At 38.0% G+C, this 144,179-nt stretch overlaps 1 protein-coding gene and 1 pseudogene across 2 annotated transcripts; one reads left to right on the top strand and one right to left on the bottom strand.

The window, feature by feature from the left end:
- Positions 1-52,654: 52,654 nt before the first annotated feature.
- On the bottom strand, positions 52,655-58,128 carry LOC100356122 (adenylate kinase isoenzyme 6-like; annotated as a pseudogene).
- Positions 58,129-58,454: 326 nt separating this feature from the next.
- On the top strand, positions 58,455-111,261 carry PLPPR4 (phospholipid phosphatase related 4). 2 transcript variants are annotated; one of them, XM_002715841.5, is made up of 7 exons: positions 58,456-58,819; positions 83,599-83,784; positions 91,676-91,805; positions 94,439-94,634; positions 103,922-103,979; positions 104,691-104,864; positions 107,425-111,261. In XM_002715841.5, exons 1-7 carry the CDS (start codon positions 58,598-58,600, stop codon positions 108,745-108,747), a joined length of 2,289 nt encoding a protein of 762 aa, XP_002715887.1. In that variant the 5' UTR covers positions 58,456-58,597; the 3' UTR covers positions 108,748-111,261. The 2 variants fall into 2 exon arrangements, with proteins under 2 accessions (XP_017201546.1, XP_002715887.1); XM_017346057.3 differs by lacking the exon at positions 104,691-104,864 and having other exon boundaries at positions 58,455-58,819.
- The last annotated feature ends 32,918 nt before the right edge of the window (positions 111,262-144,179 follow it).

Raw genomic sequence — 144,179 nt, 5'->3', positions numbered from 1 at the left:
GCAAAAAAGTGAAAAAACAGCAAAGACTCTGTGGGACAAGAAGGGGGAAGATAGAGACACTGCTGCAGCAAGCCGCATGGCCCAGCCAGCTGCCTGCTGTGAGACACCATCTTACTATGTCAAGATAGGAAGGAATTGCTGCATGCCCTGCCACTCACAATTCTAGCTGAGAGGGAAGTCCATGCTCACCCACTGACTTTTACTTTAGCCTGATTTAGGTCTGAGAAACTGCTGAGCTTGGTGCGGGGAAGTTGCATTGCTTTCCTTGCATCCCTTACTCCCACAGCTTGCCATTCTAGGCAGCTAAAAGTAGTGCAACAAGCCTCTAGTCATCTCCTACCAGCATCAGAGTCAGAGTCAAGACAAAGTGTGGGGAAAAGACAGACACCCTGCATCCTGCAACTGTGGGAGTTTTGGAGCATTAGCCCCAGAGCTATGTTCACACACTCAATGTGAGCCAGAGTGTGCTTCTGGGGGCTAACACCAGAAACAGCTCATGAAGATATTTGCTACAACTCAGGGAGATTTGGATAAGGACCTCACCATACCCTGCCACACCAGGAGAGTAACAGTTAGTTCTAAATTTTTCAATGCCACTGGAATCTACCCAGTGGGCTTAGGGAAGAACCTACCTGCATTCCACTTCTTTGGACTCTCACCCTCCAGAGCAAAATCCCCTGTACCTTGTAGTCAACCTGTAGGATTGCAGCAGGGTTCCATTAACATCTCCTAGTCCTAGGACTAGGACTGTTGGTATTATAATCCACAGCACCAATTAGACTCTCCTGGTAGGATCTGAGTAAAGGTCCATCCACATCACATAGCCCTGGAGCCACAGAAATCAGTTCCACAAGTCCCAGCATCACTCAGGCTTGCCTGTAGGACAAGGGGACAGCCATGCTTGTCTCCCATAACACCAAAAACAAGGTCCTGGCTACCACAATCACCAGGGAGACCAACACTGAACTAACTCCATGTGGACCAAAAATACACGCTCTAGAAAAATCCATATTCATCTTAAAGCTACACTAACTCCCTTTGAATTGTAACAGACTAGACCACTGTGTCACTTATAGACACAATTGATACTGATTAAAACAAAAGAAATCACTTAGAGACTACACTCCTGGGTTCACCTACAACTGAAACCAAAGTAACAATCCAAGCGATATCCTTCATTCTAGCTAAACCAAAAACTCTTTTCTAATAAAACCCATTCGATAAATAAGAAGCGACAATTACACCTTATGTGAAGACATCAATATAGGGATACAGGAGACATAAAGAAGCAAGGTAGCATGAGGTTTCCAAAAGAACCTGATAATGCTCCAGAATTAGATCCTGAACTGAAGGAAATCTATGAAATGACAGAGTTGAAACATGCTATCAAGTAAATGGACCTAACAGACATTTACAGGACATTTCATCAAACAGCTACAAAATACAGAGTCTTATCATCAGCACATGGAACATTTTCTAGAACAGATTATATATTGGGCCACATATCAAGTCTAACAAATCTAAAAAGACTGAAATCATACCATGTACTTTCACAGACCATAAAGGAATAAAACCTGGAATTAACAGCAAGAGGAACAATAAAACATTCCTAAATATTTAAAAATGAAAAAATATGCACTGAGTGATTAATTTGTAATTGAAGAAATGAAAAAAAGAAATAAAACTTTCTTGAAATAAGTGAAAATGAAAACACAACATATCATGACCTGTGGGATAGCAAGAGCAGTATTAAGAGGTAAGTTCATAGCATTAAGTGCTTACATTAAAAAGAGAGATTGTCTCAAAGATTTAATGGGACCAGCACTGTGACATAGAGGGCAAAGCCTCTGCCTGCCATGCTGGCATCCCATATGGGTGCTAATTTGAGACCTGGATGCTCCACTTCCTATCCAGCTCTCTGCTATGGCCTGGGAAAGCAGTAGAAGATGGCCCAAGTCCTTGGGTCCCTGCACCCGCGTGGGAGACCCGTAAGAAGCTCCTGGCTCCTGGCTTCGGATCAGTGCAGCTCTGGCCATTGCAACCAATTGGGGAGTGAACCAGCGGATGGAAGACCTCACTCTCTCTCTGCCTCTCCTCTCTCTGTGTAATTTTGACCTTCAAATAAATAAATCTTTTAAAAACGATCTAATGGTGCATGTCAAAGAAAAAAAGACAAAGCAACAGTCAGTATCATATTGAATGGGGAAAAGCTGAAAGCATTTCTCTTCAGATCTGAAACAAGACAAGGGTGTCAACTTTTGCCACTCTTATTCAATGTAGCACTGGAAGTTTTAGTAAGGGCAATTAGGGAAGAGAAAATAATAAAAGGCATCAAAATTGGAAGAGGTAGTCAAATTATCCATGTTTGCAGATGACGTAATGTTGTGCATGGAAAAATATAAACACTACCAAAAAGCAATTAAAATTGGTAAATCAATTCAATAAAGTTACAGTATACAAAATAGACATACAAAGCCAGTAGCTTTTTTATATGTTAATGATGAACTCACCGAAATTGAGAAAAAAATCCCATTCACAATTGCCACAAAAAATTAAATATTTAGGAATAAATTTAACCAAAAAAATGAAATATCTCTACAATGAAAATTATCAAATATTGTTGAAATAAATCATCAAGGACACAAAAATATGCAAAGATATTCCTTGCTCATGAATTAGAAGAATCAGTATCATTAAAATGTCTACACTACCTACAGCAATCTATAGATTCAATGCAATCTCCAATAAATAAATATAAAGGACATTCTTTACAGAATTAGAAAAAAATAATCCTAGAATTCACCTGAAATCACAGAAAACCCCAAATAGCCAAAGTGATCCTGAGCAAGAGAAATCAAACTGAAGGCATCACAATGCCACATGTCAAAGCATACTACATAGCTATAGTAATTAAGACAGCATAATACTGTCAGAAAAACTATATATCAATCAATGGAACAGAATAGAATGCCCAGGCGTTAATCAACATCTATCCAGGAAACTGATTCTTAACAAAACTGCTCATACCATACAGTGGAGTAAAGATAATCTCTTCAACAAGTGGTGCTAACAAAACTGTGTTTGAGTGTGTGTGTGTGTGTGTGTGTAGAAAGAGAGAGAGAGAAATTTGATCCATACTTCTCACCATATACAAAAATCAGCTCAAGATGATCAGAGACATAAATTTAAGATCTGAGATTTTGAGGTTGCTGGAAGAAAAAAATGTAGGGGAAACACCACAAGACATTGGAATAGGCAACAAAAGCAAAACTAAGCAAAGGAGATTATATTATATTATATTATATTACATTATATTATATTATATTATAACAAACTCAGATGCACAGCAAAGGCAACAATCAAGATAGTGAAGAGACATACAACAGGATGGGAAAAATATTTGCAAATTACCTGTCTGGTAGAGAAGCAATATCAAGATTATATAAATAACTTAAAAACAAAAGAAATCAACAACAAAAAAAATCAAGCAATCCAGGTAAGAAATGGGTAAAGGACCTCAATAGACAGCTCTCAAAAGAAGAAATACAAGTGGCAAACAAATATATGAAAAAAAAGCTCAACATCATTAACAATCATGGAAATGTCAGAATGGCTAAAATCCAAAAGACAGAGAGTAACAAATACTGGCTAGGATGTGGAGAAAGGGGAACACTTACACAACATTGATGGAAATGTAAGTTAGTACAGTCACTGAAAACAATATAGAAATTTCTTAAAACACTAAAAATAGACTTGCAATATGGTCTCACAATCCCACTATTGGGTATGTACCCCGAAGACTTGAAAACAATTATAAAAGAGATACTGTACCACCATATTTATAGAAGCACTGTTCATAATACTCAAAATTTGGAATCAACCAAGTGTCTATCATCAGATGAGAAAATGTAATATATACATATATATATATATATATATATAGTCACACAAAGGAATATTATTCAGCTGTAAAAATAATGAAATTCTACCATTTTCAGCAAAATGGAAGCAACTAGAGGACATCATGTTGAGTGAAACAAGCCAGTACAAACACTACATGTTCTCCATTATATGTGGTAGCTAAGAATTAAAAAAAAAATTAAAAACAAAAAATGCTATGTGCATCAGTATTGCTGCAAATACAGATTTGTGAAATTAGCTTTATGCCTTTGTCAATCTAGTGGTTAAAATGTTATATTACTATAGTTTTAATGATCTGGGATTACTTTAAAATTTATTTGATATTGGTGAGATGGTCATTTTTCCATTCAATTACTGTTTATAACCATTCTCTATATTCCCACTAAACTAGGGCCTTTGGCTTTTTGCATGTTAAATTTCTTATTAGATGAAGTATTAAACCTTTTTCCTATAATGTAAATTTAAAATATGTTATCTCAAAAACTAAAAAAAAAAGGGAGGAAGGAGGATGGAAGGGGGACAGGGGAGGGAGGGAGGGAGGGAATATCAGTATGTTCTTAGAATTGTATCTACAAACGCCATTGAGTCTGTCAAAAACTAATTAAAAGTTAAAATAAAAAGTAATTTTAAAAGAAGCAGAACTGGGCACAAGGATTTATTGGAGAAGGCAAGATGTATCACTGTAATCTCCAGCATTCCCTCATATTTCTTTTTGTAGATTGACAATTCAGAGCTACTTCTCTGTCCCCTAGCAATGAGAGGACCTGCCTGGTGGACTCAACAGCTTTCAGTTTCACCTCACCAAAATAGAAATGGCACAGACAATGAAAAAAATGCTCTTGAGATTTATTTAGTGGTTATATTTAAAATATGTCAACAGGAAGTTGTTTTATTAAGCTTCCAGCATTAATTGAGGTCTTTTGCCAATGGGGTGACATTGCCAAGCCTATAGCAGTCATACAGGTATGACCTTACACAAAACGCCTCATATGATTTGAGAGAGTTCAGAATAATGCTTGAAACAAAAAGCTTGCCATTGCAAAACTAGATGTTTATATGTTTTGTATTAATGTCATTTTTTTCATTCATTCAGTCATTCATTTCACAAATAATTCAAGACGCTCTACTGTGAGCCAGGCCCTGTACTTGAAACTAAGAATTAAAAAAGAAAAAAATCTCTGGAGCTGAAGAGTGAAGTGTAAAATTGGCACGATTTGGTAGAGGGAGATTCAAGATGGCTAAATACAGGGTCGACACACTGATTTTAACTATGGGAAGATACCAGAGAAACAAAAGAAGGTCCACATTCCCAGGGGACAGGTGGGGAGAAATTTGCAGTGGAAAACCTACAGAAGAGAACAGAGTCTCTGTAGAACAAGGAGCAGCTAGCAGTGTGCTCCCAGGACTACTGCAGCTGGCTGGGGAGACACCATCTTCCCAGGTGGTTGCAGTGGACTGCATGCAGTGACTGATTTGGTCAGTGGAAGAACTCTGTGGTCCCTGCTGACATTGAGTCAGGCCTAAAAGATTGGGGGACCACAGTCCACTTAGCTCCATGAAGGGAAGCCACACTCCTTCATTCCCTTCCCCCTGCCAAAGCGCCCAGCTGCTGGTGGACTGCCATTTCTCAAAGCAAGGTGGGAAAAGACTGCAATGGCCTGTGCACCACTGGGGATTTTGTCTCAGAGAGAACTCAAGAGTCCCAGCTGACTCTGAGTCTGACCCGGAAAGCGGGCAGTATGCAGGGGGTCCACTTAGTTCCCAGAAGGGAGATCACACTTCTTCCCTCCCATTCTCCAACCAAAGTGCCAGAGTGAGCATACTGGGTGGAGCTCCCTGACCTCAGTCTGGTGACTGGCTTCAGGGGAGAAGGCAGCTTGAAGGGCAGAAAACTGATCCCTGGCACCCAGTGACAGGGAGAATCCTGTGCCTGTGTGAGTTCTGCAACGGCCATAAACTGCTGTGGCTGGGTTTCAGGGCACTTGCCCATTCTGATTATGGAAATCTCAAACTCCCTGAGTGCTGGCAGGGATCTTGTGGAGGGCTCAATGCTCACACTAAAGAGTGCTTAGGGACTATGTGTAGTCCCTACATCTGAGTGGGTCTAGTATGAAGGCATTTTGTCTTACTGTGGGCAAAGCTGTTAAAAGAGACAATGAAGTGGGGGTACATAATGATTAAAGGGATCAACTCAATAGGAAGCTATGACTAGAGTAAATGTATTTGCATCTAGTGCTAGGGCACCCAGCTATTTAAAGCAAATGCTAATGACTCTAAAGGGAGACATATGCTTCAAATACAATAACAATGGGCGACTTCAAAACCTGATTTTCATCTTTGGATAGAACAACTAGACAAAAATATCAACAAAACAATAATATAGTGAATCTACACTGTTGACCAAATGGATCTAATCGATATCTACAGAATATGTCATCCCATAGCTGCAGAATACACATTGTTTTTTATCAGTGCATGGAACACTCTTCAGCATAGACCATACACTAGTCTATGTGTATGTGTAAAGCTAGTCTCAAAAAATTAAAAATTAATTGAACTCATACCATGTATCTCTTCTAACTACAATGGAATGAAGTTGGAAAATAATAATATAAGAAACTCTAGAATATATACAAACACATGGAGACTAACAGCATGCTCCTGAGTGAAAAATGGGTTTTAGAAGAAATCAAAAGGGCAATCAAAAAATTCCTTGAAACAAATGAAAATGACAACACATCAAAACTTATGAGACACAGCCAAAGGAGTGTAAAAAGGCAAGTTTATAGCAATCAATGCCTACATCAAGAAATTGGAAAAGTATCAAACAAGAACAAAGTAAGCCCAAAATTAGTAGGGGGAAAGATATAATAAAAATCAGAGAAGAAATAAACAAACTTAAAATAATAAAAAGCATGCAAAAGATCAGTGAAATGAAGGATTATCCACCCAGACAAAGCTGGATTTATCCCAGGGATGCAGGGATGGTTAACATATGCAATACAATAAATGTGATACATCATATAAACAAATTGAAGATTAAAAGCCATATGATTACCTCAATAGATGTAGATAAAGCATTTCATAAAATACAGCATTCATTCATGATAAAAAATAACCTTTAAAATTGGGTATAGAAGGAACAAAGCGGCTCATTTGTTGGGTTGCTGCCACCCATGAGAGAGATGTGGATTGATTTCCAACTCTTGGCTTGAGCCTGGCTGAGCTCTAGCTATTGTATGCATTTTGCAATTTGTATCTGGAATACATAGGGAATAGATACTAAAATTGAAGCAACAGCTCTAAAACAGAAAATGCAATTCTGCCACCCTGCTCAGCCATATTGCATGGCTTGAAAACTGTAGAAACTTATTTGTCACAGTTCTGGAAACTGGAAGACCCAATTAGATGCTGAGAGAGCCACTCCTGCAGTGGCTACTGGGGATCCATTTCCTGGTCACTTGGTGGGAGAGGTAAAGGTTCTCTGAGGCTCCTTTGCTATTGATTTAATTCATGAGGGGCCTGTCTTCAGAAACTGCTTACCTATTAAAGGCCTCATCTCCTAAAGCCATAGTTTGGGGGTTAGAATTCCGACATACTAATTTTGGGGGAGGGGTACACCAACATTCAGATCATAGCAGAGGTGCTTAGGACATTGAACTTAATGCTTTTCCAATCAAGTCCTGCTCTCAGATGGAAACGTCTCTGAATATGCACTCTTGGCTTTTGTTGTCTCATCTCCATTAACCCTGATCTGAGCAAAGCTCCGAGTCAATAATCATTTGAAATCTGTAAAGTCTTTCTCTGATTCTGGGTACATCCTAGCCATTGCGGGTCTTGTCCCAGGAAATAGCACCTGATCAGAATTTAGCCCACAAGTAGTTCATCAGTTATCCAGTGGGTACACAGGTGGAAGGACCTTTGGGTACATCAAGATATCCCTGAAGGAAATATTGTGAAGTTATATCTCTTTATTCCAGTCGGAGATGTGGGATGCATCCAAGAAAGAAAAAGATTATTTTCAAAAGCAACTAGAAAAATTCTGAACTCTTTATCTTCTGCGTGGCTCAGCCCTGGCTAATCTGTGCACTTGAGGAATGAACCCACAGATGGAAGACTTTCCTCCCTCCATCCTCTACATCTCTCTGCTTTTCAAACAAATAAAAAATTTTAAAAATTTGTGCATGTGGTATTAATTTTTGCTTTCATCAAGAGGGAAGCAAAACGTTTCTAAAATTTTTTAAGCAAAATTAAGTCATAACCTTTCCTGTCCAGTGTCTTTTACTAATAAATATTGTAATAAATCAAGAAATATGAGTAAGCATTATAATCCGAATTTCTCTTTCCCAAATTTGCCATCGAACACATTTTGCAGACTTCCCTGACTTTTCTTATTTCAGGACACCAGATGGATATGGAAGCACACAGTGTGCTAAGAAACATTTACTCCTCCTACTCAAGATTTGTGCTGACAGATTCTACTCTGTAATTTCCCTTTAACTGTATCATAGCCAACACCATTATGGAATTAACTCATTGCCAGCAAGTATATGGTTGGTAAGTTTTATTACAAAGGTAATAAACTACAGTAAACTATGGGCACTGAATCTGGATTCTCAGGATACTAGTTTGGGGCAATTTAGACCTTTATTGTATTTTCTACCACTAAGAACCCAATGGTATTGTCATTACTTTGCAAAAATTCAGTTTAACATGAAAATAGGGGCAGGCTAGTAGAATTTTTGCTGCAAATACACCTGTTGAGTCTTCTCAATGTATGCTATTGAAACAAATGCTCATACTGCACCAAAAATTTCATCTCAAACTGTATTTTTCCCAAAACATTCTTGTTAAAATTTTATTCTGCTTATATGGTAACTTTTCTTACAGTTAAATACAAAATCATAAATGAGGAAGTTAAAAAATGGTTTTTATTTATCTGTTTGCAAAGACTTCATTTATCGCTCTTTGAAATCAAGTTTCTTTTTAAAAAATTAAATATTTATATATTTTTTAACTTTTATTTAATGAATATAAATTTCCAAAGTACAGCTTATGGATTACAATGGCTTCCCCCCCATAAAGTCCCTCCCACCCGCAACCCTCCCCTTTCCCACTCCCTCTCCCTTTCCATTCACATCAAGATTCATTTTCAATTCTCTTTATATACAGAAGATCAGCTTAGCATACATTAAGTAAAGATTTCAACAGTTTGCTCCCACACAGAAACATAAAGTGAAAAATACTGTTTGAGTACTAGTTATAGCATTAAATCACAATGTACAGCACACTAAGGACAAAGATCCTACATGAGGAGTAAGTGCACAGTGACTCCTGTTGTTGACTTAACAAATTGACACTCTTGTTTATGTCCTCAGTAATCACCCTAGGCTCTTGTCATGAGCTGCCAAGGCTATGGAAGCCCCCTGAGTTCACTGACTCTGATCATATTTAGACAAGGCCATGGTCAAAGTGGAAGTTCTCTCCTCCCTTCAGAGAAAAGTACCTCCTTGTTTGATGACCCGTTCTTTCCACTGGTATCTCACTCGCGGAGATCTTTCATTTAGGTTTTTTTTTTTCCCAGAGTGTCTTGGGTTCCATGCCTGAAATACTCTCATGGGCTTTTCAGACGGATCCGCATACCTTAAGGGCTGATTCTGAGGCCAGAGTGCTGTTTAGGACATCTGCCATTCTATGGGTCTGCTGTGTATCTCACTTCCCATGTTGGATCATTCTCTCCCTTTTTGATTCTATCAGCTAGTATTTGCAGACACTAGTCTTGTTTGTGTGCTCCCTTTGGCTCTTAGTCCTATCATTATGATCAATTGTGAACAGAAATTGATCACTGGGACTAGTGAGATGGCATTGGTACATGCCACCTTGATAGGATTGAATTGGAATCCCCTGGTATGTTTCTAACTCTACTGTTTGAGGTAAGTCAGCTTGAGCATGTCCCGAATTGCACATCTCTTCCCTCTCTTATTCCCACTCTTATATTTAACAGTGATCATTTTTCAGTTAAGTTTCAGCACTTAAGAAGAATTATATATTGATTACTGTATTCAACCAAAAGTATTAAGTAGAACAAACAAAAAAAAATACTAAGAGGGATAACATATCAAGTTGCTTATCAACAGTCAGGGTGAGGGCTGATCAAGTCACCGTTTCTCCTACTATTCATTTCACTTTAACAGGTTTCCTGTTTGGTGCTCAGTTAGTTGTCACCTATCAAGGAGAACAAGTGGTATTTGTCCCTTTGGGATTGGCTTATTTCACTCAGCATAATGTTTTCCAAATTCCTAGCAGGGATAACTTTTCAGTTAAAATTTAAACACCTAAGAATAATTGTGTGTTAATTACAGAGTTCAACCAATGGTACTAGAACAAAAAAATACTAAAATGGATAAAGAATTACATTGTACATCAACCGTCAGGACAAGAGCTAATCAAGTCACTGTTTCTCATAATGTCCATTTCATTTCAACAAGTTTCCCCTTTGGTGCTCAGTTAGTTGTCGCCGATCAGGGAGAACATATGATATTTGTCTCTTTGGCACTGGCTTAATTCACTCAGCATGATGTTTTATTTATTTGAAAGTCAGAGTTAGAGAGAGAGGGAGACAGAGACAAATCTTCCATCTGCTGGTTTACTCCCCAGATGACTGCAATGGTTAAGGTTGTGCCAAGCCAGAGCAAGAGGCCAGGAATTTATTCCAAGTATCCTACATTGGTGGCAGGGGCACAAATACTTGGGCATCTTCCACTGATTTTCCTAGGACATTAGTAGGGAACTGGATTGAAAGTGGAGCAGCTGGAACTCAAACCAGTGCCCACAGGGATGCTAGTGTTCTAGGTAGATGCTTAACCCACTATGCCACAATACAAGCCCCAGACACAGGCTCCTAAAAATTCTATCATTTATCCCTGGGAAATTATAACTCTTACCCCAGAATTAACTTATCCATTATGGCTGATGCAAAATACTTTTAAAATCTTCCCTTCAATATTTAAAACTACAACAGCAGTCATACACAAATTCAGGTAACAATTTATGAAGCAGAATTTTTTTTTATTTGACTGATAGAGTTAGACAGTGAGAGAGAGACAGAGAGAAAGGTCTTCCTTCTTTCCATTGATTCACTCCCCAAATGGCAGCTATGGACAGCACAGCACCTATCCAAAGCCAGGAGCCAGGTGTTTCCTCCTGGTCTCCCATGCGGGTGCAGGGCCCAAGCACTTGGGCCATCCTCCACTGCCTTCCTGGGCCACAGCAGAGAGCTGGACTGGAAGAGGAGCAACTGGGACTAGAACCCGGTGCCCATATGGGATGCCAGTGCCACAGGTAAAGGATTAACCAAGTGCACCTATTGTAAACACTGCCTGAATGACTGCAGATTTTTTATAAAATCTACTGTAGATGCTTTTGCACACTTGAAATTATCATCTTCATGTTTTTCACACATTTTGCAAACCATGAAGACTTTATATGTAGTATCAGCTTATCTATGAGACAACAGGAGAGTAGCTTTCTGATAAGCCAATCTCTGCAAATCCCTAATTTTTTAGAAAAGATTTATTTATTTTATTTGAAAGTCAGAGTTAAAGAGAGAGAGAGAGAGAGAGAGAGAGATCATTCATCTGCTGATCACTCCCCAGATGGCCACAACTAGCGGGGCTGAGCTAATTCAGAGCCAGGAACCAGTAGCTTCATCTGTGTCTCCCACATGGGTGTAGGGGCCCAAGTAGTTGAGTCATCTTTCACTGCTTTCCCAAGTGCATTAGTAGGGAGCTGGATCAGAAGTGACAGTCTGGTCTAGAATCAGTGCCCATATGTAACTCTGGCATTGCAGGAAGAAGCTTTACCTGCCATGCCACAATACCAGCCCTACAAAGCAAACCCTAGGGTTTCTCTTTAGCAAACAGAAGTTTTGTAGCTTTATTTGGTTGTGTGCATTTTCAGTTTCTCTAGCCCAGGGATGGAGATGAAACAAAAATAATCTAGTTTTTGTGCAACATACATCTGGCAGCATGTAGAGCATACAATAATATCATTATTGTTTCTAAATATTTGCAAATAGAGATGGTGTTGCAGAACAACCATTGGAGAAGGAAAATTGTCTTTCAGTAGCTGCACAAAACTCTGCATTTCACATACTGGCATTAACAACTCATTTAGAAATAAATAGAATCAATTAATTCTATGGCAAGCAGCTTCCTGGATAGAGTCTTGAGAAATTTGTGAAATCTGTGGTGGACAATCTTTCCACAACTTCAACCTGAGGTCTTCAGAAACTAGTAAGCTCAAGTTAGAATTTAACTATTGTTTATTAACTATGTAAAACTTTTTTTTAGCATACAGAATACCTACCTTATTAGTCGCAAATCTCTTCCATCCTTGCCACTCTCAAACTTTTCATCAGTGATAAGTAATATTATAAACTGATCTGTGATGAAAATTTTCCTTTGTTCCTTTTGATATTCTATGAAGTGTTTTTGTGGTTAGCTGTTTTATCATTGCAGTCAAAAGGTACAATATTAATAAAAAGAATGTTAGATAAGCAAGTAGTAGGGAAGCAATCCAGTGGAGGACATTGGGAAAGACATTTTGAAAGAGGAGCATAATTCAGAAGATCTGTCTAAAATTACATTTAAAACTTTACTGTGCCACAATATATAGACATGTACACTCATAGCATTGCTATGTAATCCTTTGATTTTGCTATATATCAAGGTTGTGTATGTCTTTGTCTTTGAATTATGACTTTTGGAGCAAGAATGGACTCTTGGAGATAAGGTGATCCAACCCTTCTACTCTGCATATGCAAAAACAGACAGCTATAAAGGGTGATATTTGGCCTACTGTCCCATAACCAGTGAACAACAAAGGCTGGTCTAGACATAATGGAGCTTGACGCCTAGCCAGTGAGCTATCAGGTAAATTCTGCCCTGTCTGCAACATAAATATTCCTGGATCACCAAGGTACCATTTTGTAAACTATTACTTCAAGCCATTAAGGCTTTTTATTCCTAAGCATCTTGAGGCAATTTCAGGAGTGGTGTCCTAACAGGCTTTGTGAGTAAGTGGAGCTTCCCAAAATGCCCCTTTTGGTCCTTAAGGGAAGTTCTCTGGCAAAAATAATCTGGTTCATTATGTTTAAAGTAACACAGAATGTCATACATTTTGAAAACAAGAGTAGTATCCTACAATTGAATGCTTCTGGAAGAAATCCAAAAATACAAACAGATGGAGTGTATATCTGAGATGCAGAAAGAGTGATATTCTGTTTTCTTTGAGGAGTTATTAAAAAGCCATACAGCACAATTTTCTTTTCTTTTCTTTTCTTCACCAAGGCCATATCTGAGTTTCCGATGATAGGAATACTGCAGAAATTGTTTCTAGAATTGAAAAGTCATTGAATGGTATTTTGTGATATAATTATGGAGAAAAATAAGAACAAATAACAATAGGTTTATGTAGATAACACTTCATTGGCTCCCAAGGAAATGGACTTTTGTCAACTTAGGAGATCACCTATGTCCCCTAAGACTGTCCTCTTGGCTTCGTCTCAAAAGTAAAGAGATGATTGCTACCAGATGTCATGATTATTTATTTTTAGCATTGTTTTGAGACAGGATAGAAACAGCACTTAACTCATATAATGAAGCCGCTGCTAACAATTTGCTCAACTGTAACCACAGTCTAGCCCACCCAACATCTAGCCAATCAGGAGGAAGAAGCTTCTACACCAAAACTACAAAATACTCCTACAGGGAACAGTTTGGCACAGCTGTGACTGACCCTTAAGATACTTGCATCCCATGTCTGAATGCCTGGTGTGACTCTTGGCTACTTATCTACCTTTCCACTAATGTGCATCTTGAGAGATAGCAGATAATGGCTCAAATCATTGGTTCCCTGTCACCTGCATGGGAGATCTGGACCTAGCTCCAGCTTTTGAGAACATATTGCAGTGACCTAGTGTTTAAAAGATTCTCTTTCCCTTTCTCTCTCTCTCTCTCTCTCTCTCTCTCTTTCCCCTTCCCTCCCCATTGCCTGTGAAATATAATTATAATACATACAAATTCTTTCAAAAATTACATTATATTTAATTAAAGGACCACATTCAGTGCCCTTTTGGACTTTCCCAGCCCAAACTTTCCTGGAATAGCCCAGTGCAATGGGTACAAGACGTTCCTGGGGGCTGTGATAAAGAGCAACATTGCCGTTTCAAGCTCCTCATGTGGCAATACCTGTCTGGACACCAAGACAAATGCAAATCAGAGTGCCATGTGCCAGGGGGGTAGAAGGGAGGAGCTAGAGACAGAGATGGCATGGCCATGCCTTCTTAATTTGGTAAAATTGTTTATTCAGTTACAATTAATGAACCAGAATGTGGAACCTTTTTCTACCTTGCTTTCTCCCTTGTGCTAATGCATACACTGCCAATAAACCTTGTCTTGGTTAAAGTTTAACCATTTGCCAGTTTCTGTTATGAGTGTGTCAAGATGTTGAGTCAATAGCAATTCTAAGGGCCAGCATTTTGGCATAGAGGGTAAAGCCACTCCCTGTGATGCTGGCATACCATTTAGTTGCCAGTTCAAGTCCTGGCTGCTCCAGTCCTGATTCAACTTCCTACTAATGTTCTTGGGAATGTACTGTAAATGGCCCAAATGCTTGGGCCCCTGCATCCACTTTGGAAACCCAAAAGTTGTGACTGGTTCCTAGTTTTGGCCTGGTGCAGTCCCAACTGTTGGTGCCATTTGCTGAGTGAACCAGCAGATGGAAGATCAATCTCTCTCTCTCACTCTCTCTCTGTAATACTGTCTTTCAAATAAATAAAATAAATCTAAAAAGATTCCATTAATAAATTTAACATATCTTATGGTGATATATTTACTAAAATATTATTTAGAACAAGAAAACAGAATCCATACATAGTGAGAAATGTTTTGGCAAAGAATGAGGTTAGTACTCCAAACAATGTTACAAATGCCTTTCTTCTTCTGTAGAACAGTAGAAATTTAACCTTTTCTCTCACATGTTTTTTATTTGAGGGAAAGTTCCAAAGACAGGTATATAGGCTTTTTTTTTTCAATAAGTGGAGAATAATAATAGCACCTAATTTATTGTATGGGGAAAAGAGTGAAGGAGATGATGCTTTCAGGATACCTAATAGAGCTGTGGATGCCAAATAAGGAGCTCAATTAATATCTTTGAATTAACAGCTCATTTATGGCATTAATCAATTAATAATTATTTTAAAGTGACTCTTCCAGATTGTGAGTCTCTCCTGCTAATTTCACTATTTGACACTAGTCAACTATTCTATATACATAGGAAGAAAGAAATCTGAATCAGTAATAAAGGTACTCCCAACAAAAAAGGCCTAGGACTGATGGCTTCACTACTGAATTCTACCAACTCTTAAAGAGGAATTAATTCCAATTCTGCTCAAGCCATTCAAAACAATTGAAATGGAGGTAATCCTCCCAAACTCCTTCTATAAAACCAGCATCACTTTTTTCCAAAAACAGAAAAAGATACAACAAAGAAACAGAATTATAGAACAATATTCCTGATGAACATAGATGCAAAAATCCTCAACAAAATAGTAGCTAATCAAATCCAATAGTGCATCAGCAATATCTCTCATCCAGATCAAGTGAGAATTATCGTTGTTTTGCAGGTATGGTTCAGCATATACAAATCAACAAAGGTGATACATCATATTAGCAAATTGAAGAATAAAAACTAAATGATTATCACAATAAATGCAAAGGAAATATTTGAGAAAACACAACATCCTTTTATAATAACCTTTAGAATACTGGTATAGAAGGACTGTTCCTCAAGACAACCAGTGTAATTTATGACAAACCCGGCCTCAGAATCAGCCCTTAAGGCATGTGGATCTGGCTGAAAAGCCCATCAGACTATTTCAGGCATGGAAAGCCAAACACTCTGGGGGGAAAAAAAACTAAATGAAAGATCTCCGCGAGTGAGTTCCCAGTGGAAAGAATGGGTCATCAAAGAAGGAGGTACCTTTCTCTGAAGGGAGGAGAGAACTTCCACTTTGACTATGACCTTGTCTAAATATGATCTGAGTCGGTGAACTCAGGGGGCTTCCATAGCCTTGGCAGCTCATGACAAGAGCCTAGGGTGATTACTGAGGCCATAAACAAGAGTGTCAATTTGTTAAGTCAACAACAGGAGTCACTGTGCACTTACTCCTCATGTAGGATCTCTGTCCTTAGTGTGCTGTACTTTGAGATTTAATGCTATAACTAGTACTCAAACAGAATTTTTCACTTTATGTTTCTGTGTGGGAGCAAACTGTTGAAATCTTTACTTAATGTATGCTAAACTGATCTTCTGCATATAAAGAGAATTGAAAATGAAAAAAAAAATTACGACAAACCCTCAGCTAGTATCACATTGAAAGGGGATAAGTTGGAAGGATTTCCACTAAGATCTGGAAACAGACAAGGAATGTCCAGGTTCACCATTGCTATTCAATAGATGTCCAGAGGTTTTAGATGGAGATGTTAGGCAAGAGAAAGAAATCAAGAGGATACAAATGGGAAGGATGAAGTCAAATTATCCGTTATCTAGGGGGAATGATCCCATATATATGGAAATCAAAGACTCCACTAAGATACTAGAAGAACTCAGAGTTTGATAGAGTTACAGGACTTAAAATCAACACACAAAAATCAGTAGCCTGTGTATATATAGACAATGCCATGGCTAAGAACTTGTACAATCAGTACCATTTAAAATAGCTACAAAACATTTAAATACCCTGGATTAAACTTAATCAATAATGTGAAAGAGTGCAATACTGCAAATTAAAAAAGATTAAAGAAAGAAACAGAAGAAGACACAAATATGGAAAAATCTTCCATGTTAATATATTAGAAGAATTAATATCATCAAAACATCCATACTACCCAAATCAATTTACAGATTCAATGTGATTCCAATAAAAATACCAATGATATTATTCTCATAGAAAAAAACAATGCTAAACTTCATATAGAAACAGGGGACACCCTAAATAGCTAAAGCAATCTTAAACTAAAAAAACGAATCCAGAGACATCAGAATAGCAGATTTCAAGACATACTACAGGGGAGTTATAATCAAAAAAGTCTGGTACAGGCACTAAGATAGACATATAGACCAATGGAACACAATAGAAAGGTCAGAAATTAATCCACACAGTTACAACCAACTAATCTTTGACAAATAAACTAAAATTAATCCCTGGAGCAAGGACACTATCTTCAGCAAATGGTGCTTGGAAAATTGGTTCTATGCATGCCGAAGTATAAAGCAAGCCCCCTACCTTAAAAATTTTACAAAAATCAACTCAAAATGGGTCAGTAATCTAAATTAATACCCGGATTCCATCAAATCACTAGTGGAAAATATCGGAGAAACTCTGCAGGACTTTAGCATAGGCAAAGACTTCTCAGATAAGACCTTCTTGGATAAAACACTGTCCATAAAAGCAAAAGAAAATGTGAATACATCAAGTTAAGAAGGTTCTGCACAGATAAGGAGACATTCAACAAAGTTAAAGCAATCAATAGAATGAGGAAAATATTTGTAAAATATGCACTGGTCACTGATTAATATCCAGTATATAGATATTCAAAATATTGTCTATATAGAGAGAGCTCAAGAAACTCAAGAACAACAAAACCAGTTAAGAAATGGGCAAAGGACTTGAATAGGCACTTGTCAATGGATAAAATTCAAATGGCCAACATACACAGAAAAATGCTCAGGATGAATAGCCATGAGGAAAATGTGAATAAAAACCACAATGAGGTTTTACCTCACACAAGCTAGAGTGGCTATCATCCAAAAATTAAGAAAAAAAATAAATGCTGGTAAGGATTTGGTAAAAAAGGTGCCCTAATACACTATTAGTTGGAATGTAAACTAGTATAATCATTATAAAAGACAATGTGGAGATTCCTCAGAAATCTAAGAATACATCACCACATGACACAGCCATACCACTCCTTGGATTTCACCCAAATGAAATGAAATCAGCATATGGAAGAGTTATCTCTACTCCCATGTTTACCACAACTCAATTCACAATAGCTAAGGAGGTTAGATAAAGAAAACATGGTATATGTACACTTTGCAATATTATTGAGCCAAAAAACAGAATGAAATTTTGTCTTTTGCAGCAAAATGAATGCATCTGGAAACCATCATGTTTAGTGAAATAACCCAATCCTCAAAAGACAAGTATCATATTTTCTCTGATATATGGAAGTTAACATAGAACACACAAAAAAAGTATAGGAATGAAATGGATGTCTTGTGGTATGATTGTTGTTTTTAGCCCTTGTTTATTCTCTTGTGGACCTGTGGTCCTCCTACTTTTAATCATTGAATATTATGGTTACTGGCGAATTAAGCTTATGCTTATAGTATGGATTGATAGTATGTCTTAGCAAAAATTAAAGAAAAGAAAAGGAATTTAGGAGGGGGTTGCTGGAGGGAAAGAAGGTGGGAAAGAAATATCATTATCTTCTTAGAACTGTACCTATGAGATACATGAAATCTGTTCTCTATATTATAGAAATTACAAAGGAGAAAAAACAGGACTAAGGTAGCAAGTAAGATAACTAACTGTGTTATACCTAAATACCCTTTGGTGTTTAAAGGTCATGCTCTTATATCTGTTTTTTGACTAAATATGTTGGATTTCCATAGGACAATCTTATTACCTCTTCTCCTTCAGAGGGATAAATGGTTTATAGTAAATACTTACCCTATAAATCACCAGAAATATATTCCAATAAAATAATAAAATATAAGCACTTAAACATCAGTCACAACTAATGTAGTTTTGCAGTGTCTGTTTTCCATCATATTTTCCTGCACCTACACCACTGGTCCTTATCTCCTGCTCACTTTTATATGAAGTTCACATTTGTTATGCAAGGAATAAGTCTTGTATTGATGAGCAAATGGAATATATTCTGCTATTCTCTGAGTACTGATTCAGAAACTGATATATCTAGAAACATCCAATATAACTTAATATTAATTCTAACCATAACATCCCACTATCTTCCATAAACAAATTGTTCTGTCCCCGTGTGTACTATTAATGTGTTCCTATTCCAGAATAAATGTCTTTGAAAGTCTTTTCTGATTAATATTGATTCAAATCCAACTCCTAATCAATTCATTAATATTTTGTAAGATTTTAGCTTCAAATAGACTTTTCTTTATTTAAATTCTTGTGAAACCTATATTTATATTGTAGACTTGTGTATAATTCATTTTCATATTGACTTCTGTTTGTTGATTGATCACTACTAACCTGTCAGAAAATCATTGACTCTAATCAGCTAAACATTGAAGCTCAGCTATAACTTCAACTTGACATGGAGAACAAACAAACTTTCCAACTTCTGAGTTTCATTTTCTTTATATTTAAATTGAAAATATTATCATATTCTTAGAATTCCATCATTCAATATTTCATAAACATCTTTTGAATCATAAATCAAGCTGTTAAATGTGTACATAAATAAGGAGTTTTCTATTTTTATTATATATATTCTCTCTGTGTTGAGTACTGATTTAGGGCATCATAGATCTAGTTAGTGAAATAAATGGTTATAGTAGCAATTATCATGATAATAATCAGTGTCTCAGATACCCTCTGCTTGATAAGAACTGTGCCAAACTTAGAGATTTAAAAAAAAAAAAAATGATTACAATGATTAGAAGCTCCTTTCAAAATGGCAGTGTAAGACAATCAGCAGATCTTCTCAATGAAACAAAAATAACTAGGGGAAAATTCTATTTTAAAAGGCATTTAGGGGTTGGCACCGTGGCTCACTTGATTAATCCTCCACCTGTGGCACTGGCATCCCATATGAGCATCGGGTTCTTGTCCTGGTTGCTCCTCTTGCAGTCCAGCTCTCTGCTGTGGCCCGGGAAGGCAGTGGAGGATGGCCCAAGTGCTTGGGCCCCTGCACCCGCAAGGGAGACCAGGAAGAAGCACCTGGTTCCTGGCTTCGAACTGGCGCAGTTCTGGCCGTGGCAGCCATTTGGGGAGTGAACCAATGGAAGGAAGACCTTTCTCTCCGTCTCTCTTTCACTGTCTACAACTACCAGTCAAATTTTTTAAAAAATTAGTGGAGAAGCTGGGATTTGAACAGGCGCCAATGTGGGATGCTGGTGGTGAGGTGGCAGCTTTATACAAAAAAAGTCCTTAAAATATCTACAAACTGTCTTTACACATCCACTATATGGAAAAATAGCCAAAAATGTCCTGAACTTCTGTAAAACAGCTTGTTTCTGTTGCATCTGTGCCTCAGCAGGTACCCTCCCTCTCTTCTCAGCAAGCTGGAGGCTCCAGTTCAGGTGGGGAAGCAGAGAATGAAGGCTCTTTTCACACAGTCCGTCTAAGGAATACTGATTTTCCTCAGAAGGAACGGGTCATCAGCATTTCTCATCCACCATCCCAGCTCTATGTTGCAGAATAAAGATGGTAGGATGAGGGCATGCATTTGTTTACTCTCGTTGGCAAGATTTCTTTCTTTTCTTTTCTTTTTTTTTTTTTTTTTTGACAGGCAGAGTGGACAGTGAGAGAGAGAGACAGAGAGAAAGGTCTTCCTTTTTTCAGTTGGTTCACCCATCAATGGCCGCCGCTGCTGGCGCACTGCATCCAGCGCACCGCGCTGATCCGAAGCCAAGAGCCAGGTGCTTCTCCTGGTCTCCCATGTGGGTACAGGGCCCAAGGACCTGGGCCATCCTCCACTACGCTCCCGGGCCACAGCAGAGAGCTGGACTGGAAGAGGAGCAACTGGGACAGAATCTGGTGCCCCAACCGGAACTAGAACCTGGGGTGCCGGCACCGCAGGCAGAGGATTAGTCTATTGAGCCGTGGCACCGGCCTCGTTGACAAGATTTCATTGAGACTGAATAACACAGATTTTTTAAAAAGTCTACATCACTACTAAAGATAAGTGTTCAGAAACAATAATACTATTTCTGGAACATTTGGGAATATTTCCTTTAAATATAATTTATTTATATACTTTTTGAAAGGCAAAGGGATACAAAGAGAGTTGGCCAGGGGGAGAGACAGAGAGAGAGATAGAGAAAGAGAAACAGACAGAGAGAGAATCTTCCATCTACTGGTTACACCCTAAATGGTTGTCACAGCCGTGGCTGTGCCTAGCCAAATCCACTAGCCAGAAACTCCATCCAGTTCTCCCACATAGGTGATAGGGGCACAGGTATTTGAGCCATCTTATTCTGCCTTCGCATGTGCATTAGCAGGGAGCTGGATTGGAAATGGAGTAGCCAGGTCTCAAACTGTTGCTTTGATATGTGATACAGGCACAGCAAGAGGTAGCTTAAGCTGCTGTGCACCAATGCCAGTCCCTGGAAATCTTAAATTGTGTGTAATAATATTCAGAGATAATACAGAAGGGAGGAACTTCAACCTGTACTGTGCCCAGAAAAGAGATGATACACCAGTAAGAGTCGCTCTTTTCTACTAGAACCCCAGTTGTAGAGACACTAGCCCAGGGGAATGGGATGTGGAAAGGCACACAGCTATGCAGGCAGTCATGGAAGACTTGACACAAATTGGCTAGGACAGTCAAATTTCCCAAGCATCATGAACTAGGTTTGCAAAGTACTAATTAATCAAACTCATGCTCTCTTAGAAATTCATCCTAAAGAAATAATCATAGTTGTGGATTTTTTAAGAGAAAAACTAAAATGTCCAACAAAATGTAGAATATGCGCATTGTGTATTAAGATGTCAATAATTATCACCATATGGTGGATTATTTCATATTTGCCAAATTTTAGCATTGAACATTTATGAAACTAACATGTATTTATGAATAAAGAATATAAGATTCCTAAAGTTGTAATTGTTAAATATTTTTTGCATTTTCTTTGTCATATAACTGTTGCCAAAGCTAAGTTCAAAGACTGCCTTCAATGGTTCTGACAAACAGCTTGAAAAGCTCTTGACTTAGCTTTAGGAAAACAATGGGCTGTCTGTGTCTGGCCAGAGATATGGTTATGGTTTCAATTGCATCCTCTTTTAAAGAATGACTATTTAAATCAGATGAAAGGACATTCACAAGCATGCCCTACTTAAGTGGACAAAACTGTTTTGAAGCTGTTTTGGCAATGGAAGATAAATTATATTCTACCAAGTGTTTTAGACAGACTCAGAATATGTGAGAAAAGAGGCACACAGAAAAGGATATGGAAGTTTAACAAAATTTCTAACTTTCTAATTTATTGCCTTACTTGTCTAACAATAATTATGTAAGACTGAGAAACCGAAGATGAGTTATATTCTGTGTGTGTCCTTATGTAACCTACAATCAAATGAGAGGTACCAATATGCACACAATTGTACAACCATGAAATAAGTGCTATGGAAAAAGATGTGAGAAAATGATAAAGTGCAAATGTACAATGGAGTGTGTATTGCTTTTTCTTTTTTAATTGGAGTCTTTAGGTAATAATGCAATGGCTAGAAAGCAGAATCACTGCACAATCTGGTCAGGACATAGAAAACACTGTGAACACTCTCCCTTCCAGTTACACAGCAGGACATCTCTGCAAAAGGGAATTACCATGTCTTTCAGAACATTACAAGACCTACAACCTGTGGTTTTGAATGCATCACTTCTAGACCTACCAGTTATTAATGCTCTTGAGTGCAAAGTCTTAAGTGTGTGATTTATGAAATGAAGACATCATTATCCTAAATTATAAATAAACTGAAGGTTAGTGTTTTAGTGCATTGGAGCTACTATGAAAATGCCAGTGCCATAAACTAGGTGACTTATTAATAACAGAAATTTATTTCTCACACTTTTGGAGACCGAGGAGTCCAGGACCAGGACACCAGTAGCTTTGATGTCTGGAGGGAGCCCATTTCCTGTACACAGATGCTACCTTTCTTACAGGGGCTTCTATGATGGGAGGAGCAAACAGACACCCTGTCTGCTTTATAGGGGCACCAGTTCTACTCATTGGGGCTCTGGCCTCATGACCTAAAGCCCCACTTATTAATATGATGATTTAAGGAATAACATTTCAAAAAATGAATTTGTGCTTGCGTGTGTATTGTGGGGGTAGGGAAGAACACTCAGACCCTGGTACTAAGTTAATCAATTTTCTCCTGAACAGTCTGTATGCAATGCTCTAATTCAGTGTATGTGTGTATGTGTGTGTGTGTGTGTGTGTGTACAGTTTGCTTTCTCTTCCTGAAAACCTAAGAATGTGAGAAAGACACCAAGCAAGTACTTCAGGGACACTCATGCCAGGCAGGAAATCAGCAGACACAAAGCACTCAGGCTTCCTCTTAAGAGAAAAACTAACATAGTTTTCTGGATTCCTGGATTTCTGACAAAGATTGCTGGATTTCTTCCCATAGATGTCTTCTCAAATATAATTTATCAAGTAACCCATAGATAAAATAATGACCTTTTCTTATCCTGTTGTACATAACACCCTTGCTCATTCTTTGTTTATTTTTTGAATGTCAAAGTTACACACAGAGAGAGGAAGAGAGAAACACCTTCCATCCCCTGATTCATTCCCCAGATAACCACAAGGGCCAGGGCCGGGCCAGGCTGAAGCCAGGAGGGAGGAATTTCATCTGAATCTCTTATATGGGGACATGTTCCCAAACACTTGGACAATCTTCTGCCGCTTTCCCAAGTGCATTACCAGGGAGCTGGATTTGAAGTGGAGCAGCCAGGATTCCAATCGGTGCACATCTGGGATGCTGGCACTGCAGGCAGAAGTTTTACCCTTTATGCCACAGCAGCAGCTCTATCCTTTAGTTTTTAACCCATCACCTATCTAGGCTTATCTTTATTTTTATATTTGTCTGTTTCCCTCCATAGAATGTTAACTTCTTGAATGATAGAGACTGAGTCTTTGTTTATGCTGTATGCCCCATACCCAAGCTATTTTCACATACATTAGATATTCAATTAATATTTGCTAAATAGATGAATTAGTGGAGAAATGGTGTAATTATACCACATTAACCATTTTCATTGTATACAAAACTTCCCTTCTATGCAGGTCTGTTACCCTGAGGTAAGTCTTCTCAATTGCTGCTATCTAATTTTCCCCCACAGTATTTAACAGAATCTAGGAAAAGCTTCAGTCCTCAATATGTACTCTTACCTAGCTTTCCACACTTCTTTTACTTCTGCTCACAGTGCTGGCCTACCTCAGAGACACTGTGAGTTCAGTTCCAGGGCACTGCAATAAAGTAAACATTGCAATAAAGTGTACCACATGAACTTGTTGATTTCTGATGCATATAAAAGTTATATGCACACTATAATGTAGTCTAGTAAGCGTGGAATAACATTATATCTAAAAAACCAATGTTTGTATATTAATTTAAAACTACATTGTTGGGACCAGCACTATGGCATAGCGAGTTAAGCCTCTGTCTGTGAAGCCAGCAACACCTGTGGGTGAGGTTTGTATCTTGGCTGCTCCTCTTCTGATCCAGCTCCCTGCTAATGGCCTGGGGAAAGCAGTGGAAGATGACTCAAATGCTTGGGCCCTCGTCACCCAAGTGGGAGATCTAGATGAATGGCTTAGTCCTGCCTGAGCTCTGGCAGTTTTCAACCACTTGGGAAGTAAACCAGTGGATGAAAGATTTCTTTCCGTCTCTCTCCCTCTCACTGTAACTCTGACTTCAAATAAATAAATCTTTAAAAAACATATGTCATGGAAAACATTGCTGACAATCATTTGAACCTTCAAAGAGTTGTAATCTTTTTTTGCTGATGGAGGATCTTGCCTTGATGTTGATGTCTGCTGACTGATCAGAGTGGTGATTACTGAAGCCTGGGTTGGCTCTACTAATTTCTCCAAATATGTCAACAATAGATTTATGGCATCAATTGACTCTTTCACAAAAGATTTCTCTGTAGCATACAATGTCACTCTACCCACAGAGGAATTTCTTTCAGAATTGAAGCTGCTTCTCTGAAACCCTGCCACTGCTTTATCTAATCTGTTTAGGTAATATTCTATGTCTTTTATTGTCATTTCAACAATGTTTATATCATTTTCATCAGGAGTAAATTTCTTCTCTAGAAACCACTTATTTAGCTCATTCATAAGAAGCAACTTCTATTCTGTTAAAGGTTTATCACGTGGTTGCAGCATTTCAATCATATCTTTAGGTTCCACGTCTAATTGTAGTTCTTTTGATATTTCCAGCATATATACAGTTACTTTCCCCCACGGAGGTCTTGAATTACTTAAAGTCATCCATCGAGGTTATAATGAACTTCCTCCAAACAAGTTTGATATTCTTATTTCAAACTCCTAGCAAAAATCATGAGTATTCTTAATGAGATGTATAATGATGAAGCCTCTGAGGAGATTGGCAATCATATCCCCCAGATTCATCAGAAGAATCATTGTCTATAACAACTAAATCCTCATGAAATATGTTTCTTAGAAGACTTGAATGTTGAAAGTCTTTCTCTATCCATGAGCTACAGAATATATGTCATGTTAGCAGAAATGACAACATTAGTCTTTGTACATTTCCATCAGAACTCTTGCATGAGCTGTGGCATTGTTAGTTGCATTAATATTTTGAAAGGAATCTTTTCCTCTGAGTAGTAGGTCTCAGCAGAGGGTTTAAGCATTTTAAAATACTTTACATTAACATGCCTTACTTTTCTATTTATAAAACACATGCAGAGTATATTTGGTATAGTTCTTAAGAATCTTAGGTTCTTTGAATGATAAATGAGCATTGGCATCAGTTCAAAATTGCAAATGACACTAGCAGCTAACAAAAGGGTCAGACTGTCTTTTGAAGCTTTGAAGCCAGGCATTGATTTCTCCTCTCGTCGTGAAAGTCCTAGACAGAATCTTCTTCCAATAGAAGGTTCTTTTAGTATGCATTGGAAACCTGTTGTTTAGTGCAGTCACTTTCATCCATTATCTTAGTTCAACCTGTGGATAACGTTGCTGCATCTTCTACATCAGCACCTTGCTTTGAATTTTTGTGTTATGGAGACGGCTTCTTCCCCTAAACCTCATGGACCAACATCTGCTACCTTTTCTTCTGCAGCTTCCTTCCTTGTTCTACGCCTCCTGACATTGAAGTGAGTGGGAGTCTTGCTCTGCTTTAGGTTTTAGGATAAGGGAATGTTGTGGTTGCTTTACTCTTCGATGTGGACTATTAAAACTCTCTACATATCAGCAATAAATCTGTTCTGTTTTCTTATCATTCATGTTGTCACAGAAGTAGCAGGATTGTTTAGACAGAGACAGAAAGAGCAAGTGAGCCCGCTCTCATCCTCTGGTTTACTACCCAAATACCTGAAACAGCGTGGACAGGGCCAGGTCTAATTGGGCAGTTGGAGACTGAATCTAGGTGTCTCTCATGGGTGGTAGGAATTCATTTATTTGAGCCACTGCTCCTGCCTTTCAGAATCCAAGTTGATCAAAAGCTAGAGACAAGAGCTAGTACTGGAAATTGAAGCAGACATTCTGATATGTGATGCAGGTATCCCAAACACTAAGCTAAATACCAGGGAAACAGTTCCCAGGGAACTGTTTTAATTTCCTCCAAGAATTTTTCTTCTTCATTCACAATTTGACTATTTAGTGCAAGATGCTTAGCTTTTGGCTGATCACAGTTTTGTTTGACATATCTTCTTTAATCATTCCCTTATCACTTCTAGCATTTGATTTTAAGTGAGACACATGTGACCCTTTACTTAAACACTTAGAGGCTATTGTTGGGTTATTATTTCACCTAACGTTGATGCCATTTTTTCTAAGGAGAGAAAGGATAATGAGGGATTAGCCAATCAATAAAGGAGGCAGAGAACACCATCTTTATAATTGCAATTTGTGTAATTCCTTAATTACAAAAGTCACATCAAATTTCACTGTTCTCAGCCCACTGTGACATAAAACAATGGAAAAATTTGGAATATTGAGGATTACCAAAATGTGGCACACAGACATTAAGTGAGCACGTGCTGTTGGCAAACCAACACCAGTAGACTTGCTCAATATAGGGTTGCCACAAACCTATAATTTGTGAAAAAGCAACAGTAACCTTGAAATCCGGTCATTTGCAACAAAGTGGAGGAATCTGGAAAACATCATGCTGAGTGAAATAAGCCAGTCCCAAAGGGACAAATATCATATGTTCTGTCTGATATGTGACAACTAACCAACCACAAAAAAGGAAACCTGTTGAAGTGAAAGGGACGCTATGAGAAACAGTGACTTGATCAGCCCTTGTCCTGACTGTTGATGAACAACTTAATACTTTATCCCTTTTAGTATTTTTTTTGTTCTACTTAATACTATTGGTTGAACTCTGTAATTAACACACAATTATTCTTGGGTGTTTAAATTTAACTGAAAAGTGATCTCTGTTAAATATAGAGTGGGAATAAGAGAGGGAGGAGATGTACAATTTGGGACATGCTTAATCAGACTTACCCCAAATGGTAGAGTTAGAAATGTGCCAGGGGATTCCAATTCAATCTCATCAAGGTGGCATGTACCAATGTCATCTCACTAGTTCAAGTGATCAATTTCAGTTCACAGTTGATCATAAGATAGGATTAAGAGTCAAAGGGATCACATAAACAAGACTAGTGTCTGCAAATACTGATAGAATTTAAAAGGGAGAGAAGGATCCAACATGGGAAGTGGGATACACAGCAGACCCATAGAATGGCAGTTGTCCTAATACTTACCTGGCAGGGGAGACACCAGGATAAGAATGGCAGATGTCCTAAACAGCATTCTGGCCTCAGAATCAGCACTTAAGGCATTCTGATCTGGCTAAAGAGCCCATGAGAGTATTTTAGGCATGGAAAGCCAAGACACTCTGGGGAAAAAAAAAAAAAAAAAAAAACCTAAATGAAAGATCTCTGAGAGTGAGATCCCAGTGGAAAGAATGGGTCATCAAAGAAGGAGGTACCTTTCTCTGAAGGGAGGAGAGAACTTCCACTTTGACCATGGCCTTGTCTAAATATGATCAGAGTCAGTGAACTCAGGGGGCTTCCATAGCCTTGGCAGCTCATGACAAGAGCCTAGGGTGATTACTGATGCCATAAACAAGAGTGTCAATTGGTTAAGTTAACAACAGAAGTCACTGTGCACTTACTCCTCATGTAGGATCTTTGTCCTTAGTGTGCTGTACATTTGAGATTTAATGCTATAACTAGTACTCAAACAGTATTTTTTACTTTATGTTTCTGTGTGGGAGCAAACTGTTAAAATCTTTACTTAATGTATGCTAAACTGATCTTCTGTATATAAAGAGAATAGAAAATGAATCTTGATGTGAATGGAAAGGGAGAGGGAGTGGGAAATGGGAAGGTTGCGGGTGGGAGGGACATTATGGGGGGGAAGCCATTGTAATCCATAAGCTGTACTTTGGAAATTTATATTCATTAAGTAAAAGTTAAAAAAAAAAAACATAAAAAGCAACAGTCGAAAAGCTAAGTATAGCAAGGAGTGACTTATTTTGATTTAGGAGGTCAATTTTCCAGAATTTGGTATAACATTATAAAGTCTGCCCTGCTTGCTTTCTGAGAGTCATAGTCTCTGAATGAACAGAAGAACCTTGGGATAGTCCCACAAGTATTTCAAAGAGAAAGAATAATTCATCGGTTTCCTGGTTTATGCAAAACTATCACTTGAGTCAGGAGCTATTTATTTGCAAAGGAATGTAGAATGTTTCTACCATCTTTGAGATGGAAAGTAATCTATTACATGGCTCAGTTAAATGGAAATACCACCCTCATCTTAGCACAAGATTGACAGATACGATTTTGTGTTGGTATTTTCATTATTTCATCATAAAGATTTTGTTCTCACAGGTATGTTTCTTGGAAAACATACTTAGCTGTTTTGTAATTCATTAACCAGGTGATTTTTAAACTCTGACATCAGAAATTGTGTTGGAAAAGCTATAAACATCCATTAATGAAGTCAAAGGGGAAAAAATACCACACCCAGGATTTAGTTTGAATGAGGGAAAACATATAATTTCTTCCAGCTTTCATATGCTGCTTACAGTAAATATATCTAAAATCGATTCAATGAACCTTATTTAAGAAATAGAAAAAGTTGATTTACATTTATTTCTTATTTAGCATTCAGAAATTATCTTCATTAATGTTTACCTGAAACTACACATTGTTTACTCAAATATCAGAATTGTGATTCCTCTGGGTAAAGCAATGTGCCCAGCTAAAGACTACATTATCCTGTCTGCAGTGCAATTAGGACTTTTCATCTGCTTCTAGATGGCAAAATCATGTTGCAACTACACAACATCAAGGTAAAGAATGCAAGATTTAGGGAATAAATGAAACCTCGGTTTCTGATAGGCTCTGGGAAAAATAGCAAACTCTTCATTTGCTTAATGACCTTTCGTATATGTATATTCTATTACTCACAGCCAAAAACACTCTTAGCTTATTCACCTATCCATCCATAAAAAGACCAAAGAGCTAATAGTGAGTAAGGGATTTTTTACTAGGCTAAAAAGGAAAAGGAATCAAGAACCCAGAACATAGAAACTACCTTTGGTTGTAGGGCAGTTTTTGGTACTGGAAAGCCAGAACCCAAATGTTGATAGCTAATGGAGACAGAGACAGACTCTCACAAGTAAAACAAGCAAAACTTGTTCCCCAGTAAGCTGGGGCCACAGTAGGCTACATCCTTAGAATATAGACAAACCAAACATAGAACAACCTTTGCAGGGAATTTCAGACCTATTTTAAATTGTCTAGTCAGAAAAATCTCAACTTTCATTTAGTTCAAGGTGATTTTAGACTGATAATGCTACAAAGTAGAAGCAATTGTAAATTCATTATATCATAATTTACCCTTAAATATACACCTCTAAGCATATTGAAAAACAACTTTAATTATAAAGACTAGTATACATATAAACAATCAGACCTACAAAAATTGATGATGAGAACAAAGAGAAGGAAAAACAACAAATAGAGATACGTGGGATTTCAAATAATGGAATACCAGAGGCACATTATAAAACATCAGGATTTTCAATATTTAAAGAAATTAAAAGTCCCTAAAAAGTTTAGGATGAAGACGAAAACTGTTATTATTTTCAGAGAGTATGAAAAAAACTACAGATAAATCATGAGAATAATAATAGAGTCTACAAAGTTTCTGAACACAAAATTAATAAAAATGCATGGCTTATAATTATAGATAACAGTCTCAAACCAATAAAAATACCAATGCAGCAATATGAATATTGTCAAAAGCCTCATATGAATTTTAAAATAAATATTTTATTAAAAGATTTATTTATTATTTATTTGAAAGGCAGAGTTACAGAGAGAGAGGAGAGGCAGAAAATGAGAGATAGAGAGATCTTCCATCCGCTGGTTCACTCTCCAAATGACCTCACAGCCTGGACTGGGCCAGTCTGAAGCCAGGGGCCAGGAGCTTCATTCCAGGTAGTTGGGCCATCCTCTGCTTCTTTGTCAGACATTAGCAGGGAGCTGGATTGGAAGTAGAGCAGATAGGACTTGAATTGCTGCCCATATGGGATGCCAGCATTGCAGGCTGTGGCTTAACCTGATATGTCACAACACTCTCCCCGAAAGAAATATTTTTTTTAAACTTTGTCAAAAATTTTACTATAAACTCATTGCTGAACACTATTCAAGACATACTGAATATATCGAAAGCCATTCGATACCCATGGGTTGGAAAACTCAGTATTGTAATTAGCTCAGTTCTCTCCAACTCTATCTATAGATTCAATGCTTTTTCTAATTAATTATTCCCTATGCTTGATTGTATTTTTGATGAAACTGACAAGTTCCTTCTAAAAATTAGAAGAAAAAGTAAAGCAGCAGAAAAAGAACAATGAGTAAGGCGATTGCTCTACCTTATATCAAGATTTATTATAATATGGTAGCAATAAAAATAGCATGACAATGGTGATTGGATAGACAGATAGACTGGAGTTTTCTGAAAGAGATAGGTGTACATATAGAAATATGATTTATATAAAAGACATTACTGACAAGAAAGGGAAAACTACTTCGCAGTACATAATGCTACAGTAACAGTGTTGGAAGAATAAATATTGTACTTCATTGCACACACAAATAATTTCAGGAATATTATATGGACCTACATATTGGAGATTTTAGTACATCATTAACAAGTATTTTCTTGGAAATGCTTTCTTGGAAATCTTTGTTGAACAGGATACAAAAAGCCATTACTGTAAGTCAAAGAGTTAACCAATTGGTCTTCATTAAGATTTACAAACTTAAGGGGCCGGCGCCATGGCGCAGCTGGTTAATCCTCTGCCTGCAGCACCAACATCCCATATGGGCACCGGTTTTAGTCCTGGCTGCTCCTCTTCCAATTCAGCTCTCCGCTGTGGCCTGAGAAAGCAGAAGATGGTACAAATCCTTGGGCCCCTGCACCCACCTGGGAGACCAGGAAGATGCACTTGTCTCCTGGCTTCAGATCAGTGCAGCTCCAGCCATTGCAGTCACCTGGGGAGTGAACCAGCAAATGGAAGACCTTTCTCTCTGTCACTCCCTCTCACTGTCTGTAACTCTATCTCTCAAATGAATAAATAAATAAATAATCTTGAAAAAAAAAGATTTACAAACTTATGATATCACTTAGAGAAAATAAAAAAAAAAATGGGAGAGTGCAAGACAAAATGGGCACCCCCCAATCAGAATATTTTAAAAATTCTGCAAATAAAAAAATGATGGGAGCTGGCACTGTGGCATAATAAGTTAAGCCTCTGCCTGTGGTGCCAGCATCCCGTATTGCACAAGTTTGAGACCCAGCTGCTCTATTTCAGATCCAGCTAAAGGCCTGGGAAAGCAGTAGAAGATGGTCCAAGTGCTTGGGCCCCTGTACCCATGTAGGAGACCTGAAAGAAGCCCCTAATCCTGACTTGGAAGTTCACCTCCACCAATTGCAGCCATTTGGGGAGTGAACTAGCAGATGGAAGACCTCTCTCTCTGTCTCTCCCTCTCTCTGTCTATTATTCTGATTCTCAAATAAATAATAATAAATCTTGTAAAAAATGATGAAAACTTCCATAAATAAAAAGAAAAAGATTTGAGCAGATACAACACAAAACTGTCTATCCCAGTGGCCAAAAAACATATGAAAAAGTGATTGCTTTCATGAAAATTTTAGGAAATGCTAAGATAAACTGAAAAGAAAAAAAAAAAACAAAATTCTGATTATATTTGTTAAAAGTAGATAGTCTTAGACTAGAGAGCATGAGGACCAAAGGAATTTTCACACACTGCTGGTACTGCCACTTTAGAAAACACTGTCAACACACAGTAAAAATCAAAATGCTGATTGTCCAAGACTAGCACCTCTAGCCCTAGGTGTATACCCAAGAGAATGTAGTGTACATGTGCACTGGGGGACATGTTGAGAATATTCTTGGAAACACTAATAATAATCATTTGAAATACAAACTAGCCTCAATATCTCTAACCTTTGTAATTTTTAAATCATTGTGAAATTTTCACATAATAAAATGTTGTAGGACAACAGAATAAGGAACTATATTTAGATATCATACTGGATGAATCTTAAAATCATCATATTGAGTAAAATAAAGACTCAAGAGAAGGCATATATGGAAAATTTTGGTACATTGGCAAACTGCTATTTCTAGACCTGATGGCTACTCAGGAGTTCCTTAATATTATTATAATTCACTAAGTGATATATATGTCTTCTATATTTTTCCATATAGAAACCTAATATTTCATGAATTTAAAATGGAACAAAAATATAAGTAAAATCTTGAATTTATTTTTGTAGACTCTTTGTTCTTAAACATTTGAGAGGTGGGCTTTTGATAGAACACAGTCACCGCTTGGCACACCTGCCTCACGTATCAGTGTCTGATCCAATTCCTGGCTACTCCTCTTGCAAGCTTCCTGCTAATGCACATCCTGGGAGGCAGCAGATGATGGCTTAAATGTTTGAATCCCTGTACCCACATGGGAGTCCCAAAAAATAAGTTCTGGGATCCTGCTTCAGTTTGACCCAACTCTTGGTATTTTGAGAATTTAGCGAGTGAACTGGTAGGTAGAAGGTCTCTGTCTCTGTCTCTCTCTCTTTCCCTCTCTCTCTGTAGGTGTGCACCTTTCCTGAAGATAAAAATAAATAAGGGTTTGAAGGTGACATGAAAGTTTCTTATGAGTCATGAGATGACTCAGTTTGGGACAATGTCCTATGTTTCAATATATTCCAGTGGGGAGGCGAAGAGATCAATGAAAGCATGGAGGGCTATGGAGGGGCTGAAAAGATTTAAGTGACAATAATTAAAAGTGATAATAATTAATGTGCACATCACACATCATTGTATCATAGAGGAACATCTTAATTGACATGAATTAGAAAAATAAAATACAATGGGAGTCTTCAAATGTATTTATCCTTTAGTATATAGAAATTCATTGTCCTATGGAAAAAGAGAAAAGTTTGACAACTACTGCTTTATGTAATGGAGCAGCATTAAAATGTAATCATCAAGTTTTTCAAGTTTTTTCAAGAACAGACAAGTTTTTTGTTTTAGGTGAGCACTCTGACAATAGAGTAAGATGATTATACAGAGGCAAAACTTGAGGCAAGGTTGAAAGCAGGAAGGATTTGTCAGTACTCTCAGGGAGATATGATTAGGACATTTAATTGTGACATAAAGAGGAAGATGCCTCAAGAAATGCACAGGATTCAGGGATAGATAAGACAGGTAAATGAAGAAAATGTCTTCAATAGTGGAGTGAAATTAACAATGAAATACAGAAAGAAGAATCAAATATATCAGTATAGGGGAGGGAGGGAGCATTCAAATGGTATTTCAATTAGCAGCTAAAAATAAAAGATTAAATGTCATTGCATAAAATTTAAAGTCTTTTTATAGATTTGTAGTGAATGGACTTTATCATACAAATATTCCTATAGGATGTGAAGATCAAGTCAGCTTTTTAAGAAGTGTATTGAAAGCAGTAACTTGCATGTTTAACCATCTCCCATTTTGTTGGTACTGCAACTTGAGAACATGGTACTTATCAGAAATGACAATGGAACATATTTTAATAAAACAATTTATTTCATAAAGAAATGCAATGAGCTGGAAAGAACAATACCATTAAAAAAAGTTTCCTTTCTTCAGAAATTTCACTCCCTGAGACCATGTTGTAAAAGGCATGCATTATTAAAAAGCTGTTACCTCACTGAGGTAACATGCCAAGGTCATGTGTAGAGATTGAGTCTTGATTTATACACAAAGGCATACATTTTTGAGAATAAACTATGGCACATACTACTCACACAAAAATGCATTTATAAGTTAGAAATTACTTTCTCTTGAGTGTATTCCCCAAAAGTTACTTTAAAGAAGTGTTATTAAACTCTTTTAGGGCAGCAAAAATCGCCCTTAGGGTCAACAACTAAGAAGTAACTCAGAAATTATTCTTTTGGAAAAGATGTTTTGAAAAAGGAACATCAGGTAATTGGACTTCCATTGCTTCTGATTAAAAGCTTCACCAAACAAGAACCACAATTACTCCCTGAATTGTATGAAAGAGAATTCACATGTGTAAGGCACATCTGGAGCTTATTTTTATGTCTGTGTCATCTGATAGTTATGAAGATTCATTTGAAAGTGTTATTCCTGGCATGAAGGCTATTAGCAGCTACGTGTCACTATGTAAGTCATGCTTATTACAGAAACTACTGTAATTTAAAGTTGAGGTTATTCTTTCTCTAAAAATTGACTTCATGTTGCAGATACTAACAATGAATTTTATACATCAAAAAGTGCCACATCTGACTTAAGGCAAATACTTCTGGCTACTGTGTGGGAATTTTAAAATGTTTTAGGTTTAAAACATAGTGGACATACCATGATAGTTTTCAACAGAAAATATTGCCAACTGACCTACTAAACTGGGGGCCATGGTTTTAAAATTTCTAATATAAATTTGTAGGGAAAAAATGGTGTTGTCAGCTTTTACTGTGAGCTACCAACTTTACCCAGCCAGAAACCTTCGTATTTAAGTTGGTGGGAAAGACATTGCTCACTGAGGCAAGAGGGTTCTTATTCAACCTCCACCAACTCCACAGTTTCCTCCACAGCTCATACATTGCCAGATCTTCTTCCCTCGCCTCTTGGCGGCCAACAGCAGCCTGCATCTCCCGTTTAGAAAGGGCCCTTTTCACTTCACAGCTATGCCCATTGATAGGTGGCATTTCTGAACAACAATTTTATCAACTCTATCATGATCATCAAAAGTCACAAAAGCCAATCCTCTTTCTTTTATCCACTCTGCCTGTCTTCCATAACTTCCACGGTTTCAGTCTTGTCACTTCTCAAAGTAGTCTCTCAAATAATGCTCCTCTTAATCTTCTTTAATAATACCAATAAAAGTTTTCTCCACCAGATGGGCACTAGGCTTTACTGGATGCTCTCTAGAAACTGCTCTCTTCGGTTGCACAACACGCCCAGCAGCCTTGTGTGGTCGAGCACACACTGCTGCATCTACCTCTTCAACACGAGTAAGTCACCAAACCGAAGCCCCCGAAACGTTTTCTTTGAGGGTCTTTTATTACCGCACAATCTGTGTGCCCCATTTCTCAAAACGTCCCCTCAAACTATCATCTGTGTTTTCAAAGCTCATACCGCCAATAAACAGCTTCCTCACTTGCTCTGGCTCCTTTGGATCATGGCTCTCGTTCCCCTGCCTACAGCAGTCACGGCCCTAATTGGTCTGGGGACGACCCTCCATGATTTACCTCCATTTTGAGGCCAGACCAAATTTAAAGTCTTGATAACAGTGAGAGCAGTTAGAGTGAGGCCAAGGATCTTGGAAGTGCATTTGTTTTGTTTTGTTGGTGGTAAATCATACCATATACTTCCTTTCTTCATACTACTTATATGTGACATCTTCAAATTGAAGAATGGGTATCCTGCTGGATATACGAAGACTTCTTTTTACAAAGTAATTTTAAAAAACATCCTTTCCAAGTCTCTAATTGTCATATAAACTCTTTCCTAAAGTTGGGTTGCGTGAGAAAATGCTGTTCTCTTTTCTCTCTGCTCATTGCAAACAATTTTCTCTTATGTTATACCAACTTTTACAGCCACTTTGAATTGTTGTGGTGTCAGGTCTCAAAATTCAATCTAGCATTTAGTATGTTGAAATTTGAACAACTGGCTTTAATGATTGATTTATCTTCCTCAAGTGGAAGTATACTGATCAAATTCATAATTGTAACTAATAATTTTTAACCATGAAAAGTTACCAATTTTTGTGTATAATTCTCAATTTTCTATTTATTTGTTCATTTGTCACATATTTTAAAGTATGTGGAAAAGCACTTAAAGCAGATTTTACATGAATGTATAAATTTTTATTTACTTAATGGGCAACTCCAAATATAATTAATATCTCATTTTTTAGTTAATTTTACTCCAGTATCACATAAATTGTACTTGATAAAAAAAGTGATATTTTTAAAAAAAAAATGACTTATATACTTATTTGAAACTCAGGGTTTCAGAAAGAGGAGGAGAGACACAGAGACATCTTCTCTCTGCTGTTTTACTCTTCAAATGGCTGCAACTACCAGGGCTGGACCAGACCAAAAGGTAGGAGCCAGGAGCTTCTTCCAGGTCTCCCATGTGCATTGCAGGTACCCAAGCACTTGAGCAATCTTCCACTAGTTGCCCAAGCCATTGGCAGGGAGTTGGCTTGGAAGTAGAGCAGCTAGGACACAAACTGGTGCCCATATGGGATGCTGGCATTTCAGGCAGCAACTAAACTAATTATGCCACAATTCTAGCCCAACAAAGTGATTCTAACTAAGTAAGATAAGTTAGTCTCCTTTGATATGTTTTGGTAATGTCTTTTTGGTATACTTCTAAAAATATGGGGAAGCAAATGACCCACAATACATAATTAACAGATTCATTTTCAATACAGACAGAATACTTGCCATTTCTATTTCTGCAGTTTTTTAGATTTTTACTTATTTATTTGAAAGGTAGAGTTACTGACAGAGAGAGGTAGTGACAGAGAGAAAGGTCTTCCATCTACTGGGTCACGCCAAATGACTGCAATGGCTGAGCCAATCTGAAGCTAGGACCCAGGAGCTTCCCCTGGGTCTCCCACATGCATGCAGGGGCCCAAGCAATTAGGCCATTTTCTACTGCTTTCTCAGGCCATAAACAAAGAGCTGGACAGGAAGAGGAGTGGCTGGGACACAACCAGTGCCCATTTGGGATGCTAGTGCAGCAGGCAGCGCCACAGGCAGAGGTTTAGCCTACTATGCCACAGCACTGGTCCCTTCTACATAAATTTTAAAAGCAGATTACCAAATTGTTCAAAGAAATGCTTTGGGGTTTTTATTGGGCCTTCCTTGATTATAGGTGAGCTCAAGGGAATTAACAATTTTGTATTATTGAGTGTTCTGCTTTGTAAACATGGTTATGTTCTCCTATTATTAAGGCTTTTATTACTGTAGAGGTCTTGCAAAATTTCAGGTTAATTCCTAGGAACTGTTTAATGCTTTTTTATCATTGTAAATTAATATAGCAGTATCAGTTTCTTTTGGCTGTTTTTGGATTGTTCACAAGGAGACCTCAAATGTTTGTTAAAAAATGAAACTAAAACACCATGAGAATTTTCTGTGAATTTTTTGAAGCTCACTTGTACTATTTTCCTCCATATATTTTCAAATTTTAATAATCTTCTGTAAATAGGATACAATTAATTTTTAAATCCTGTGTATTAATTCTTGCATTGTAACTAAACAGCCAATTTAAAGTCATGAAATTATAAATATAATTACGCATTATACACATTATGCATATTACCTATTTTTTAACATAACTTTTTATGCGGAACTATACAGCTTTACTGTTATAACCTTCATAGACTTCATAATTACCACTTTAGGAACATGGTGATTCTTTCCACTGTGCCTGCCCTCCCACCCATATTCCCACCCCTCTTCCTCCTCCCTCTTATATATTTTCTTCCATTTTATGTACTTTTTATTTTTCTACTTGTTGTATTCTAACTTCTCTTTTTTCCTCCTACCACACAATGCAAAGGCCTTAGAGTATTCTAGAACTATTTGACTTTCTCTTGACTTTCCTGTTATCTTTAACATGTTTCTTATTTTACTTTTTATTTTTACTTCACTTGAAAGTTAGAAAGACAGAGAAAGAGCGAGATAATCCATCTGCTCATTAATTCTCCAAGTTGTTGTCTACAACTGGAGCTGGGCTGGGCCAATGGCTTGTGCTCAGAACCTAATCTGGGTATCCCACAAGGGTGGCAGGGACCCAAACGCTACAGCCATTATCTGCTGCCTCCCAGGGTGTTCATTAGCAGGAAGCTGGAATCAGAAGCAGAGCCAGCACTCAGACCAGGCACTCTGCTGGTACCTCATGCACTCATGCAGCATCTTACTGTGGAGCCACTCACTCCTGCTATCTTTTCTTTCCCATCTTTACACTTTTCTCAGGATCTAATCTCCTACTAAATTTATCTTTTAAATTCTTTTTTATATAAAGATTTATTTATCTATTTGAAAGACAGAGTTGTTTCAGAGAGGCAGAGGCAGAGAGAGAGAAAGAGAAAGAGGTCTTCCACCCGCTGCTTCACTCCCCAGAAGGCCGCAATTGTTGGAGCAGCACCGATCTGAAGCCAGGAACCAGGAGCTTCTTTGGGGTCTCCCATGTGGGTGCAGGGGCCCAAGGACCTGGCCATCTTCTACTGCTTTCCCAAGCCATAGCAGAGAGCTGGATGGGAAGTGGAGCAGCCAGGACTCGAACAAGCGCCCATGTGGGATACTGGCCCTGCAGGCACCAACATTATACACTGCACCACAGCTCTGGCTGCTTTTCAAATTTCCAAACCTGGTTTCCTTTGGGAAAAAAAGTTAAGTTTGGCTTTTATCTCTATGAATATAAATGTTTGTTTTATCCCAATATCTATCTGATAAATCTAGTATCTGGAATTCCTTTGAATATGTTCCTGTCTCTTGCTTCAGCTAATTTTGGCAGAATCATAATCATCTCATTATGTGTCTTATAATTTTGAATTATTTGCTGGCCAAACTTATCTGAAAAATTATCTTTAGATAAAGTTTGTGACTTAGTGCTTTTATTTTCTTCAGGGAGGAGTTTGGTTGTTTGCTTCCAGTTGCCTGTGGGCACCCATAGGAAAGGGTCCAGAAACTAGGGTTCTTTGAGCTTCTTAGATGATCGATCCCCAGAGTAATATTTACAAACTGATCCAGAATTCAACCTGTGAGATATTTGCTCCAAATAAGAGTATGTTAAGCTTGGTTTCTTCCTTGTCAGTTATAGAACTCAGACTGAGCTGCCCATCTCCAAAAGTCAGCCTCAGAGCACACTACCTCTTGTCCGTTTGCTGCAGCAATCCCACTAGCAAGCCTAGTGATCCTAATAAGTCACCTCCTCTCTGTAGGCAAGTCCCCTGGTGTTAAGCCACAGTTCACCTCTTTGTGATGCTACACTCTCCCTAGTCTAAAATCGGTTATTCCTTATTAACTTGTCAGGTGCTCTCATGCTATTAAGATGATTATCACCATGTTCCTACAGTTGTAATTATGAAACATATGAGGTTTCTGGGGAAAATAAAAGAAATAAAATAAAATTCCAAAAGAGATGATTATCTTTTAAAATAAATAGTTTTGAATACGTATTATATTTATTGAAAGATAAGAAGAGAGAGTGACAGACAGAGAGAGGAACTCTCATTGCTAGTTCAATCTCCAAATGCCCACATTGTCTGCTAGGCTGGGTGGGCCAGGTTGAAGTTGGTAATTGGAAAGGAAATGCAGTCCAGGTATGACTTGTGGGAGACCAGGCCCAGTCTCTTGAGCAAGTGCCTACTGCCTCCTACAAGGCATATTAGCAGTAAGATGGAATAGGAAGTACAGTGAGATGCAAGCCCAGACACTCGACATGAGGTGTGGGCATTCCAAGCTGCATTTTAACCATTATCTCAAACATCCACCCAGAGGGGAGATTTTCTATGTTGTGTGTAGGTTTTTTTTTTTTTCCTTCTGCTCAAAACTGTTGATCTGAATCACTTAAATTGCCATGTAAAACACATATCTTTTTTATTTATATTATTAATGGATACAGGTAGGCATTAAATAACAATGGTATTTTAATGCTGCTAGACCTATTTTTAAAAGTAATTTAAAGAGATTTATGTAATATCAGTATTTACAATATATCAAATATTTATAATCATTTAAATGTGTCTTAAAATCCACGATACTAATATAAAATGTTCAATGAAAAGTATTTTTAAGTATTTTTAAAAGGGGCATATGAGAAAAAGCTTTGAAGACTACCCATCTGTTTTCTAAGTATTTGATTTCACGTGAATTCTATTGATGTAGTAGTGTGATCTTGCTGAGAATAGGAGCTGTGCTCCTTTCCCTCTGCAACTCTCAGTGCCCATGCAGTACCTTATATAGAGCAGTCTCTCAATAGATATATAAACATTATAAATAAATAATTTTTGTCTTATCCCAAATTTAATTACATACACATAGATATACACCAGCATCTAGCTACCTCTTTCTTATATGTGCATGTAAATTTACATATGCATATGTACATATGCAAGCATATATAAATATTCATGGTATATACTTTTTGAAATCATGTTATGTGATTACGGTAATGAGTAATGGATCAACAATGGAAAAATTTTTTCCATTAAAATTTTTCCATTAAATTAAATTAAATTTCTTTTTAATCCATATGAAAGTTGGTTTCAATGTTCAAATGACATGAATATCATGGTTCCATCTGTTTTTCCTGAAATGCTAGCTAATGTACTCTGATTTGCATTCTGTTTTAAATATCTTTCAAAGAACTTAGCACAGATTGAACAAATGAAAGATACTTGTGTCATGTGAATTTTGTTATTTTATGACATTTTAAGGTTTAAATTTTCTATGAATAATAGTTGCAAAGACAAATGGATGTCAGAACTGTAAATTAAACATATTGCAAAGTTAAATATTGAAAAGATATTGTGATGTATCTTATGCGTATTAGACTGTTTCTAATTTTTGTCCACTATATTTTAGAAGTACACTTTAAATTCTTATTGTGCTTTGCTCATTTTTCTCTGTAGGATAGGAATTGTCTTAGAAATCCTCTGTGCTCAATGAGTGCACGCCGATAGAGTGGGGCAATACAGAGACAAGAATTAGATACTGTGGTCGGGTAGATTGTTGGTCAAGAACTCAGCCACGAGAGAGATTAGAGACCCACTGCATATGAGGAAAATATTGGGATATACTCTGGGGACAGTAAGATTGGTCATGTGAGTTCAGAATAAGCTCAGAATCAGGACAGAAGGAGTAAGGGAAATTGAACAAGCTGAGTTTGACCAGAAGGTTAACATTCACTAACCCAGGCTCTAAAGGGGTTAAAATCTCTAAGGGCTGATTCGTTTCTCAAAAAGTTCAGTCCATGTCCAATGCCAGAGGAGAAAAAATTGGAAAACCTCATTTTTCCTGTGGCACTTTGGCTCCATTAGCTGCCACAACCTGGTCCTCCATGGTCCAATGTAAGTTAGCCCAAGGCTGCTGGGAATTTCTGATTGACTTGGAATGCTGCACAGGCTCTTTCAACACCTGCTATGAATTACCAGGTCAAAGACCTCTCATTTCATTATCTTACGCTCATTCACTGTTGCTCAAAGCACAAAACTATGTCAGTCTAGCCAGATATAGAGGTCCTTCCAAGATTACTTCTCTCATTGCCTGGAATGAGCTTGCAATTTATCTTCATAAAATTAAAATTTACCTTGTCTAACAGAAGCTTCTCCCCAGGGTGAGGTTATTTGTGTGTGTGTGTATGTGTGATGCAAGAATCCCTTTCTAAATTGAAGAAAAGCTCAATTTTTCAAAATGTGAATTAAGCCAACACTTGTTTCTTGATTTTTTACATTTTGGGTGTTCTACTTGTCTTTATTCGGGCAGCACTTCACAGGTGCTAGCCCATCACATAACTAACATAATTCACTAATCAAAATCTGCCAGCTTCAGCTGATGCCAATGAGCTGGGCACACAGCAAGTTGTATTTGCCTGCAAGTCACAAGAAAGCTCCAGAATCACAGTCGAAGAGGAGTTGATGGACAGCCTTGTCATTACCACTGCCTTCAAGGTGTGGGTGGCACCAAAGTATGCAGTGGTGAGTAACTTGTGTGAATGCTTAATTTGTAATCTATCGCAATACAGCTCAGAATGATCATGTGTTAGAACTGTAGCTTGAAATCAGTTAGATACTGATTGTTAACACCTCTTACTTTACTCCCACATAAAAGTTCTCCCAACATAAACACTCTAATTCTAACTTCTGTACTTTATTCCTCAACGTATTTACTTATTTTTCAATTTTAGAAGCAGGAAGACAGAGAGGGAGACGCAGAGGGAGAGGGAGAAGCAATTGAGATTTATTGTATCCATGGTGCACTCCTCAAATGCCCACAGTGGCCTAGTGATTAAACTTCTGAGTCAGGAACTCAATCCAGGTTTCCCATGTGGGTGGCAGGAGCCCAGTCATTTCATCCATTACATTGCCTCCCAGGAGCTGCATTAGCAGGAAATTACAGTCAAGAGTGGAGCCAGGAATTGAACTCAGGCACTCCAGTGTGGACACAGGCATCTTAACCAGCATATTAACCACTAAACATTCTTTCTTTGCACTTTACAATGTATATATTATGTAGAGATTTTTGGTTGTAAGTGCCAAGAGCTCAAATCAAAGGGACTTAGGCAAAAATGGCTGGAGGAGGAGGTGACACCCAACTCATGCAGCTGAACCTCAGAGAAGGTCATGATGCAGCTCTCCTTGTGGATAACTGAATTCAAGGACTAAAGCCTCTCAGGAATCCCATGTTTCTCATCACTCCTTCCCTATGTTTACTCTCTTCTGCTATCGTATAAGACTTTCTTAGGTGACTGAGGAAATATGAACCACATGTACTTTAGAACTTAGACATGTTTAGTCCTGCCAACAAAATAGGAAGGATGCTCTTCACTCTTGAGTTAGCGAGAAACTCCAGGAATGCTCTGACAGGTTCCTGTTGATTTTATGGACATCTATTGACAAATCTCCATGGCTAGAGAATATAAGGTGTCATACAGGACAGGCCTCACTTCAGTTGCGTGCTCACTCTATAACTAGGAAGGTGAAATCAACAGAAAACGCCAATGGAGACTTATTACCTAGTTTTTGGAGAGGTCCATGCAGACCAGAGCAGCAGAAGTTTCTGATACCTGGAATCCATCAAAAATTAAAAATCTTATAAAAGAATACTTCATTGAATTATAAATTAATAATAATTCAAGGTAAAGGGTGAATCAATCAATCAGGATTTTAGAATTTAAGTAACATCTCCATATTTACAGAGACAGAATGGCGGAAACTCTTGTCAATTATTTTTTTTCTTTTTTTTAACTTTTATTTAATGAATATAAATTTACAAAGTACAGAGTATGGATTACAATGGCTTCCCCCCCCCCATAACGTCCCTCCCACCCGCAACCCTCTCCTTTCCCACTCCCTCTCCCCTTCCATTCACATCAAGATTCATTTTCGATTCTCTTTATATACAGAAGATCACCTGTGTGAAATCTATTTGTACTACTTCTGTACATCAAACTCCAATACAAAAGTAGCCATTTTGCAAATACAGTGAACAAATCTATACCAATGCAGAAACCAAAAGGATACAGCTGTTTTAAATGTATACGTTTCAAGGATATTGTATATTATTGTGAAACAGAAATAAACTATCATTCTACGTGTTTTATTTTAACTTTTGAAGTGCTTACTTTTAGGAACGACCTTAAATAATTTTAGGAATGACCTCACCTTAGCCTTTTGTAAGGGCTTCTGTCGCTCCCCCTCTTCGTGGAGGAGCGACACAGGACCCTGCGCTGTTCTTTTGTCTGCTCGGCCCTTCCCGGGTTTGCTGCTGGTTCTTCCCGGGTTGGCTACCGTCCCTTCCACCTCCGTGGAGGGGCGGTTCCCCCTGCCACTTTCCCCACTTCCGCGGGGGAGTGGCACACCGCCGGCCGGCTCTCTCGGGGGCTGCTCAGATGTTCCTCAGGTGTTCCCCTTAGATGTTCCTGGTGCATGTTGTCTCTCTCCTCCTTTATAGTCCTCTTCCACCAATCCCAACTCTGCTACCCACACGCCGAGTACGCTGCTCTCCTCCAATCAGGAGCAGGATCAGCTCCTGCAGGTCATCACTCAAGTTGGTGAGAGGCAGCTGCGTAGAAGTTGTTACTCCCTTCTCAGCGCCATATTGTGGGAGAGCAGATGCATAGAATAAGTCTTAATTCCAGTAACAGTCTAGTCCGAGTTGCTCCCCACAGGCTTCTGAAATATATCACCTGACCAAAGGTCAAGAACTACTGTTTTGTGTCATGTTATGCTGTTTTTCATATCCAGGAAGTTGTTTCCTTTTATTAATTCATTCTAAAATCATTTGGACTCCCCTGATTTTTCTTGTTTTTGGTAATGAAACATAATGATTATCATCATGAGACTCAAATTAGGAAAATATATGAGAACTTGTGCTTCAGGGGCACAACAAATAAAACACACTATTGGGGCCAGCACTGTGGTGTAGCAGGTAAAGCTGCCTCCTGCAGCTTCAGCATCCCATATGGACACCAGCTCAAGTCCCAGCTGTTCCACTTCTGATCCAGCTCTCTGCTGTGGCCTGGGAAAGCAGTATCCTTGGGCCCCTGAACCCATGTGGGAGACCTGGAAGAAGCTCCTGGATCCTGGCTTCAGATCAGTCCAGCTCCAGTCATTGTAGCCATTTGGGGAGTGAACCAGCAGATGGAAGCTATCTCTCTCTCTCTCTGCTTCTGACTCTGTGTAATTCTACTTTTCAAATAAATAAATAAATAAATATTAAAAAAAGAAATTGTGCTTCAGTTTCTCTTTATTTATTTATATCAAAAGGCAAAGAGATAGCAATAAACAGAGAAACAAAGATTCCCCATCTGCTGGTTCTCTCCCCCAAATGCTCACGATGGCTAGGACTGGCCCTGGGGGGAAGCCAAAAGCTCAGAACTCAATCCTGGTTGGCAGGGACCCCACCACATCAACTGTATTGCCAACTCCCAAGGTGCACATTCTAACTATTCTGAAACACATAACAAATCATTATTAACTATAGCCATCTTCCTGTGCTAAAGAACACTAGAAATTATTCTTCTTGTCTAACTACATTTGTGCCTGAAAACCAACCTCTTTCTACCCCTCTCACCCTTACCCTTTCTAGCTGCTATCAACTTCTAATCTCTCTGTTTCTATAAAATAATATTTTTAGCTTTCACAGATGAGTGAGAACAGGCAGCTCTGTTCTTTCTGTATCTGATTTATTTCACTTAACATAATGTCCTTTAGTTCCAACTTTGTCATTACAAATGACAGAATTTCATCTTTTCTGTGCCTGAATAGTATTCCATTGTGTATATATGTTCTATTTCCTTTATCCAATTATCCATCAATGAACACTTTGTTTGATTCCCTATCTGGACTAATATGAGTAGTACTTTAGTGAACACTAATTATAGACATCTTCATGTGCTGGCTTCATTTCCCTCAAAAATATAAGCAGGCATAGGATAGCTGGGTCATATAATAGATCTGCTTTTAGGGTTTTTTTTTTTTTTAAGATTCATTTATTTATTTCAAAGTCAGAGTTACACACAGAGAGAAGGAGAGGCAGAGAGAGAGAGAGAGAGAGGTCTTCCATCCACTGGTTCACTCCCCAAATGGCCGCCATGGCTGCAGCTGGGCCCATCCGAAACCAGGAGCCAGGAGCTTCTAGGTCTCCCATGCGGGTGCAAGGGCCCAAGGACTTAGGCCATCTTCCACTGCTTTCCCTGGCCACAGCAGAGAGCTGGACCAGAAGTGGATTAGCCGGGACTCAAAGCAGATCTCAAATGGGATGCTGGTCTGAAAGCAGCAGCTTTACCCACTACGCCATAGCACCAGTCCCTGCTTTTCATTGGTGAGGAAATTCCATGCTGTTCTCAAATGGTTGTCCTAATTTAAATTCACACTAACAGAGTATGAGACAGAGTTCTCCTTTCTTTGCACTTTTGCTTCCATTTGATATTGCTTGTCTTTTTTATAGTATCAATTCTAATTGCTGTGCAATAACATTTCATTATGATTTTAACTTAAATTTTCCAATTAATGATGTTCAGCATTTTTCACATACTTGTTGGCTATTTGCATCTTATTGTTTACAAAATGTCTATTCAGATCATTCCCCTAGTTTTCAATCACATATTTTTTATGTTGAATGTTTTAGTTTTTTTATATATTCTGGATATGAATCCCTTATCAGATGAACCATTTGCAATTGTTTTCTTTCTTTCATCAGGTTGTATCTTCATTCAGAATTTCCTTGCTTTAAAATAATCCAACTTGTCTATATTTGCTTTTGCTGCCTTGTTTTTGGAGTTTTATCCAAAAAAGTATTACCTCTTTTGTCATGCAGTGGTTTCCCTATGTTTTCTTCATTATGTGCTAAATTTAAGTCTTTCATTCATTTTGAGTTGGCTTTGTATATGATGATTGATACAGATCTAGTTTCGTTCTTCTACATATAGGTATTCAGTTTCTCTAGCACCATTTATTGAGGAGCTTCATTTCTCTATTGTATGTTTTTGATATCTTTGTTGGAAACCAGCTCACATTAGTTTCATGAGGTCATTTCTAGGTTCTATGTTCTGTCTATTGGTCTATATGCTAATTTTTATTCCAGTACGATGCTGTTTTCATTACTATAGCATTGTAATGTGTTTTGTAGTCAGTATTGTGATGCCTGGTGTCTTATTCTTTTGGCTCAAGATTTCTTTAGCTATTCAAAGTTTCTTATAGTTCCATATGAATTTTAGGGTTTATAAAATTTTCTGTCAAAATTGCCCTTGGAGAGGCAGTGTTGTGGCATAACAGGTTAAGCCACTGCTTGTCACAACAGCATTCCATAGGGGCACTAGTTCGATGCATAGCTGCTCCGCTTTTAATCCTGGTCCCTGCTAATGGCCTGGGAGAGCAGCAGAGAATGGCCTGGAAAAGTAGCCGAGAATGTCCGAAGTTCTTGGGTCCCTGCCATCTATAGGGGAGTCCCGGATGAAACTCCTGGCACCTGGTTTTGACCTGGCCCAGCCGTGGCCATTGCAGCCATTTGGGGGAGTGAATAGATGATGGAAATTGCTCTCTTTCTCCCACTTTCTCTCATTCTCTGTCTCTATCTCTCTCTATAGATAGATAGATAGACAGACAGACAGACATATAAATAGGTAGATAAATCTTTAATGCTGATTTTCAAATAAATAAACAAATCTTTGAAAAGTCCTTGGTATTTTGATAGAGATTGCATTGAACCTATAAATTACTTTAGGCACTATAGCCAGCATTATCCTCACACCCAAACCAGGGTAACTTTTATCTTTTAGAAAGAATACTACTGACCAATATCCCTGATGAACACAGATGCAAAACTTCTCAACAAGATGAATGGCTGCAACACAGAGATAATAGCCATTGTTTCTAGCTGTACCCATAAGGAGAACTCCTGGGACTTGCTACTCTCTCAGTACCCCAGAAAGGGCACACCTGGGGCTGTGCCCCGTGCCCCTTGGACAGTACCATGCTCTGGAACCTAATGTCCAAATGATCTGTGCAGTGGGTCTCCAGGTGGCGGGGCTCTTTCATAGCTATTTGGTATATGGATGTGCAGAAAAAGTTCTGATGCTGTTTCTCTGCTCTCCCAGCTTGCAGCCTTCCTGGCATACTGTCAGCTACAGCTACAGCTAGAACTAGGATTGTTGCATCAGAAGCAACCTGCACTGAGATTCATGTGCAGAGCCTGCTAGCTTTGTGAGACCATCAGTACCTTGGAGAACAGCTGTTCTCCAATCCTAACACATTCCAATGTACTCCACAGTCCATCCACCTTTTCACTATGTCTCTGTGTTCTTGCTATGGGATTTCTGGATTCCAGACCTATCCATGGGATAGGGCTCAACAAAATTGTGTAAATCACCTTTTTCCATGCCTTGATAAGGAATCCCAGGGGATCACAGAGGACGAAAGTCAGATGTAGTGAGAAAATATGAAATTTTGTTTTGAAAAATAAGTTAGGTAAATCTTTTATGTATTTTACCTAACTGCTGTTAAGCAAATTCTGTGTTAGATTAAAAATTCAAAATGTGTTATCATTTAGTAAGTGCATGTCTTGTGATCTCTGTGTTAGTTGTTTTATGTTGGTTGCAGGTACAGAAAAAAGATTCTGGATAAATTAATGCAATACAAGGGTGAAAAAAGAAAGGAATGGAAGGGCATTTATCTGGAAGGGTATGGAGGAGATGCACAAAGAAATGAGAAGGGAAGAAAGAGAGAGAGAAGAGAGAGAGAGACGTAATTAAACTTCTGGAAGGAAAGGAAGCTAGGGACGTCCTGTGAATCAGAAGATCGGCATTAATCACCATTCTCTGTGCTTCTGCCATGAATCAACACTAATAATTTTCTTTCACTGACTCAAGATTCAAATTCCTGGGGAATAGAGTTCAATTGTTTGTCTTCATTTACAACCCCGCTTCAGCTATGAGAGAAGAACAGTTCATCCTGAAAATTCAAGAAGCTGCCATGTGAAGAAGGAAAGATGAGCCTGGACAGATACAAACAACAGATGCCCATCTCACTCATTTAACTTCTTCCATTCTAGCTTGAGACACAGAATCCTGAGATAAAATGTTCTTACCCACAGGCACATCCTCAATGAAGAAGCCAGAGACACAACACTACTTTCCATCTCCATTTCCTTTTCATTTCAGTAGTTCTCCTGCTTCACACATCTGCATATTCACTTCTCTCAAGTCTCTTCATTTTAGACAAATGCACTGAAATCTTACATTGTTCTCCTTACAATGCTGTGGAGTAGGCTGTGCCTGGGAAATGCACGGCTAAATTAAATACACTTTTTTATGACCTTAAGGATAAATGTCACGCAAACAACTTGAGGGTGACTAGTTGACAAGAAGCTCTAAAGTAGTTTGTGTTTGACTGTGGAAACCTCAAATTAATACATAGGACAAATGCTTCTTTCTTATCAAGGCTTCTGACATTTTTAATAATGATGTCAAAAGCATTTTCAGGCATATTTTTCCACGTTATTTGTGCTGTGAAGTTCTCTGTCTTGTGAAATGTCAGAGTGCTGCTTTTTCACAGGATGGTGTTTTTCATTTAAATGCACTGGAACAGAATTTCCACTGAAACTTTCTAGTTGCAAGGTACATTAAATTGTCTTTAATATCACCATTATTTTAAGGAGTTACAGCTACCATTCACAAAGCCAGATCCAACATCAAAGTTCTGCCCTTGGCCCAAACGTGGATTTACAAAGCTAAGATGGTCTGGAGTGTATTTTTAGTTCAAGAACATACCCTAGTAGCCTCAATGCTATAAACAGCTTGAAGGTCAACTCCCCCCAAAGCCATCCTTAACTACTATATTAGTCACCTCTTAATTACTACAATGAAAAGTCTGATGCAAGCTACTTATGAAGGAAATAAAGGCTTATTTAGCTCACAGTTTGGGAGGTTGAAATCCAATATTGGGAACCCCACGTGTTAGGCATCTGCAGTAATTCAGCAAGCCCAAGAAGTGGCACCACATATGTGAGCTACTGGACCCAACTCTGGCTTTTATTATAATCCTTCAGGGCTGGCTCTATAGTGCAGCAGGTAAAGGCCCCACCTGCAACACAGGCATCCCATTTGGGAGCCAGTTCATGTCCCTGTTGCTCTACTTCTGATCCAGCTTCCTGCTAATTGCCTGAAAAAGCAGCAGAAGATGACCCAAGTGTTTGGGTCCCTTCCACCCACGTGGGATAAGCAGATGAAGCTCCTGGCTCCTGGCTTTGTCTTGGCATAATGCTGGCTGTTGTGGCCATCTGAGGGAGTGAACCAGCAGATGGAGGATCTCCCTCTCTGTCTCTCCCTCTCTCCTTCTCTCTGTAACTCTGATTTTCAAATAAATAAATAAATCTTAAAGATAAAACCTCTTTCATGAAAAGTGCCTTCCAAGGACATTGTCTCTAGTGCTCTGAGGAGTTTCCACTACAGCCCCATCTCCTAAGGTTTCCATCACATACATTCTAAAAGTGCTAATCTAAAGATGAAAGTTTCATTCAACACATGAGCATTTGAGTGCCATTCAGTGTTAAAATTAACATCAAAACCATAGCAGCCATCAGACTGAAGAATTTTTTTTATTGTAGTTACAGCTGTGACATAATTGTTTCTTTATATCACAACATATAATTATATGTTTGTTAAGAGACAAAGTATGTATAAGTCTAAAATCACAGAGTTTTGGCTTGGCCTAGTCCTTTTGTGGGGCATTTGCGGAGTGAATAGCAGATAGTGCGCTCTCTCTTTCTCTCTCTCTCTCTCTCTCTCTCTCTCTCTCTTTCTCTGTGTGTGTGTGCAAGTATGTATCTGCCTTTAAAATAAATGAAAATGAATTAACTTATATTCTTTACATCTCAGTTTCACTAATGGTATATTTGTTGTAGTGCATACAATAATAGTTAATCTGAGTCAGAGTTTTTTTTTAATTTGTAAGATGTTCCTTTTTTAAAAAAATATGTTTTACTGAATACAAATTTCCTAAGTACAACTTTAGAAATACAGGTATTCTTCCCACCATACCAGCCCTCCCACCCACACTCACAACCCTCCTCCTTCCTCTCCCCTTCCCAGTCCAATACTCCATTAAGATTCATTTTCAATTAATTTTGTACACAGAAGACCAATCCTATACTAAGTAAAGATTTCAACAATTTGCACACACACACACACACACACACACTGTTTGAGAGCTAGTTTTACACTTAATTCTCATAATACACCTCATTGAGGACAGAGGTCCTGCATGAGGAGTTATTGTGCAGTGACTCCTGTTGTTAATTTAACAACTAACACTCTTATGTATGATGTCAGTGACCACCCAAGGCTCTTGACATGAACTTCCTAGGATATAGAAGAGTACACAAAGTCCATCAGTATTTGGAAAAGGCCACAAGCAAAGTGGGAGTTCTCTCCTCACTTTAGAGAAAAGTACATCCTTCTTTGATGGCCACTTCTTTCCCCTGGGGTCTCAATCATAGAGATCTTTCATGTAGGACATTTTTTGCCACAGTGTCTTGGCTTTCTATGCCTGACGTGCTTTCATCAACTTTTTAGCCAGACTAGGAAGCCTTAAGGGCTGATTCTGAGGTCAGTGTGTTGCTTAAAGTGATTATCATTCTATGAGTCTGCTGGGTAGACTGCTTCCCATGTTGGAACACTTTCTCCTTCTTAATTCTACCTATTATTATTACAAGGCACTTGATCCTAATTTTAGGATATATTTAACACCTAAACCTATCTATATGTTCACTTTAACACTTAATATGTTAACTTTAACAATTAAGATGGCATATTTTACCATCAAGCTTAAAGGGATTTGGAGTCCTATGACAAGTTTTTAAACTGTACTATTAGAAGTAAGTCCATAGGAATGTATGCAGAACTATACAGCTTTACAGTTACAAACTTCCTACTCCCTCTCTTATTCCCACTTTTATTTTTTACCAAGATCTATTTTCAGTTGACTTTATACACATATGATTAACTCCATGTTAAGTAAAGAATTGTGATTCTAAGGTCATGGATCTTGTGAGAATTAAATGTACAAAGCTCTTTAAAATTTAAAATATCCAGTCCAGCTCTCTGCTGTGGTCTGGGAAGGCAGTTGAGGATGACCCAAGTGCTTGGGCCCTGCACCCGCATGGGAGACTAGGAGGAAGCACCTGGCTCCTGGCTTCAGATTGGCACAGCGCGCCGGCAGTGGCGGCCACTTGGGGGGTGAATCAACCGAAAAAGGAGGACCTTTCTCTCTGTCTGTCTCTCTCTCACTGTCTAACTCTGGCTGTCAAAAAAAAAAAAAAAAAAACTTAAAAGTTATGCACCCATTTGTTCAGATTTGCTTATTATTTGGCAATCAAAGCATTAAACAATGACAATCTTAATTCTTAATATTATATTCATGATATTTGAGACTGTTCAGCTTTCTCATGGAGAAAAAGAATTCCAGGCATAAACCTTTATGTCATCCATCTGCAATTTCCACAAAGTGAGCAGAGACAGCAACAAGAGTGACTGAAGGGGCCAGGTTGTTGTTTTTTTTTTTGTTTTTTTTTTTGTTTGATTTATTTATTTGAAAGAGTTACACAGAGAGAGGAGAGGCAGAGAGAGGTCTTCTATCTGCTGGTTCACTCCCCTTTGGCCTCAATGGCCGGAGCTGCGCCGATCCAAAACCAGGAGCCAGAAGCTTCTTTTGGGTCTCCCACGTGGGTGCAGGGGCCCAAGGACCTGGGCTGACATCTACTGCTTTCCCAGGCCATAGCAGAGAGCTGGATTGGAAGTGGAGCAGCCGGGTCTTGAGCCAGCACCCGTATGGGATGCTGGCACTTCAGGCCAGGGTGTTAACCTGCTGCACCATAGCACCGGCCCCAGAAAGGGCCAGCTTTGTAAGTCAAGAGTTATAATCCTTTATCCAGTGCTCAATCCATTTCAAGATCTGACTTAAGTTATTTTCTAGTTTTTCTGGTTTATTGCTGGGCAACTGATGCCGAATTTCATCCTTGCACAACTCCATCGTTTCTTCATAAAGAACTTGAAAAATCTCACATTGAATATTGTCATTTAGTTTCTTCTCATGTAACCCCTTGTCTCCAGTCTTTGTTCAACACACGGGTATCTGTTCTCAGCACAAAAACTATATAAAACTAGTGTTCATGAAGAAATCACAGCCGTAGTAATCAACAATAGCTCCACCATCTCTCATTTGGTTATCTAACTCATTACTCTATCTTCATCTAAAATAGGACAATTATACTCTTCATCAAGGCTATCATATAATTCCCCTTCTTGAGCAAAATCACCCACATTAACATGTTTCAGTCCTGATCTTGATGCAAGTCCTTTGCCCAGTGTGGTTTTCCCAACCCCTGGCTTACTGGCCAGCAGAATGTTCTGCAGCAGCTTAGTCCTCCCGGCGCAGACTCCAGGTGCCTCCTCCTGCGCGTCCTACGCTCAAACCATTCACTTTCCACAGGCGTCATCAGCAAGTAGACTGTGCTGCAAACCCCAAGACTTGATAGGAAACTTCTATATGGAAGGGGTCAACTTTTAAAAAGAGGCACAAAGATGGGGAGAGTTCTCACCCTAGTCACTCGACAAATATTTACTGAGCACCTGCTCAGGAGAATATAAAGGATGGGGGGAAAATTCCTGCTTTTTGTGTGCTTGCTTTCTAGAAGAGACCACAAAGCAAAATCTCAGTAGCCAGACTGGACCAGGCTGAAGCCAAGAGCCTGGAACTCCACCTGGATTTCCTTCGTAGGTGGCAGGAACCCATCGTCTGCTGCCTTCCAGGGACATTAACAGGATGCTGTATTGAAAGCAGGGAACCAGCACTGCTGGCACTTGGATATGGGGTGCAGGCATCCTGAGCAGCAGCCTAACTCTGCACCACAGTTCTTGCCCTCAAACTTTTTTTTTCCTTAAACATTTATTTATTTATTTATTTGAAAGTCAGAGTTGCAGAGAGAAGGAGAGGCAGAGAGAGAGAGAAGTCTTCCATCCACTAGTTCACTCCCCATTTGGCCGCAACAGCCAGAGCTGCACCAATCCAAAGCCAGGAGGCAGGAGCTTCTTCCAGGTCTCCCACATGGGTGCAGGGGCCCAATGACTGGGCCCATCTTCTGCTGCTTTCCCAGGCCATAGCAGAGAGCTGGATTGGAAGAGGAGCAGCTGGAACTCGAACCGATGCCCATATGGGATGATGGCACTGCAGGCGACGGCTTTACCCGCTAAGCCACAGCGCCAGCCCAGCCCCACCCCCTCAGACTTTTGATCTCATGAATCAGTAGGAGTCTGGCATGAGGTCGCTGAAGTTCTGTTTTGCTCACAAAGAACTCTCTTTGTTACCCTGATTTGTCTCAGTTCACCTTTGAGTGAACAGTCGCTAGCATCACCACTGGACTTGTTTGGGAGACACAGCCTTCCAGTACTGTTGCAGACCGAGAATTAGAGGCAGGCTTTGAGGGGATAGTATTTGTTTGGGCAGAGGTAAGTAAGAATTGATCATATTCTTCAAAAAACTAATTTGCTGCTTGCAGGCTGACTATACCTGTTACACTCCTGTGGCTCAGGTGTCCTGTGGGTTTGCTGAGATCTGTATTACTGAAAAGCCTGTGGTTTGTCAAGTCTCCTACCATTTTTCTCTTTGAACTATTAACTTTTACTTATACAGGAGACCATAACATTATTACTTTGGATAAATGCCTTTCCATTAGCATGAAAGTTCTGATTATTCAGTTACAAAGATGGCCGTCTAGTTCAGAGGTTGACAGACTACAGCCTACGGTTCGAATCCAGCTGACTGGTTATTCTATGGCTCGCGGCTAAAAATTTTTGGTGTTTATATCTTTTAAAGATTGGGGGTGAGGGAAAGAGCATTTCCTAACACATGAAAACTGCAGAAATTCAAGTTTCCATTTCATAAATAAAATGTCATTAAAACACACAAAAAATTTTAAATATTTATTTTTATTTTATTTGAAAGGCAGACACACAAATACATGCTCACAAAGACACACACATACATAGATTTTCTACCTACTTGCTCACTCTCCAAATGTCCACAAAAGCTAGGACTAGGCTATGCCTCACTAGTCATCCAGAATTCAGATTGAGTCTCTCATGTGGGTTGCAGGGACCCAAGTACTTAATCCATCACCTGCTGACTTCAGGGGTGTGCAGTAGCAGACAGCTGGAATTGTGAATAGAGCCAACACTCAGGCCCAGGCACTCCAACATGGGATGTGGGTATCCCAAGCAGCATTCCAACTGCTGTGCCAAATATCCCCCTTCGAAGTATTTTTAACAGTGCTTTCTATGACTAATTTATTGTCTGCATCTTCTCTCTCCACCTTCATTAGCTTATTAATTCTTTGATACCAGGAACCATATCTATTATTTTTCCCAATGGTTGTCAGGTGGGAAAAAGTTTCTCCTATGTAATAAGGGATCAACAAAAGGTTTGTAGATTGAGTGTATAGAGGTAAATGGCTGAGACAGTTTTAAAATTCGCTAGGTGCTTTGATATATATTGTCCTAATTGAGCTACAGAACATTGCTGTCAGATAGTACCAGTATTTTCTTATTGTACATATTAGAAGACTGAAGCTTGGAGATATGGAGAGACTTGCTAGAGAGAAGAGCCCAAACACAACAAATCCTTGGATTGCACTCAAGTTTTCTGACTTCAGACTTCATGCAGTCTTCTGCTTCTCTTTTGTTTCTTTCTTTGTTCCATTTTAATCTATTTTAATGATAATTCACCCTGTTCACTTCAATGCATTGTTTTCAACATCAAAAGCTAATATGTAAGATATTATTTATTTAGTATTTAAATGAACTTATAAAGTAGCCTAATTGTTTTGTAAAGTGATATAAATCAGAAAAGTATCATTTTAAAAGATGGAGTGAAGGAAGAGGAATCTGGCCTGGGAATAAAGGGTTTACAAAGGAACAGGCTTTGAATTCTGAATCATTTCCTGGTCCCTGATGACATGGGCAGGTCAAGCTGGGCAGACCAGCAAGGGAGGGAAAGAGTTCCTTTATGAGATTTCAACACTGTCTTGAATTGCTGAGATGTGATCAGCATGCATTTTCGTTATGTTATCACATGTTTTCAGTGTATTACCAATGAAATTAAGGAGCCGCAATTTTATTCTTGTATGTAACCCCCATATATAGAAATGCTGAGTTTTCATGGTGATAAATTCTAACAAATTAGAAATGTTCTCACTTTTCTTTTTACCTCTATTATAAATGGAAAATTTTCTTGTGGCACCAAGAAAACTGAAAATGGAAGTACATTTGTTTACAAAATAACTTTGATAGTATTAAGAAGTATTTCTGATTAATTATGCAATAATTAGTAAATAGAATCATCCAATAATTACTGAACATATCAGATATGGATATGTACATCATTTAGTCTGTCTGAACCATCCATCTCTTCAACGAATATTTACTGACCACCAACTCTCTGCCAGGCACACTTCTCATTGCAAGATGATGAAAAGTGGTTGACCTTATGGAGTTTACATTCTAGTGGACAAGACAAACAATGAAAAAACTTGACAAAGAAATGCTTGATAAACTATCAAACAATGATAAGTTCTATGAAGAGAAATACAATAATGTAAAAGAATACAGAGTAATGGAGGCGTGGAGTCACGAATGTTATTTCAAGGATGTGTCAGAGAACATTCCCCAAGCATTTAAAATTTGAGCAGGAGTATGAATGAAGGTCTAAGTCAGATTAAGGTGGCAGTATAGAGTTTCTGGACCAAGGAACAATAATTATATACAAAGTTCCCTGGGCACTCAAAAGCTACCAGACACACTGAGGCACAAAGCAATGTCAACAAGATCCAAGAATTAGGCTAGATCATTGTGTTGAATTTCTTCCTCTTTTTAAAAACAGATTTATTTATTTACTTATTTATTTGAAAGGTTGAATCACAGAGAGAAGGACACACACACGCACACACACACAAACACAGACACTGAGAGAAAGATGGGGAGGGGAACTTCTACCTTTCCACTCTCCAAATGGCCACAACAAGCAGGGCTCTTGGGCCATCTCCAACTGCTTTCCCAGGATTATTAGCAGGGAATTAAATCACTGCAATACGGGATGCCAGTATCCCAAGTGACAGCTTGTGCTGTTTCACAATCCCAGCCCTCATCTTGGAGGGCTTCTAGGAAGAGATGGGGATTTGAATTTGCTGAATGGTGGGAACTCTCGGAAGGTTTAGGCAAAGAAATAACCCAACTGGATTTCCTTCTCAAAAGATAATTCTGGTTGCTGTGTAGAGAATAGTTTGTAGAATACTCAGAAGGTTATTGTGCTGGTCTAGGCAAGAGATAGCCGTGGTGTATGGGACGAGTCATCAGAAGATGACATAGCTCTCTTCTGATTACTTCTATCTTCTTAGGGAAACTACAGTTGAAGTCATTAGCTGAGAATGACATTTGAGATGTGAAAAAGCATGGATGAGAGAGTGCCCAGAATAAGGAACCAATACTGGGATTGTGGGATGGTGGTGTGGGCTTAAAGCTGTGCTCCTGAGTCTGACGTGAGACAACACAGTGTGGCTGTGTCTGCCTCCAGCCACTCTTCAGTTGTTCTGGTCAGAACAGAGTGCTGGGTTTTCCTGGTGTTAAGATTTTACCCCATGAGTATGGTGAATTGGGGGACAACAGAGAGATTACTCTGTGACCTCTGGAATGCAGGTGTGGCAGAGGAAAGTGAGGATATGAGGTAAGAATGGTGGTGAAACGTGCATTTGTGGGTCCCACAGCCTCCTTGCTGGCCAAGACCTACTGGAGCAGCAAGGAGGCAGCCAGCTGGAAAGTGGGTGGGGGATTGGCCATCCTGTGCTTGAAATAGAGACTTTGGGAGTGGCCTGCGGTGTGAGAGCGCAGAAATGGGTTATCTCCTCGAGTACAATATAACCTTGGTGTTTGCTAGGTGTTTCTCTCCTCCAGGCCACTGGAGATCTCTGGATTGTTAAAATCATCACCAAGTTGAAATCAGCCCTGTACACGACCCAAAAGGCAAATGACTTTATTGAGAATTTAAAGTCTGAAGACATGCTCTTTCTGCAGATAGGGCTGTAATAGTCACGGTATTCTGGGGGTGTCATAGTGAAGTGAGAACATGCTCTGACCTTTGGGCTCAGTGAGGATGCCCGCCCCCTGCGGGTTCCCACATCTGCCACTCTTCTGGCGGGGAACCCTCCCCATTCCCAGACAGCTGACAGGGAGCAATGATCACTGGGAGTCCCCCAGGCAGAGATCCTCAGGAGGGATGCCATTCCCGGGTGGCAGCCAGCTCTTATGATCTCACACCACGTCCTACTTTTCAGTATGCTAACCCTGTTTTAATTTCTCGCGGAAAGGGTTAGAATTTCTCGCTGTGGGGCAGCACGCTGGAGCTAATTCCTGCATTTGGCTCTTGGGAGTGACCCAGGAGGCTTCCCAGGAGCTGGAATAGGTGCTTTGGCTCCCTGGCCTTGCTGCTGCAAAAACCAAGGGTGCGTCCCCCTTTCCGATTCTTGACGTAAGCTCCGACAGCAGGGGAGCCTCGCCAGGACGTTGGAGAGCAGAGGAAGACCAGCAGGGAGAGGAAGCCATTGCAGCAACAGCTTGGAAGAGGGAGCTGGAGGTCTCTCGCCAGAAAAGCAGGAGGGGGCTAGAGCCTGAGCACGGGAAGACGCGGACCTGCCGGCTCCAGGAGCCGCTGGGTTGCTGCAAAGCGGGGCGGGGAGAAGGCGGGGGCGCTGCATGCAGCGCGCTGGCTCCAGCGGCGCCCGCGGGGAATGTGACATCAGCGGCGCCCGGCGCTTGCGGCTGGAGGAGGCGGCTCGCCTGGGCTGTGCTGTGCACACCTCGCCCGGGGGAGGACGCAGACTCAGGCAGGCGGCCGGGATGTCGGCGAAGGAGAGGCCAAAGGGGAAAGTGATCAAGGACAGCGTCACCCTCCTGCCCTGCTTTTATTTTGTGGAGGTAAGTTGGCCCGGCGCCTTTGGCGTAATGCAGATCCTACGGGAAGCTCGGGTGCGAATTCAGATCCTGGGCTGTGTGGAGAGCTCAGACAGTCCAGGGGGCGCGCCGCTGTCCCCAGATGCCCGACCCTCCCATTTCCCCCCAGGTTTCTCGGAAACTCCCCCGAGTGTGCCTGTAAACACCCGCTAGGCGGGGGTGACTGCCATAGAGGTGTCGCTGCTGGGCGGACCTGCAGGGAAGGGATACCTGTGTGAGTGAGTGTGGGTCTAGTTCCCCAGGCCTCCTGTGGTGCATGTGTGCACAGAGTCCGTCCCTCAGTGCCCCAGAAGGGCCATGACGCCCACACTTCGGGATTTGTGTCTCCAACCTGTCCACTGTATATCTAGAACTCTGTGAGCTGTTGGTAAGATTTCAGGTGCACACAGCTACGCCCAGACCATGTGAGGACCCTAGGTGTTTAGAGGATTGGGATTATTGATTGCTGTTATCACCTCCGCCCCACCCTTATCTTATTATAATTACTCTGGTGTTCACTGCCTGCTTCTAAAATTGGCTCTGCATCCTTAGGTGTCAATCATTAACCTACTGGTCCTCTTTCATGATAAATATATTGTATATATATATACACACACACACACACACACAAGTATACACCTTTAAATGCATATATGTTGTGTATATACTATATTGATGTGCACATATACATTTTTATATATTTTAAATACATGACATCATCTGATTTTACATGATTTGTGTCTGTGCATTTCTTCTGTGCTTAATAGCATTACAGTTAAACAATTCACATGCATATGTATTCATAATCAATCTCTAACTTACTGAATGCAGTATTTGAGGGAAGGATAATTTATGGGAGGGTTATAAAGATTGACAAGTACAGTGATTCCATACACTGTAATCCATTGCATCAGGAAGACATTTTAAAACAAGAGGTTTATTAAATTACAGGTAGAGAAGAGATTAATACATAGGTTTCAGGAAATCATATGGCATTAAGGGTCAAGCTATGTTCTGTGTAATGAGAGTCCAGGTTGCATAGAGAATTATTAGGCTTTTGCTGAATTATGAATCTCCTTCCTTGCCTGTCTTTTCAGCCAAATATGGAGGTTTAGCAATTCCAAGTACAGATACTAGATTTGGTATTTGATGACTGTAAAGCTTATTTGGGTGAGCAATAGTCTTTGCCTTGAAATTTGGAGGAAGGGACATGGTCAGACTGTTCTAATAGGTAACAGTATATATGAAAGTTTTTTTAGGCATCATAAATTTTGAAAATGATTTGTTTTAAGAAAGATGTATGTGACTTGCATACATCGCAGAGAAATGATGGGTAACCCTTTCTACGTAATCCATGTTTATTTAAAATAGTTTCTTGATTCGTTTATGGTACTTCCTCTGCTCACAAGAGATTTTGAGACCGTGATGTAGGCAATTTTTGTCAAAAGATAATGAAGAGCTTTCTCAAGAAAAATGTGGGCTGGGGATTCTATGATGAATAGAGTGAAGGAATAGAAAGATGGGATACCTGCCTTCAAATTCACTCTGTCAGGCCACTTGTCGCATTACTAATCCACTGTAGTTTTCAAGTAAACAGCTTCATTCAAGTCTGGCTCCATTACATTTGTTTAGAAGAAATCAGTGAATTGTTAGGTTTGACCCCTAGAAGGGTAGGAAGGCACACACCTGAGGTCAGCTGGAGGCAGATTATGTGTGGATTGTAGCTGAATGTCTTCAAGGGAAATATTTTCACAAAACAGGATGTAAAACAGAAAATTAAAGGTGGGCCTTTTAAGAATCCGCATGTGCATTTTTGCGGTAACTTTAACAGGTGTACGTGTTCCATAATCTAGAATTCTAAAAGTAAAAGCACTTCACAATGCATTTTGAGTTGTGTCTCTAAGAGTACAGAGCTCACAAATATTACTTCTTTTCCATGAGTGGAAATAGCCCAAATTCATTATTTTCACTTTGACTCTCTGAAATTCCTTAGGAGGGCAAACTCTAGAACAATTATGTGCAGACAGTTTAGAGTTAGGATGAGTATTTGTGATACTATATCTTGGGAGTGACCAACTTCAAAGGGAGAACTACAAAATTGGATTGCAAATTATCCCTCTGAAACTTAAATGCATGATAAACCAATAAAGAGTTTCCAGAGAATGGGAGAAGGCATTAATACACGAATTATTTAAAGAGGTTGACAGGACGTACTACCAAGCTCCATTGAAACGACTCATTTTGAAGCTGGTGAGAATGAGCTTTACATCTCCTTTGGAGGATCAATACACATAGCTTGAATTAACATAATGACATTTTGCTTTACAAAATAGCTTCCTCAGACCTAAGTAATTAGAATGAGAGAGTAAAACATGAATGAATATTCTTCCATCACATATCAGACAAAATAATATATATCAGTCCATTTCTGTTACATTGGATAACAACTTATGTCGCATAAAGAAACTAAAAGGACCAGACCTTGAGAAAAAGTCGCTGGTTCTCCAGTGACACCACAGATGACTTAAATTGTCTATCTTCAAGGCATCCAAGGAGTTTTAAACTATTATTCATGGTAGGTATAAGAAACTAAGAGTCTTTAGTTGGAAACTGAGGAAGGAGAAATGTTCCCATAGACCAGAGGGGATAGAATCAAGTTAGACTGAATTATGGCAAGAAAATTATGATACATTTCGGGGAAAACCTGAACCTTGAGACATATTGACGTGGTTCAAATGCCACCAATACCGCAAATTACTTGGATAATTCTAGCCATGCTACTTTTCCCAGTTTCTTCATATATTAATCACATAAGCTAAATATAAATACATGCATATCCATATATAATAGAAAGTATTAAGCACATCACTTAAGATATAGAATACATTATGAGGCTAAAACATCATGCTGAGAGAAGCTAGGTACTTTCTTGTAACTGGAAATGGATTATTCCAGGCGAGGTTTAGGGATCAAGTCCTGACCAGGTTTAGCTGAGAGTTCCAGAAAAATCCTCCTCCTCCCAAATTTCCAGAATGGCTTGTATTCCTGATTTCCTGGAATGGACCTGTATTCACAGACATGAATAGGAAGAGTGGCATGCTATTTAGGTTGTGCCATGATAATGGCAAGCATTTCTGAAGCACTTCATATGTACTATGAGTAAAGCTAAATGCTTTCCATGAACCATCCTGTTCAACCTTCAGAGATTCTTTTTAGGAAAGAGGCCATCATTATCTATTTTGTGCAAAACAAATGGGAAGTCAATCCCCTCAAGCAGAATGGGAGGCAGACTGGGGTGGTCACTCAGATACCCAGCTCTCCAACGTGGCAGTAACTGTCTCCCTCAACTTGCTGATATAGGATACATTGCTTCCTGTGGTTTCTCACTGGTAAAAATAGACATGGGTGATAACACAAGGACATATTGGCAAAGGTGATACAACATTCCCTGGCAACAAACCAGCTTCCTCAGCCCTCGGCCACTGCAAGTTTCTAAGAACCAGAAGCATGCAGACTGGTATCCTCTCCATGCTGATTTGGTTAGCAGTGAGTGCCCCTCAGCAAATGCCCATAGCCAGCAAAAATGTGAGCACATGGACAGTCCATCTGCAGTGTCAAGTGTCTTTCATTATATCCCTGTGAGCACTAAGCTGTTCAGCCACTAACGTCAAGTAAGCTTGTCCCAGTTCACCATCAAATCTGATGTTGAACAAAACATTAACTTAGCAGGTTGAATTCTTTTTCTTACATCTTTGGTTTATGCTTCTATTTGTAATTGACAGTAATAGTACAAGGTAATTTGAAAAATGCCTGATCTCCAGTAGAACACCTTATCTTTTGAATAAGCTTGATAATTCAGTTCCACACTGTTCAATTCCAGAAAAGAAAGATCATTTTGTGAAAGGAACTCTCCAACAGACATATCCAGAGTCTGATTATGTTGAACAGAAAAGACAGTTAAAAGGTTTGCTCCACCAAAGAAACAGTTTTCTCTTGCTTTTAAGCTCCAGTGTTCTCCAAGTCACAGATGTATCACTTACAGTGGCAATTGCACCAGCAGCAGACCTAGAATCAACAAAAGGTTGTTCACATGTTATAGCCCAATGTTACGGGTGCTAAGGCAGGATGTCTTAGTGCCTAACACATTTACCTTACTCAGAGCATTGTAATGATCCCACCAATACATGGACTTGTGATTTTGTTCTTATTGGCGGTTCTGCTCAAGATCAGTTTACTACATAATGTAAACAAATGATAAATTATTTTTAAATGAATAAAAGACAAATTCTTAATATAAAATACATTTTAAAGTTTATTTTCAATAAACATTCTGCTTTGTGACATACATTTTTGCTACTAATTTTAATGCTAAACTTATGGAGAGAGAAGAATTATGTTTGACCTATATAGAAGATATTTTTGACAGATTTAGATACTGGTAAGAGTTTGAAACCTCTTGCTTTTCACACAAAAGCTGGTTCACACACACACAGGCACATACACACATCTGTGTGTATATAAGAGTAAGAATATCAAATTTCACTCTAGAAAGCATAAACTTACAGTCTGAAATGTTAAAAACTAAGAAAATTTAAAACTCAAAACTCTAAAGACTAAGAAAACTTAAAACTCAAAAGAATTAAAAGTATACTTTCATTTGAATTGTGTACTTAGCAATTGGTATGTTGCAGGATTTTGTTAATTCAGCCTCATTACTATATTGCACCCCCTATCTAGACTGTATTTGGGAGTAAAAGTCATTGCTACTCTGTTGCCTTCTACCTAGGGGAGTTCAAAAGCCTTTGAACAAAGACCCTCTGGTTAGTTAATCTGAAACCCATGACATGACACTGTGATGTCTTGACAAAACCTTAATATGATTTTAGGTTTTTTCCCCATTGGAAAGAGTCCATACATTCTTAATTGCAACAATATTATTTCACAAGATTTTCTTCTATCTCATGTTCTTTAGGAAAATTATATAACTCATTTTACCTTGCTGAGAAATATAGCTAACATATTCTCTTCTACTTAAGCATTAACATCGGTAGAACATTACAAAATCACGTTTCTAAATTGCATGTACCAAAATAATAGCTGTAGATTTTCCCTTTTCTAGAATGTACAGGAAGATAATTTGCTCAAAAAAGTGCTCTGAACCCTGCCAAATGAGATGAGCTGGCAAATCTTTCCTCCTCTTTTAGAGTCATAATGCACAAAAGAAAAAGTAAATACAGAAGATGATAAATTCCTAAGTTTCGGGAATAGAGTTAAATGAGGACATCTCTACAAAGACCAAGATTGAATGTAGAGCCCACTATTAGTGAACACATTCTGTCCTAGGAACCATCTCTATCTTACTGTGTCTCTGTTGCCAAGTCAAAAAAAAATGTTCTGTGACTTTTTTCTAATGGGGAAGAAATGTCATTTATTTCTGCCAACTTCAAAAGGATTTTAATAATAATGTTATTATAGTAATAATAGTCAAATAGTTAATTTCAAGTCTCCTTTATATGACACATCTAGTGCATTTATTATCTTTATTCCTGGGAACCACCCTACCCAGATGTATTATTATGCTTTTTTTTTTTAAATTCAGCTATCTATAACTCAAAGAGCTAAATATTCTTTACCAGAGACATACAGGATTTCAACCAGGGATTCAAGATTTAAGTACTTGCCCATTCTGCTTTTGAGTTATAATTACATGCTGCCTCACTTGTTCTTCCATTGACAAAACTAAACTTAATGAGGAGTGGAATGGAGAGAGCTGTCTTCACCAGGAATTGATCAGATTCATGGTTTCTGGAAATACGTACCTTGAAGAAATCTGGTTTGGGCTCTGACTGAAGAAGTTTCCTTTACATTCAGCTTCTTAATTTGGTTTCATTGGTGCTGTTTCTTACTTAAAGGTAATAGATTTAATTCTGACCTGAGAGACTTAAATATACAGTAACTGTCCACTTACAAAGAAGCTTTCTTTGGTCAAGCACAAATGGCGCCTTGTTGTCTCCTGTGCAGATTAACCAGGAGCTGTGGGTAGGATAAGAGTAAAGACTTGAGTGAACTAAAGTTTATTAAAGTAGAATCTATAGGTCTTTGAAAATGACAGAATATCAAAAAGAGAATATTAACAAGATAATAGAAACAAAGAGACCATACCAAGGAGAATTAGAAGAAAAATCATGAGAAAATTGAATGTAGGAGTGAGTGCCTCTGAGTGTAATAGACCCAATCTGTGGGAAACACATTAAGACCCCTTTAGCAACTTGCATTGTGTATGCTGGCATGTTAAATAAACAGAATTTGAGACACAATTATTGCAGTTAAGGTTTGGAATGTATCATGAATCTTACAGCCTAGGCAATTTCTTCTTGTTGTTTTTTAAGATTCATTTATTAATGTGAAAGTCAGAGAGAGAGGGAGCAACAGAAAGAGGTCTTCCAGATGCTGGTTCACTCCCCAAACCGCTGCAATGGCCAGGGCTGAGCCAGGCTAAAGCCAGGAGCCAGAAGTTTCATCCAGGTCTCTCACTTGAGCAGCAGGGACCCAAGTACTTGGCCCACCTTCTGCTGCTTTTCCCAGGCCATTAGCAGGGAGCTGGATTGGAGGTGGAGCAGCCGGGAATTGAACCGACATCCAATATGGGATGTGGACATCACAGGCAGCAGCTTTACTGGCTGTACTACATCACAGGTATCAACATAGGGCATTTCTTATGCAATATCTTTCAAAAAAAATGAAGAAAAAAAGTCTTAATTCTGGGAATAAATATAATGAAATTATGTGATCCAAGAACATTTTATCTGACTCTTCTATTTCAAGATGGAACATTATGGCTTGAAAGAGTTATCTGGGTTACCTAAAGACACACCATAGTTAATATCAGATCAGGAATAGAATCAAAGTCTCCTGACTCATGTTCTAGTGCTCTTTCCTAATTATTACTATTTCTAGAATTCCTTATATTAGAAAGTTCCCCTCTGGATTATAACAGTTAAAATACAGGTCATTCTAACTCTACATATGAACTGATTGTATTAACGGTTTTGTGTTAACTTACAGATTTCGTGACACAACATTGCTTTAAACATATTAAATAATTATCAGTGGACTTTTCCAAAATTGTTAGAATCTTGATGATAGCTAAATTTTGGAAATCATATTTTTCTTCTTGTAGCCTGATTTCTCACCTGTAATTTCACAACTACTTCTTTTGACATGAAACCTCTGGCATACAGGAAAGAGAATACAGTGGAAGGAATAAGAATACACTTTACATCATTAGCTAGAAAAATGATTTGAAACTATATTTTAATAGGAATTTTATAGGTATTATCTCATTTGATAGTTTGAAATGCAGCTGATAAGTAAATACGAACGCTGTTTAACAAATAAAGTAACTGGGACTCAGAGAAGTCTAAGAACTTGTCTAAAACCCAAGTAGAGCTTCTTTTCCATCTTGGTCATTAAAAACTAAAAAAGCTTCTAGTGAAGTAGTGAAATGTCTACTTATCAGCATCCTTAACATCTCGTCTTGTTGTGATTTCCTCGAAAATCAATTAGCTGAGAAATATGTTTGTGTCAGCTATAGAATGGAGTAATGTCTTCATAGTCAAGTGGATTTTGGAGTGCAGATACCAAGGATAGAAACACTAATTTTGTCATAAATAATGTTGAGTTGTTTTGCTGTCACTAATTAGATTCTGAACCAATTGCCATTTGGATCCACTGCTGTTTGACTAATTTTAAATCACAAAATAATGTCAGTCAACATGGAAGAGGATAATGACTATCTTAGTGCTATAACAAATGACTTCAATATACTCTAAAAATGCCATTAGACCTTTAGGCATAAATTGGAGATAAGAGGGATAGTGGTAGTTAAAATTATTGTGCTTGTGGAATAGAAATGCTTACATTTAGAAGAATATTGTTTGGGAGTTTTAACAGTGGAAATATATGTGGATGTGTTATATACAATGTAATGCTCTCACCAAAAGTCTGCACTGTGGGATTGTTAGAGGTACATTTTAATTTAAAAATCTTGAAGCAAGATTCAGAATCTGTGACCTTATGCATATGGTGTAAAAGAGAACAATCTTAACATTACTAAGTGTTCTACAAAAGGGGTGCCAAAATGAAATTCCAGAGTGTAACCTGTACTTTTATAAACATTTATTCATTGAAAAATAATTATTGATTGCTTATTATGAGCCTTTAGGTGAAATTGATGGGAACAATATTGAGCCATTACCAACATACTTCTTAATTTCCAGCAGAATCCCACTAAATTTTTGCTGAATGAATGGAATAAAGCAGGAATAGTAATACATACCTAATTTTTTTTCTGTAGCTATGTTTTATCAGCTGGTGGAGACATTTTTATTTGTAAAGTAAGTGATGATGAATGTCCCATCAGAGACATTGCTGTGCCTCATGGATTAACAATTGAAGATTGTGGCATTTGGCCAGAGCTTAAATGAAGCTCTAATGTTGGTGATTCCTTGAAATGGGCAGGGAGTTTGGTTAAAATAATCCATCAGTGATAGCATTGCCTATTCCTCCATTATATTGAGCCACCTGCTACAGACTTTTACATGATACCAGGTTAAAATCCAATCTCTAAGGTCTATATGAGTCCTTGTTTCTCAAGTGCATTTATGTTTTCTTTAATCCAGGGAATGTTTATAGATTGATTAAGATTTGAGACTTCTAATAAAGATATCATCAAAACAAATAACTTGCAGTTTTAATTATCACTGAAAATTTTTTTCAGTTACATAAACTGCACGTGGCACCATTTCTTTGTGAGTGACTGTGGTAAACAAACTAATAATGCATTTTTACTCGTATAAATGAATATAGCATTTTTTTTTTAAAGAAACCTAGCCTACTTACTATCATTTCTTTCTTGGACAAGTATCGTACTTCCTTAAAGCTTCTGTTTCCTTGTTTGAAAATGATGAAACTACTGTGGTTGGATTAGGATGTTTACGGTCCTTTAATTATGTACAAGTTACATAATGTGACTAACAAATTCTAAAGTGAAATCAGTAAGTGAGTTTTCCTTTCCCTATTCACAGAGACTTACCCTCCAACTTGTCTGACGTAAACTTTCTTTTGGCTTCAGATATTAGGATATTCCCTGGATAGGGATTTGTTTTCCTGGTTTCATTTGTTTTGTTGGTATAACACATTCAGGTATATTTTATAAAATGTACTTATAGAGCTACTTATTATAATATATAAACAAATCCTTATTAGAATGCCTGCTCAGATTTTATTGATACACACACACATCCACAAAATCCAAACCACTTGCTTTAATTACCTTTACTTACCCTAGTCAGTAGAAAAATTCACATTTATGGAGGTCATTCCAAATACTCATGTAACACTCCATCAGAAGTGCTTACTCCAGATGTTGGTAGGCCCATGCTCTGTGACACCTGCCATTCTCCTCTTTCCAAAGTTCTGTGGTACTCTCTAGAAACTTGTCAATATCAGGAACCATCCAGTGCAAAATAAGCATCCTTCTATGCTTCAATTTAGCCATCTGTGAAATAAGGAATCTTATGTTTTCCAAAAATCAATGCAAAAGTCAAGTGATACCCCAATATTTGGGAATAAGTGACTTCACATAGTATATTACTGTGAGAGTCTTGGGAAGTTTGTATTTGAGACGTATACTCTAATTCTTTAGATATACTCTTGGGTGTTTTACACCCTGGGTTATGACACAGAAATGTTTATATTATAGCAATTGATATCTGAATGAATTAATAAACTATGGGGAACATTTAACTGTGAAAATTTTGGCATAAGATTTCATGGGAAAATATTAAGAAACATGGACAGCAATCCGTTGTAAACTATAAACCATAAACAGATGAACTTTTCAAATCCTTCCACTCTAAGGTTTCTATCTTACAGTTGAATTTATGTGTATGAATAAAAACTATTTGATGATGGTGAATTCTTTGATAGTTAAGTTTCAGACTATGTGATCATTTCATGGATAATATTGGTCTTAGTGACTTTATAGATGATTGGAATAGGAAATAATTAAGAAAGAATTCCTTCAGTTTTAAACTCCAGCTTCTGGAACAATGCAAACAGCAAGGAGCAGATTGTGGAGTCCTAAAGCATTTGCAATTCGTTAATTGTTGGGTTGGTTAATACATCTGGACAAGTGATATAAATAGGGAGATAGAGCCTTGACTGAATTTCAGCTTTGGCTTTGGCCTTGGTCTCAGTCTTCTGTGGCTAATACTGGAGGCTAAGTTTCTTTACAGTTCTTAGAGAAACTGGTAAGCATTCAGTGCCCAGATAAATGCTCCAAAATAACCCAGAAGGGCCAAGTGCTTGTTCCTTAGAAGATGCCTGTCCTATTGCCCACCTGATTTAATAAGTTCTGTCTCTTGACTCCACCTCTACCCCTGCAACTTTCCTAAATATTGCAGTGGTCAGAGCAAAAGAGAAATGGAGAGGGCTCTATAGGAATCTCATAGGAGAAGATCCCCAAAACACAAAGACTTCAGTAAGCTATGCCTCGGTTCCTTGCGTGGCTATTTTGTTTCTTCATTTTCCAGGCCTTGTTAAAGAATGACAGAGAAGACAGCAGCCACCAATCTAGGCAGCAGCCATTTACTCTAACAGAGGGGCAGAGCCTGAGCTTGGGGAGTAAGCTAGAAACTTCCCCTCTGCAACAGCAACAGAGGACTGCTTAGCTCCAAGTACCTGATGGTTGGGTTGCTAAAATCACAGGCTGTTCAAAGCTTGGCATATGGCCAGAGCTTAAATGAAGCTCTAATGTTGGTGATTCCTTGAAATGGGCAGGGAGTTTGGTTGAAACAATCCATCAGTGATAGCATTGCCTACTCCTCTATTATATGGAGCCACCTGCTACAGACTTTTACATGATACCAGGTTAAAGTCCAAGTTACTTTAAGGGCATCGAAATGACATTTACTTTTGGTCCAACCTATCTGCTTCCCAGGTTGTCTGTGTTGTTCAAGCAATTCATCAGTCTTTAGATTTTTTCTTCTGTCTTTAGTAACAATTTTCAGAATTTTTCAACAGATGTGTTTATATCCCATGCTACATTCATTTTGTTTGTATAGATTGTTCATCTGATTTTTTGATGTAACTCACAGTGAAACACACAATATCACCCTGCCTAATCATATTCAGTATAGCTTTAGGGCATTGGAAAATAAAAGATGCATTATCAGTGCCCCATAATTGAATTTCAATTTCTCTTTCTTGTGCAACAATCCCTTTTAAGGATAAACACCTTTAGTAAGACCTTTGGTGACACAGGAAAATCTTAATTTTGAAAGAACACTAATAGTGTGCATCCAAGAGAAATCCCTTCTCTGGATAATTAATAGGTCAAGTAAAATTTATCAAGTACATAGCAGACATTCAATAGGGGTTTGTTAAATAAATAGACTAATAACTGCATAATAGGATTTTCCTACTGCTAAAGTAAAATGACAGTGATTAACTGATACTCCATTTTAGTAAATGATATATAGGTAATTAATTTCAAAGCACTAAAGGTCAATAATTCAGCTGTTCCAATGTATAAAAATTTAAGATTATATATCACTTTTATATATCAAAGACAGGGCTTTGCTTCCTTTATGCCATAATATCAAAAATACAGAAATTTTAATTCTCATTCACTTCATATTATTTTAATGATACTTTTCCTTTATTCCTATTATTTAATAGTAAATATATTGCATTGAAGAGTACTGGGTATTTCCTTTTTAGACTTATTCTGGTGAATATCTACTTGCCTTCTCTATGTTAAAATTTCAACTTCTCAAAATGTTATCTAGAGTATATGAAGTCATGGAAAAAATACACGCAAAATGTCATTAAGTATAAAGGGTAGAATGTCATTCACAAGGAGTCTTGAAAACATTTCATGAACAATTCCATACTTTAATAAAATTGTGCACAGATTTGAAAATTTTTTTGTGCTGGAATAAACTTACTTTAAGCATTTTTCCATGAGGTTTTGAAGTACTCTTGCATAAAGCAAGTTAGTCTCCTTATTTATTTATTTTTGCAGTTTTTCAATGGCTTTGGGAAGGCATAGATCAGTGGTAGAGATTTCTAGGAAAATCCAGTATATAAAAAGATTACAAATATGAACTCAGGAGTCAGCTGACATTCTATATGAATCAGGAAATTTCTCTGCACCTCTGTTCTGTCACCTGAAAGACACTGATAGTAATGGTGCCTTCTTCAAAGAAAGAGTAATGTGAAAATGAGTTCAAATGTGTAAATTCCTTTACACAGTACCCTGCAAACATTAGTAACATTAAATTACTATTAGAACCCATATTTGTAAAAGTCAATTTTATGTTGTAAAGCAACAGAAAGTACACTTGGAAGACAGGGTTTGAAAGTAATTTATTCAGTCATTGAAATACAGGTCCCCAGCCTCAGGTTTTAGTCTCCAATTTGGTTTAAAAAACAAAATACTCTCCACAGCAATGCATACAATTCACTGCCTAATTATGTAAGAGGAACACATTTTCAGTACTTGAGGTTAAGGCTGATGACTGCAAAGCCTACCACCCTAAGCCTAATGCCAGATCAATATTCAGGTTAAAAAAAAAAAAAAAAACAGCTACCTATCATTACCTTAGACTTTACTATCAGATCATTGAATGATTTAATTGGTCATTTTACAGTTGTGTAGACATAGAAGAATAGGGTTTTCCTGTTAGATGTATCATATATTTTGATCTAGAAGCTTTTCTCTATTGATTACCATTGCCATTTAGAGGATCCTATTTAAGTTTTTTTATGTTGTTTTTTTTAATTTTTTTTATTTATTTTTATTTTTTTGACAGGCAGAGTGGACAGTGAGAGAGAGAGAGAGAGACAGAGAGAAAGGTCTTCCTTTGCCGTTGGTTCACCCTCCAATGGCCGCTGCGGCCGGCGCACTGCAGCAGGCGCACCACACTGATCTGATGGCAGGAGCCAGGTACTTATCCTGGTCTCCCATGGGGTGCAGGGCCCAAGCACTTGGGCCACCCTCCACTGCACTCCCTGGCCACAGCAGAGAGTTGGCCTGGAAGAGGGGCAACCGGGACAGAATCTAGCACCCCGACCGGGACTAGAACCCGGTGTGCCAGCGCTGTAAGGCGGAGGATTAGCCTAGTGAGCCGTGGCGCCAGCGTTTTTTTATGTTTTTATGTTCAATAGAATTCTAGAAATTCAAAACAAGAAATATTTTCTTGTGATAGAAACAAATGAGTATCTTTTAACTGCAGATTTTTAAAACTATACATAATGACTATACTTTTTTGCTTTCTTTTTACTTCTCAAAAATTTGTATTAATATAAAAGGAACAGATTTCATGTATTTTATAGGAACAATTCCAAGAAGATAACCATGCTTCCCTCCCTCAATCCTCCTTCCTTCCTTCCCTTCTTTCTTCCTTCTTTTTTTCTTTCACTTTTGCAAAAACATAATTTACTATGCTTTTAACTGGGTAATTTTTCTTTAAACTACAAGAACTCTCTAAAAATTTGACATCTCTATTCAACTCATCAATATATGTGTTCATTTTTAGTACTTAGAGGACATCCAGTACATCAGGAATAAAGAGAATAAGACAGTTTCTCTCTACTCTTAGAGATCTTATTGTTGAACAGGGGAGAATAGTAAAGGAACAACTGCCACCTGTTATGACAATTACTGTGATCAAGACATTCATCTGGATATCACTGTGCAGTCAGAGAAAGACCCGAGGAAGCACTAAAGGCAGGGAAACATTGGAGCCTTAAATGTGCCCAATTTATGCTATTTTACATTAGAAATCATCCACTAGGGAAGATAAAAATGAAGGGAAGGGAGACCATGTCCACAATAGAATTAAATGTTCTTAAGATATTAGTAAAAATAAGATAAGGCTTCAAATTACTCCAGCTTCCCAGTAATGGGGACACTGAGAGACAGTAGTGATGGATGCTACCTGTGAAGCATTTGATGAGTGAACCGGTGGGTAGGAACCCTCTCACTCCCCCTCCCTCTTCCTCTCTCAAATAAAAATAGAAGTTGAATTTGGAGAAACTGCACAGGAAAGAACATTTACAACTTTGGAATACCGGATCAATAACAGAATGATTTAAAAGTTCTTGATGTCCCATGCCTCTTAGTGTCACTTACACCCCTTGCACACACAAGCATCTCTATTTTTCCATCCTGTAGGCTGGCATTTTCAGCAAAGCTTGGGGCTATTCTTTCCTGAAAAGTAATAGACCAGTGCCAGATGGCGACATGTGGCAGAGAAGCAGCAGGGTGTGTGCTTCTAGGGATTTAATGGACCAGGTTTCAATTACTGGCCTTGTCACTTAGAAGTCCCTCGTGCTACTCAACTTCTCCAAGGCAGCAGTTTTATCTTAAACTCCACAGAAGGTTGTGAGATTTGTAATAGACACTCGGAAATGTCTAAATACAAACCCAATAAATGTTCTCTTCTTTTCAGGTATAAATTGTTGGTCAATAAATACTACTTTCAGTAACTGAAATCTGAATAAATTCTAGAAAAGAGAGATCTTAGATTTGAACTAAGGAACTAGTTTTCATGTTTGTGTATGTTGAACCAAATAAAATTGACATAAACCAACCATCTTTCTTGAATAATAAACTTGACCAAAAGTGGCCTCTGAATATGGTGGACTGTACCTTAGCCTGATGTGTATACAACTTGTAACCTAAGAATATATCCTCCACAATCAAGCAATAGTCTCTGTCAGTCACAACAGATGAGCTTCAGCCAGTTGTATACTGAAAGTTACCAAAACACGACCATGCAAGTCAAATGCTGGTTGTAGCCAATCATAGTTTCAGTGTATCACTTCCTTTTCTCTGGCTATAAATTTAACCTGTACATTTGCTGGGATAGGATATTCTGAATCATGCTTCTTCTTGAATGCTGATTGGTTCTAGAATGTCTTTTCATGAAGTATATTGTAAAATTTAATTAGTCTCAGTCTTTCTTTTAACAGGTAATAAGGTGATGATGAAGAAGTCAGTAGATGAAGTGTGTAAAAGTTAAGAGCACCAGCATGGCCTATTGCTTTCTCTCTCTCTCTCTCTCTCTCTCTCTCTCTCTCTCTCTCCTTCTGTTTTTCATATACTTTACAAAGTCCTGCTTGCACAATACAATTTAAGGCATTTGTTATTTTAGTTTAGTTTTGTTTCCATGTCCTGAACTTTTATTTTTTATTTTTAAAATTTTAACCAGTTTTGGCCGGCGCCGCGGCTCAATAGGCTAATCCTCCGCCTAGCGGCGCCGGCACACCGGGTTCTAGTCCCGGTCGGGGTGCTGGATTCTGTCCCGGTTGCCCCTCTTCCAGGCCAGCTCTCTGCTGTGGCCCCGGAGTGCAGTGGAGGATGGCCCAGGTGCTTGGGCCCTGCACCCCATGGGAGACCAGGAAAAGCACTTGGCTCCTGGCTCCTGCCATTGGATCAGCGCGGTGCGCCGGCCACAGCGCGCCGGCCGCGGCGGCCATTGGAGGGTGAACCAACGGCAAAGGAAGACCTTTCTCTCTGTCTCTCTCTCTCTCTCACTGTCCACTCTGCCTGTCAAAAAAAATTTTTTTTAACCAGTTTTTAACAGATTCAAAATAATTTGTAGATACAATTTTAAGATAATTATATTCCCTCCCCTGCTCCTGCTCTCTGTCTCTCCCAACCTTCCTTTCTCCCCCTGTCTGTGTTTACTTTATTAAGTTTTTGAGATAACATATTTTAAATTTACATTACAGAAAAATGACAATGCATTATCAAATAAGAGGTTTAACAAGTAAAAAGCAAAAAGACCCTAGTTTAGTGTGACTGTAGGCAAGGAATATAAGCAATTATTAAACAGGAAACTGACCATTTCTCCCACATACAGTAACTTTAATCATGCATAAACTATGATAGAATATCATTCTTAACCATTGATTTGATAAAGGTATAATATGAAGTTTTATGAAACCATATTTGCAGAAATGCTGATACACACAGGCATTTGTTTCCTTTTTATGGTTTTGATTTCTTTTTCTTTTCTTTTTTTTAAATTTTGGCTCCCATATGTAAGGGTAAAATGCAGTATTTAGCTATATCTAATTTATTGCACTTCACAAGATATCCTCCAATTGTGTCCATTTTGATGCAAATAGTAGAATTTCATTTTTTATAGCTGAATAATATTCAATTGTGTATATATACCACATTTTCTTTATCCATTCACTTGATGATGGACACTTTGGTAATTCCATATTTTGGCTATTGTAAACAATGGTGTGATAAACATGGTGTTGCAGGTTTTTCTTTGCTACAGTATGTTAACATCTTTGGGGTACATATCTGGTAATTGGATTACTGATTATATGGCAAGACTACTTGTAATTTTTAGGAAATCTCCAAACTGTTTTCCCAGGGGCTTTACTAATTGACATTCCCACCAACTATGTGTAAGTGTTCCCTTTTCTCCACATCCTTGCCAGCATTTGCTACTCTCTATATTTTGGATTGGATTTTAGCTCTTCCGACAGGGGTGAGCTGAAATCTCACTGTGGTTTTGAGTAGCACTTCCCTGATTGCTAGCCATGTAGAACATTTTTTTTTCATGTATTAGTTGACCTTTAGTATTTCTTCTTTTTGGAATTGTTTACTGATGTCCTTTGCACATTTTTAAACTGGATTGGTTGTTTTTTGTTCAAGTTTTTGAGTTTCTGAAGTATTCTGGGTATTAGGTGTCTGTGCTCTATTTGTCTTGTCCAAGAAATAATCCCTTAAACCAATTTCTTGGATTGTTTGCCCCATATTTTCTTCCTACAACTTCAGGTCTTAAATTTAAGCCTTTTATCCATCTTGGGTTGACTTTTATATATGGTAAGAAGTATGGATCTAATTTCATTCTTCTACATATATGCATCCTGTTTTAGCAGCACATTTGATAATCTCCAATATATCCTCTGAGCACTTATGTCAAAAATCATTTGGATTAATTTCTGGGTTTTCTATTCTATTCCATTGATCTATGTGTTGGTTTTATGCCACTACAATGCTATTTTATTTACTATAGCTTTGTATTATGTTTTGGAGTCAGGTATTGTGATGCCTCCAGCTTGATATTTTTTGCTTGGGATTACTGTGGCTAGTCTGGGTCTTTTGTGGTTCCCTGTGTATTTTATGATTTTTTTTCTAGTTCTGTAAAGAATGCCACTGATGTTTTGATAGAGATTGCATTGAATCTATAGATCACTTTAGGTTGTATAGACATTTTAATGATATTGATTCTTCCATCTATGAGGAAGGAATATCTTTCCATTTTGTTGTGTGTCCTTGTTGGTTTATTTCATCAATGTTTGATAATTTTCAATGTAGAGATTTTGCAGTTCCTTGGTTAACTTTATTCCTAAATATTTTATTTTTGTGGCTATTTTGAATGAGAATTCTCTTTCAGTGAGCTCATCATTAGTGTATAAAGAAGCTTATTTTGTAACCTGAAACTTCACAAAATCAGTTTATCACTTCTAACAGCTTGTTGGTTGAGTCTTTAGGTTTTTCCATGCAGAGCATCATGTCATCTGCAAACATGAGTAATTTGACTTCCTGTTTTCCAATTTTGATGAGGATGGCCTTCTTCAGACTGTGGTTATCTCCTCAACACCCTGTTCCCACTTAGGATTGCAGTCATTGCACTGTAGCTATCAGTGTAGAGGGAGAAATCAGGTTGAGACCCATGGGTGAAGCAGTTTAGAGCATGGTTCCTGGACTTCAGCTCCTGAATCTGGCTGTTACTACTTACCTGTTTTGTGACTGTTACACAATTTATGTAACCTATCATTACCAAAATGTTTTCATCTGTAAGCGGTGATACAAATAGATACTACAAGGTAAGTATGGAGAGTAACAACCTATTAAGTTAAGCTCAATATTGGGCACTTAAGTTTTGAAGATATACTATGTAAATTTTCTAGGTTCTTAGTTCATTTACTAGTAGCTTGCAGATTTCTTTCAATTAAATTCAGAGAACGTTTACTGGACATTTAAAACATTTAAAGCATTATGTGAGTTGCAAAGATTTCACAGCTGGTATTATCCAAGAAAACTTCCACCAAAGACAGACAGAGATCCTTCTTTAAAGTAAGTGTGAAATAGGAGACGCAGGGTTTTCAGTTCTGAATGGACAGCATTGGAAATGTTTCAGGGACAACAACCTATGTGATCTCAACCTGAAAGGATAAGGACAATTTTTTATAGGTAACACATGTGAAAATATAACCAATGTAAAGTGGAAACAAGAACCCATTTTGGGGATCTAAGTATAAACAGAACATGGGCTACATTTATGGATTGGGAGAGTTGACAGTAGCTATAAAGTAAATTAAACAAGAAAGACAGAATGAGAACATATTATGATAATCCTCTAACCTCATTGTGAAAAATTTATACTCCATTTTGTTATTAGCAGGGCCAATTAAATGCACTATCAGATGTGAATTCTAAGAAAATTCGCCTGGAAACACTTTGGAGAATGAAATAAATTGTGAAAATAATAGAAACAGAAAAACCTTCCTTTACAAAGGACAGTGGCAGTATGACATAATTGAGAAATGTTTCTTCAGGCATGGTAGCACAAGTAGAATTTTAGAATTTGATGGCAGTAGTCCTCATTTCACTAATAATGAATGAGACCAAGAAAAATTAAGTGATTTGCCTAAATCCTGGAGAGTAGCAGAGTAGAGGAAGAGAAAAGCAGATTCTCTTGATTCTCAGGCCACATTGGTTTCTATCAATCACACTGCCTGTTTTAATTTGTGCACCTAGCTATCATATAAGCTGCATCCTTTTATGCATGAAAACTAGCTTCGATTTCTAGACTTTGAATAACATTACAGACTCAACTTGTCCTATTCTTTCTTTTAAGGACACTACACATGTTACTGTATTTTTAAAATCCATATTTTAAGGTTTATTGTAGCTAATCTGCATATGTTACCATCTCTTGTGCAAGTGTTGCTTGCAAAAATTGGGACTGTGGCTGTTTAAATTATCCTGCACCAATGACTTGTAGCTTCAAACATCCAAATCTGGACTCTGTTTTCAGTTCTAGACCAACATCTTAATCTCTTCTTGACAGTTACAGTTTAATAACTATGAGACATCTTTGACTTCAATACTTCTAAAACAAAACCTTGCATTCTTCCTATCCAGGCTTCTCCTAGCTTTTTCCTTCCCAGCAAATTGAAAAACTGCTCAAACCTCTATCCTTGAAATAAACCTTTACTGTTTTCTCTTCTTCGGTGATCAACCCATTATGAGCCCTATCATTTCTATCTCCAAAACCATATCCAGAATGTGTCAAGTACTCTTCACCTTAATTCCCTGTTAAAAGTCATCTCTTATCTTGTCTGATTTCCTTCATGTGACACTTCATGCATCTTCTAGAATGTAAGATCCATGAGCAAAAAAGATTTTCTCTGGTTTACTGTTGATTGCTAACTCATAGAAAAGTACTTAACAACTACTAGACATTCAATAAATATTTGTTGAGTTTTAGAGAGTCTTCCAAATTTTCACCCTGCTTCTGCTTCCAACATGCAATAATCCAACCCACTATAATTGCTCCAATCGTCCAATTTTTCTACAATGTATTTATTAATATCATATTGTACTTCTGCTTAAATCCTGCAAAATTCTCCAATCTTAACTTCTACCAAGGATGTCAATTCTCTGTGATCTTTGGTCCCAAGTCTACCTCTTTGACTGAATCTTTTTTTTTTTTCTCCCATGTGATCATACTTTTTATCTGCTTTCTATATGAATAGTTCTTTCTGTTCACTAGTATTCCACAACATAATAGGGTAACTACAATTCATATTAATGAATCATATACTATATAAAGAAGCAAAGAGAGGAGTTGATAGGCTCCAAATATGAAGGAAGGGATACAGCTTGCCTGATTTGGTCAGTTTACAATGTATGCATCTATTGAAATACTGTACTGTGCTTGGTAAAGCTGTAAAAGTATTACAAGCTCATAAAAATGCTTAAGGCCAGCGCCGCGGCTCACTAGGCTAATCCTCCACCTGCGGTGCCAGCACACCGGGTTCTAGTCCCGGTCGGGGCGCCGGATTCTGTCCTGGTTGCCCCTCTTCCAGGCCAGCTCTCTGCTGTGGCCAGGGAGTGCAGTGGAGGATGGCCCAAGTGCTTGGGCCCTGCACCCGCCTGGAAGACCAGGAGGCTCCTGCCTTCGGATCAATGCAGTGTGCCCACCGCAGCGCGCAGGCCGCGGCAGCCATTGGAGGGTGAACCAACGGCAAAAGGAAGACCTTTCTCTCTGTCTCTCTCACTGTCCACTCTGCCTGTCAAATAAATAAAATAAAATAAAAAAATGCTTAAAAAGAATGATATTATTTTGGTTCCGAAAAGTTCTTTAACCCATGCATAATTCTTTCTAATCACACACTTTCACGAACTTTTTGATGACTCCTCATATGCATGGATTTCAAGCATTTATTTTCCAAACCAAGGTAATTTTTTCTCTTAATTCCATTTTCCACAAAGTTTTTGAAGATTCTTATATCTTATCATTGTTAAATGAACAATAGTATAAAGGAAAATAATCAACATGGAGCTTTCAGAAGTGAAATGGCCAAAGACAAGAACAACCAGATTATCTTTGAGGTAAATTCTGAAGTCATAGACTTTGAAAATAAAAGAGAAATAGCTTTGTTCCTGCCCCAGCAACAACTACAAAAGCTCACAACAAAGTAAAGAAAGAAGTAAAGCTTTTTCCTGTTATTACCATGCTAAAATGGATACATAGTATAGATTTCTTTTTTTTAAATTGGCATCAGAAAAATCAATAGTATCTAGCAAATGTGATTTTTTTGAGATGTTTCTTTTTACTCCTGTCCTCTAAAAGAGTTATAATTTACTTTTTTTAAAAATTGATTTATTATTTTCCCTCACTAGTTCTTTAGCAAATATTAATAATATGGGAATCAAACCTTTCTTTTTAACAACCCATTTCCTAATCTTCAGGTAATTTATTTCCCTCCCCTGTATTGATGCATTCTTGTTTACATCATAACTAGAGAAAACAATTTCCAGTGCCTGTCTTTAAAGACTTTTTAAAATCTCATGTTCAAAATTTTACTTTAAATCCAATCCAAATAAGTCTGTGTAGTGTTACTATGTGTATATCGATTCTATACATGTGCCCAAATTAGCACATCTTTTAAATTTCTTATACTCCAAAAGTTTTATGTTATTAAGTAATTCAAAAGATGAAAGGTATCTTTGAAAGCAATTATGTTAAAAATAGATATTGTCATTTAATTTACAACACTGGAGTAATAAAATCCAACATAAGAAAACAATATATAAAGTTACTTATTTTCTGAATAATTTTTTCAAAAACTCCTTTTAATCATCAGAATTGATTTTTAAAGCAATGTCTGCTTTTTTTAAAAAAAAAGATAGAAACAAACATTAAAAAGGAAGAATTTTTTTCTATTTTTAACTTTTATTTAATAAATATAAATTTCCAAAGTACAACTTTTGGATTATAACAGCTTTTCCCCCCATAACCTCCTTCCCACCTGCAACCATCCCATCTCCCAATACTTTTCCCATCCCATTCATATCAAGATTCATTTTCAATTATCTTTATATACAGAAGATCAACTTAGTATATACTAAGTAAAGATTTCAACATACTGCACCCACACAAACACACAAAGTGTAAAATACTGTTTGAGTAGTAGTTTTACCGTTAGTTCACATAGTACAACACATTAAGGCAGAGATCATACATGGGGAGTAGGTGCACAATGACTCCTGTTGTTGACTTAACAATTGACACTCTTATTTATGGCGTCTGTAATCACCCAAGGCTCTTGTCATGAGCTGCCAAGGCGATGGAAGCCTCTTGAGTTTGCCAACTCCCATCTTATTTACACAAGGTCATAGTCAAAGTGGAAGTTCTCTCCTCCCTTCAGAGAAAGGTACCTCCTTCTTTGATTGCCCATTCTTTCCTCTTGGATCTCACTCACAGAGATCTTTCATTTAGGCTTTTTTGTTTTTTTCCAGAGTGTCTTGGCTTTCCATGCCTGAGAAACTCTTCATGGGCTTTTTAGCCATATCTGAATGACTAAAGGGCTGATTCTGAGGCCAGAGTGCTGTTTAGGACATCTGCCATTCTATGAGTCTGCTGTGTATCCTGCTTCCATGTTGGATCATTCTCTCCTTTTTAATTCTATCAGTTAGTATTAGCAGAACTAGTCTTGTTTATGTGATCCCTTTGACACTTAATCCTATCATTATGGTCAATTATGAACAGAAATTGATCACTTGGACTAGTGAGATGGCATTGGTACATGCCACCTTGATGGGATTGAATTGGAATCCCCTGGCACATTTCTAACTCTACCATTAGGGGGGGTAAGTCTGATTGATCATGTGCTGAATGGTACATCTCCTCCCTCTCTTATTCCCACTCTTATATTTAACAGGGATCACTTTTCAGTTAAATTTAAACATCTAAGAATAATTGTGTGTTAATTAAAGAATTCAACCAATGGTATTAAGTAGAAAAAAAAAATACTAAAAGGAATAAAATAGTAAGTTGTTCCTCGACAGCCAGGACAAGGGCTGATCAAGTCATTGTTTCTCATAGTGTCCATTTCACTTCAACAGGTTTCCTTTTAGGTGCTCAGTTAGTTGTCAGCAATCAGGGAGAACATATGATATTTGTCCCTTTGGGACTGGCTTAATTCACTTTCACTCAGCATGATGTTTTCCAGATTCCTCCATTTTGTTGCAAATGACCGGATTTCCTTTTTTTTTTTTTTACTGCTGTATAGTATTCTTTTTTTTTTTTTTTTTTTTTTTTTGGACAGGCAGAGTGGACAGTGAGAGAGAAAGACGGAGAGAAAGGAGAAAGGTCTTCCTTTTGCCGTTGGTTCACCCTCCAATGGCTGCCGCGGCCGGCACACCATGCTGATCTGAAGCCAGGAGCCAGGTGCTTCTCCTGGTCTCCCAGGCAGCTGCAGGGCCCAAGGACTTGGGCCATCCTCCACTGCACTCCCGGGCCACAGCAGAGAGCTGGCCTGGAAGAGGGGCAACCAGGACAGAATCTGGCGCCCTGACCGGGACTGGAACCTGGAGTGCTGGCGCTGCAGGTGGAGGATTAGCCTATTGAGCTGCGGCGCTGGCTGTATAGTATTCTATAGAGTACATATCCCCTAATTTCTTTATCCAGTCTTCTGTTGTTGGGCACTTAGGTTGATTCCATGTCTTAGGTTTTGTGAGTTGAGCTGCAATAAACATTGAGTTGCAGACAGCTCTTTTTTTTTTTTTTTTGCCAATTTAATTTCTCCTTTGGGTAAATTCCAAGGAGTGGGATGGCTGGGTCATATGGTAGGGCTATATTCAGGTTTCTGAGGAATCTCCAAACTGACTTCCATAGTGGCTTTATTAGTTTGCATTTCCACCTACAGTGGGACTGAAATATGCTTCTATAAAAGTATAGAAGACATTAATACATGGATGGATAAGTGAAGTAACTGAGAATGTATTATCAGTTTCAATAAGGCTAATGTCTGTAAGGACTAACATGTACAACATTAGTGACAGGAATTATTATCTTTCAGATGATGTTTACACACACAAACCACAAGTGGTCTTTAAAATGTTGATGGGCTTTGTATATCATGAAACAAATATGTACAGATATCAAAATTATTTTGTAGTTAAATATATTTTAATTAATTGTGCTTTTGATAGAACTTTATACAATATGCATATGGATTCAATAGTCACTATGTTATATATTTTTTAAAGATTTATTTCTTTTCATCTAATTGAAAGTTAGAGCAACAGAGAGAGAGAGACAGAGAGATATCTTACATCTGCTACTTCATGTCCCAGATATCCACAACAGTGTTGGGCCAAGTCAAAGCCAGGAACCAGGAACTCCATTCAGGCTTCCCACTTGTATAACAGAAATGCAAGTAGTCGGCCTTCATTCCTACCTCCCAAGCATATTGGCAAGAAGCTGAATTGGGAGTGAAGGAGCTGGGACCCAAACCAAGCATTCTGGTAGAGGATACAGGGGTCCCATACAGTGACAACCAGCTGTACCACAATGACTTCCCCTATGATGTATAGTATGAGTGGAAAAATAGGAATAAGTAAAATTTTAGTCTGGGAAGTAAGTAAAATCTAACTATTTACTACAGTAGATATCTACAACAAAGAGCAATGTGTAAAACAAAGAGCAATGTGCTAGGGAATTAAGAGTGAGGAGACAACTCCTAGAAGAGATTATCATGTAAGGCTTTATGAAAAAGCTAACAGTTTATGGGTATATTATTTTTGCTAATTAAAAGACTAACAATAGCACTAACACTTATAATCCGCTTTTTGTTCCAGTGTTGAGGTTTTCTTGCAGTAACCTCATTTAAAACTTTCAACTTTCCAGTGATGACAGATACTTTCAATATACCTATTTCACACATAGGAAAACTGAGATTAAGAGAAACATTTCCAAGGTCACAGTAGCAGTAGTAGTAGTAGTAGTGGTAGTAGTAATAGCAGTGAAAAAGCATCTTTGAGGTGTCAAGAAAGCCATATGACCTCACCAGTTTTGTATTTTACAATATACTGATTATTTGGATGTCCTGTATGTAAGAAACCATTGATCTTTTATGTCCCTCCTTCTCAGTTACCTATATTGGCATCATCGGTGGTTAGCCTGTACTTCCTTGAACTCACGGATGTCTTCAAACCTGTGCATTCTGGATTTAGCTGCTATGACCGGAGTCTCAGCATGCCATACATTGAGCCAACCCAGGAGGCAATTCCATTCCTCATGTTGCTTAGCTTGGCTTTTGCTGGACCAGCAATTACGGTAAGAATGTCCCTCTACATAGCACTTGTCAATCCCACAAAACGAAACATAACATGTTTATGTAATAAGTGGGTGAAAAACAAATCAAACATCAATTCTAAGTGTTGGACCATGAAGACCATGTCTTAAAGAGACTTTAGGAACATTATTTGGAAATAGTAACAAATTATTGCCATTAAAAGTTAAAGCTTATTTGATTTCAAAAATGATGGATTCCTAATGTTAACTTTCATAAATCACTATGAAAAATTTTGTAACTGCACAATTCTTTCAGAATGGTTAACATGTCATTTGTGATACACTTCCTACTTAAATTTTTTTTCTTGTGCTCATTTGGTATCTGAAGTCTGGAAAATTAGTGGGAAAACAATTCTATAGCCAATGGACTTCTCAAAACTACATTGTTATAACATTTGCAGTTTTTTTATATATCAGCATCTTTTAATCAGCATTTCTTATTGATTATGAGCACTAAGTAGCAGTAATTATAAAAAACTCAAAAGTAGCATTGCTAGCATACAGCCACATACACAGACACACAAATAATATGCTTTAGATGCAAAATAGGCATTTTCACTTTAAAATATGCATGCAAAGAAATGCCCAAATCTACTAGAACTGAATTAAAAACCTAGTTTTTTCCTCCATGTTAATCACATTGTTGAATAGCACAATTTTAGATATATCCATTTCTAAATAAGATTACACAAGCAGTTCCACAATGTCTTATGCCACCAGAATATTCCCTAAAGGACAAGACCATGTTTCTTTTTCTTTTTCTTTTTCTTTTTTGCCAGGCAGAGTTAGACAGTGAGAGAGAGGGAGACAGAGTTATAGACAGTGAGAGAGAGACAGAGAGAAAGGTCTTCCTTCCATTGGTTCACTCCCCTAGTGGCCGCTATGGCCGGCGCTACACCAATCCGAAGCCAGAAGTCAGGTACTTCTTCCCGGTCTCCCATGTGGGTGCAGGGACCCAAGTACTTGGGCCATCCTCCGCTGCCCTCCCAGGCCACAGCAGAGAGCTGGACTGGAAGAGGAACAACCAGGACTAGTACCCAGCACCCCAACTGGGACTAGAACCCCGGGGTGCCGATACCACATGTGGAGGATTAGTCTAGTGAGCCACGGTGCCGGCCAAGACCATGTTTCAAAAATAATACTAGCTGGCGCCGCGGCTCACTAGGCTAATCCTCCACCTTGCGGTGCCGGCACACCAGGTTCTAGTCCCGGTCGGGGTGCCGGATTCTGTCCGGTTGCCCCTCTTCCAGGCCAGCTCTCTGCTGTGGCCAGGGAGTGCAGTGGAGGATGGCCCAGGTGCTTGGGCCCTGCACCCCATGGGAGACCAGGATAAGTACCTGGCCGCAGCATCCATTGGAGGGTGAACCAACCGCAAAGGAAGACCTTTCTCTCTGTCTCTCTCTCTCTCACTGTCCACTCTGCCTGTCAAAAAAGAAAGTAATACTATTCATTTCTACCAGTAGGAACACTTGCTTTGCTTTTAGTATGTTTGTGAATGTCAGAGGATGCGGTTCTTAAATGGAAAACTTTATTTAAATGGAGTTTTTGCAAGATACTCTAATAAATTGACCTATTCATATTTAATACTTCAACAGTTCTAACTTTTTTAAATTTTATTTTTAAAAAATTATTTCACAGAGAAAGAAAGAAAGAGACATAGACAAAAAGGTCCCATCCTCTGCTTCACTCTCCAAATGCCTTCCTGCAAAGACTGGACCTGGGCAGGGGCCAAACTCAGGAGTTTCTAAACCTTATACTTTGCCCATGCCGTGGCTCAATAGGCTAATCCTCCACCTGCGGCGCCGGCACACTGAGTTCTAGTCCCGGTCAGAGCACCGGATTCTGTCCCGGTTGCCCCTCTTCCAGGCCAGCTCTCTGCTGTGGCCAGGGAGTGCAGTGGAGGATGGCCCAAGTGCTTGGGCCCTGCACCCCATGGGAGACCAGAATAAGCACCTGGCTCCTGCCTTCGGATCAGTGTGGTACGCCGGCCGCAGCGCGCCAGCCACGCCAGCCATTGGAGGACCTTTCTCTCTGTCTCTCTCTCACTGTCCACTCTGCCTGTCAAAAAATAAAAAATAAAAAATAAATAAATAAACCCTATACTTTTACATTGGTATGAACTTTTATAAAATTTTCCCAATATTAAATATCAACACGCTATTTATACCATGAATAAATCTCATAAAATATTATTAGAAAATAAAATTGAAACTTAACTTTCCACAAACTTTACCATATTTAGAATATGTCAAGTGACTGTAAAGTAATGAATTATTTGAACTGCATTATTCAAGTAATTAAAACAACAAATGATATACTTGGAAATAGCTGTGACTCTGAGACTAATAAAACATTAGTATTGTTCAGAGTAACAGCATTTTTCTGTCATTTTCTAAAACAAAAACATTTGACCAAAGCATAAAGAATATAAAGGGTCTTCAAAGGGTTCATGAAAAAAGCATATTGTGAAAAATAATTTGGAGTTTAAAATACTTTTTCTATAGTAATTGTGCTGTTTAAGTCTGCTTCTCCACAAACTTTTTGCAGTATTTTTGTATAAGCTTTGAATCTATCACATCAGGTGCTAGCATTGCTGTATAGCAGGTAAAGCCATTGCCTGCAACACCAGCAATCCATGTGGACACTGGTCCATGTCCCAGCTGCTCCACTTCTGATCCAACTCCCTGATAATGCTATGGAAAAAGCAGCAGAAGATGGTGCAATTGTTTCGGCCCTTGTTACCCACATGGGAGACCTGGATGAAACTCCTGGTTTCCAGTTTCCCGGTGGCACTCTGGGGAACAAACTAGTGGATAGAAGATCTCTCCATCTCTCTGTCTCTGTCTCTCTCTCTCTCTCTCAACTCTGACTTTCAAATAAATAAATAAATAAATAAATCTCTTTTTTATAAAAGGCAGAATTACAGAGCAGGGAGAGAAAGAGAGAAGAAGGAGGAGGAAGAGAGGAGAAAGCTCTTTCATCTGCTGGTTCACTCCCTAAATGGCTGTAACTACAGGGCCTTGGCCAGTCCAAAGCCAGGAGCCAGGAGCTTCTTTTGGGTTTTCTCTGTGGGTGCAGGGGCCCAGTCACTTTGGCCATCTTCCGCTGATTTCTCAGGTGCATTAGCAGGGAGCTGGATTGGAAGTGGAGCAGCCAGGTCTTGAACTGGTGTTCATATGGGATGCCAGTGGTGTAAGCAGAGGCTTAGCCTGCTATGCCACAACACCAGACTCATAAATAGATCTTTAAAAAATCTATCACACAGGAAAGCATTTTTTTTAGTTGTCATAAAGTGCCAAAATTTATCGTAAGTGATGCATTTTAAATAAAACACTTCATAAATGTTCATGATTTTTCTGAGAAGACTGAGTTGATGTACAATCATTTAAATAATTTGCTTTTTATATATCCAGAACTCTTTCTTCCCTAGAGTATCTTATCAAGCTCTTACGAAAGCAATTCTAATTGTGACACTCCCTGTCAGCACCATTTATCTCATGTTGTTCCTTTGCTGACACTGTTAGATATCCTGGGGACAATGACCTTAGCTTCATCTCTGAGTTCTTGCTTCTATTGACTCCCTGTCTTTCAAAAATAAATTCTAATTTGCAGTTTGGGGACGCTTTCTGGGAGAATCAGAATTGAAGCTCTCTTCCTTGAGCCCTAAGAAAGGAAAGACAGAAATCCAACAAGGCTACCTTCCACCAAACTTGCCTGCGGAGCTCATGCCAACTCCTTCCACAGCGGCCCCACTCAATTCTGCATTATTTGTAGAGTCTCTATACCTTCTGCATGCCTTCTAATGGGAAGTGAAGCAAATTAAGAAACAATGTGTACCCTGGACCCCTAATTTCTCCCCTACCTCTTACAGCTGCAGGGTACTTCAATGTCAGCAATTCTTTGCTATCATATTGCCTTCTTAGGTTTGGGACAAACACCTTGATAGTGAGACACATCTTGATTTTGCTGATACCAAATGTTGGTTTTCCCACCTTTCTCTCCAAACACACACCATATCGCTAGACTTCATTCTAATTTTATTTTTCTCTGTGATTCTAAGGCCTTCTCCCCAAGCAGATTTTTTTCAACATTGATTCTGTAGGGTCTGTGGTCATCCTTCTCAAGGATCATAACTCCAGCTCTAATCTTACTATGTAAATCACTGCTCTAACTCCTTTTACCACTTTCCCAAAGTGAAAATATCAGATTCTAGTCTCTGACTTTCATGCATGACACTTTGTTGTTGTTGGTTTTATGGTTGCATAAACCTATTCCCAATGTGCGGTGCTAAAGATGGTAGAGAAGTAGAAGGAGTCCTTTGTTTGGAAGTGGTTTTAGGGCAGATTGCCTGAGGAGACGGGTTTCACCTGTCCATTCTCATGGAGGAAAAGCCCATAGCAGCAACAGTCTATAAAAGGACCTTCACATGAACAAATGGAAGATCCTCTGATACTTAGGCCGGCACTTAAATACAAAACATTTTGCACTTTTTTTTTTTACATGTTTTTAATGCTTTGAGAGATTTTTTATTGTCTGTGAAACTGTAAAAATGCTTTTCATGTCTATGAAATATGTATTCTTGTTTCTCTAAAATTGTCCTTACATTGGAAATTTCTTTCTTAATATCTAATTTTCCTTTATTTTAGAATATATAAAATAAGCATTTTGTTTAGGTCTTCTGAGATTATTCCTCAGAGAAAACAACACAGAATATCTGGATTTATCATAAATCTTCATGAAGTCTACATAAATAGAAAAAATATGTAATTTTTCCTTCCCTGGAAATAAAATTGTTATTATATATTGTTAAAAGGTGACTGCATCTAATTTTATAGGAGATTTCTATTGGAATTTAATTGTCATTCCCAGAAGTTAGTCTTAGCTTTAGGAGACTGTACAACCAAAATGTAGAATATTAAACCTGTTAGAACTTCCAAAAGACATTCACTGAATGTTTAAACATTGAAAACACTATGAGAAATATTACAATGCTTCTGTTGTTCTGCTTTGTATTACAAAGGAGATATTTTGGATTCTGAGTTCTCCATATGGTGACTGTTCCAAGGCCAGTGGCCATGTGATAAGAAGCAACATATTTTCCCTTGACTTATCCCCAAAAACAGAGTCAGCAAAGAAATTGTTCCCTAAATCTGCCAATAATATTTGATACAACAAAAAACTTGTATTGGTTTTTCTCAGGCTTGGGTATAACAAAAAAAGAGTATTGTAAAAAACACTTGTCACAAACTATTTTCTGTTTTCAAATGACAAAAGCAACAAATAATTTTGTTGTCAAAACTTAAATCTTGGCTCCTCAATGTGTGTGCCATTCAGAAGGCAGAGATAAACAGAAGATCTGGAAACACGTCAAGAGGCATTCTCCCTTACTCTGAGGAGAATTTGGTCTTTAAGCCCAATTGAATCATTTTGAAAATTCATGCAATGACATACAGACCAATATTAAATGAATAGAAGTATAAGGAGAAAATTAACACGTCCCTTAGTGAAAGGGACAGTTGGGTGATGTCAAAATACTGAGAAGAAACCTCTATCCATATTACATAATCAAGCCAAATAGTGTTGACATGCTCTTAACATACGAGTTTTAAGCATGTTAAACAAATCAAATGAAACTCCATAAATGTGAATGTCATTTGAGATAATGACTATTAAGTTGTATTGTAAGACACATTTCTCTAAGAGAACTGTACAAATAAATTATTACATAATTTATTATTCATGGGAAAAAGTGAATTCTTATACAAATAAATTAAAAGAGAAAAATAGAACTGTTATTGAATAAGTAAAAATGAAATAAATCTCTTATAGTTGCACAACGATGTACTTTGTAGTAAGTGGTTAATTTTTTTGAAAATTTGAAATAGCTATTACATTGTGCAGTGTGAGTGACATGTTGTGTCCCATCTATCTATACAGGGCATAGGACCTATTGCATTTCCATGTCTAACTTGAAGTGCTAATGTAAGATGATATTTTAAAAGAAGTGTAAATGGTTAACTCCATGTTCACTGATTTGGAATAAATTCCTTTGATTATTTCTTTACTAATGCATTTTGAAGGACTTTCTCCTGCATAAGTTATCCACATGTATAGCTATTGGCAGAGTTCCACTAAGAGAACCAGTTCTTTAATTTTTATATAAATTAAGATTCTCTATTGTTGTACATACACCACATTACCTAAGAACTAAATAAAAATTTGGACATTCTAAGAAGAATGCCAAAGGCTTGCCGTTATTATGCAAAACACTACAATTTTAAACATTTCATAAAATAAATGTCACATTAGTAGTGAGAACTCAGAGGCTATTTCAGTCCTCATTATGGTTATAATATATATGGTGACACGGCCACTGGTATCTGAGTAACTGTTAGATATCATGTAACCTTACTTTTCTCAATTTCAAACATTTTTGTCAATCATGATATAATTTCACAACAACCTTTTAGGTTCAATAATCTGAAATACTTGAAAAGTTTTTACATAAATAAGTCATAAATTCAAATCATGCTTGTGTTTTACAGAATGATGGCCACCTTACAAATAATAACTCCAAGACCCAGGGTATTTAGCAAACATGAATTCCACATGTTCACAGACATTAATCTCACAATGCCAGGCATTGTGCTAGTCAGAGAATTTATGCAAATAGTAGAATATTTTCTCACATGTGAAGGATAAATCGTGTCATTAATGTGAGAGGAAAAAAGGTAAATAAGAAATACTTCTTCTTTCGAGATAGTCCTAGCCTAGTGAGACTCCATCAAATGAAAAATGAAAGTTCACTTCAATGAAGCTGCTATAGAGGGGTGAATGGGAGATTTTTAAAAGAGCCACATGAAGTGGACACAATTCAGTTTAGAGTGCACTAAAAGAATTGAAGGAAAAACTCTTGAAGCAAATGATGCCTGAACAGTGTTAACTTCACTTACCCCATTTGTCCAAAAATCCCACAGCAAAGTTTATTGTTCCATAACTGAGACAATCCTGATAATCACAGTATCGTTCTGTGCCCATTGTGAATACACTGTCTCAATACCTTGTCTCTAAGAAATACCACCCTGCTTGCCCAAATTCTCTGTGATCTGCATTCTCAAAAAAGATAGCCACTAGCTAGACACAGAATATCTTTTTAAATATAATTTAATGAAAAAATTCATATAATGTAGTGAAATAAAATTTAAAATCCAGCCCCTCATTTGCAGTAGCTACATTTCGAGGACTCACTTTGTAGGTAGTAGAAACCGTAATAGACAATGTAAAACATGTCTCCATTCTCATAGAAATTTTAATTGTATAGATACACTCTAGATAGCAAATTTACACCTTCATGCATGCTTTCTATGGAATGATCCTTATACTCAGTACCAAAGTGTTTTAGGGACCTAATCTTCTAGAAAGGGTTCTTGATCTTAACTTTGGTGCTTGTTTTTTGACACCCTCCCAGTCATCTTAGTTTCACAGGTTTAGGAATGAAATGCTAAGACTGTAAGAGCTAAGGCAGAAGCAGTCACTGTGTGACTAATCAGTTAGATGTCACTGGATGTTGTTGGACAGAGGACCAAAGGCCTGAGTGCTACAGTCATATTGAAACACCAGGATGCTCTCACACCTTTGATAGGCAGGCAGGAGTACAGAAGATCCAACAAAATCTGTTTAGAGTGTCCTGAATGCTTACTTCTCACAGCTCATTCAGATACTCATGATGTATCTTCACCTCTAAATCTTTTAAGAATAATATATTTGCTGAATTAGCAATGTGTTGAGATGATATGTGACTCCCTTTCTCCCTTTTACCCATTGGTATAACAGGTACACCCACTCTTTTGCCTGAATGCCCTTTGCTTTGCAGATCATGGTAGGGGAAGGAATTCTCTACTGTTGCCTGTCCAAAAGAAGAAACGGGGTTGGACTGGAGCCTAACATTAACGCTGGAGGCTGCAACTTCAACTCTTTCCTTAGAAGAGCCGTCAGATTCGTTGGTGGGTGTGGGAAACCACAGAGAAAGGAATTGTCTTTTTAAATAGAAATGTTTTATTTAATTACAGATTTCAAGTGTTTGAAGCTATAATTTAAAAGTACAATTTTGGTACATGATGAGTTTTACATAACCCAAGAAACATTAAAAATACCAAAATTTGGGCTTTGTATCTGCAATGTGTTATTTTGTTATGGTACTTGTTCTGAAAGTGAACAAGCTATGTATTTCAGTATTTTTGTTTTTGTCTTAGCTTTGGTTAAAGCATTACTTTAAAAGGTTTTACCACATCTGTGTTCAGCTTTTTAAAATGAAAAATGAAGGTCAGCAGGCCAATACGAATGGACAGTGCTTTAGAAATTACTTTAGGCACAACAATGATTCCACTTCAAATGTCCTGGAGTGTCTTTACCCAGAAGTTATTGTACATGCAAATGTCACCAGCCAGCACTGTGTAGTGGCTATTTTTCTAAGGCTATAGCCCCTCACACTCTCCCTAATTTTTATGACATCTGTAGAAAATCTATAAGCTTGCCTGAAAAGCATTTGGATTAAATCAGTTTCACAGCCTTCTTCTGTTTGGCTAGCATAGGAATATTATAATGCTGTTTGAATCACAAGTTATTTTACTTATTTACTGGTTTTGAGTTAGTCACCCACTATACAGTGCAACAATCTGAACACCTGATATTCATTTCAAATAAGTCAGAATAGAGTTATTTTTTATCTATGACATGTCAGCCCAAAAGAATAAGTACCTTCATTTAATACCTAGTAAATAATTATATACAAAATTCCCACAAAAGGAAAAACCTGATCTAAATCATGCCCTAAAATCTGCTCCAGTGATTATTTTTAGCACCATATCAAGAAAGCATGAAAATAGACCCCCATATTAAGATCACAAACTGAAGCAAGGAAATGAAAATATAGATATTTAGCTGATCTCGTAGAAAATATTCCTTAATATAACGCAATGTTGTGGACATAAGGGACATGCACGCTCTCTGAAATGCCACCAAACTGTAGAAATGAATTGTTCCAGCCTAGGGAACAATGCTTCAGAGTCAGCTGCCAACAATTCCCACTTTCTGTAGGCCTGGAGATTATCATTTTCCAAACTAAAAAACAGGTGGGTTTCTCCTCTCATTTGAACTCTTTGCCAAGGCCTTCCATGCTCTAGGAATGAGAATGTAGAAATAAAATTTCTATGTCCTGGATCCCAGATGTGTTGGGGAAGGGAATGGCCGAGTGGTGATTAGCTGACAATAAGCAGAGAACGAGACTCCAAAGCAGGGTAATGTGTTTCCCCCTACACTTGGTCTAGAGGAATCAAGTGAAGAATTACCCAGCTGCCTTTCATAATGATTTCTATGAGAAACTAATGAATTATAGTCCAGATTATCAAGTGAGAATGAATCCAGGGTGTTAAAACAGCATGACAGGTATGGACATTGTCTAGATTATGTGTATGTGAGCAGAAAGCTGCATTTCCAAGGACAGACCAAGCAAGCAGCTGCAAAAAAACATGGAGTTTCTGTGGACTGGTGTACCTCAGAGTTTGTGATTTTATGGTCTAACACTTGTTCCAGGAAAGAATAAAAAGAATTTGGATGAGGAGGAAAGATAGAGCTTCACAATTTCATGGAAAGTACATACTATGAAAAACTTATGCATTAGTTTCAAAAGTTTTAGATCCATTTTTTTCCATGAGCTTCTTGAAATCTCCTTATGTAAGAACATGATCTTTTAGTTGCAAACATTCAGGCAGGATCCCGTTGCCATGTAACCAAAATATAATCATTGATTCCATAACAGGGTTTGCCTGCCCTCTTCTTTTGATTAGCATCCACAGCTAGTAAGTGTGGCTAGAGTTAGACAGCAGGCCAAAGGTAGAAAGAGTTCTGACAATTTAACATGTTAAGCATTTTTAAATCATTTGAAATTTTCCTCCATTTCCAACTAACTCCTCTCCAGTCATGGAATTGGCCACCTTAAGGTATCTGACCAATTGTGATCAATGGTTAACCATGTTAAGAACTGGACCTTCTTCTTTCTTTTTTTTTTTAGATTTATTTATTTATTTATTTGAAAGGTAGAGTTACAGAGCAGTGGGGGGGGGGGGGAGAGAGAGAGATCTTCCATTTGCTGGTTCACTCCCCAATTGGCCGCAATGGCTGAAGCTGCATCTATCCAAAGCCAGGAGCCTGGACCTTCTTCCAGGTCTCCCACATGGGTGTAGGGCCCAAGGACTTGGGCCATATTGTACTGCTTTCCCAGGCCAAAGCAGAGAGCTGGATTGGAAGTGGAGCAGCTGAGACTCAAACCAGCACCCATATGGTATGCTGGCACTGCAGATAGCAGCTATACCCACTAGGCCATAGTGCTGGCCTCTGGCCCTTTTTAACCAAATATGCCCCACATTCCCACTTTGCAGATATAGCCCTTTCTTTGGTCTTAAATATATATTTGGAAATTCAGAGATATTTTTATATTGTCTTCCTGAAATTAACTCTTTAAGAAATTAATCACAACAAATTTTAGGGTTGTCCTGTTAACATGTGATGAATGTTTTTGATGCTGATGCTACAGCATTAACGACCAACTTGGTAACAATTTCTTTCATTTTGCTTGTAGGTGTTCATGTATTTGGACTATGCTCTACAGCTCTCATTACAGATATAATACAACTGTCCACAGGATATCAGGCACCATACTTTCTGACTGTGTGCAAGCCAAACTATACCTCTCTCAATGTGTCTTGCAAAGAGAATTCCTACATTGTGGAAGATATTTGTTCTGGATCTGACCTTACAGTGATCAACAGTGGCAGGTTAGAAACTGAAATCTAGAAACATGTCCAGTGTCTTCCCTATTCAGTAATGGCTAGAGTATATCATCTTATTCAACCCTTTTTCAGTCATAATGATGTAGATTTATTTCATTTTTTTTCAATTCAGTGATTTCTTTTTTTTCAACTTTTATTTAATAAATATAAATTTCCAAAGTACAACTTTCGGATTATAACGGCTTTTCCCCCCATAACCTGCCTCCCACCGACAACCACCCCATCCCCCACTCCCTCTCCCATCCCATTCATATCAAGATTCATTTTCAATTATCTTTATATACAGAAGATCAACTTAGTATATACTAAGTAAAGATTTCAACAGACTGTACCCACACAGACACACAAAGTATAGAGTACTGTTTGAGTAGTAGTTTTACCGTTAATTCACATAGTACTACACATTAAGGACAGAGATCCTACATGGGGAGTAGGTGCACAATGACTCCTGTTGTTGATTTAACATTTGACATTCTTATATATGTCGTCAGTAATCACCCAAGGCTCTTGTCATGAGCTGCCAAGGTGATGGAAGCCTCTTGATTTCACAAACTCCAATCTTATTTAGACAAGCCCATGATCAAAATGGAAGTTCTCACCTCCCTTCAGACAAAAGTACTTCTTTTTTTTTTTGACAGGCAGAGTGGACAGTGAGAGAGAGAGACAGAGAGAAAGGTCTTCCTTTGCCGTTGGTTCACCCTCCAATGGCCGCCGCGGCCGGCGCGCTGCGGCCGGCGCACCGCGCTGATCCGATGGCAGGAGCCAGGAGCCAGGTGCTTTTCCTGGTCTCCCATGGGGTGCAGGGCCCAAGCACCTGGGCCATCCTCCACTGCACTCCCTGGCCACAGCAGAGGGCTGGCCTGGAAGAGGGGCAACCGGGACAGAATCCGGCGCCCCGACCGGGACTAGAACCCGGTGTGCCGGCGCCGCTAGGCGGAGGATTAGCCTAGTGAGCCGCGGCGCCGGCCCAAAAGTACTTCTTTGATGGCCCCTTTTTTTCCTCTGGGATTTCACCCACAGAGATCTTTCATTTAGGTCATTTTTTGCCAGAGTGTCTTGGCTTTCCATGCCTGCAAAACTCTCATGGACTTTTTAGCCAGATCCAAATGCCCAAAGGGCTGATTCTGAGGCTAGAGTGCTGTTTAGGACATCTGCCATTCTATGAGTCTGCTGTGTATCCCGCTTCCCATGTTGGATCGTTCTCCTTTTTAATTACATTAGCCATTATCAGCAGACACTAGTCTTGTTTATGAACCATTTGACACTTAATCCTATCATTATGGTCATTTATGAACTGAAACTGATCACTTTGACTAGTGAGATGGCATTGGTGCGTGCCACCTTGAGGGAATTGAACTGGAATCCCCTGGCATATTTCTAGCTCTACCATTAAGGGTAAGCCCGAGTGAGCATGTGCCGAACTGTACATCTCCTCCCTCTCTTATTCCCACTCTTATATTTAACAGGGATCACTTTTCAATTAATTCTAAATGCCTAAGATTAATTGTTTGTTAATTAAAGAATTCAACCAATGGTATCGAGTGGAACAAAAAAATACCAAAAGGAATAAAATAGTAAGTTGTTCCTTGACAGTCAAGACAAGGGCTGATCAAGTCATTATTTCTCATAGTGTCCATTTCACTTCTACAGTTTTTGTTTTAGGTGCTGAGTTAGTTGTCAGCGATCAGGGAGAACATATGATATTTGTCCCTTTGGGACTGGCTTAATTCACTCAGCATGATGTTTTCCAGATTCCTCCATTTTGTTGCAAATGACTGGATTTCACTCTTTTTACTGCTGTATAGTATCCGATAGAGTACATATCTCATAATTTCTTTATCCACTCTTCTGTTGATGGACATTTAGGTTGATTCCAGGTATTAGCTATTATGAATTACGCTGCAATAAACACTGAGGTACAGACAGCTCTTTTATTTGCCAATTTAATTACCTTTGGGTAAATTCCAAGAAATGGGATGGCTGGGTCATGTGGTAGAGCTATATTCAGGTTTCTGAAAAATCTCCAGACTGACTTCAGTAATGGCTTTACCAGTTTGCAATCCCACCAACAGTGAGTTAGTGTCCATTTTTCCCCAAATCCTTGCCTACATCTGTTGTTGGTACATTTCTGGATGTGAGCCATTCTCACTGGGGTGAGGTGAAACCTCATTGTGGTTTTGATTTGCATTTCCCTTATGTCTAGTGATCCTGAACATTTTTTCACGTCTCTGTTGGCCATTTGGATTTCCTCTTTTGAAAAATGTTTATTTAGGTCCTTGGCCCATCTCTTAAGCGTGTTGTTTGTTTTGTTGTTGTGGAGTTTCTTGATCTCATTGTAGATTCTGGTTATTAATCCTTTATCTGTTGCATAGTTTGCAAATATTTTTTCCCATTCTGTCAGCAGCCTCTTCACTTTCCTGACTGTTTCTTTTGCAGTACAGAAACTTCTTAATTTGATATAATCCCAATAGTTAATTTTGGCTTTGACTGCCTGTGCCTCTGGGGTCTTTTCCAAAATGTCTTTGCCTGTGCCTATATTTTGCTGGGTTTCTCTGATGTTCTCTAATAATTTGATGGTGTCTGGTCGTACACTTAGATCTTTAATCCGTGTTGGGTGGATTTTTGTGTAAGGTGAAAGGTAGGGGTCTTGCTTCATGCTTCTGCGTGTGGAAATCCAGTTTTCCCAGCACCATTTGTTGAATAGAGTGTCCTTGCTCCAGGGATTGGTTTTAGATCCTTGATCAAATATAAGTTGGCTATAGATGTTTGGATTGATTTCTGGTGTTTCTATTCTGTTCCATTGGTCTATCCATCTGTTTCTGTACCAGTACCATGATGTTTTGATTATAACTGTCCTGTAGTATGTCCTGAAATCTGGTATTGTGATGCCTCCAGCTTTGTTTTTGTTGTACAAGATTGCTTTAGCTATTCGAGGTCTCCTGTGCCTCCATATGAATTTCGGCATCATTTTTTTCTAGATCTGTGAAGAATGTCTTTGATATCTTGATTGGTATCGCATTGAATGTATAAATTGCTTTTGGAGAATACACATTTTGATGATGTTGATTCTTCCAATCCATGAGCATGGAAGATTTTTCCATTTTTGTATCCTCTTCTATTTCTTTCTTTAAGATTTTGTAATTTTCATCATAGAGATCTTTGATGTCCTTGGTTAAGTTTATTCCAAGGTATTTGATTATTTTTGTAGCTATTGTGAATGGGATTGATCTTAGCAGTTCTTCCTCAGCCGTGGCATTGCCTGTGTTTACAAAGGCTGTTGATTTTGTGCATTGATTTTATGTCTTGCTACTAGCCAAAATCTATGAGTTCCAATAGTCTCTTAGTAGAGTTCTTTGGATCCCCTAAATAAAGAATCATATCCTCTGCAAAGAGGGATAGTTTGACTTCTGCCTTCCCAATTTGCATCCCTTTAATTTTTTTTCTTGCCTAATGGCTCTGGCTAAAACTTCCAGTACTATATTGAATAGCATTGGTGAGATGGGCATCCCTGTTAGTAACAGATCTCAGTGGAAATGCTTCCAACTTTCTGCATTCAATAGTATGCTGGCCGTGAGTTTTTCATAACTTGCTTTGATTGTATGAGAAATGTTCCTCCTGTACCCAATTTGCTTAGAGTTTTCATCATGAAAGGGTGCTATATTCTATCAAATGCATTCTCTGCATCTATTGAGATAATCATGTGGTTTTTCTTCTGAAGTTTGTTAATGTGGTGTATCACATTGATTGATTTGTGAACGTTGAACCATCTCTGCATATTAGGGATAAATCCCACTTGGTCTGGGTGGATGATCTTTCTGATGTGTTGTTCTGAATAGTTTGAGAAGAACTGGAGTTAGTTCCTCAAACGTCTGGTAGAATTCAGCAATGAATCCATACTGTCTTGGGCTTTTCTTTGTTGGGAGGGCCTTCATTACTGATTCAATTTCTGACTCGGCTATGGGTCTGTTTCAGTTTTCTGTCTTCATGGTTCAATTTAGGTAGGTTGTATGTGTCCAGGAATCTATCCAGTTCTGATAATTTCGCAATATGTTTTCATACAACTCTGTGTAGTGTCTTCTGATAACTCTTTTTTATTTCTGTGGTGTCTGTTGTTACATTCCCTTTTTCATCTCTGATTTTATTGAATGGGGTCTTTTCTTTCCTTTTTTTAGTTAGTTGGGCCAATGGGATGTCAATTTTTTTTTCAACATCCATCTCTTCATTTTGCTGATCTTTCATCGTGTTTTTTTTTTTTTCAATTCAATTCTATTGATTTCTTCTCTAATTTTAAATTTTAATTATTTCTCTTCCCCTGCTAGTTTTGGATTTGGTTTGCTTAAGTTTTTCTAGATATTTGAGATGCATTGATAGCTCATTTGTTTGGTGCCTTCCTAGTTTTTTGATGCAGGCACCTATCACTATAAAATTTCCTCTTAACACTGCTTTTGCTGTATCCCGTAAGTTTGATATATCGTGTTGTTATCTTCATTTACTTCCAGAAAATCTTTGATTTCTCTTTTGATTTCTTCTATGGCCCAGTGTTCATTCAGGAGCATGTTGTTCTGTCTCCATGTGTTTGCATATGCTCTAGGGATTCCTGAGTTGCTAATTTCCAGCTTCATTCCACTGTGGTCTGAGAAGCTGCATGGTATGATTGAGTTCTTTTGAATTTGCTGAGACTTGCTTTATGGCCTAATATGTGGTCAATCCTTGAGTAGGTTTCATGCACTGCTGAGAAGAATGTAAATTCTTTTTGTGTAGGATGAAAAGTTCTGTAGATATCTGTTAGATCCATTTGAGCGACAGTGTTGATTAAATCTGCAGTTTCCTTGTTGATCTTCTATCTGGTTGATCTGTCCATTGTTGGAAGTGGAGTATTGAGGTACGCCAATACTATTGTATTGGAGTCTAAATCTCCCTTTAAGTTCCTTAATATATCTTTTAAATAGCTAGGTGCCCTGTAATTAGGTGCATATACTTTTATAATAGTTATATCTTCCTGTTGAATTTATCCCTTAATCATTGTATAGTGCCCCTCTTTGTCTCTCATAACAATTTTTGTGTTAAAGTTTATTTTGTCTGATAATAAGATGGCTACACCAGCTCCTTTTTGGTTTCTGTTGGCATGGAATATCTTTTTCCAACCTTTCACTTTCAGTCTGCATGCACTTTTGTTTGAAAGATGTGTTTCTTGTAAGCAGCAAATAGATGGGTTTTGTTCCTTAATCCATTCAGCCAGTCTGTGCCTTTTAACTGCAGAGTTGAGGCCGTTATCATTCAATGTGACTTGATAAGTAGTGAATTTGCCCTGCCATTTCCCAAAGATATTTCTAATATATGCTTTGAACTTCTCATGATCTTTTACTGAGGGATTTTCTTCCTTTACCTTCTTTCATATTGATGGCCGTGTTTCTGTGTTTCTAAGTGTAGCACATCTTGAAGCATCTTTTGCAGAGCTCGATGAGTGGTGACAAATGCTTTCAATTTCTGTTTGCTATGAAAGGTCTTTATTTCCCCTTCATTCACAAATGAGAGATTTGCAGGATATAATATTCTGGGTTGGCAGTTTTTTTCTCTTAGTACTTGGGCTATATCTCGCCATTCCCTCCTAGCCTGTAGAGCTTCTGATGAGAAGACTGCTGTGAGTCTAATTGGAGATCCTCTGAGAGTAATCTGATGTTTCTCTCTTGCACATTTTAGAATCTTTTCTTTCTGTTTCACTGTGGTGAGCTTGATTACAATGTGTCGTGGTGAGGATCTCTTCTGGTCATGCTTATTGGGGGTTCTATGTGCTTCCTGTACTTGGATGTCTCTTTCTTTCTCCAAACCTGGGAAGTTTTCTTCTAGTATCTCACTAAAAAGGCCTTCTACTCCTTTCTCTGCATGCCTTCAGGAACTCCTAGAACATGAATGTTGGGTTCTTTAATGGTATCCTGTAGATTCCCAACAATATTTTTTAGATGTCTAATTTCCTCTTCTTTTCTTTGGTTTTTCTGTATACTTTCCTGTGCTCTGTCTTCTAAGTCCAACAGTCTCTCTTCTATCTCACTGATTCTTTTTTAAGGCTCTCTAATGTGTTTTTCATTTGTTTCATTGAATTCTTCATTTCATTTTTATTTATCTTCAATATCTCTATTTCATGTTCTACTAAATTCCTCATTTCATTTTTTTCCCTCCTTTAGATTTCATTTTCACAAGAGAGATTGTCTGTCATGTCCTGCATGGATTTCAATAGTTCATGCATTTGTTTTTGATTATTTTTAATATTCTTATCATAAATTTTTGGAGTTCCATTTATTGCATTTCTTCTATCTCATCATCTTCATAATCTTGTATTGGAGTGTCATTTTGTTTTGGGAGCGTCATGATGTCTTCCTTTTTCTTGCTTCCTCAATTCAGTGATTTCGTAAGTGACTATATCTTAGAAACCATTGATAGCTCATTCCAAATTATCTCTGTCTCCAAATTTCAGCTTTGCCTTCTTATTATTAGTCCTCACATCAGCAGACTCCACTCATATTTATGTTCATTTTACAAATTTTTTATTAGAAAAGCAGAAAGACTGAAAGAGAGACAGACAGACAGAGTTATGGAAATCTTCTATTTGCTGGTTCACTCCCCAAATGCCTGCTGTATTTGGAGTTGTGCCATGCTGAAGTCAGTAGTCAGGAATCCACTTAAGGTTCTCCACATGGGTAGCAGGCATGCACATACTTGAGCCATTATCTGCTGCCTCCCCTGTGCCTTAGCAAGAAGTTAGATTAAAGGCAGCGACAGGGGTAGCTGTTACCAGGCTCTCTGATATAGGATGCAGGCATCCACAAAGTGGCTTAACCCACTACATCACAGCACTTGCCCCCATCCACTGATGTTTTGTGATCTATGCTATACTGCATTCAATATGTTTTTTGGTTACAACTGTGGGGTTACTTTGGAATATGTGTAGTCAGTCATGGCTTACAGTCAATATGTGTCTTGTACTGGCTTAAATGGAAGGTTAACACCTATCATACCTCTATCCATACTCCAGGTTTTGTCAAAAGAATGTGAATTTTCCTTTTGGCAGAATTTGAGAAAGGATAATATCTTGAGTTGCATACTACTATTATTTTTAATAATGAACTCAGAACATCTATATAGCTTCTATCTTTTACTTTAGAAAATAAGAGATAAAGAAACTATCATTGAGTTACAATTTTCAATTAATGAAGTAAAAATAAACATCTGTGGCAGAAATAATACATGAAAAAATAAAAAAAAGTTACTAAGAATAAAAATCAACAAATGATAATTCTAAGAATTGGATTTGTCATTCAGGGAGTTTGCAAAATCTATTAGCAAGTCAAAAATAAGTTACTTGATTCACTTGAAGAAATAATAGCTGATGTCATACACAATCAGCTTCCCATGGATCATTGGGTCATTCAACAATTTGGGTCCCATATTCAAGACATATGTTCTATATTCTTTCTTAGTACTCTATTATTTCTTACTCTATTACATTATCATGTCTCCACTGAAAGCTGAAACTCTTTAGCATGATACCAGATAGTTAGAAGGGAACTAATGTGAGTGAATTTTATTTTTTTTCCAATTTTTAGTCAACTCAAAGAAATATCTTTCTTATAATCTGTCATTTTTTGTTTCTCTACCCTTATCTCATGTTCCAGCCCTCTAAACCTGCTTTTTATTTTATTTTCTTAAGATTTATTTATGTATTTGGGAGGTAGAGTTATGGAGTAAGAAACACAAAAAGAGAGATCTTCTATCTGCTGGTTCACTTTCCAAATGGCCGCAACAGCTCAAGATGTGCAATGGGATCCCAGGAGCCAGGAACTTCTTCTGGATCCCACATGAGTTCAGGGACCCAAGCACTTGGGCCATCTCCTACTGCTTTCCTGGACAATAAGCAGAGAGCTAGATCAGAAGAGGAGCAGCTGGCACCCATATGGGATGCTGGCGCCACAGGTGAAAGCTTAGCCTACTGCAACATAGCTCTGGCCCTCTAAACACGATTTTTTTAAAAAAGATTTATTTATTTATTTGAATCCAGAGTTACACAAGAGAAAAGGAGAGGCAGAGAGAGAGAGAGAGAGAGAGAGAGGTCTTCTATCTGCTGGTTCACTCCCTAAATGGCCTCAACTGCCCGTGTTGTGCCGATCTGAAGCCAGGAACCAAGAGCTTCCTCTGGGTCTCCCATGTGGGTGCAGGGGCCCAAGGACCTGGGCCATCTTCCTCTGCTTTCCCAGGTCCTAGAAGAGAGCTGGATTGGAAGTGGAGTAGCCAAGACTCGAACCGTTGTCATATGGGATGCCAGAACTGCAGACAGCTTTACTTGCTATGCCACAGTGCCAGCTACTAAACCTGCTCTTTAAATTTGAATTAAATGCTCAGTGACTCTTAAGCTGATAATTATTTTAAGGTGGCATATGCAGAAAAAAATTTTTGCTGAAATTGAACTTTCCTTGTGCTTTTTAGAGTATACAAAAGCATTTGCATCCACTGCTGTGAGAAAATAAGTTTGTCTTAAAATTTCTATGTAGCTGAAACCATATACTTAGGATGACAGGAAAAATTTAAATCTTTAAAACCATAATATTTTAAAGATTTATTTTATTTGTTTGAAAAAGAGAGAGGTAGATTGGTAGAGTGAGAGATCATCTATTTGTGGGTCCACTTCTCAAATGGCTGCAATAGCCAGGGTTGGGCCAAGCTGAAGCCAGGAACTTGGAAATCCATCAAGGTCTCTCACATGGGTGGTAGTGCTTGAGCCATCCTCATGGCCTTCCCAGGTACATTAGCAGGGAGCTGGACCAGAAGCAGAGCAGCCAGGACTCCAATTGGTGCTCTGATATGGGATATTGGCATCAAAACAGCAGTTAACTTGCTGCACCACAATACCAGCCCCAAACCCCCAGGTTTTATTAACTTTCACTTTAAATGGACATAATGCTAGTAGCAAGGAAGAACTATAATATTTTCCAGTTTTTGCTTCAATAATCATTCCAATGGTGTAACCAAATAGTCCCTTGTGAATTTTGCACTTATTTGTACTGCACAAGTTCACTACTACTATTCTTTAACAGTAATGGTGATTAGCAGTGTTATTCTATCACTCAAATCATTACCCAGAAAACTAAACAGAAATTAAAGTTATTGCTCATTGTCTTGTGGCTTTTAAGGTGAACACTTTAATCATCCAGTATTCTTGAGATGATTACTAACAGAGTATCTGAACTAAAAGGCATAATTTGACTGTCTTTCTTTCGCAGAAAATCATTCCCTTCTCAACATGCGACCCTCGCTGCCTTTGCAGCTGTGTATGTTTCGGTAAGTAACTGGTTCTTTTCCAGGAAGCTGTATCCAGTAGAAAATTAGAGGAATAGGTGTTGTCTACAGGTAACTAATTAGAATATATCACTGTGCAATAGCAGAAAGTAAATTTTAGCAATTCAGTCCTTCAATACAATGCCATCAAAAGCAGAAATCAAACACTTTTATAAAATACAATGCAGTAAAAGAATATTTCTGCAATGCATGATACTTTTACTTAGCATACTATCCTTTTAATGTAATATATTTCTGGGAGAGTATTGTGGAATACATCAATGTTACAAATATTTAAACTGAAAGACTTCTAAGTTCACACAGACACACACACACTTCTCTTAGTATCTGTGCAACAATGGTGAGTACTAAGTCATAAATTTGATAAGTGTTTTACAATGAATAGTCACTGCTCTGGTTAGCGCAATAGTCAATGAAGTCTTTTTGTGAGAAAAATGGGCTGAAGTTATGTTTCAGGTAACATGGAGGTTAAACAGTTATCTGAATAATTCAACTGCTTCAAAGTTTCTCAAGCAGTCATGTGATTAAATGAGACACCTTTCATGGCAAGGACAAACACAGACATAGCAGAGGGAATAAAGTAAAATGGATGTGAATCATATCAAGCTTCTGAGTTTAACTTTTTATTTGATTATAATTTACTAATAAAAATGACCATTCTAACATACTTAAGCCACCTCTTTCATTTTTAAGATGTACTTCAATTCCACATTAACGGATTCCTCTAAGCTTCTGAAACCCCTCTTGGTCTTCACATTTATCATCTGTGGAATCATCTGCGGGCTAACACGGATAACTCAGTATAAGAACCATCCAGTGGATGTTTATTGTGGCTTTTTAATAGGAGGAGGAATTGCACTATACTTGGTAAATAGTTCATTATTATCATTTGATAAATCATAAATGGAAAGCATGCATAGACCGTTTTGCACTAAAGTAATTTACCTGCAATATGTTTTCTTTTCATGAGAAAATCTCTGGCATCATCTTTATTTTCAGACAAAATTCATATGAAACTTCAATAAAATAATTTATTGAACTCTTATTATGTACTGGAAATATGATTTGAGAAAAATTATTACATTTATTCTTTACAATAACTTGGGGTAGAGAGAGAAAAGTATTACTACTTTATAATTTTATAGGTGAGGAAAGAGTATCTTAGTGAAGGTAGGTTAGTAAAAGTGAACTTTCCCAACAACACAACTGTAATAATGATATGAATGTAATTATGATCCAATTAATATTTAATTTTTAACAGTACTCTATTTTAATACCTGATCTCCTCCCAAGAGAAACATACTCTGTATAAGGAACCTGAGGATGTCTATTTCATTTTGTCATGCATGCATTCACTTGTCCATTTTGCTTTCATTCAGTATCTACTCTTTGCCAGGTACTATGGCAAATATTAAAACAGTGAAATAAGATACATCTTTAGAAGCGTACAATGTAAAGACTAAAAAAAATAGTTACAATATGTTAACTAATATAAAGTTTGAACAAAATTCTTTAGCAATAGCAATCTGCGTAAGGGTTTAGAGAACACTTCATGGCAGTAAAGTTTGTGCTTAAATATGAAAGTCTCTTAAGGAAACAAAGGAGGGAGGACTTTCTAAAGGAAACCACCCATGCAAAGTGATAGACATGTGAAACAGCATGTGCAAGTAGAAGGTGAGGGAACAGGAGACATAAAAGATAATGTAGATAATGTCCACGTTTCTAGCCTGAAAAACCATTAAGATGGTGACTCTATTAGCCAACCAGGTAAATGACAGAGGAAGAATGTTGGTTAACAGAAATGGGCTGAATCGATCTGCAGTTGTCTGGAGTTCAAAAGAGCAATCACTACTGGAGAAATAGATTTTCAAACCATGGATAATATTGGTGGTATATAATTGTTGTCATTTGCGGTATTTAAAACTTCAAAGTCCTAAGAATGAAAAGGAACTAGGGAACACCAATATGCAAATAGCCTGTAGAGGAAAAGGCAATAATGAAGGAAACTGAGAGAAGCTGACAGAAATAAAAATCGTAGCTGTATATATTAATCATGTGGCCTTAGTGTATTTGGAAAGGTATACAAGAAAGTAACTACAAAAAATGGTAAAAGTACTGAAGTGTGCAGCAATTTAATATTCTTTTTATAAATCAGCACACTCTAGATTGCCATTTAAATTTTATTCTCACATGATCTTGTTAGTAAAGGAGGAGCACATCACAGTTCTGGGCACTGAATATTGAACAATACAGCAGAGCTTATAGTTTAGTGGAAACATTTTCTAAATTTAAAAATTTAAGTGCAATTATTAATAAACATTAGGTAGAAACTGCTCATGCTGCTGAATTCTGAAGGTCGGAGCTTAGACAGATATTATTTAAAAAGGAATTAAAGTAGCTGAGGGCCAGGAGCTTGCCTTTTTTTCTACTCTTGTTTGAATTCTATGCCCAGAAATTGGAAATTTATCAGTTTTAAGCTAATGCTGCTGTCTATTATTAACCATTTTATAAAATGTCAAATTTATGACATTCCTTTATTTTTTAATCAAAAAGACAGTGGCTACCATCCACTGAAATCAAATAGATCTCTGTTGCCTTATCTCATCTTTGGCTTAAGCATCCCAGAAACTGAAAACTCCAGCAGTTATCAGTTCTTCTTTGTGAAAAAAGGGTAATGAGTTTCAGTCCGAGCGCCAGCCTTTTCCAAGTTGTTGCTTCCCAAATCTAACACAAACAAGATATTAAAAGAGTATGAAGACAAGATTAAATCAAATCTGTCTCAAACACTATTTCCCAATTTAAGACGAAGTTTGAATCAAGGGAGAATGTGATCCCTAGTCTGTTGGGTTCTGCCCCTTCTTCCAAGAGCACCCTGTCCAATGCTGAATAAGCAATACTATGTCCAGTGTGAGTTGAGTTGTGATAATATGTGTCTCTGACCGCATTTTAGAACCTGATAGCATGTTTTATGGATAATCCATTGTTCTTTATTCTGCACTTCTTCTGCTTTCCGTCATAATACATGATTGAAAATGAAAGGAAACATAAGTCATTTAAGCCATTTGAGGTGTCACTCAACAAAAAGTTCCTAAATTCAGAAAAAGGAATTGCTTTAAAAAGCAGAAAATCTCCTTATTTCTCTTACTGTCTGCCTTTTCTTCTGAAAGTATGTGCAGGATAAGACTGGCAAACGTTTTTGTGGAATGGGGAAAGAAGTGGAGTCTTGTGGTCCTGAACCGTTAGTTCAATGAGTTATGCTTTAACTTGCTATTTCCCGCAGTAATTGTACTTTTTGGTTTGTGTTATTTGTGTTAGTGTATAGGGAGCACAAGCCTTACTTATGCACTACAGTGGGTACTGGAGGGAACCTGTTAGTAACTCTGCCTTGCAGGACATGACGTACCTATCCCTCTCTCTTGAACACTAGGGCCTGTATGCTGTGGGGAATTTTCTGCCTAGTGAAGAGAGCATGTTTCAGCACAGAGAAGCCCTCAGGTCTCTGACAGATCTCAATCAAGACCCCAGCCGAGTTTTATCAGCTAAAAACGGTAGCAGCAGTGATGGAATTGCTCACACAGAGGGCATCCTCAACAGAAACCACAGAGATGCGAGCTCCCTGACAAACCTCAAGAGGGCCAACGCTGATGTGGAGATCATCACCCCACGGAGCCCCATGGGGAAGGAGAACATGGTCACCTTCAGCAACACCCTGCCGAGAGCCAACACTCCCTCAGTGGAAGACCCGGTGAGGAGAAACGCAACCATTCACGCTTCCATGGATTCCGCTCGATCCAAGCAGCTCCTCACCCAGTGGAAGAACAAGAATGAAAGCCGCAAGTTGTCCCTGCAAGTTATGGAGAATGAGCCCGGACAGTCTCCACCCAGATCCATCGAAATGAGGTCAAGCTCAGAGCCAAGGGTGGGGGTGAATGGAGACCATCACGGGCCTGCCAATCAGTACCTCAAGATCCAGTCTGGCACCGTGCCCACCTGCAACAACAGCATGCCGGGAGGGCCGAGGGTATCCATCCAGTCCCGCCCCGGGTCCTCCCAGTTGGTGCACATCCCCGAGGAGACCCAGGAGAACATAAGCACCTCCCCCAAGAGCAGTTCTGCTAGGGCCAAGTGGCTGAAAGCTGCTGAGAAGACTGTGGCCTGCAACAGGAGCAACAGCCAGCCCCGCATCATGCAAGTCATAGCCATGTCCAAGCAGCAGGGAGTCCTGCAGAGCAGCCCCAAGAACACGGAAGGCAGCACGGTCTCCTGCACTGGCTCCATCCGCTACAAAACCCTGACAGATCACGAACCCAGCGGGATCGTGAGGGTCGAGGCGCACCCGGAGAACAATAGGCCCATCATACAGATTCCATCCACCGAAGGCGAAGGCAGTGGCTCCTGGAAATGGAAGGCCCCCGAGAAGAGCAGCCTTCGCCAAACCTACGAGCTCAACGACCTCAACAGGGACTCTGAGAGCTGCGAGTCCCTGAAAGACAGTTTCGGTTCCGGAGATCGGAAGAGAAGCAACATTGACACTAACGAGCATCACCACCATGGCATCACCACTATCCGTGTCACCCCAGTGGAGGGCAGTGAAATTGGCTCAGAGACACTGTCCATTTCTTCTTCACGCGACTCCACCCTGCGGAGAAAGGGCAACATCATCTTAATCCCTGAAAGAAGCAACAGCCCTGAAAACACTAGAAATATCTTCTACAAAGGAACCTCCCCGACTCGGGCGTATAAGGATTGAGCGATGATGACCCTTCAGTGCTTTGGGTCACTCCCAGACACCGTGTGTGGATCCTACCTGCGCTCTGCTGCAGACAACTGGGAAGCCTTCTCACCACACCGGATCGTCCACCATCAGCCCTGCACTCTAACTCTTGAGGTCTACTAGGCTGAACTTGTAGATTTTACCAAGGGGAGGGAAAAGCACAATGCAAGAACCTAACCAGTGTGATCATGTGTTTTCTTAAGACCTGTCATCAAACTCAAAAGGTTTTGCAGAGGACAGTATCCAAAAAAGTGATTTCCTTCAGTGTATACGGTTTTACTTTCTGAATGTGCCAACTTTGGGGAATTTTCTTTAGTACTAGCTGTAGGAATCCAGAACACAGGTTTTCCCTGCAGCAGAGGCCATGCAGTATTATATATTCATTTTGCAGAATCTGCACCAAAAGCTCAGTATGGGTGGTGCTGATTATTATAGTACATGTACCATGTAAACTCTCAAACTCTATTTAGCTGTGAAGTAGTGGTGTGCAATTCCTTGTTGAAGAAATACTACTTTATTAAGAAGATACTGGCTACTTTGTGTTAGAATAGGACACCCCGCAGCTTCCTCCTAGTGGCTCTGTCACAGTCAAGAGATGAAAGGGTTCATGTGCATTTCTTCAAAATTATGCTTTCTTCAACATCAGAAATCATGTAGGAGTATTTTCAGTGAAAGGAAATAACTAGTACTTTCCTGCATAGTTATTCTGCTGCTTACTTTTTATTTAAATATCAGTACTGCTAATAAAGAATCTGTTTTAGTGAGTATATTTGCCTAATTTAAAATATCTATTGTTTTAGAGAATCTTTTGAAATTGTTCTGAACATACTTTGCATTTTTATGACTTCTTTTTTTACAGATTTAAAATTGGTTATATATATATATATATATGTTCTCCTATTTCAAAAGCAAAAATTACAATTGACATTCCTTGAGCAAAATATGCTGCTGTGAATTTATAAATGAGAAATCTGAGCCAAAACTTGACATTGTGGATTACATTGCCAGAAATGTTGGTTAAGTCTAACTTTAGATGTCTCTAACAAGCCAACTTAGGTTGCCATCATAACAAGTAATCCAAAAATTCTATTTGGTTCCAGATTATTAACTATAAAACAGTAAATTAAAATCCCAGGGTGTTTTAGCCTTTTTGTACCAAATATTTTTGCTAATTGAACATCAACAGGAAGATCAGAAAAAATGCAAATTGGTAAGCAAAAATATCTTGCAGTATAAAATAAGAATGTATTTCTTCAAAAAATCTGAATAGGCACAGTTTTAGTGCTTAACATGCAAACAACATTTTTCGCTACCTATCTTGAATTAAGCCTTGAGCCTAAATCAAAGGAAACCAATGCTGTCAATAATAAGGACATAGAAACAAAACATTTTGAAGTGTTTTCTGACTTACATATTTAAAGTATGAAGAAATACTCGGTTCTTGGCATTTGGTATTAAGCCTTTTTTACTCCATTTCTAAAGACTATTAATATACACTTGATGATTGCCAAGGTGATAACACTAGGAAACAACAGACCTGGTGTATCTAAGTTCCAGTTTTCAATGAGAACAGATGGAGCTGCTTAGAGACAGCTAGTATCACATCATTATTAGTTTCTATACGAAAAGGGCAGAGCTTCTTAAGAGCAATCAACCTCCTAAGGCATTCAGAATTCAGCTGAAACCAGCAGAATTGTAAACTCTGGCAATAAAATACAGACTCAACTGATATCCCTTCTGGCAATTTCCTTCTCAGAGAGAGAAGTGGGAGTGAAATGTTGCCTTCCCCACTTCTAAGCACCGCCACCATCGTGACACCACGGCTGGTTTTAGTACTCGGAAGGAAAAAACAAAAAGCTGCAGCATTTCCGGTGCAGTGTGATATTTACTAATCTTTCCTATTTCTTAACAACAGATTTTAAAATACTTCTCTAGTCATTGAGGTTTTTTTTCTTTACGTAAATATTGATATATTCTTTTTCTACTCAAAGTGCCAAAGGCTACAGTTTTTAATGACTTAACAAATTGTACCACATTGTTAAGGAAATATCATGATAGACACTAGAACTCAGACCTCTGCATGTATATTTGATAATACATCTTTTGTAAAAAAATTACAAAAAAATTTGTTTACATTCCACTGGTACCTTAATTTAAATAATTCAGACTAACAGGTGGTATCTCTTCTTAGTGTTCTATTTATCTTATTTGCTAATGGGAGCACTTCTTCCTTTGTTAGGCTGTGCTTTATTGACAAAACCAAGTATTGAATAAAGAGAGTTAATTATCTTTTTAAAGTAAATAAAATTATGGAAAATATATATATAATATATAAAAAGTATTGTGTTTAATAAAATGTTATGCAATGTTTTCCAAACTGATAAAGTTTGTAAAGTGCTATAAATGTATTTTGTTAAGTACAGATTAAAGCTATTGTGTGAGTATATTGTGCTAACATCATAGAAATAAAGATTAGATTTCTTCATCAAATCAATATTTGAGTTTTTACTTTAAAGTATGGGTGGAAAATAGCCTGGATGATATAAAAAGTGTTGAAATAAAAACAAATTATAATTGATAAAATCAATTATTTAGAAGGAAGGTTGTACTAAGAAAGTTTTGAATATGACAAGTTTCCTTTTTATTTATAATTTGTGTTTTATGTTTATTGAAAGATCTGTTTTACACTTAGGCATATATTCCTTTTTTAAAATTTAATTTATTTATTTGGAAGACAGAATTACAGAGAGGCAGAGGCAGAGAGAGAGGTGTTCCATCTGCTGGTTCACTTCCCAGATGACTGCAATGGCCAGAGCTGGGCCGATCCAAATCCAGGAGCCAGGAGCTTCCTCCGGGTCTCCTATGCAGGTGCAGTGGCCCAAGGATTTGGGCCATCTTCTACTGCCTTCCTAGGCCATAGCAGAGAGCTAGATCAGAAGTGGAGCAGCTGGGACTCAAACTGGCACCCATGTGGGATGCCGGCACTGCAGACAGTGGCTTTGCCACTACGCCACAGAGCCAGCCCGTAGACAAATATTCTTTTCACATATGAAGGCTATAGTATACTTAAAAATGTGAAAGAGTCAGGATCAAGTTATAGGAATCATTTGTTGACTAAGAGTAGTCGATACATGCACTTCCCCAGACACTATCACCCTATATGCCACCATGACACTGATGTTGCAGATTTTCTTCAAAGATTCCTTCAGTATTAATTCCAGAATTTTCTTTGACACTACTGATGCTGATTATGAGTTGTACTACCAATCATTTTTTGTCAGAAAGCATCAATACAAAGTTTTTATCATCAATATTCATCCGTACATTAGAAAAGCAGTGGTTTTTATATGAGTATAATTATATATGCTCCGCTCTTTTACTGGTTCATTGAATGAAACTTGAGGTTACAATTGTTCAATAAACACCAAGCTCATGCACAGTTCATGCACAAGTTCAGGCAACTAAATCATGATGATTGCCTGGACTGTAAGATGCCATTAACTGTAAGAAATATTCTGGCTTTAAAGAAATCAATATATGAAAAAATATGCATCTTATAGTGGCTAACATGCAATATTATGCCTCTTTGTGTCCTGATTTTTTTCAACTCTAAGCTGAGAACATTCAGCCATATAATCACTTTGAAAATATCTAAGGTCAGTTCTAAACTAGCATTATATATTTTATCCAGTGAGAAAAAGACTACTGATGAGAAAATAGGAAATAATTTGCTATCTAAAATAACTAATTTGTGGTGTCATATTTGACCACAAAGTTAAAAGAAACATGCTGATTGGGGTTACTAACAACCTATATTAACCATTTTACCACATAACAAATCATAATAGGTAATCTGTATTCTGTATACCTGATCATAGTACTTTTCTCATGAGGCGTCAAGTGAGTAGATTCTTGGTTACATATATAAGAAGCCATCAGAGGCCATATTGTTTCTGTCTTTTATAGCTCAAGTCTTTACTTGATATCTGGCTCATTTCAAATTACAGGTTGAAATGAAGATGGACATTTGTACATGATTCAGAGAATAATTTAATTAAAATAATATAATTGAAAGAAACCAAAAGAATTGAGAGTTTACTCTAAAAGGAAAATGTAGAAACCTCAATAAATATTTTCAAATGAATGATGATTGAGTGAGTGTATGTATGACTCTTATGACCCCTTAGTCAACATATTTCTCAATATTTTTCAAGGATTAATCTAATCTCTCCTTTTTAAGAATAGTTATAGACCTTTGTTCTGCGTGATCAAAGAAAATCATACAGTTTGTACAAGAGTACTTCAAAGTTTCTTGAAAAATGAAATAAAATGATAAGTATATTTTGGTGCAAGTAATTCTGAAATACATGGATGCAAATATCCAAAATGTTTGTGTAAAATGCATATGAAAAAAGTCAAGCATGGATTTTAAATTATTTGCATAAAAATAAACTTACATTTTAGTTACATGAACTTTTTTCATATTCCTTTTATTATTAGTTTGATAAATGAGGCATTTAAAGTTTACTTCACTCTAAATTGTGAACTTTTTATTAGTAGCACCTAGCACAATAAACATCCAAGAAATATTAGAATAATTGAATGTGTACAAAATATTCTATTTTTTGTGAGAGAATACAAAATTATTAAAATAAATAAACTATAGAATGTCTGAGGGGATTTTGAAGAGAAAGAAATGGTTGCCCATTTGTTTGTGCCCTGCAGTTTCAAAATTTTTTAAAAAATCCACTCTAAGACACTGAAGTCAAATTTGAATTACTTGTATTTTCTTGTTTTTCTTTTTGAAGCATCTTTTTAGAGTGCTGGCATAGGCTAAGCCAGATTTCTTGGAACAAGCTGTCTTCTCACAAAACAGATGATTTAGCAACAGTTGTTTTTTCGAATGTTCCCACCTCCACAGTAATCTCTGTATCATCTTATTCTGTCACTTAATACAACAACAGAAACAACAACAACAAAAAAACTCACAAAATGTTCTGCATAGTCAGTCATTCAGGATTCAAAGTCAGGTATGTGATTTCTTTGAATCTGTCGTAACTTCTGATTTATTTTTCCCACCCAAAGTCTGACAAAGATATAATATTTCTTAGAATTACAGAGTATTGAAAGAGTCTCTGGTGTGCCCCATTTTCTTGCTGTACAATGGGGATAATAAATTAAGATTTTAATGGGATTAAATGAATAAGCACAGGTAAAGTGTTTAAAATACCATGTGACTTTAGTTAGCAGAATGTAAACGTTAGTCATATTATTGGGCAGGATTATGCGACTTTTTCACCTCTGGTCCTCATCTCTCCCTAGAACTCTAGACTCAAACATACAAGTGCCTGCTAGCCTTATCTCTCCTTCATATCTATAATTATCTCAAATTTAATATTTTCAAATAACCTTTTCTGCTCTCTATTCCTGAATTTTTCCCTCTTTGTAACAGCAAACTTTCTACCCTTCTACTACAAATAACAAGAAAAATACTAAATCATATGCTTAATCCATCCCTTACCTCTTCATTTACTCCCAAACCATGTTTTATCAGGTACACCAACAAAACATACACCAAGTCTGATCCTTTTTCTCTAATACCACTGCTGTCACCCTTTGCTACCCCATCAACTCCCGAGAGTCTTATCCAGGCCTGGGGCTTCCATTTCTGCTATAGAGTGAAGTTCTTAAAAACACACAGTAAATTGGATCTCCTTCAAAACTCCTGGACTGACAAAGGGAAATTCATTTTATGAAATCATTAAAACCTCAGTATGAGTATCTAGCTCTCTCCTCAGGCAGATAGAAGTTTCCTATTAGTCAATTCCAAAAGTCAGTGATATTATCTTTAAGATAGAATGTACAGTGAACTCAATCTGAGCAAATGATCTACTGAGAAAAGACTGCAGCTGACATATTTACTTTAACATATTACCCGTGAAATCCAAGAAAGGCTAATGTGTCAATTAATCAGTCAGTTCTATTATTAGTGAGACATCAAAACAATAATTTTAGTTATACAACTCATACTTATTAATCACATCCAATATGTCTATGTCCTAAACATCTGCTAGATTTAAAATTTTCCAATGTCCTTTCACAGTGATAAGAAATGGATTTTCAAAGATCCCCAATGTAACTATGTCACTTTATTTGGGAAGAAAAGTCAGTATGTGTTTTTAAACCATAATCTTCCAGAGTATAATTCTATTAATTCCCATCGACTTTGTTAAAAACTAGGTATCTTTAAATATATGCCCAAGTTATAGGAATGCTAAACTTAAATTCTTCAAGATACATGAAACAAAGCCAAAATTCATACCCTATATACACATGGGTAATACTTTTCCCCCAATATTACTCTCAGCCTTCTTTGAAGCATCCAGTGTCCATGGGAAAGGGGATATGTTAGTTAATAAAATTGCCAACTAAAGGCATATCAATTCCTTTTTAACAAGACAGTCTTGGATAAAGGCTTCTTGGAACCAGACAAAGCCAGTGTGCCCAGATGAAAGTGACCAGTCCTTCTGCTGAGCCTTGATTTTGTTCTGAGCCTTCGCTTGCTTCCATGAAATGCCCTGTGTGCTGAAGGCACTGCTGCTGCAGTGGGCAGCCACGAAAAAGTGGGGTCTCTTCACTCAGTATTTTGGATTCCTGTGATTACCCTGGAGTTGCCATTTCATTGTATCTCAATCTCATCTTTCATCTTACTCCAGATAAGTCTATGCTGCTGTGAGAACACCACATTCATCTCTTTCCACAGATGCCCTGTGGCAGACTCACCAGCCCTCAAATTGGCTCTTCTCTATTTACCTGCAGGACATAGCAGGGACTTCTGCTACCCACACAACACACTGGTGAGGCACCTTTTCTGAAATGTTCTGTTTTTAGTCCTCCATCATCAGTTTCCAACCAGGCACTGCACCTCAATTTGATAAGTATGAATAAGACAGTTTTTCTCCATCATAAGACTCACAAACTAATGAGGAGGAAAAAGATAAACATGAAAGTTCACTTAGTGTGCATAGTCTCAAAGCACAGATGTGTCACAAACATTGAAATGGTGAGCCTCTCTTATATACAGCTTAACCTTTGAAACTTAAAGATAGGAATTTCTGTCTGAAATGAGGCTATTCATGGGTTGGTAAATTCAGAATCATCACAGCATCATCATAGTTCTTTAAATATGAACATCTCTGAAAACTTTAGTGAATATCTTAGAAAAATAACACATCATAAACTTATTATAGTTACCACAGTCAAGTAATTAGGGCAGACCTTCTATTATTGCTGCAAATACAAAGGATTAGAGTAGATATTAAGAAGCAATAAATATTTCCTGTTACACTATTAGAAAATTGGCTGTGGAAGTGAAAAGCCAAGTTAGTACAGTATGAGAAGGCTTCAGAAAGTTGGTAGAAAATATGCATAACTTTCCCTTCATTTTCCATGACTGTTTTGATGCTGCCTAAAAATGTCTTCGAGTTTACAATTAGTCTTCAAAGATTAACTTTTCAATTCAGTATAGATTCCATCAGGACTCAGGTAAGTGAATGGCAAGTGAATAGCCATAGGAATATCCTTAAATCATCACATAATGTAAAAGAAATGTAGAACAACAGATTTCAAGGATACTGGGTACATAGGAATATATCAGTGATGATATCAGCAGGGATTGAATGACTTTTTGATCCTTAAAGGGAGTAACTGAAGAGGTTTTGGATGAAAGAACTATATATAGAGCTGTGAGCACAGTCAAGACAAACAATAAGAGAGAGTAAAAGCTGAAGGAACTAGCAACAGCGCCCTAGCATTACACTACTAAGGCTAAAAGAGTGATTTAGAGTATTGCTAAATGATATTCTAGACCCCAGAATATTAAGCATGTCTACATTCAAGTTGAATACGCCTTTCTTCCCTGTGCCTGAATACATGCAATTCTATGTATCCATTTGATAATATTGCTCATTAATTAAATTGTCTGCTCCCAATGTGTTGAAGTCCTATCTCCCTGTACTTCAGAATATGACCATGCTTGGAGATAGGGTTTTTATATAGATAATCAACTTAAATTGAGGTAGACCCTAATCCTACATAATTAGTGTGCTTATAAGTAGAGAAAATATGGAAACAAATTCATACAGGGAAGAAGCAGAGAGAAGACTGTTATCTACAAACCAAACAGAGGGGCTTGGAACAGTGTACTCTGCAACCATCAGAAGGAAACAGCTCAGATAACACCCTGATTAATTGAATATCTAACCTCCGGAAGTCTTATAGTTTCAAAGCGCCCAGTGGTTACTTATAGTAGCCCTAGCAAACTAGTACAACAGCTATTATCTGACCTTTCCTAAGGCTAGCCCTGGATTCATCTGCTCCAGAAGTAGCCTTGCCTTCAGATCCTGCACAGAGAAGGTCAACATGTGAAACATGGAGAACGGCACCCCTATAAAGAGTAATGAGGACATGGAGGATACTGGCTGCAATCCTGAACTGACATCACCAAGACAGCGACTGTTGCTGAATATTCCTCATTTATTGTTTTATTGTCAGAATTAATTAAGATTATAAATTAATATTATTAAGATTCTAAATGTAACCCTCAACTGTTATTTTTTAAAAAACTTTTATTTGGCCAGCGCCGCGGCTCACTAGGCTAATCCTCCACCTTGCGGCGCTGGCACACCGGGTTCTAGTCCCGGTTGGGGCGCAGGATTCTGTCCCGGTTGCCCCTCTTCCAGGCCAGCTCTCTGCTGTGGCCAGGGAAGGCAGTGGAGGATGGCCCAAGTGCTTGGGCCCTGCATCCCATGGGAGACCAGGAGAAGCACCTGGCTCCTACCTTCGGATCAGCGCACTGTGCTGGCCACAGCGCACCAGCCATGGCGGCCATTGGAGGGTGAACCAACGGCAAAAAGGAAGACCTTTCTCTCTCTCTTTTTTTTTTTTTTTTTTTTTTTTTATTTTTGACAGGCAGAGTGGACAGTGAGAGAGAGAGAGACAGAGAGAAAGGTCTTCCATTGCCGTTGGTTCACCCTCCAATGGCCGCCGCGGCCGGCGCGCTGCGGCCGGCGCACCGCGCTGATCCGATGGCAGGAGCCAGGAGCCAGGTGCTTTTCCTGGTCTCCCATGGGGTGCAGGGCCCAAGCACCTGGGCCATCCTCCACTGCACTCCCTGGCCACAGCAGAGGGCTGGCCTGGAAGAGGGGCAACCGGGACAGAATCCGGCGCCCCGACCGGGACTAAAACCCGGTGTGCCGGCGCCGCTAGGCGGAGGATTAGCCTAGTGAGCCGCGGCGCCGGCCCCTTTCTCTCTCTCACTCTCTCTCTCTCTCTCACTGTTCACTCTGCCTGTCAAAAAAAAAAAAAAAACTTTTATTTGGTAAATATAAATTTCCAAAGTACAGTTTATGGATTGCAATGGCTTCCCCCCCCATAACTTCCCTCCCACCCGCACCCCTCCCATCTCCCACTCCCTCTCCCATTCGATTCACATCAAGATTCATTTTCAATTATCTTTATACACATAAGATCGCTTTAGTATATATTAAGTAAAAATTTCATCAGTTTGCACCCACACAAAAAATAAAGTATAATATACTGTTTGAGTACTGGTTATAGCATTAATTCACATTGGACAACATATAAAGGACAGATATCCCACATAAGGAGTAAGTACACAGTGACTCCTGTTGTTGACTTAACAATTTCACGCTCTTGTTTATGGCATCAGAAATCTCCCAAGGCTCTAGTCATGAGTTGCCAAGACTATGGAAGCCTCTTGAGTTCACCGACATCGAACTTATTTAGACAAGGTCATAGTCAAAGTGGAAGTTCTCTCCTCCCTTCAGAGAAAGGTACTTCCTTCTTTGATGTCCAGTTCTTTCTACTGGGATCTCACTTGCAGAGATCTTTCATTTCGGTTTTTTGTTTGTTTCTTTGTTTGTTTTGCCAGAGTGTCTTGGCTTTCCATACCTAAAATACTCTCATGGGCTCTTCAGCCAGATCAGAATGCTTTAAGGGCTGATTCTGAGGCCAGAGTGCTGTTTAGGACATCTGCCATTCTAAGAGTCTGCTGTGTATCCCACTTACCATGTTGGATCATTCTCTCCCTTTTTTATTCTATCAGTTAGTATTCGCAGACACTAGTCTTGTTTGTGTGATCCCTTTGACTCTTAGACCTATCAATGTGATCAATTGTGAACAGAAATTGATCACTGGGACTAGTGAGATGGCATTGGTACATGCCACCTTGATGATATTGAATTGGAATCCCCTGGCACGTTTCTAACTCCACCATTTGGGGCAAGTCCGATTGAGCATGTCCCAAATTGCACATCTCCTCCCTCTCTTATACCTACTCTTATATTTAACATGGATCACTTTTCAGTTAAATTTCAACACCTAAGAATAAATGTGTTTTGATTACAGCATTCAACCAATAGTATTAACTAGAACAAAAAAAATACTAAAAGGGGTAAAGTATTAAATTGTACATCAACAGTCAGGACAAGAGCTGATCAAGTCACTGTTTCTCACAGTGTCCCTTTCACTTCAAAAGGTTTCCTTTTTGGTGCTCGGTTAGTTGTCACCAATCAGGGACAACATATGATATTTGTCCCTTTGGGACTGGCTTATTTCACTTAGCATGATGTTTTCCAGATTCTTCCATTTAGTTGCAAATGACCAGGTTTCATTGTTTTTGACTGCTGTATAGTATTCTATAGAGTACATGTCCCATAATTTCTTTATCCAGTCTACTGTTGATGGACATTTAGGTTGATTCCAGGTCTTAGCTATTGTGAATTGAGCTGCAATAAACATTAATGTGCAGACAGCTTGTTTGTTTGCCAATTTAATTTCCTTTGGGTAAATTCCAAGGAGTGGGATGGCTGGCTTGTATGGTAGGATTATATTCAGATTTCTGAGGAATCTCCAGACTGACTTCCATAGTGGCTTAACCAATTGGCATTCCCACCAACAGTGGGTTAGTGTCCCTTTTTCCCCACCTCCGCTCCAGCATCTATTGTTGGTATATTTCTGAATGTGAGCCATTCTAACCAGGGTGAGGTGGAACCTCATTGTGGTTTTGATTTGCATTTCCCTGATTGCTAGTGATCTTGAACATTTTTTCATGTGCCTGTTGGCCATTTGGATTTCCTCTTTTGAAAAATGTCTATTGAGGTCCTTGGCCCATCTCTTAAGTGGATTGTTTGTTTTGTTGTTGTGGAGTTTCTTGATTTCTTTGTACATTCTGGTTATCAACCCTTTATCAGTTGCATAGTTTGCAAATATATTTTTCCATTCTGTCAGTTGCCTCTTCACTTTCCTGACTGTTTCTTTTGCAGTACAGAAACTTCTCAATTTGATGCAATCCCAAATGTTAATTTTGGCTTTGACTGCCTGTGCTTCTGGGGTGTTTTCCAAGAAGTCATTGCCGGTACCTATATGTTGCAGGGTTTTTCCAATGCTCTCTAATAATTTGATGGTGTCAGGTCGTAGATTTAAGTCTTTAATCCATGTTGAATGAATTTTTGTGTAAGGTGAAAGGTGGGGGTCTTGCTTCATGATTCTGCACATGGAGATACAAATTTCCCAGCACCATTTATTGAACAGACTGTCCTAACTCCAGGGATTGGTTTTGGATCCTTGATCACATATGAGTTGGCTGTAGATGTTTGGATTGATTTCTGGTGTTTCTATTCTATTCCATTGGTCCTTCCATCTGTTTCTGTACCAGTACCATGCTATTTTGATTACAACTGCCCTGCAGTATGTCCTGAAATCTGGTATTGTGATGCCTCCAGCTTTGTTTTTGTTGTACAAGATTGCTTTAGCTATTCGAGGTCTCCCGTGTCTCCAAATGAATTTCAGCATCATTTTTTCCAGATCTGAGAAGAAGGTCTTCAGTATCTTGATTGGTATTGCATTGAATCTATAAATTGCTTTTGGGAGAATGGACATTTTGATGATATTGATTCTTCCAATCCATGAGCATGGAAGAGGTTTCCATTTCTTGGTATCCTCTTCTATTTCTTTCTTTAAGGTTTCGTAATTTTCATCTTAGAGATCCTTAACATCTTTTGTTAAGTTTATTCCAAGGTATTTGATTGTTTTTGTAGCTATTGTGAGTGGGATTGATCTTAGAAGTTCTTTCTCAGCCGTGGCATTGTCTGTGTATACAAAGGCTGTTGATTTTTGTGCATTGATTTTATACCCTGCTACTTTGCCAAAATCTTCTATGAGTTCCAATAATCTCTTAGTAGAGTTTTTTGGGTCCCTAAGTAAAGAAACATATCATCTGCAAAGAGGGATAGTTTGAGTTCTTCCTTCCCAATTTGTATCCCTTTAATTTCTTTTTCTTGCCTAATAGCTCTGGCTAGAACTTCCAGAACTATATTGAATAGCAGTGGTGAGAGTGGGCATCCCTGTCTTGTACCAGATCTCAGTGGAAATGCTTCCAACTTTTCCCCATTCAATAGGATGTTGGCTGTGGGTTTTTCATAGATTGCTTTGATTTTATTGAGGAATGTTCCTTCCAAACCCAGTTTGCTTAGAGTTTTCATCATGAACGGGTGTTGTATTTTATCAAATGCTTTCTCGGCGTCTATTGAGATAATCATATGGTTTTTCTTCTGCAGTCTGTTAATGTGGTGTATCACATTGATTGCTTTGCACACATTAAACCATCCCTGCATACCAGGGATAAATCCCACTTGGTCTGGGTGGATGATCTTTCTGCTGTGTTGTTGCATTCTATTGGAGAGAATTTTATTGAGGATTTTTGCATCTATGTTCATCAGGGATATTGGTCTGTAATTCTCTTTCAATGCTGCATCTTTTTCCAGCTTAGGAATTAAGGTGATGCTGGCTTCATAGAAAGATTAGGGAGGACTCCCTCTTTTTCGATTGTTCTGAATAGTTTGAGAAGAATTGGAGTCAGTTCTTCTTTAAATGTCTGGTAGAATTCAGCAGTGAATCCATCTGGTCCTGGGCTTTTCTTTGTTGGGAGGGCCTTTATTACTGTTTCATTTTCTGTCTCAGGTATGGGTCTGTTTAGGTTTTCGATGTCTTCCTGGTTCAATTTAGGTAGGTTGCATGTGTCCAGGAATCTATCTATTTCTGATAGATTTCCCTGTTTGCTGGCATGCAAGTCCTTGTAGTAATTTCTGATGATTCTTTTTATTTCTGTGGTGTCTGTTGTTACATTTCCTTTTTCATCTCTGATTTTATTGATTGGGTCTTTTCTTTTCTTAGTTAGTTGGGCCAATGGGGTGTCGATTTTGTTTATTTTTTAAAAAAACAGTTCCTCATTTGGCTGATTTTTGTAATGTTTTTCTTGAATCAATCCTGTTAATTTCTTCTCTGATTTTAATTATTTCTCTTTTCCTACTAGATTTGGGTCTGGTTTGCTGTAGATTTTCTAGACCCTTGAGGTGAATTGAAATCTCATCTATTTGGTGCCTTTCCAATTTCTTGATGTAGGCACCGATTGATATAAACTTTCCTCTTAACACTGCTTTTGCTGCGTCCTATAAGTTTTGGTATGTTGTGTTGTTATCCTCATTTACTTCCAGAAAATTTTTTTGATTTCTCTTTTAATTTCTTCTATGACCCATTGTTCATTCAGGAGCATGTTGTTCAATCTCCATGTGTTTGCATATGCTCTAGGGATTCCTGACTTGCTAATTTCCAACTTCATTCCTTTATGGTCTGAGAAGCTGCATGGTATGATTCTAATTCTCTTGAATTTGCTGAGACTTGCTTTATGGCCTAGTATGTGGTCAATCCTAGAGTAGGTTCCATGTACTGCTGAGAAGAATGTAAATGCTTTAGCTGTAGGATTGAAAGTTCTGTAGATATATGTTAGATCCATTTCGGCTATAGTGTCATTTAAATCTACTGAATCCTTTTTGATCTTCTGTCCTGTTGATCTGCCTATTTCTGAGAGTGGAGTATTGAAGTCCCCCAGTACTGTATTTGGTCTAAGTCTCCCTTTAAGTCCGTTAACAAATCTTTTAGATAAACTGGTGCCCTGTAGTTAGGTGCATATACATTGATAATTGTTATATCTTCCTGTTGAATTGATCCCTTAATCATTATATAGTGTCCCTCTTTGTCTCTCTTAACAGTTTTTGTGTTAAAGTTTATGTTGTCTGATATTAATATGGCTACGTCCACTCTTTTTTCATTTCTGTTGGCATGGAATATCTTTTTCCAGCCTTTCACTTTCAGTCTGCATGCTTCTTTGTTGGAAAGATGTGTTTCTTGTAAGCAGCAAATAGATGGGTTTTGTTCCTTAATCCAATCAGCCAATCTGTGTCTTTTAACTGGACAGTTCAGGCCATTAACATTCAATGTGACTATTGATAAGTGGTAACTTTGCCCTGCCATTTCCCAAAGATATTTTCTAATATATGCTTTGACCATCATGTGATCTTTTGCTGTGAGATTTTCTTCCTTTACCTTCTTTCATATTGATGACTGTGTTTCTGTGTGTAACACATCTTTAAGCATCTTTTACAGGGATTGACGAGTGGCGACAAATTCTTTCAATTTCTGTTTGCTATGAAAGGTCTTTATTTCACCTTCATTCACAAATGAGAGCTTTGCAGGATATAATAATCTGGGCTGGCAGTTTTTCTCTCTTACTACCTGGTCTATGTCTCACCATTCCCTCCTAGCTTGTAGGGTTTCTGATGAGAAGTCTGCTGTGAGTCTAATTGGAGATCCTCTGAGAGTAATCTGACATTTCTCTCTTCACATTTTAGAATCTTTTCTTTCTGTTTCACTGTGGTGAGTTTAATTACAACGTGTCGTGGTGAGGTTCTCTTTTGGTCATCATTACTAGGGGTTCTATGAGCTTCATGTACTAGGATGTCTCTGTCCTTCTCCAAACCCAGGAAGTTCTCTGCTAGTATCTCACTAAAAAGGCCTTCTAATCCTTTCTCCCTCTGCATGCCTTCAGGAACTCCTAGAACCTGAATGTTGGGTTTTTTAATAGTATCCTGTATATTCCCAACAATATTTTTTAGATTTCTAATTTCCTCTTCTTTTCTTTCATTTGATTGTATACTTTCCTGTGCTCTGTCTTCTAAGTCTGATATTCTCTCTTCTGCTTCACTGACCCTGTTTTTAAGGCTCTCAACTGTGTTTTTCATTTGTTTTATTGAATTATTCATTTCATTTTGATTTATCTTCAATATCTCTATTTCATGCTCTACTAAATTCCTCTTTTCATTTTGATCCCTCCTTAAGATTTCATTTTCACAAGAGAGATTTTCTGTCTTGTCCAATAAGGACTTATGTAGCTCGAGCATTTGTTTTTGAAAACTTCTAAATGTCCTTATAAATTTTTTGAAATCTGTATCTTGCATTTCTTCCATCTCATCATCTTCATAATCTTGGATTGGGGTGTCTTGTTCATTCGGGGGCATCATAATGTCTCCCTTGTTCTTGTTTCCTCAGTTTCTGCATTTGTTGCTTGGCATTGTGGAGATATTCTTTGGATTCTTCTTCCCTCACTGTGGTGTTTTTTTCTCGTTATACTATGACTGTATTAAGTGGGCTGTCTGCTTTTGATGGAGCCTTAGTTGCTTGAGATGGGTGTGGCCTGAGAGCTCTGTTTGGTACCTAAGGGTTAAGGGTGTGCCAAAGGTGACACTCCCAGGTTAGGCATGGTAAATCTCTCTCTCTCTCTCTCCCTCTCTCTCTCTTTCTCTCTCTTTTGATTCAGAAGAGAAGTAATTCTGCACAGCTTAGTGGAACTGAAGGTAGTTAGCAGGCGAATGATATACCCACAGGAGCCAGAGATAGGAAGCTCTTTCCCAAGGACCACACAGGGAATCTGTGCTGCTCTCAGTGTGGGCTCAAATTCTCCTGCAGTCTCCCACTGGGTTGCCAAGGTTACCGAAATGTAGCATCTCTGGAGAGTACTCACATGAATTCCATGAGTTCTCTCACCTACCATCTCTTTTTTCACAGTCTCAGTTCATTAACACCACACATTCACTAGGTCCTATTTCCTGTTATTTCACCCTCCTCCCCAGAGTCAGGTTTTTCTGCTTGGCTAAGGGCAGGTGCAGCTCTGAGGTTGCCCTGCTTATGTCGTACATCCAAAATGGTGCCTGCTCTTTGTCTTGCTTGCCTTTGAGTGGTGAGCTGAGAGAGAAACTTGTGCTCATACTGGTCATTTTTTTTTCCTCTCTCTTCTATTTAGTCTGGTGAACTTTTCCCCACAGGGTTTCAAGCCTCGTTCCCACTAGTCTCCTCTTTCCACTTTCCTGCTGGTGTCTCGGGCTCTTGAGATTTGGCTCACCTCACGTTCCTGCACTGGTGCGTTGATTCTGCTCCTGGTGTCCAAAGCCATGGGCTCCCACGCCCTCCACTCAGGTCCACCATGAATCACTAGTTCCGAAAGATTTTCCTCTGCTGTTTCTTCCCCTACTCTTCCTTGAACCTGCAGTATCTCCACTTTTATTAAACTGTCTCTTCCCGGACTATCAGTGTGCTCCCTTCCTATTCTGCCATCTTTCAACTGTTATTTTTATCACACTTTTAAGGGTCATGTCCTTCCAGTATTTTTAGGAAAAAATAGGCGGTCACTATCTCCATTCCACTTTGAGCTTTCCACACCCAAGCTGCTGTCTAGTAAGCTTTCCTGATATGTACTTCTCCTACTGGGCCAATAATGTACTGCTAACTTCTTGACTTGTCACCACTTTCCTCTAGACATGATAGCTTAAACAAAACACTGTTCATTTCACATAGGTTTTAATGATGAAGATGATCTTGTCAGTTCTGATCCCCAGTGAGGATGAAGACTTAAATAGCTGTGTATCTGCCACCTATATCATAGACCTAATTGTGTTCCTAGCTACTGGCTTCATAGTGTCTGAGCTCTGGCTGTTGCAGACTTTTGGGGAGTGACCATCAGATAGAAAGATAGAAAATCTCTTCTCTCTCTCTCTCTCTCTCTCAACAAATAAATAATATATTTTTCAAAGCACATTTCCTTTTTCTTCCCATCTCTGTTGAATAAATCTCTAACTTATCTCCTACAGATAAAGGATAGTTTCACCCCCAAACCCTTTATCTTTTCTTAAGGTTCTGTCCAGGTGCTAGAGTCACGCCTTGGGAGGCAGGGTTTGAAGAAGAGTCTTGAGTGTCCTTGGCTGCCGAAATGTGCCCAGAAATCAAAATACAGATGCTTTGAAAAATCCTAATGAGAATGAGTTGCAGAGAAGCTCCTTAATTCTTCCACTCAGGTAACTCTTGAATATACCCTCATCCCCTCTATCCAGTGTTAGTTACTCTTGTCTCTGATGAGATTTTACTTTAAAAAAAAAGTATCCATTTCTTTCCTAAACACAACTCTCTCAACTTCTACCCTTTCCTCTTTTCCCTTGTCTCTCTGTTTTTTAATCTCTTCATCTCAAGTAGAATTTTTTTGTTTTTTGGCTTCCAAAGACAGCCATTCATTAGCTTTCATTTTATTCGTGACACAATTGTCTCTAGTTTAGTTTGTGTTGATCTTTATTTTATTTTATCTCTTTACTCCTGGGATTCCTTGTCCCCATCAATAAACCTTTACATAATATACAGACAATGCCATGGCTGACAGAACTTTTATGATCAGTTCCATTCACAATAGCTCCAAAAAGAACTAAATATTTTGGAATAAATTTAAACAAGGATGTCAAAAATCTCTACAATGAAAATTACAAAACACTAAAGAAAGATATAGAGGAAGACATTAAAAATGAAAAAAACCTTCCATGTTCATTGATTGGAAGAATCAGCATCATCAAAATGTCCATACTACCAAAAGCAATTTACAAATTCAATGCAATCCCAATCAAAAATCAATGCCATTCTTCAGAGATCTAGAAAAAATGATTTTAAAATTTATATGGAAACACAGGAGACCCCAGATATCTAAAACAATCTTATACAACATAAACAAAGCCAGAGGCATCACAATATCTGATTTCAAGACATACTATGGGTACTGGTACTGGCACAAAAATAGAGGTATAGACCAATGGAACAGAATAGGAACTCCAGAAATCAGTCCATGCATCTACAACCAACTTATCTTTGACAAATGAGCTAAAATCAATTCCTGAAGCAAGGTCAGTCTCTTCAATAAATGGTGCTGAGAAAACTGGATCTCTACATGCAGAATTATGAAGAAAGACCCCTATCTTACACCTTATAGAAAATGCATTCAAAATTAATTAAAGAACTAAATCTAAGATCCGATACAATCAAATTATTAGAGAATAGATATCATTTGTTTTTCCTGATCTGAGGTAACTAATAGAGTATCTGAAATGTAGTGTATTGGAATAAAATAGACATTTTGAGAATCAATGATTGTTTATAGCCCTTGTCTCTTCCTTGTTCCTTTTTTTCTCAAACTATTTGTTGAGATTTTTACTTGGTGTATATAATCATTAAGTAAACTAAAAATAGATATTTGTAAAAATTAAGACTCAGAATGTGAGAGGGAGGAGGAGGAGTGTTGGAGCATGAGTGGGAAGGAGGGTTGGGAGGAAATGCCACTATGTTCCTAAATCTATATATGAAATACATGAAAATTGTATAACATAAACAAAATTAAAGAAAAGAAAAAATAAACCTTTACATAGATCTCAAGTTGGTGTCTTTCTGACTAACCCTCAAGTTTAAATCTGAGCTGTTCTTTTGGATATAGCTCTTTGTATGAGCTATCTGTGTGGGGGCATCCTAACTGCATCTTATCAGAAATAAGTGTTTCAGAATTACTTTGTTTTAAGATTTATTTTATTAATTTATTTGAAAGGCAGAGTGACTGAGAAAGAGAGAGGGGGAGATAAAGGCAGACAGAGAGAGAGAGAGAGAGAGAGAGAATTGATCTTCCATTCATTGCTTCACTTTCCAAACACTCTCAAGAGACAAGGTTGGACCAGCCAGAAGCTAGGAGCCCAGAACTCCATCTATGTATCACCCATGGGTGGTGACAGAAAAGCTTGGGCCATCTTCCACTTCTTTCCCAGGTTCATTAACAGGAAGCTGTGTTGGAAACAGGATAGTTATGGCTGGAACCAGCATTCCAATATAGTATGCAGGTATCACAAGGAGAAGCTTAACTCATGTGCCACAATGCCTGCTCCCAGAATTGCTTTTCAAATACATATTTTTGTTAGATTCTCCCTAAAATACAGTTATTATTACAAATGCTTATCAAAAATGCTGTTATCTACCATAATTTTTCTGATTCTCTAATAATGTCCTTATAAAGATTCTGAAATAGCAGCAAAAACTCAAATTCACTCTTAAATACAATTTTACCATCATCTACACTGTTTAAGTGTAGGAAGAAGTTGAGAAATGTATGAAATGTGCATACATATGAACAGAATATGCATAGACAATATAACAAAAAGGGGATATAAGTAATTTTTGTAAAAAAGTAAATTATAATTAAAATTTTAAAATTTTAAAATTTTAACACAGTGAAGGATTTTCACATATTAAGATACAGACATATAACTAAGACTAAAAATTTAATGAGGCAATCTCTCCCTAATCCTGACTTAATCTATAAAGAAATATTTACTCTCTCTTCCTGACAAATTTCATTACCTCACAGAAATATGGCAATATTTATAGCTTGTCACAAACACAAATAGCAATATATTTGACCAAGTCTCATCAGGAATATCTTCTCTTAAAGAAACCACTGTATGTGGCTTAAACTTTGCTTGTGGATTTATTTCTAATTATGTACACAAACTATCACTTTTCTCATAAGTCTATATAACATTACCTCTACACCCCATTGTAAAATCTATACAAAACTATTTAATAAACTGATGTTTATTATTTTTCACTAGAGCAACTGCCCATTGTAGGATCCTTAATGCCACTCTCCAGTCTAATAACAGATTTTAAAATATTCCAAAAAAGCTTGAGGAAAACCTTATCCTTTTTACTGTTTTAGCAAATATTTCTGCAAGCTCTCTGAAAAAAAATCTAGAAAAAAAAACAAATTTTGGGGTTTGAAATGTTTGAAATTTTTGCTTCAATGTAAAATGACTGGGAGAGCTATTCTCATCTCCAAATATGCAGAGAAGATCATGTTTTGTGGTGAGCAGCTCTTTGCCATAGACACAGCTGTCTTGCTATCGTTGTACCTTTGAATCACACAGTACATAATGATAGTAACAAATTCTTGTTTTCACAGCACATTTTAACCCATTTGATATACAACAGGTGGCCCATACATATTGATCACTCCTTGTTGCATCCACTTCATTTAAAATAGGAAAAGAACAAATCCAGTTTAATAAAAGCCACTTGATCATAGATTTAGCTTCCCTGCAAAACTAGTAAAGCAAATGTAGAAAAGTAAAACAATACATGTATGCACAAAGACAATAAAAGTGGAAGAGAACGTGACAGATGATGTGTATTTTTAAAATATTTTAGAAGAAAAAGACCAGATACTTCAGTGTAAACAATATGATTTCAAAATAAATTTGAAATTGAAATATCTTCAAAATTGAAAGCCTAAAAGGAAGAAAACCCCTGAAAGACTCAGCTCTTGAAGACTGAAGTTACTTTGGTAGGTAAGGTAAAGCTATAGCAAAGGAAACAAGTGGTCAAGTACAAAGTAAACACATAGGTCATTTGTAACTCCAGACATCTTCACTCTATATGCAGTCACTGCTTAATTCCTCCCCAAAGAAGACAGAGACCTACATTTTGGAGAAATTTAACAAGAATGCTAGACACAATGGCAAACAAGTTTAATTTGTGAAACTCAAAATACAGGCATGTGAAAGTCTGACCTTGAAGACTCTCATCCTCATTCTTCCTATTGTTGCCAAGGTTTTCAATTAGCTGATACAATGCTCACTCTTTCCCAATCAAGCATGAAATTGAATCATGTTGCTCTGTAGAAATGAACAGTTCCATAGCAAATACTCCCACGTGCTGACATTGAAGATGCTACATAAGAAGACCAACTCCCTGATCATCCTAGAGTATATACCACTAACCAAATGCACTCACTGCTCCTTCTCACAAGTTTCCAATCATTACTTTGGCACTCTCCAGCAAAAGTGAAAGAATCAGTCATACAGCATTATGTATTTGTTAAAAGTTCCAAGTTAAAGATAGAAACCAAAACAAAATAACCAATGAAGTTTCACTCAGGAAAAATAGTATTCAGAGAGGAGAAGAAATCTTTGAAAGAAAATGCTAATTAAACTTTTGAGAGATTGCACTATAACAAAGGAACAGGATTCATCCCAATTTTGTCAATGGACAGATCAACTAGGCAAAAAAATCAACAAAGAAACATCAGAGCTAATCTATATATACTATTGACCAAATGGATCTAAATGATATGCGCAGAACATTTCATCCCACAGCCAAAGTATATGCAATCTTTTCATCAGCAAGTGGAACATTCTCTAGAATCAATCATATGCTAGTCGGTAAAACAAGTCAAAAAATTCACAAAACAGTTGATATCATACTATGTATCTTTTCTGACCACAATGGAATGAAGTTGGAAATTAACATAAAATTAGCATAAGAAACTCTAGAAAATATACAAACACAGGGAGACTGAACAATATGCTCCTCAATAAACAGTGGGTCACAGAGGACATCAAAAGGGAAATAAAAAATCCCTTGATACAAACAAAGATGACAACACAATATATCAAAATTTATGAATGCAGCAAAAGAGGAAGGTTTATAGCAATCAGTGACTACATCAAGAAATTGGAAAGATAGCAAACAAATGGTCTAAGAATGTATCTCAAGGACCCAAATAAGAACAAACCAAGTCCCAATTTAGTAGGTGTTAGGTATGGAATAGCTCAAGATTCTGGTCTTTCATACCCCCAGAAAGGAGATACGGAAAAGGAGATGGAGATTGACCTCAGCAGAGACAGGCTGCTTAATTTGAAGCAAAGAGGTTATTAATAGTCTGTTCTTGCAAAAAGACCATGCTGGGCAGGTTTAGAACTCAGGTTTTTATCCTAGCCAGTTAAGAAGGGAATTTGCCACTATGCTGGGGGTGGGGGTAGGAGGCAACTGGCAGAAAAACTGGGGACTCTTTGAAGTCTCAGGGAATTTTCCTCTTACCTAGTTTCATAGCTACCCTGTGCAGCTTATCTGCTTTGCCATTTGCACTGTGAGGAGTTGTGAAGGGTATGGTTAGGCACCAAGGGTCTCAACAAAAGGGAGGAAATGGGGGACAGGTGGAAAAGGAGGAGGAGAAAGATGCAACAAGTCCTTTAATAAGGGGGAAAGAAATAACAAAAATCAGTGAAGAAATAAACAAAGTTGAAATAATGAAAAGCACATAAAGTATCAGTGAAGTTAAAAGCTTATTCTTTGAAAAAATAAACAAAATTGATAAATCATTGGCACAATTAACCAAAAAAGAGAAGGCACAATTTAATAAAATCAGAGATGAAAAAGATGTTAAAACGGATACCACAGATATAAAAAGAATCATCAGGAATTATTACAGAGAGCTATCTACAATCAATTGGAAAATCAAAAAGAAATACATTTCTGGATACACACTATCTACCAAAATTGAGGCACCCAGTCATAGAAGACAAAACCAGACTCTAAAAGTCTAGATGAGGTGTGAGGGGTTTTAATTTTATGCCTTATAACCTGAGTACCCTTTCCAAAAGCTGCCAAGTATAGGAACTGGTATTGTGGCATGATGGGTTAAGCCATCACCTATAGTGCCAGCATCCCATAAGGGTACCAGTTCAAGTCCCAACTGCTCTACCTTGGGTATAGCTCCCTGTTAATGAGCCTAGGAAATCAGAAGAAGATGGTCTAAGCGCTTGGGCCCCTGCCACCCATTTGAGAGACCAGGATGAAGCTCCTGAATGCCTATTCCTATGGTGGAAATGCAGAGGTGTATGCTGCGTAGGGCCAGGGAGGCCTGGCCAGTATTTGTGGGTGGTGCAAAAGTCCATGGTGACATCCCAATCATGCATAGTGAATCTCCTCTGTAGTCAGTAGGGGAGACATGAAGACCATCCTGGCTGTCATGATTACTGCCTCTGCCCTTCTCTGTGCCAAGGTGAAGCAACTGTCTAGGGAGAACTCACTGTGCCTACATACCCCACTCACTCAGGTTCATGAACTACACAAACACAAAAAAGACAGCATGGAGATTTGTCAGAAATCTGCAAATAGATCTACACTATGACCCAGTCATTCTACTCTTGGGAATTTATTCAAAGGAAATTAAATCAGCATATGAAAGCATCATGTTTACCCCCATGTTTATTGCAGCTCAATTCCCAATAGCTACATATGGAATCAAACCAGTTGCATATCAACTGATGACTGGATAAAGAAAAGGTGGTACATGCAAGTGTCTGAGTCTCTACCACCCACAGGAGAGGAGGCCTAGATTGGATTCCCAACTCCTGCCTTAGCCCTGCATCAGTGATTGCAGACGTTTGAGGAATGGACCAGTAGGTGGGAGCTCTCTCTGTGTGTCCCTCTACCTTTGAAATAAATTAAAATTTTTTTTTTAATATTGAAAGATTTCAAGATGGTGCACTAGGGAACAACATACTGTGCTAGGCTAGAGATAAACAGTAAAAATAAGTGTAGGAAGTGCACACTCAGGGGAGAATTGGAGAGAAAACGACACTGGAAATCTGGCAAAAAGAAGAGGAACACTGTGGACCTGTGTGGAGGGTACAGACACTCAGCAAGAACACAAACACAATGCACAGCTGCAGCAGCTGGGACCCAAAGCAGGCAGCAGCTTGGAGACCGAGGTGAGACCTGACTACATCAACCCATGGTGATATAGCCAGAGTGAGAGCATGACAGGAGTCCAGATTGGAGTCCTAGGGGCTAGCACTTGCTAGTGGTTGCCAGCAGGCCCCGTGGAAGCAGAGGGGGCACGTTTATCTCACCCCATCTTCCCCACAATAGCAACCAGTGTCCAGCTGAGAAAGAGTGGGTGCCAATTTGGGTTTGAGCAGGAGCTGCAGAAGACTTTATGCATGCACATGGCAACTGGCTAAGACAGGATGCCATCTCTGCAGTACCAGTGGCAGTGGCAGGGAGAGAGACATTTGCCAGTGGCTCTTGTGTACACATGTGATCCAGAGATTTTAGCCAAGGGAACAATCCACAGTCCCCACTGACTTTGAGCCTTGTTGGGAGATAACTGGGCAACCACCCTTGGTGGTGAGGTGCCTGCAGACTTTCATGATCAAGATGCCTAGAGAGCTATCTCAGGGAAACATCTGTCTGTTGACCAGGCAGGCTGGCAGGGCAGAAAGAAACCTTTGCACCAGCGACTGTGGGAACCTTCTGAGCTGAGACCATGGGCATTTGGTGGTTATATAAGAAGGTACAGGGTTTATGTAACTGAGTCTCTGGGCAATCACTAGGTGTGGTTCCACACATTCAGAACTCCTTAGTTGCCTAGAGCAGGTCATTGCAGAGGGAACTCTATTTACAGTGAGGACTGCACAGATTATTTGTGTGGTTCATATGGTGGTGCAGAACACACTGGGAGCTAACACCCCAGCATTGAGTGCTACCAACCAAACTTGGGTGTTACCCTGGATACTCGCCCCACCCAGGAGAACTGACCAGGCCTCCCTGGCCACACCCACCACAAATCTCCTAGTATTCATTGAAAGTACAAATATCCAATAAGCCACAGATGCATACCTCAAAGATAAAAGCCAACAGAAGAAAAAAAATCAACTCCACAAATGCCTAAAAACAAATGCAGAAATTCAAGAAAAAAACAATAAAAAGACACCATTATACTCCCCCACAAAAGGAACACAACAACATGTAGACATTAGGATGTGAAGATGAGATTGGGGAAATGCCAGAAATGGAATTCAAAAAATTAATCATAGCATTACTCAAAAGCAATCAGAAGAAATCCATGAACCAAAGAAAACTACATAAAATAAATGAAAGTTATTCCCCATGAAATTGAGACTTTAAAGAGAATTCAAAATGAAATACTAGAAATGAGGAATTCAATACATCAAAAAAAAAAATGCAGTGGAAAGCCTTAACAGCAGACTTGGCAAGGCAGAAGAAATAATATCCAAAATAGAAGACATATATTTGGAGTTTTATAGTCAGACAAAGAAAAAAGAGGAAAATAGAAAACTTGGAGATATATGGGACAGTATCAAACAACTCAACATACAGGTCTTAGGAGTTCATAAGTTCATAAGTTGTGGAGGGAGAAGGCCTATTTAGTGAAAAACTTTCCCAGTTTGGAGAAAGGAAGGAACATCCAACTAGAGGAAGAATGTAGAAACAACAAACATGACCAGAAAACATCTTCACCATGACATATTGCAGTCAAAACTGCCATAGTAAAACATAAAGAAAATTCTAAAGTGTGCACGAGAGGAATGCCAGATTATTTTCAGAGGATCTCCAATTAGATTCACAGCTGACTTCTCATCATAAACTCTACAGACTAGAAAGGAATTGCGAGCTGCAGTCCAAGTCTTAAGAGAAAAAAAAATTGTCAACCCAGAATATTGTATCCTGCAAAGCTCTTATTTATGAATGAGGGTGAAATAAAGACCTTCCATAACAAAAAGAAATTAAAAGAACGTGGTGCCACTTGTCCAGCCTTATAAAAGATGCTTAAGGCTCTGTGGCACCAGAAACACTGAAAGATAGTCATCATTATGAAAGAATGTGAAGGCAGAAAATTCTCCAGTAGAAGTACAAAATAAACTCAAAGTAAACAATTGGAATATTTATGAAAAATGGCAAGGTCAAGTCGTTACTTATTAATAGTCAACTTGAATGTAAATGGTCTTAACTCTCCAGTGAAAAGATACAGGCTGCCTGAATGGATTAAAAACAAGGTCTTTCACCGGCGCCGTGGCTCACTAGGCTAATCCTCCACCTTGCGGCGCCGGCACACCGGGTTCTAGTCCCGGTCAGGGCACCAGTTCTGTCCCGGTTGCCCCTCTTCCAGGCCAGCTCTCTGCTGTGGCCCGGGAGTGCAGTGGAGGATGGCCCAAGTGCTTGGGCCCTGCACCCCATGGGAGACCAGGATAAGTACCTGGCTCCTGCCATCGGATCAGCGCGGTGCGCCAGCCACGGTTGCCATTGGAGGGTGAACCAACGGCAAAAGGAATACCTTTCTCTCTGTCTCTCTCTCACTGTCCACTCTGCCTGTCAAAAAAAAAAAAAAAAAAAAAAAAAAAAAAAAAAAAAAAAAACACAAGGTCTTTCTATTTGCTGCCCAAAAAAACATATCTCTTCAAAAAAGGTACATGCAGACTGAATGTGAAAGAATGGAAAAAGATATTCCATACTAATGGAAAGCAAAAAAGGGCAAGCGTTGCCATCATAATATTATACAAAATAGACTGTAACATAAAAACTGTTAAAAGAGATGAAGAAGGACACTATTTAATATTAATGGATCCATTCAACAGGAAGATGTGACTATAATAAATATATATGCACCAATTACAGGGTACCTGGCTATTTAAAAGAAATGTTAATGGAACTAAAGGGAGACATATATTCTAATACAATAGCAATGGGGGAATTAAACACTTCACTTTCACCAATGGACAGATCAACTAGACAGAAAATCAACAAAAACGGCAGAGCTAATGAACACTATGGACCAATGAACCTAACTGATATCTACAGAACTTTTCATTCCATAGTTGTAACACACAGATTATTCTCATCAATGCTTGGAACTTTCTCTAGGATAGACTTCTGCTAGGTCATAAAGCAAGTCTGAACAAATTAAAAAATATTGAAATCAACCATGCATCTTCTCTGAACACAATGGAATGAAACTGGAAATAAACAATTCAAGAATCTCTATATCATAAGCAAAAACATGGAGACTGAATAACATGATCCTAAATTAACACTGAGTCATAGAATAAATCAAAAGAGAAATCAAAAAATTTCTGGAAACAAATGAAGATGCCAATACATCACATCAAACTAACTGGAAACAGTAAAAGCAGTGTTAAAAGGGAAGTTTATATCAATCAATGCATACATGAAGAAATTGGAAAGGTACCAAATAAATGAGTCATCAATGCATTTCAAGGACCTAGAAGAACAACAACAAACCAAACCCAAAATTATAGGATAAAAGAAAAAAATAAAATTAGAGATGAAATAAATAAAATTAAAACCAAAAATTAATACAAAAGATCAGTGAAATGAAGAGCTGTTTCTTTTTAAAAAAGAAGACCCAAGACAACAAAATCATAAATGAAAAATAAAATTTAACAGCAGATAACACAGAAATAAAAAGAAACAATTAAGAATTATTACAGGCCGGCGCTGCGGCTCACTAGGCTAATCCTCCGCCTTGCGGCGCCAGCATACCGGGTTCTAGTCCCGGTCGGGGCACCGGATTCTGTCCCGGTTGCCCCTCTTCCAGGCCAGCTCTATGCTGTGGCCAGGGAGTGCAGTGGAGGATGGCCCAAGTGCTTGGGCCCTGCACCCCATGGGAGACCAGGAGAAGCACCTGGCTCCTGCCATCCAATCAGTGCAGTGCACCGGCTGCAGCACGCCAGCCGTGGCGAGCATTGGAGGGTGAACCAACGGCAAATGGAAGACCTTTCTCTCTGTCTCTTTCTCTCTCACTGTCCACTCTGCCTGTCAAAAAAAAAAGAATAAAAAAAAAAAGAATTATTACAAACAGCTATATGCCAACAAATACAGAAACCTAGAAGAAATAGATTCCTTGACAAATACAATCTGCCAAGATTGAATCATGAAGACATAGAAAACCTGAACAAATAACCAAGATATAAATTGAATAAGTAATAAAGATTCTCCCAACAAGAAAAGCCCAGGACCAGACAGCTTCAGTGCTGAGTTCTACCAGATATTTACAGAACCAATTCCAATTCTATTCAAGCTTCAAAACAATTGAAAGGGAGGGATTCCCCCCAAACTCCTACGAAGCCTGTGTCACCTAAATTTCTAAGCCAAAAAAAGATACAAAAGTGAAAGAGGACTATGGCCCAATAGCCTTGATGAACATAGGTGCAAAAATCCTCAACAAAATATTAGCTGATCAAATCCAACAACCCATCAGAAAAATCTTCACCCAGACCAAGTGGGATTTATCCCTGGTAAGCAGGATGGTTCAGTATCTGCAAATCAATCAATGAGAGACATCACATTAACAAACTGAAGAACAAAAACCATATGATTATCTTGACAGATGCAGAGAATGCATTTGATAAAATGCAACACCTTTCATGATGAAAAGTTTAAGGAAATTGGGTATAGAAGGAATATTGTGCAACACAATCAAGGCACTTTATGACAAACCTATAGCCAGCATTATATTGGATGGGGAAAAGCTGGAAGCATTCCCCCTAAGATCCAGAAACAGAAAAGCATGTCCACTTTTACCATTGCTATTTAATGCAATCCTGGAAGTTTAGCCAGAGACAGTAGGCAAGAAAAAGAAATCAAAGGGATACAAATTGGAAAGGATATCAAATTATTCCTATTTGCAGAAGACATGATTCTATAATAAGGGATCCAAAAGATTCCAGAGACTAGTGGAACTTATAAAACAGTTTGGTAAAGTGGCAAGATATAAGATAAACACAGAAAAATCAATAGCCTTTGTATACACAGACAATGTGATGCCTAAGAAAGAACCCTTAAATCAGTCCCTTTCACAATAGCTCCAAAAATAATTAAATGCCTTGGAATAAATTTAAACATGGATGTCAAAAATCTCTACAATAAAATTATAAAACACTATAGAAGGAAATAGAGGAAGACATCAAAAAGTGGAAAAACCTTCCATATTCATGGACTGTATGAATCAACATTATCAAAATGTCCATACTACCAAAAGCTATTTATAGATTCAATGTGATCATAATCAAAATACCAATTACATTCTTTGAAGATCTTGAAAAATGGATGCTAAAATTCATATAGAAACATAAGAGACCCCAAATAGCTAAATCAATCTTATACAACAGAAACAAAGCCAAAGGCATCATATTACCTGATTTCAAAACATACTACAGGGCACTTATAATCAAAGCAGCCTGGCACAAGCACAAATACAGACTTATAGAAAAATAAAACAGAATAGAAACTCCAGAAATCAATCCATGCATCTACAATCAACTTATCTTTGACAAAGTTGCTCAAATCAGTCTCTTGAACCAAGACAGTCTCTTTAACAAATGGTACTGGAGGAGATGAATCTCCATGTGTAGAATTATGAAACCAGACCCATAATTTACACCTTACACAAAAATCCACTCAAAATGGATCAAAGACCTAAATCTATGACCCAGTACCATCAAGTTACTAGATACCAATGGTGAAATTCTGCAGGACATTAGCATAGGAAAAGGCTTCTTGTAAAAGTCCCCAGAGCACAAGCAATCAATGCTAAAATTGACAAATGGAATTACATCACTATGATAAACTTCTGCACTGCAAAAGAAACACTTAGCAAAGTGGAGATGCAATGGATAGAATGGGAGAAAATATCTCAAGACTATGCAAATGATAAAGGGATGACATCCAGAATCTATAAATAGCTCAAAAATTAAACAACAAACTGAACAATCCTGTTAAGAAATGGGCAAGGACTTAAACAGGCATTTTTCAAGATAGGAAATTCTAATGACCAACAGACACTTTAGAAAAGCAGAGTAATAGAATTATAATAGCTATAAGTACCACTCCAACCTCAGAATGCGCCCTAAAGTCATTCCAGTATGGCTGGAAAGCCCAGAAGGAGCATTTCAGGCATGGAAAGTCAAGCCATTCTCAAAAAAAAAGGTCCTACATAAAGGATCCCAGTGGTTGCGATCCCTGCAGAAAAGAAATAACCACCAAGGAAGGATGTGCTTAACTCTGAAGGGAGGCAAGAACTTCCACTTAGCTATGGCCTTGTCAAGCCAGTGAGTCCAAAATGCTTCCATAGCCAAGGCAGCTCATCTCAAGGGCCTTGGGTGATCACTGATGTCATACATGAGAGTGTTATTTGTTAAATAAACAACAAGAGTTACTGTGCATTAACTTCTGACCACTGTCCCAAAAGAGTTATTTCATGAGACTTAATAGTAAAACTTGTTCTCAAAATCACCTCCACTTGGTGTATTAAATGGAGGATAATACTAGTCTCATATGTTAAAGTTATGTCTAAGAGATCAAAATAGATGCACCATCCTTGGGTTCTGCTTTAAATACAATTAAGTTTCTAAAAGGAAAGAAGGGGGAGGAAGGAAGAGAAAAGAGGAAGGGAGAAAAAAAGTGAAATCACCTTTGAGAAGCAATAACATAAAAATAACATAAAACAGCCCTTGTCTAGATTGTTGAGGACAAGTTTTCTTAGATTTTTATTCTATTCTTTCTTTCTTTTATTTCTTTCTGTTTCTTCTGCTTTCTCGGACTAAACAGGAAAGGGAGGAGGAAGAGGGGTGGGGAGTGGGTGGGAAGGCGGGTCCAGTGGGAAGTTACTATGTTCCTAATGTTGTATTTAAGAGCTACATACACACACAGAAAGAAAGAAAGAAAGAAAGAAAGAAAGAAAGAAAGAAAGAAAGAAAGGAAATGCACAGGATCACTAGCTATCAGGGAAATGCAAATCAAAACCACAGTGAGGTTTCACTTCACTCCAGTTAGAATGACTCTCATACAAAAAAACAACTAACGACAAATGCTGGTGAGGATCTGGGGGAAAAGGTACCCTGGTCCACTATCAGTGGGATTGTAAATTGATGCAGCCACTGTGGAAGATAGTATGGAGATAGAAATCTGAATATAGAACTACCATATGATCCAGCCATCCCGCCCTTGGGAATGTACCCAAACCAAAACAAATAAGCATATGAAAAAGTTATCTATGTTCCCATATCATTGCAGCACAATTCACAGTAGCTAAGATATGGAATCAACCCATATGTCCATCAGCTGCTGATCTGAGGTGACTTATACAGTACCTGAAATGTAATATAGTGGAGTGAAATAGACATTTTGAGAATTGGTGATTGTTTATAGCTCTTGTCTCTTCCAATGAGGAACAGTATTTTTTTTTTTCATACTGTTTGTTGAACTCTTTTATTTAGTGTAGGGTTAACCATACAATCATTAAGTAAACTAATAACAGATTTTTGTAAAAATGAAGACAGAAAATATGAGAAGGAGGAGGAGGAAAGGCTGGAGAGTGGGTGGGTGGGAGGGGGAGGGAGTTCCTAGATCTGTATATATGAAATAAATGAAACTTGTATAACTTAAGTAATATTTTAAAAAACAGGTGGTACATTTATACTATGAAATATTACTCAGATATTAATAAGAATTGCATTCTGTGTTTTGCAGCAAAATGGATTCAATTGGACACTATTATGCCTATTCATATATTGGCTGTGATATGTGGTAGTTAATGAGAATGCACAAATGCAAAATAGTGTATCAGGTTGAAACTGATATCCTAAGATTTGATTATTTTTATATCCCTTACTTGTACTCCTGTGGAATAGTGGTCTTTGTACCCTTTACTTGTTTAATATTATGGTTAGTGATGCATTAAGCCTGTGATCATTCAGTAAACTGAAAATATGTTATTGCTAAAATTAAAGGGAAAAAAAGAATCAATGAAAAGAAGGAAGATTGAGGCAGGGAGGGAAGATGGGAAGAATGGCTATTTTCTTAGAAGTGCATCTATGAAATACATGAAATCTATTCTCTATATATTAATAAAAATAATAATGAATAATGAAGAAAGAAAGCACCATCCTATTAAACATTACATTCCCTGAAAGAAATAAGCTATCATCATAAACTTTTTTTTTTTACAGGCAGAGTGGACAGTGAGAGAGAGAGACAGAGAGAAAGGTCTTCCTTTGCCGTTGGTTCACCCTCCAATAACTGCCGCGGCCAGTGCACTGCGCTGATCCGAAGGCAGGAGCCAGGTGCTTCTCCTGGTCTCCCATGGGGTGCAGGGCCCAAGCACTTGGGCCATCCTCCACTGCACTCCCTGGCCACAGCATAGAGCTGGCCTGGAAGAGGGGCAACCGGGACAGAATCTGGCGCCCCGACTGGGACTAGAACCCGGTGTGCTGGAGCCGCTAGGTGGAGGATTAGCCTATTGAGCCACGGCGCCGGCCTATCATCATAAACTTTTAAGTAATCAATATAAACTTAAATTTCCTGAAAGAACAATGGACAAATAAAGAGGAACAAAATGACATTAATTTTCTCCATTATAAATACTGAATGCCAGAAGACATTGGGACAACATTCATAAATTCAAAATAGGGAAGGAAAATTATTTTCAGACTAGGAATGTATATTCCATCGATAGGAAAAAAATCTAAAAACACATTCTTTCAGAAAATTTATTTCTTATACATTCTTTAATTTACCTGTTTGTTGGGGCTGGTTTGTGTAATACATTAAGATGCTACCTGCAATTCATTAATGCACCTGATAGAGTAAAGGAATATGGCCCAAATGCTTGGTCCCCTTTGTGTGAGACCTGGATGGAGTTCCAGGCTGCTGGTTTTGGCCTGGCACAGTGCTCGCCATTGTGACCATCTAAGGAGTGAACTAGCAGATGGAGTATCTCTCTCTCTCCAACTCTATCTTTAAATCTGACTTTCAAAAAATAAATAAATCTTCCCAATATACCCATTTTTTAATTCATTCATTTAAAATATTTAATCAGTTATGTTTCTGCTTCTATGTCAGTATTGTTCTGCTTTGGTTAAAATAGTTCTACATTTTGAAATCAAATTATGATATCTTCAGTTTTGCTCCTTTTGTTCAAGATTACTTTGGTTATTGGGATGTTTTGTGATTACTGAAATATTTTAGGATTGTTTTTCCATTCTATGAGAAATGACATTGGAATATTTAGGGGAATTCCATTGAATCAATTGGTCATTTTGGGTGATATGGACTTTTTAAATGTATTTCTTCTCCCAAGATGTGAACATGAGATGAATTTCCATTGATTCAAGTTTGTTCATATTTGTTTCACCAAAATTTTATATTTTTCAATAAACATATTTTTTCATCCTTAAGCATATTTTTATTTGATACTGAACTATATCATTCTCTTAATTTTTAGTTAATTACTAATGTAGAAATGATAATTTTGTGTTTTGATTTGTGTTTTTCATCTTTATTGAATCCATTTATCAACTTTAACATTTATTTGTTTATATTTAGGGTTGTTTGGAATATTGAAGATTTTATATGCATAGATGGACACATTGAGTAATCAATCAGTATAGAAAGCCCTAAAATAAACTCATGTATTTACAGATTATTGCATTTTGATAAAAGTGGCAAGAACACACAAGAGGAAAAGGAGAGACACTTTGAAATATGATGCCAGGAAAGTAGCATATCCACATACAGAAGAATGAGATTAGATTCTTAGCTCATATCACAATAAAAACAACAACTCAAAATGGATGAAAAACATACACATAAGACTGAACATTGTTAAACAACCAGAAGAAAGGAATAGAAAACAAACTCTATGACATTGGTCTAGTCAATTCCAATTCCTGGATATGATCCCATGAACACAAGCAACAAAAGCAAAAATAGACAAATTGGATCATATCAACTGAAATGGCTTTTACAGAGCTAAGAAAACATGACAATAAAACTATAACTCAAGAATGGGAGAAAATATTTGAAAACCAGACATCTAATAATAGGCTAAGTTCATGACATATAAATAACTTAATCACATAGCAAGAACATAAACAACTTGATTTTAAAATGAGCGGACAGAAAAAAATATCTTGAAAAAGTATACAGGTGGTAAAAATGTTATCTTAATTGTTAAAGTGATCATATTAAGTGTTAAAGTGAACATATAGATAGGATTAAGTGTTAAATAGATCATATAAATAGTATCAAGTGCCTGGTAATAATAATAGATATAATTAAAAAGGAGAGAATGCCCAACATGGGAAGCGGTCCACAGAGCTGACTCAGAGAATGACCACCACTTTTAAGTAACACTCTGACCTCAGAACCAGCCTTTAAGGCTTCCTGGTCTGCCTGAAAGACTGGTGAGAGCATTTCAGGCTTGGAAAGCCAAGACATTGTGGCAAAAAATGTCCTATAGGAGGATCTCTGAGAGTGAGACCCCAGTGGAAAGAAGTGGCTATCAAAGAAAGATGTACTTTTCTCTAAAGGGAGGAGAGAACTTCCTCTTTGCTTATTGCCTTGTCCAAATATTGACAAAGTTTGTGGACTCAAAAGGCTTCCTTCAATAGCCTAGGCAGCTGATTTCAAGAGCCTTGGGTAGTCATTGACATCATACTTAAGAGTGTTAATTGTCAAATTAACAAGAGTCATTGTGCACTAACTCCCCATGCAGGACCTCTGTCCTCAATGAGTTGTATTGAGATTTTAATGTAAAACCAGTTCTCAAACAGTTTGTGTGTGTATGTGTGTGTGTGTTTCTGTGCAAAATGTTGAAATTTTTACTTAGTATAGGATTGGTCTTCTTTGTACAAAGCTGATTGAAAATGAATGTTAACGGAGAATAGAACTGGGAAGGGGAGAGAGAGAAGGAGGAGGGGTGGAATTGTGGGTGGGAAGGCTCATATGGTGGGAAGAATAACTATATTACTAAAGCTGTACTTATAAAATTTGTATTCCTTAAAAAATAAATTAAAAAATTAAAAGTATGCATATGAATGGCCAACAGATTTATGAAAATATGCCTAGCATCACTACTTAGGGAAATGCAAATTAATGAGTTATCATTGCCTGTCTATTAGAAATGTTATTATATATAAGACAAAAGATAAGTGTTGGTGAAGATATAGAGAAAAGGACTCTTCAAAAAAAAGCTGTAACTATCATGAGATTCAACAACCCTACTTCTTGGTTTATATACAAAGGAAGTGAAATTTGTCTGCTAAAGAGATACCTATGCTCCTCTGCTCATTGCAGTGTTATTCATAATAACCAGGTTGTGGAACAATCTAAGATTTTACCGAGAGATAGATGGATAAATAAATTATAAATTATAATAAATTTATCATATAATAATAAATTATATATACACACACACAATCGAATATTGTTCACCATTATAAAGGAAATTCTGTGATTTGCAATATGGCGATATTACGTTACATGAAATAAGCCAGTTTCAGAAGGACAATTTTACTGCATGATTGAATTTATATATGAAGTCTAAAAAAAATCAAACTCATAGGTGAAAGAATATAATGGTAATTAGAAAAGGCTGAGGAGTGTGAAATGGGGTAAAGGGAAAAGTCGAGGGCAAACATTAAAAATTTTCAGTTAGGAGAAATCAATTTCAGTGATCTACTGTTCAGTATGGTGATCAC

Source organism: Oryctolagus cuniculus, chromosome 7 (genome assembly GCF_964237555.1).
Source record: "Oryctolagus cuniculus chromosome 7, mOryCun1.1, whole genome shotgun sequence".
Lineage (NCBI taxonomy): Eukaryota > Metazoa > Chordata > Mammalia > Lagomorpha > Leporidae > Oryctolagus > Oryctolagus cuniculus.
This window is presented reverse-complemented; position numbering and strand designations above follow the sequence as displayed.

Coding starts and splice junctions, on each gene's coding strand:
- PLPPR4 (XM_002715841.5), top strand. CDS start 58,598: ATGCAGCGCGCTGGCTCCAGCGGCGCCCGCGGGGAATGTGACATCAGC. Junction 58,820..83,598: donor CCTGCTTTTATTTTGTGGAG/GTAAGTTGGCCC, acceptor CCTCCTTCTCAG/TTACCTATATTGGCATCATC. Junction 104,865..107,424: donor GAGGAATTGCACTATACTTG/GTAAATAGTTCA, acceptor CTTGAACACTAG/GGCCTGTATGCTGTGGGGAA.